The sequence below is a fragment of the Heterodontus francisci genome, unplaced genomic scaffold (genome assembly GCF_036365525.1).
Source record: "Heterodontus francisci isolate sHetFra1 unplaced genomic scaffold, sHetFra1.hap1 HAP1_SCAFFOLD_345, whole genome shotgun sequence".
Classification (NCBI taxonomy): Eukaryota; Metazoa; Chordata; class Chondrichthyes; order Heterodontiformes; family Heterodontidae; genus Heterodontus; species Heterodontus francisci.
This window is the reverse complement of record NW_027141121.1, coordinates 244952-389130: the sequence shown is the minus strand read 5'-3', so window position 1 is coordinate 389130 and position 144179 is coordinate 244952.

The following is a 144179-nucleotide window of genomic DNA, read 5'->3' as shown; positions in this document are numbered from 1 at the left end:
GTCTTATACCATACAGTACTCACCTCCTAACTGAAGGGTCTTATACTGCAGGACTGTAAAATTCACTCCTCAAGGACTTTTAGTACTTAGAAGGTCTTATCCTACAGTTAACCATAAGTCACCAAGATAATACTTAAAAGTCGTTTTTCTTACCTTGGTCCCTGCACGGAGTTGCCTGACTTCACGTGTGTACCTGCCGCACTAAATACTCGTTCAGAGTGACTTCCCTAGGATCGTTTTCAGTCGATTACTCGGGTCCGCTACCAACGAGAGAAACGAGACCGTTTTCAAATTAACGGGACGCGTCTTCTCGTCTGTCGTCGGCCGCGGTCCCGGCAATGATGAAGAGATCCCGGACAAGCCCCCAATTATGAAAAACGTAGCCCACTTAATAATAATTTACACCAAGTCAAACTCTGAAGAAGTAAGTTTATTTAACGGTCTTGCAAGATCGGGTGTCCTACAAGCAGGCACACCGATCAACATATTCAGTTCATGTTTATACAATACAAATCCATTTTTCCACGCCTTAATTTTACATTATTGGTTATGACATATTATGACACTAACCTATCCTATGGTTGCTACAGTCTCCTCCTCTGTTTACTTCTCCCCCTACTCTAACTTTCTAGCCCCTAACTCTTGTTGTTGTTTTACCTTATTTGGCTCTCCATTGTGTGTTTTAACTTGCAGCTGTCAGCCTTTATCTTAGTGGGGCAGTTTCTTATTCACTACATCCTTTGTTCTAACTCTTGCTGTTTCTCTTTTCTCTGCCTAAGCACAATTTTTAACTGCTGTACTGTCTCAAGGACTTAACTTACATACCCTTATCAGTTCTCTTTTTCAGTGATTTCATTCTGTTGTGTAAAAATGACTTCTTGGTAATTTTCCACAAGCTGTAGAAACAACATTTCAGTATTTCTTATTCTCACACTCATTACTCGCTCTGGGTGTACACCTGAATCCAGTCCCTCACTACTCGACCTGGGTGTACACCTGAATCCAGTCCCTCACTACTCGACCTGGCTGTACACCAGACCCCACATCTCTCTATGCAATCTTAAATTCTGAGGGGGAATTTGCAGGTGGTGTTCCCATTGTGTCTGCTGCCCTTGACCTTCCAGGTGGTAGAGATCACGGGTTTGGAAGATGCTGTCAAAGGAGCCTTGGTGCGTTGCTGCAGTGCATCTTGTCGATGGTACACACTGCTGCCACTGTGTGTCGGTGGTGGAAGGAGTGAATGTTTGTGGATGGGGTGCCAATCAAGCAGGCTGCTTTGTCCTGGATGGTGTCAAGCTTCTTGAGTGTTGTTGGAGCTGCACCCATCCAGGCAAGTGGAGAGTATTCCATCACACTCCTGACTTGTGCCTTGCAGATGATGGACAGCCTTTGTGGAGTCAGGAGGTGAGTTACTCACCTCAGGATTCCAAGCCTCTCACCTGCCCTTGTAACCACAGAACAAATGGGACCCCTGGGGTTAGAATATAATGAAGGAATTCGATTGTCACCCATAGCGGTGACTTCTGAGCATCGACTGTTACAAGACAAAACCAGGGGAAATTCTGAACCCAGTAATGACCCGTGTATATAAAATACCAGAAAATGTTCTTTAGAAAACTCAGCACAGTCACTGTTCTGAGAACCACAGCCGCCGTTTTGTCAGTGTGATATTTTATTTTCAATTTCTGGCAACAAATGGCCGCAAATCGATCGAAGGTGAAAGTGACGGTGAACCAGACAGAACAGCCTGTGTCTGCGTAAAGCAGGACGGTGTGAATATTACACACGGGGATCAAAAGCAAGGGAAGAAACTCCATCATATAGTGAATCGGAATGTGCCTCAGTATCAGATCAATGACAATGACCAGTAGATCCACCGCTGCCATGGTCACCAGGTAGTCAGTGACACATTTGGAGAGACCGCACTTTCCCCGAGACAGGATCACAATGGTCACTAAGTTAACTGTAAGGATGGGAAATAAAGAGGGTGATTATACATCAGGCTGGGACTAAAGCTACCAGTTTAACTGTGTATGATTGAAATGTACAAGCGTGTTACAATACAAAGGCAGCTCAATGGAGTTCAGGTACAGATGAGCCAGGGTGGAGCTGAATGGTGGAGCAGGTTTGAGGGACTGAATTTCCGTCTCCTGTCCCTATGTTACACAAACTCTCTGTCTCCTAGGTCTTGTTTGTATAACTTGCTCGGTTTGCGGTCTTTGGGAGATCTGTGCCTCCAATATGAGCAGTGCAATCTCCTCAGTCACTGCAAAACACGACAACCTCAGACTTTGTCAAGGCTCTCATTGTCTCGCCTCTGATGCACAGCGTGCAACTTTCAAATCTGTTGGTCACAGGGACATGCCCACATCTGGCAGCCTCAGAATGGACGATGGATACTCAGTGGGTTGGAAGAACTTCCTTGTATCCCAGTGTTAGAATCGGCAATTTGAGAGCAAAATGGAAGCAGGAGTAGGCCAGAGGGCCCCTCAAGCCTGCTCCGCCATTCAACAAGATCATGGCTGGTCTTTGGCTTCAGTTCCACTCTCCCACACTATGGACTCCCCAAAAACCTATCGGTCTCAGCCTTGAGTGTACTCAGCGATTGGGCATCCACATCCCTGTGGGCTAGAGAATTCCGAAAACTCACAGCCCTCTGAGTGAAGCAACAGCTCCTCAATTCAGCCTGAAATTATCGGGGATTATCCAGAGAATATCCACTCCTCCCGCCCTCCCGGTTCTAGATGTTTCAGCCAGGACAAACAGCTTTGACCCTGTTCAACCCCCATCGAATCTGAGAGCTTTTACTGAGATCATCTCTCACTCTTCCAACCTCCACAGAGTACAGGCCCGATCCACTCAATCTCTTATCCTAGATGCCTCTCTCACCCCCCGGAACCAATGTTGGGAATCTTGGCTGCATAAATCCCCAAGACAACCATTAGGAGACTGAAACTGGGCAAGGTGCGGTCTCACCAAACTCCTGTGCAATTGTTCCAAGGCTTCTATCTCTTGAACGTCAGCCCCATTGCAATGAAGGCCAACAGGCCATTGGCCTTCCTAATTGCCCACTGTACCTGTGTGCTGGCTTTCTGTGTACAAGGAGCACCCGGACCCCTCTGAGCATCAACACTGATCAATTTCACACATATTACAACCCATTGTCCAATACTGTCCAGAACATGCTCAGACCCTCCCTCAGTTCCAGTCTCCCCTGCACCCTTCATATTGGGCAGCTGAATACAGGTCATGTTACAGCACCAACACCCAGCTGGTTACCAAGCACCCAGGAGAGATGTTTTCTTGTTTGTTCCTCACTGGTCCTGTCATTGAACACCTTTCATTTGCATGGCTTACACCACATTGCACATCATTGATGAAATGATAAGTGTTTCAGCCAACCAGCACTGCCGTCGGTCACACGTCAATCCGCTGTGGTGGATGTAGGAGTTGGAGCTGTCACTGAGACTGACACTGTTCACAGCAGATTGGAGCCGAGACTGAGGAGGAAGCAACTGGAACTGAACACACTGCATCTCCCACCCAGTGACACCTCCTTTGGAGACTCTGGTAAGCAGTTGGGTACGGGCAGACTGTTAGAATTAACTCAGGAGATTGTCACTTGCTAGGTGTTGACTCAGGGGGTGTGGGTCCTGCCTGTCCTGACCCCATACAGGGCTCAGTAATGGACTGATTATTAGAAGGGTGTCTATGCAGGGAGACTGGAGAGGGACGTGGAGGAGAGAGATGGCAGGTCTGTAAAACACACACGGTTTAATCACTGGGGGGATTGGGACAGAGAAGCAGGGAAGGACTGGAATCAAGCAATTGGTTTCTCTCAAGGACATTTAAGGAGGGAGAGCTCACCTCTGTCTGGAGGAGTCTCTGAGGGAGAGAGGTCGACCTCACCTCTGTCTGTAGTATCCCAGTGAGGGAGGGAGGGAGAGCTCACCTCTGTCTGTAGTATCCCAGTGAGGGAGGGAGGGAGAGCTCACCTCTCTCTGTAGGGGTGTCTGATGGAGAGAGGTCGAGCTCACCTCTGTCTGTAGAATCCCAGTGAGGAAGAGAGGGAGAGCTCACCTCTCTCTGTAGGGGTCTCTGAGGGAGAGAGTTCGAGCTCACCTCTGTCTGCAGAATCCCAGTGAGGGAGGGAGGGAGAGCTCACCTCTCTCTGTAGGAGTCTCTGAGGGAGAGAGGTAGAGCTCACCTCTCTCTGTAGTATCCCAGTGAGGGAGGGAGGGAGAGTTCACCTCTCTCTGTAGGGGTCTCTGAGGGAGAGAGGTCGAGCTCACCTCTGTCTGTAGAATCCCAGTGAGGGAGGGAGGGAGAGCTCACCTCTGTCTGTAAGAGTCTGTGTGTGGGGGAGAGAGGGAGAGTTGACTGATTATAAACAGATAAACCCTCTGATCCCTCTCCCCCACTCACTATTTAAATTTCCCTCTGATTCCCCATTCCCTTAACTCTCTCTAACACTAACTCTGCATTTCCCTTTCCAGAATATCACCCTGTGAGATGAGGACTCTGCTGCTGATCCTGTGTTCCCTGAGTGAGTCATTTACATTCTGGACAAACTTCACCGCGTTTACATAAAGTCTTTGGGGACAAAAACCTCCCACAGTTTCTTGATATTTGTAATTTCGATCAGGGCGGTTTCAGGGTTGAAAACCGGTTGGAGAGGTTCAAACATGGAGTTTATATTCAAATAATTACTTTCCTATTATTTAGACTGATCATTACTGATCAGAGTGAACAATGTATGTGTCTGTGATGGTTATTGTGTGAATACTGAGCAGAGTTCTGGTCTCTATATTACAAAAAAGATACAGAGACACTGGAGACTGTGCAGAAGGTATCGCAAGCAAGATTGTTCTTGTTTGTTTGCTGTATTGAACCCTTTGCTGAGTCTATTAGGAAGGATGCGAGCATAAGAGGGGTGACAATCCCAGGCAGCGGAGGCACTCAGGTCAAAACCTCCCTGTACATGGATGACGTCGCCGTCTTCTGCTCGGATCCGCTGTCCGTGCGCAGACTGATGAGCATCTGCGACCAGTTCGAACTGGCCTCGGGAGCCAAAGTTAACCACGGCAAGAGCGAGGCCATGTTCTTTGGGAACTGGGCTGACCGATCCTTTGTCCCCTTCACCGTCGGGTCAGATTACCTGAAGGTGCTGGGGATATGGTTCGGAAGGGCCGGGGCGTGCACCAAAACATGGGAGGAGCGAATAGCCAAGGTACGACAAAAGTTGGGCATGTGGGGGCAGCGATCTCTCTCCATTGTGGGTAAGAACCTGGTCATCAGGTGCGAGGCGCTCACGTTGTTGCTCTACGTGGCGCAGGTCTGGCCCATCCCCCACTCCTGCGCCGTGGCAGTCACCCGAGCCATTTTCCGCTTCGTCTGGGGATCTAAAATGGACCGGGTCCGGAGGGACACGATGTTCAAATCTCTGGACATGGGCGGGAAAAATGTACCCAACGTGGCCCTCATCCTGATGACCACCTTCGTGTGCGGCTGCATCAAGCTATGTGTAGATCCCCAGTACGCAAACTCCAAGTGTCACTACGTGCTGAGGTTCTATCTGTCCCCGGTGTTGCGAAGGATGGGCCTGGTCACATTGCCGCGGAACGCACCATGCAGTTGGGCGGCGCCGTACCACCTATCCTTCGTGGAGCAGTTTCTGCGGAAAAACACCTTTGACCACCGGTCCATCAGGCAGTGGTCTGCACGGAATGTCCTCAAGGCCCTACGGGAAAAGGAAACGGTGGATCCTGTCGGATGGTTCCCCGAGCAGACCGTCAAAGTCATTTGGCGGAATGCCTCATCACCAGAACTTTCAAACAAGCACCAAGACGTAGCTTGGCTGGTGGTGAGAAGGGCCCTCCCCGTCAGATCCTTCATGCACACCCGAAGTCTCGCCCCCTCCGCACAGTGCCCCCGCGTTGGCTGTGGTGGGGAAGAGACGGTCGCCCACCTCCTCCTGGAATGTGCCTTTGCAAAGCAGGTGTGGAAAGAGATGCAGTGGTTTTTGTCAAGGTTCATCCCAAGCAGCTCTGTAACACAGGAGTCTGTGCTCTACGGGCTGTTCCCAGGGACGCACACCGAGACAAACATCAACTGCTGCTGGAGGGCTATCAATTCGGTGAAAGACGCCCTTTGGTCTGCCCGAAACTTGCTGGTCTTCCAGCGCAAAGAGTTGTCCACCACCGAATGTTGCAGACTGGCACATTCCAAGGTCCAGGACTACGTGCTGAGGGACGCACTAAAGCTTGGGGCAGCCGCAGCAAAGGCTCAATGGGGAAAGACCACAGTGTAAGGTTCCCCCACCAAGCTGGACTGAGGGGCTGGATCCATGGGAAACCCCTCGAACTGTATCGTTAATATTCTCAATTGCTGTAAATGTAAAACGGTAATTGACATGACAATTGTGAAACGGAAGGGTTGGGAAGAAACTCATGACATTATTGAAAGAAACTGATCTCTTTTGCAATGTTTGTATTTTTTCGTGCTGTTTGGAAACTGTTTGGCAATGTAATTTTTACAGATTTTTATGAATAAAGTATATTTTGGAAATAAAAAAAAAGTATTGCAAGCAAGATTGAAGATCTCAGTGGTTTTAACTTAGCTGAAAATATTGAACAAGTTGGGGCCCATTTCTCCATGAAAGTTCAGACTGAGGGGGGGAAATCTGATCAAGGTTTTGCTGATAGGGTGGGAGGAGGCAGGGAGCAGAGGGGCCGAATGGCCTGTTTCTCTGCTGTGAATCCTACATGTATTAACTACTTGTATTATTGATTAATTTTACTGATCTCTCTCCCAGATACTGTGAAATCATTGCGTTTATTTATACAAATTGACTGGTTCTGTAAATACTGGTTCATTTAACGTTGGCCTCCATTATCGAGCTATATTTAAGTTTCTAATGTGATCCCGATATTTAGAGAATTGTATCGTTAAATTATCATTTATAGTCATGTGTTAGTTTATATTTCCCATTGCCAGAAAACCAAGGTTCCGTTCAGTTCCTGTACAATATCTCCAGTGTAATATTTCCAACCGCATACATTGGTGAATGTATCACTCAATTTGCATAATGTATTATTAAAATGAGTTTCTTTATTAAGCATCCAATTTATTATATTCAATATTTAAGTTATTCTCCTTTCAATGACTGTGCAGCAGCAGAATGTTATTCCGAATCGAATTTCACCAGTGACTGAGATACCCCATGATATCTCACACTGACCATCGAGTGTCTCTCACTGTCTGTACTCAGTGTTCACCTGGGGACTGAGATACCCCATGATATCTCTCACTGACCATCGAGTGTCTCTCACTGTCTGTACTCAGTGTTCACCTGGGGACTGAGATACCCCATGATATCTCACACTGACCATCGAGTGTCTCTCACTGTCTGTACTCAGTGTTCACCTGGGGACTGAGATACCCCATGATATCTCACACTGACCATCGAGTGTCTCTCACTGTCTGTACTCAGTGTTAACCCGGGGACTGAGATACCCCATGATATCTCACACTGACCATCAAGTGTCTCTCACTGTCTGTACTCAGTGTTCACCTGGGGACTGAGATACCCCATGATATCTCTCAGTGACCATCGAGTGTCTCTCACTGTCTGTACTCAATGTTCACCTGGGGACTGAGATACCCCATGATATCTCACACTGACCATCGAGTGTCTCTCACTGTCTGTACTCAGTGTTGACCCGTGGACTGAGAAACCCCGTGATATCTCTCACTGAACATTTGCAGCTTTTCTATTGGGACAAAGTGAAGCTGAGATATTTACTGCGTTCTGTTACCTGAGAGCTGATGGTTAATCAAGAATAGGGTGAACTGTCTGTGAGCAGTGGGTTAGAGGGGGAGGATGAGCTGGGAGACTAATGGAAACCTGCTTCAGAGAAGGAGGAAAATTTCCAGCTTTAATCCAGGGGCTTTTCTTCCAGGGCGGAGAGTGAAACTGAGATCATTGGTATTTCAGGAGGCTGCAAGCCGCTGTGTAACATTAACCGTATTTTATATTAACATTAAACATCTTTCTTTCACACAGTCACAGACTCTGCACACACTGACCCCTGTGTAAATCCCAGAGTCCTGAACCAGCCCTGGAGGAGCATCGATTGTACTGAGACTGAGTGCTCCGGTCAGGTGAAGTGTGATAGGAATCTTGCTCGAGGATGGTACAGATTTAAAAGGTAATGTAAAGGGGCAATTTCAGATAAACGAATAAATGAGGGAGGAGTGGATGTACAAAACAGAACAAAGTGTGAGTGTAGTATTACCTGGGTTTCCATTGCTTGTTATAACTTGAGAATCTATATTTTAAAAACTGACAGGTCTTACATCAATTCTAGTCAAGGCTTCATCTGGAGATTGCGGAAAGTTTAAATATATGTTGTAACCTCTGGAGAAGTGGGACTGAATGAACAGTGCACTCCTCCCATCTCCGTCACAGCAGTAGGAAGAGGAAGTTCTGGGAGACTGGGACTATCAGAAAGAGCAATGGGGCAGAGAGTGGATGCAGGGAAAGGGCAAGAACAGGCATCTACAGAGAGGTAAAGGGAGAATAAAGGGAGATAACCGGGGTAGAGGGGAATATAGAATGGGGACAGAGAGTAAAGGGAGATACCCGGGATAGAGGGAGAATAGAATGGGGACAGAGAGTAAAGGGAGATACCCGGGATAGAGGGAGAATAGAATGGGGACAGAGAGTAAAGGGAGATACCCGGGATAGAGGGGAATATAGAATGGAGACCAGGTGAGTAAGGGATTTCCCCTAGTTTCTGGTACTTCCTGCTGGTACCAGTCTGTCTAACAGTTAATAGATACCATCAGTTCAAGGACTGACTCTGTGATTGTTGTTTCAGTTCTGGTGGATGGAAGATTCCGGAGACTGCTGTCCCACCGTATCACTGCTCCACACAGTTTCCAGGCTGGTTAAATGGTAATTTCCACCTTTATAATATCAGATTTACATTCACTGTCCAGCACTGTTCACATCAGTTACATTCTTCAATATTTATAAACTCTCATTTCAGGTTCCCATCCCAGCGTCGGACAGGGGGAAGTAACGAGGACAGTTTGTTTTAACTGGATTGGAAATCGCTGCCGCTGGACCCAGGAAATAAAGATCAAAAACTGCAGCAGTTATTTTGTTTACAAGTTGAAGCCTCCACCTGTCTGTAACGCTACTTATTGTACAGGTAGATTGCTGTTTGTATATGTTGCAGATGGGTGATTCTGGGATGTCCCGTGGTCACCCACAGAAATGAGACAGTTTACTCGCTCCCCTCCTAATTGTGAGGGACACAGTGAATAAAGGATGTGAAACACAAAGTGAAAGTCACTGAAACTGAGGTTATTGTTATGTGGGGTGGGTACAAGCTGCAGTGGAACATTAACTGTACTTTATATTAACATTAAACATCTTTCTGTCACTCAGTCACAGACTCTGCACTCACTGACCCGTGTGTAAATCACACTGTCCTGGACCAGCCCTGGAGGAACATCGATTGTACTGGGACTAAGTTCTCCATCCAGGTGAAGTGTGATGACCATCTTCATTATGGATGGTACAGATTTAAAAGGTAATGTAAAGGGAAAATTTCAGGCCAGCTACACAGTGAGGGAGGAATAAATGTACAAAAGGGGACAAAGTGTGACTGTAGGAACAGGAACAACAGGGAGACTGGGAGCATCTGTCCAAGCAACGGGACAGGGAGTGGAGACAGGGAAAGGGGACAAACTGGAATCTGCAGAGCGATATCGGGAGAATAAAGGGAGATTTATGGGTTAGAGGGGAATATAGAACAGGGACAGAGAGTAAAGGGAGATACCCGGGACAGAGTGGAATATTGAAAGAGGACAGAGAGTAAAGGGAGACTCCCGGGATAGAGGGGAATATAGAACAAGGACAGAGAGTGAACGGAGATACCCGGGATAGAGTGGAATATTGAAAGAGGACAGAGAGTAAAGGGAGACTCCCGGGATAGAGTGGAATCTAGAACAGGGACAGAGAGTAAAAGGAGACACCCGGGATAGAGTGGAATATTGAAAGAGGACAGAGAGTAAAGGGAGACACCCGGGATAGAGGGGAATATAGAACAAGGACAAAGAGTAAAGGGAGATACATGGGATAGAGTGGAATATTGAACAGGGGCAGAGAGTAAAGGGAGATACCCGGGATTGAGCGGAATATAGAACAGGGACAGAGAGTAAAGGGAGATACATGGGATAGAGTGGAATCTAGAACAGGGGCAGAGAGTAAAGGGAGACACCCAGGATAGAGGGGAATATTGAAAGAGGACAGAGAGTAAAGGGAGACTCCCGGGATAGAGGGGAATATAGAACAAGGACAAAGAGTAAAGGGAGATACATGGAATAGAGGGGAATATAGAACAGGGACAGAGAGTAAAGGGAGATACACAGGATAGAGTGTAATATAGAACAGGGACAGAGAGTAAAGGGAGATACACGGGATAGTGGGGAATGTCTATTCTGCCAGTTGTATCCTCAAAAATCTCGAATCGGTTTGTCAAACATGATTTCCCTTTCCTCAATCCATGTTGTCTCTTCTCAAACCTCCCCTTATTTTCTAAGTGTCCACTTATCACATCCTTTATAATAGATTCCAGCATTCTCCCTGGTATTGATGTCAGGTTAACAGGTCTGAAGTTTCCTGTCTTCTTTCTCCCTCCTTCCTTAAATAGTGGGATTACATTTGCTACCTTCCAATCTGCAGGAAGCATTCTAGAATCTATGGAACGTTGGAAGTTGATCAGCAATCCATCAACTATCTCTACAGCCACCTCTTTCAACACTCTGGGATGTAGATCATCAGGTCCAGGAAATCTACCAACTTTCAGTCCCATTAATTTCTCCAGCAGTACTTTTTTTTATAATATCAATTTCTTCCAGTTCTTCATTCTCGCTTGTCCCTTGGTTCTCTAGCGTTCCTTGGAGGTTCTTTGTATCTTCGTCCGTGAAGATCGACACAGATTATTTGATTATTATCTCTGCCACTTCCTTATTCCCCATTCTAAATTCTCCTGTCTCTGCCTGTAATGGACCCACATTTGTCTTTGCTAATCTTTTCCTTTTTACATACCTCTAGAAGGCTTTACAGTCTGATTTTATGTTCCTCAGCAGTTCACATTCAGATTAAATTTTCCCTTTCTTTATCAGTTTCTTGGTCCTCCTTTGCTGAATTCTAAAATGCTCCCAATCCTCAGGATTGTTCCTTCTTTTGGGCAACTTTATACGCCTCTTCCTTTGATCAAGTTGAACTTAAAGGAGACATTAGTTCGGCCTCAGTTGGAGTATTGCGTCCAATTCTGGGAGCCCCACTTGAGGAAAGATGTGAGGACTTTGGAGAGGGTACAGAAAATATTCACGAGGCTGGTTCCAGTGATGAGGAATTTTAGTTCTGGAGGTAGATTGGAGAAGTTAGGAATGTTATCCTTGGAGAAGAGAAGGCTGGGAGGTGATTTGATCGAGGCGTTCAAAATCATGAGGGGTCTGGACAGAGTAGATAGGGAGAAACTGTTCCCACTCGGGAAAGGATGGAGAAGGAGAGGGCACAGATTTAAAGTGTTTGTTAAGAGAAGCAAAAGTGACATGAGGAAAAAATTTTTCACGCAGCGAGAGGGTGAGGTCCGGAATGTGCTGCCCGAGAACGTGGTGGAGGCAGGTTCAATTGAAGCGTTCACAAGGGAATTAGACAGTTATATGAAAAGGAATAATACTCAGGGTTATGGGAAGAAGGCAGGACAATGGAACTGAGGGAATTACACTTTCGGAGAGCTGGTGGGGAAATGATGGGCCAAATGGCCTCCTTCTGTGCTGTAACAATTCTGTGATTTTATGATTAATGCAATCTTTAACTTCTCCTCTTAGCCATGATTGGATAAGCTTTCCTGCTGTGTTTTGTGAGCCTCAGACGCATGCAGATTTGTTGTAAACGAGATGTTAATTCTTCAAATGCTATCCATTGCCTGTCTACCATCATGAATTTTAATTAGGTTTCCCAATCTACCACAACCAATTTGCCCCACATGCCTTTATAGTTTCCTTTGTTTATATGCAAGACCCTGGTCTCGGATAGACGGACATCACTTTCAAGCATAATGTAAAGTTCCCATTTATTATGATCACTCTTCCCTGGAGGCGCCTTTATAATGTGACAATTAATTAGCCCTTTCTCACTGAATAATACTAGATCCAAAATAAGACAAGCGGTATCTGAGTGGGAGGGGAGGGTGTGAAGGCTGAAGTAGGGGAAATGAAACAGGCAGGGTCGAGGGCCCTATCAGCACAGAGCGGGGTGGGGGGTAGGAGAAAAGTCGATTAGGGGAAAAGGAAGACAGATTGGAAGTGCTGGTACGGATGGTTGCAATTCAGGGGATGACTCTGTGATTGTTGTTTCAGTTCTGGTGGATGGAAGCTTCCGGAGACTGATATCGGAGATTATCACTGCTCCACACGTGCCACAGGCTGGTTACAGGGTAATTTCAGCTTTTATAATATCAGATTTACATTCACTGTCCAGCACTGTTCACATCAGTTACAGTCTTCAATATTTATAAACTCTCATTTCAGGTTCCCATCCCAGCGTGGGACAGGGGGAAGTAACCAGGACAGTTTGTTTACACTGGAATGGAAATCCCTGTCACTGGGTCCATGAGATAAAGATCAAAAACTGCAACAGTTACTTTGTTTATGAGTTGAAACCATTACACTATTGTGCTGCGTATTGTACAGGTACATTGCTGTTTCTCTATGACCCAGGAGGGTGATTCTGGGATATTCTGTGTCACGGGGAGTAGGATTGGGTGCTCGAGGGTTTGATAAAGATGAGAGTCTGACACTGTCTGGACTCCAGTACAAAACGTACGATCTCTTCGGGTTTTCTCCACTCTGCCCTCTTCCTTTATTACAGATCCAGAGACAGCTGTAACTGAGGAACCCGAGGAAGAATCAACTCGAGAATCCACCGGCGGATCATCGTCTCCCCCAGTGGTGTCTGGAACATCAGGTGTCACCCTTGTGGGGTCCATTATAAACAGATACTCTACACAATGTGACACAATAAAAGATCAGTCCGAGAGATCATCCAGTCTCTTACTGAGGGTGTGGGATGTAGTGACTGAGGAGAGTGGGGTGTTGTGACTGAGGGGACTGTGATACAGTGACTGAGGGGAGTGTGATGCAGTGACTGAGGGGAGTGGGATAAAGTGACTGAGGGGAGTGAGATACAGTGACTGAGGGGTGTGTGAGACAGCGACTGAGGTGAGTGTGATACAGTGACTGAGGATAGTGGGATACAGAGGAGTGTGGGATATAGTGACTGAGGGCAGTGTGATACAGTGATGGGGTCAGTGTGAGACAGCGTCTGAGGGGAGTGTGATACAGCGACTGAGGGGAGTGTGAGACAGCGACTGAGGGGAGTGTGATACAGTGACTGAGGGGTGTGTGATACAGTTACTGAGGGGAGTGTGATACAGAGACTGAGGGGAGTGTGATACAGAGACTGAGGGGAGTGTGATACAGTGACTGAGGGGAGTGTGATACAGTGACTGAGGGGAGTGTGAGACAGCGACTGAGGGGAGTGTGATACAGTGACTGAGGGGTGTGTGATACAGTTACTGAGGGGAGTGTGATACAGAGACTGAGGGGAGTGTGATACAGAGACTGAGGGGAGTGTGAGACAGCGACTGAGGGGAGTGTGATACAGTGACTGAGGGGTGTGTGATACAGTTACTGAGGGGAGTGTGATACAGAGACTGAGGGGAGTGTGATACAGAGACTGAGGGGAGTGTGATACAGTGGCTGAGGGGAGTGTGATACAGTGACTGAGGGGAGTGTGATACAGTGGCTGAGGTGAGTGTGATACACCGACTGAGGGGAGTGTGATACAGTGACTGAGGGGAGTGTGATACACCGACTGAGGGGAGTGTGATACTGTAATGTAGTGAACAGGATGGAAGATTATGGTTTTATAAAGACTGCTATCTGACATTCTCCTGACACTAGTACCATCCTGTTGACCTGTTGTGTTTATCTCCCTGTCTCACTCTGCAATGTCTCCGTCCCTTTATTACAGAACCCGAGACTTCCCAAACTCAGGAATCGGAGGAACAATCGACTGGAGAATCCACTGAGGGTCCATCCTCTATCCCAGCGGGCTCTGGAAGCTCAGGTATCTGCCTTGTGGGGTTATCATTGCATCATAGAATCAGAGACTGGTTACAGCACAGAAGGGGGCCATTCAGCCCATTGTACCTGTACTGGCTCCCGATAAGAGCTACTCACCTACTCCCACTCCCCAGCCATTTCCCCATCACCCTGCAGTTGCTTTCTTTCAGGATAATATTCCAATTCCCTTTTGAAAGCCTCAATTGAACCTGCCTCCTGCACACTCTCAGACAGTGCATTCCAGATCCTAACCTCTCGCTGTGTGAAAAGGTTTTCCTGTCTCTTTTGCTACTTTTACCACTCACCTAAAACCGGTGTCCTCTGGTTCTGGATCCTCCCACCATTGGGAACAGTTTCTCCCTGTCTACTCTGTCCAGATCCCTCGTGATTTTAAACACCTCTATCAAATCTCCTCTTAATCTCCTCTTCTCCAGGGAGAACAACCCCAGCTTCTCCAATCTATCCACGTATCTGAAATCCCTCATCCCGAGAATCATTCTCGGAAAACCTTCCTGCATTTTCTCGAATACCTTAACATCCTTTCCTCTGGTGAGGTGCCTGGAACTTGACACAATACTCTAGTTGACGCTGAACTGGTGTTTTACACAGTTTAACATATCTTCCTTGATTCTTGTCCCCTGTGACCCTGTTTATAATTCCCAGGATCCCGAATGTTATCATAACCATTTTCACACCTTCCCAGCAACTGTCAGTGATTTGTGTGCATATACCCTCAGCTCCCTCTGCTCCTGCACCCACTTTATAATTGTACCCTTTAATTTATATTACCTCTCCTCGTTCTTCCTGTCAAAATGACTCACGTCAGACTTTTCTGCATTAAATTTCATCTTCCACCTGTCTGCCCATTCAACCAGCCTGTCTATGTTCTCCTCACGTCCAGCACTATCCTCCTCACAGTCCACAATACTTCCAGCTTTTGTGTTATCTGCAAATTTTGAAATTGTCCCCTGTGCACCCAAGTCTATGTCCTTAATATACATCAGGAAAAACAGGAGTCCGAGCAATATTACAGAGTCAAACATAAATGTAAAGACTATTCAGAGGGACAGATAACACTGGAGTAGAAAAGAGTAACGTATTAGATGGTGTCAGTGTAAGAGGGAAGGTGAGAAGCTGTAAATTCAGTTTAATGTGTATATATGAATGCACGGAGAGTGGTAAATGAGGTTGTTGAGCTGCAGGCGCAGATAACCATGTGGAAATATGATGTTGTGGCAATAACAGAGACCTGGCTCTAACAGGGGCAGGACTGGGTAGTGAATATTCCTGGTTACAAGGTGTTCAGGAAAGAGAGGGAAGGAAGGAAAGGAGGAGGGGTATCAGTATTGATTAAGGAGAACATTACATTGCTGGAAATGAGAGGAGCCAAGGATAGAATCCATCAGATTAGAGCCAAACAACTCCAAACAACAAGCCAAAGAAATACCATGACATTGCTGGGTGTATTCTATCGCCCAACAACTAGTGGGAAAGATATAGAGGAACAGATTTGCAAGGAACTAACCGAGTAGGCCAAGAGTTAAAGAGTAGTTATAATGTTGGGCTTCAATTATCCGAATATAGACTGGGATAGTAACAGTGTAAAGGGCAGAGAGGGACAAGAGTTTCTCGAGTGAGTTCAGGAGAATTTCCTACGTCAGTTTGTTTCCAGTCCAACGAGGAAGGAGGCATTGCTGGATCTGGTTCTGGGGAATGAGGTGGGACAAGTGAATTAAGGGCCAGTCGGGGAACATTTAGGGGACAGTGTCCATCGTATCATAAGGTTTAGGTTGGCAATGGAAAAGGACAAGGAGAAATCCAGAGGAAAGAAACTTAATTGAGGGAGAACCAATCACAATAGAGTGAGAACAGATCTGACCCAAATAAACTGGAATCATATTATATACAGTCCCATTGTAGCACCTGAAGTGCTCAGTCCCAGAGACCCATCCAGTCTCTTACTGATGGAGTGTGGGGCAATGACACTGTCCCCGAAATGTACCCCGACTAACCCTTAAGTCACTTGTCCCACCTCATTCTGCAGAACCAGATCCAGCAATGCCTCCTTCTTCGTTGGACTGGAAACATACCGACGTAGGAAATTACGATAATTAAATCCCAACGTTCTATCTACTCTTTAACTCTTGCACCTCTCGGTTCGCTCCTTGCAGATCTGTTCCTCTATATCTTTCCCACTAGTTGTTGGCCTAAAGAATACACCCAGCAATGTCATGGTATTTCTTGCGTTGTTTGGCTCTAATCTGATGGATTCTATCCTTGGCTCCTCTCCGAAATCATCACTTCCCAGCACAGTGGGACATATTGACTGAGGGGAGTGGGATGTAGTTACTGAGTGGAGTGGGATGCAGTGTCTGAGGGAGTTGGGATGTAGTGATTGAGGGGAGTGGGATGCAGTATCTGAGGGTCTTGGAATGTCTTGACTGAGGCGATTGGATACAGGGACTGAGTGGACTGGGATGTAGTGAACTAGGGGAGTGGGATGCAGCGACTGAGGGGAGTGGGATACAGCGACTGAGGGGAGTGGGATACAGCGACTGAGGGGAGTGTGATACAGTGACTGAGGGGAGTGTGATTCAGTAATGTACTGAACAGGATGGAAGATTATGGTTTTATAAAGACTGCTATCTGACATTCTCCTGACACTAGTACCATCCTGTTGACCTGTTGTGTTTTTCTCCATGTCTCAGTCTGCGGTGTCTGCCTCCCTTAATGACAGAACCCGAGATTTTCCAAACTCAGGAATCCGAGGATCAATCGTCTGAAGAATCCAATGAGGGTCCATCCTCTATCCCAGCAGGCTCTGGAAGCTCAGTTATCTGCCTTGTGGGGTTTTCAGCGCAGAATCATAGACTGTTGTTTTATTTATTTAGAGAAACAGCACTGAAACAGGGCCTTGGGGTCTGTGCTGACCATCAACCGCCCATTTATACTAATCCGACATTAATCCCATATTCGCGACCATATCCCCACCATTCTCCTACCACCTACCTACACCAGGGGCAATTTACAATGGCCAGTTTACCCACCGACCTGCAAGTCTTTGGCTGTGGGAGGAAACCAGTGCACCCAGCGGAAACCCACGCGGTCACAGGGAGAACTTGCAAACACCGCACAGGCAGGACCCAGAACTGAAGCCGGGACACTGGAGCTGTGAGGTTGTGGTGCTAACCACTGCGGCACTGTTTCGCCCTACTGCGCTGCTGTGCCATTACTGCACAGAAGGAGGCCATTCAGCCCATCATCTCCGTGCTGGTTCTCTGCAGGAGCCACTCACCTACTCCCACTCCAGTCTTTTCCCCGTCGACCTGCAGATATTTTCTGTCAGTATAATTTCCCAATTCCCTTTTGAAAGCCTCAATTGAACCTGCCTCCAGCACACTCTCAGACAGTGCATTCCAGATCCTAACCACTCGCTGTGTGAAAAGGTTTTCCCTCGTGTCTCCGTTACCTCTATTCCCAACCACCTTAAATCAGTGTCCTCTGATTCTGGATCCTCCCACCAATGGGAAGAGTTTCTCCCTGTCTACTCTGCCCAGATCCCTCATGATTTTGAACACCTCGATCAAATCTCCTCTTAATCTTCTCTTCTCCAGGCAGAACAGCCCCAGCTTCTCCAATCTATCCATGTAACTGAAGTTCCTCATCCCGGGAAACATCTCAGAAATCCTTTCTGCATTTTCTCGAATACCTTAACATCCTTCCAACTGTGAGGTGCCTGGAACTTGACACAATACTCTAGTTGAGGCTGATCTAGTGTTTTATACAGTTTAACATATCTTCCTTGATTCTTGTCCCCTGTGCCCCTATTTATAATTCCCATGTTACTGTATTTTATGTCAATCACTTTCTCACCTTCCTGGCATCTGTCAGTGATTGGTGCACATCTACCCTCAGCTCCCTCTGCTCCTGCACCCACTTTATAATTGTACCCTTTAATCTATATTACCCCTCCTCTTTCTTCCTGTCAACATGAGTCACTTCACACTTTTCAGCATTAAATTTCATCTTCCACCTGTCAGCCCATTCCACCAGTCTGTCTATGTCCTCCTGACGTCTGTCACTAACCTCCTCACAGTTCACAATAGGTCCAGGATTTGTGTCATCTGCAAATTTTGAAATTCCGCCCTGTATATCCAAGTGAATGTCATAAATATACATCAAGAAATACAGGGGTCCGAGCAATATTACAGAGTGAAACATAACTGTACAGAGAATTAGGAGGGACAGATAGCACTGGAGTAGAAAAGAGTAACGTATTAGATTGGTTCATTGGAAGAGGGAAGGTGATAAGCTCTAAATTCAATTTAGTGTGTGTTTATAAGCAAGGTTATAAATAAGGTTGTTGAGCTGCAGGCACAGATAACCATGTGGAAATATGATGTTGTGGCAATAACAGAGACCTGGCTCTAACAGGGGCAGGACTGGGTAGTGAATATTCCTGGTTACAAGGTGTTCAGGAAAGAGAGGGAAGGAAGGAAAGGAGGAGGGGTATCAGTATTGATGAAGGAGAACATTACATTGCTGGAAAGGGATGATGTCGGAGAGGAGCCAAGGATAGAATCCATCAGATTAGAGTGAAACAACTAAAGAAATACCATGACATGCTGGGTGTAATCTATAGGCCAACAACTAGTGGGAAAGATAGAGAGGGACAGATTTGCAAGGAGCTAACCGAGAGGTGCAAGAGGTAATGAGTAGATATAACGTTGGGATTTAATTATCGTAATTTTGTACGTTGGGATGTTTCCAGTCCAACGAGGAAGGAGGCATTGCTGGATGTGGTTCTGCAGAATGAGGTGGGACAAGTGAATTAAGGGTCAGTTAGGGAACATTTAGGGGACAGTGTCACTGCCCACATTCTATCAGTAAGAGACTGGATGGGTCTCTGGGATTAAGCACTTCAGGTGCAACAATGGGAGTGTTTAGATTTTGAGTGGAGTTTATTTGGGTAATTGTCAGAATATTGACTGGGATAGTAACAGTATGAAGGGCAGAGAGGGACAAGAATTTCCAGAGTGTTTTCAGGAGAATTTCCTACGTCAGTTTGTTTCCAATCCAACGAGGAAGGAGGCATTGCTGGATCTGGTTCTGGGGAATGCGGTTGGACAAGTGAATTAAGAGTCAGTCGGGGAACATTTAGGGGACAGTGAACATCGTATCATAAGGTTGAGGTTGGTAATGGAAAAGGAGAAAGAGAAATCCGGAGGAAAGATAATTCATTGAGGGAGAACCAATCTCAATAGAGTGAGACTGATCTGACCCAAATAAACTGAACTCAAGGTCTAAACACTCCCATTGTAGCACCTGAAGCGTTCAGTCCCAGAGACCCATCCAGTCTCTTACTGATGGAGTGTGGGAGATGACTGAGGGGAGTGGGATGCAGCATCTGAGGGAGGTGGGATGCAGTGATGGAGGGGAGTGAGATACAACGACTGAGGGGAGTGTGACGCAGTGACTGAGGGGAGTGTGACGCAGTGACTGAGGGGAGTGTGACGCAGTGACTGAGGGGATTGAGATACAGTGACTGAGGGGAGTGTGATACAGTGACTGAGGGGAGTGTGACGCAGTGACTGAGGGGAGTGTGACGCAGTGACTGAGGGGATTGAGATACAGTGACTGAGGGGAGTGTGACGCAGTGACTGAGGGGAGTGTGATACAGTGACTGAGGGGAGTGTGACGCAGTGACTGAGGGGAGTGTGATGCAGTGACTGAGGGGAGTGTGATACAGTGACTGAGGGGAGTGTGATGCAGTGACTGAGGGGAGTGTGATACAGTGACTGAGGGGTGTGATGCAGTGACTGAGGGGAGTGTGATGCAGTGACTGAGGGGAGTGTGATACAGTGACTGAGGGGAGTGTGATACGTTGACTGAGGGGAGTGTGATGCAGTAACTGAGGGGAGTGTGATACAGTGACTGAGGGGAGTGTGATACAGTGACTGAGGGGAGTGTGATGCAGTGACTGAGGGGAGTGTGATGCAGATACTGAGGGGAGTGTGATACAGTAATGTAGTGAACAGGATGGAAGATTTTGGTTTTATAAAGACTGCTATCTAACATTCTCCTGACACTAGTACCATCCTGTTGACCTGTTGTGTTTTTCTCCATGTCTCACTCTGCAATGTCTCCCTCCCTTTACTTCAGAACCCGAGATTTCCCAAACTCAGGAATCCGTGGAACAATCGACTGGAGAATCCACTGAGGGTTCATCCTCTATCCCAGCGGGCTCTGGAAGCTCAGGTATCTGCCTTGTGGGGTTATCATTACAGAATCATAGAATCAGAGACTGGTTACAGCACAGAAGGAGGCCCTTCAGCCCATTATACCTGCACTGTGTGACCAGTTGGAATTTTCTCTCACTCCTGCACTCACCCGTGTTTCTTCTGCTTTCTTCCTGATCTAGAGATTTCCACAACTCAGGGACCAGAGAAACAATCAGTTGCAGAATCAACGGGGAAATCACCCTCGACCCCAGGAGTATCGTCCTCCTCAGGTATCCGTCTTGTGGGATTCGATCATAGAATCATAGGACGGTTGGAGCACAGACGGAGGACATTCGGTCCATCGAGTTAATACCATCACTCTGAAAGACCAATGTCAGTAGTTGCACTTCCCCGCCCATTCCCTGTAGTCCTGCCAATGTGTTTACGCTCCAGAAATTCATCCAATTTCATTCTGAATCCTCGATTGAATCTGCCTCCACCACAATACTCCAGCTGGAGCTGAACCAGTGTCAATCAGACCTTTCACCCAATGTGACTCCTGAAACACACTCACTCCCTGAGACTCGCTCAGTCTCAACTGTGATCTTCCTCCGAGGACAGGCTGCCTCCGACCCTCTCCAATCTTCCTCTGATTTACCAGTTCAGAACAGCCTGGGCAGTCAGGGCTTGTGATCGAGCTGTCAGCAGTGGGGAACTCTGTGTCCTTCTAGTAAGGGGGCATAACACAGGCGGGGTGTTGGAGGGGGAGAGAGTCTGTGATACCAGGAGGATCTGAGTCTAACACTGTGGAGCTGAATTGTGGATGTGGAATTTACAGAACAGGAGCAGGAGAATCAGCCCAACTTGTCCACACTGGTGTTTATATTCCACACAATCATCCTCCTACCCTGATTCACCTCCCAAGTGTGGTATAACTGAGGGATATGGAGAGCGGAAATGTGTACAGTGCTCCGAATGTGGCCTAACCGAGGGATATGGAAAGCGGAACTGTGTATAGTGCTCTGAATGTGGCCTAACCGAGGGGTATGGAGAGCGGAACTGTGTACAGTGCTCCGAATGTGGTCTAACTGAGGGATATGGAGAGCGGAACTGTGTACAGTGCTCTGAATGTGGTCGAACTGAGGGATATGGAGAGCGAAAGTCTGTACCATTCTCCGAGTGTGGTCTAACCAAGGGATATGGAGAACAGAACTGTACACAGTGCTCCGAGTGTGCTCTAACTGAGGGATATGGAGAGCAGAACTTTGTACAGTGCTCTGAATGTGGTCGAACTGAGGGATATGGAGAGCGAAAGTCTGTACCATTCTCCGAGTGTGGTCTAACCAAGGGATATGGAGAACAGAACTGTACACAGTGCTCCGAGTGTGCTCTAACTGAGGGATATGGAGAGCAGAACTTTGTACAGTGCTCCGAGTGTGGTCTAACTGAGGGATATGGAGAATGGAACTGTACACAGTGCTCCGAGTGTGGTCTAACTGAGGGATATGGAGACTGGAACTGTACACAGTGCTCCGAGTGTGGTCTAACTGAGGGATATGGAGAACAGAACTGTCCACGGTGCTCGGAGTGTGGTCTAACTGAGGGATATGGAGAGCGGAACTGTGCACAGTGCTCCGAGTGTGGTCTAACTGAGGGATATGGAGAACAGAACTGTGCACAGTGCTCCGAGTGTGGTCTAACTGAGGGATATGGAGAGCGGAACTGTGCACAGTGCTCCGAGTGTGGTCTAACTGAGGGATATGGAGAGCGGAACTGTACACAGTGCTCGGAGTGTGGTCTAATTGAGGGATATGGAGAGCGGAACTGTACACAGTGCTCCGAGTGTGGTCTAACTGAGGGATATGGAGAGTGGAACTGTACACAGTGCTCGGAGTGTGGTCTAACTGAGGGATATGGAGAGCGGAACTGTGCACAGTGCTCCGAGTGTGCTCTAACCGAGATTCTGGTGATATTTAATCTAATGCCTCTGCCTTAGAATTCAATTCCACTAGAAATGAAGCCCATTGCTCTGTTTGAAATGAGATTTACAGCACCTGAAATCACAGGAAAGATATTTACATTGAGCTAAGTTCCAGTAAACCTACATCAAAATTTCGGGATGTTCTTACTATCTGAAGGACAGTTTCACAATGACTGACTCCAGACAGAGTGTGAGCCTGGAATTCTGATGGGAACTGTCTTTGATATCAATATTGAGAAATTGAACTGAACTCTGACTCGGTTTATTTCTCTCTGTCTCTCTCTCTCTCTATCGCTCTCTCTCTCTATCATTATCTCTCCCTATCTCTCTCCATGTCTCTGTCAATTTATTTCCCTGTGCTTCTCTCTGTTTTCTCTCACTCCCTCTCTCCCTGTTTCTCTCTCTCTCTCTCTCACTCTCTAACTCTCACACTCTCAGTGTCTCTCTGTCTCTGTGTTTCCATTTATCTCTCTCCCTCACCTCTTTCTCGCCTTCTCTCTCTTTCTCGCTTCACTTCTTCACTCCTGCATTGTCTCTTGCATCTGTTCCCAGCATTTAAATGTCCGACCCAGTGCTGTGATGAGCCCAGACAGAGCAGGAGGAGTCACTCATTCCCCAGGGCTGTTCCTCCAACCTCCAGTTCCCATAAGACTGATTTTTCATTGCAGGTCCCGGGAGGAGGACAAGTCCTGGACCAGCACCAGGCGCTGACTGCAAACCCTCAGAGGCGGGACATTCCAGGCCAGGTATCCATCAGCTGGTGGTAGGAAAGATCCAATCACAATCATCCAGGGTCCGAGCCCCGGAACCCTCAGTCCCTGACTTATTCCGGGATCATTTGCTGTTGGGAACCACCCAAATATCCTGCTTTATAATCCTGCAAATCTCTCGCCAACACGAACTGGGAAACCCAGTCCCCTTACACTATCTTTCTATTGGCTCTCGGTGTTTGAGTGCCATCACCATAGGGTATGACACCATTTATTGCCCCCTCACCATTGCCCTGTGAGGCTGGAGGTGTGGGGCAGCCTCCTCGACACTCAGCGGGGAGCTGCGGGAGGGCATTCAGTGACAGCGATTGGCCATGGGCTGTCTGCCTTGGATTGCGCAGCTCCCAGTGTCGAAGAGCCCCTCGATTGCTCTGCCACCCCCGAGCTTGCCCCCTCCTCTCACCTCTCCCTACCCCACCCGCCATACCCGGTTAGCATTCTGGCCTCTAACTCTACTCGGGGCGGGGGGGGGTGATGGTGTGTTTGGGGTCGGCTGGTGTCTGAAAACTTTGCCCCTCTCCATGTTGCAGTGATGCTGGACTTGTCGGAGGAGGACTGTGAGAAGGTCAGTGTCGATTTCCAGGTGATGTACGTCGGGGAAAGGAAACCGGAGACTCCCGAGGAAAAGGAAGCCTATTTCCGCCAGGTGAGGGATTTATTCCCCTGTCATTCTCCAAGCGCCGGCATCGCTGGGCAAGGCTGGCATTGAGTAACCAGGCCTGGTCAGCCTTAATAGATCATCCCTGGTTAATACTGATTAACCACTCCTAGTTAGCATTGAATAACCATCGCTAGTTAGCATTCAGAAATCATCCCCAGTCAGGATTCCTAATTCCCATTGCTTACCCATTCTGGTTGGCATTAACTGCCCATCGGCAGTTGGCATTGAGAAGTGGTCAGTGATGGGCATTCCCTTCCTCATTCGATGGAAAAGATTTGATTGACTGCTGGGAAAGGGATTCCTCAGATGTTCAATGAGCAGCCAGTAACCTGGTGTTAAGGGGAGGAGACTCCCCTTGGTGTGAAGGAGATTCCCCCCTGTTGTTAGGGTCTCGCTGATGTTTCCTGAGAGCCCGCGGTGAGTTGCGGTATAACTGCGATCCCTCCCTATCGTAGCTGACTCCTCACAGGGTGATTCCCATCCGTTCCCAGGTACAGGACATGTTAAGAGACCATCTTCCGTGCAAGAAAGTGCGGCTGACGCCTGGAGGTGGGGAGCCGGATAACGTTGGGAAGAAGAAAAGGAAATGAGCCGGACGATCCGGGATTGTCAGCGGGTGGATTACAACCCGATCTGGGCTGATGTGTTTCTGTCTGTTTGTGTCTGTGTGTTTGTGTCTGTGTGTGTTCGTGTGTGTTTATCTGTATGTGTCTGTGTGTGTGTGTCTGTGTTTGTGTGTGTGTGTGTGTGTCTGTGTCTGTGTGTGTGTTTGTCTGTGTGTGTTCGTGTGTGTTTATCTGTATGTGTCTGTGTCTGTGTTTGTGTGTGTCTGTGTCTGTGTGTGTGTTCAAAATGTGTTTTGTAAGATGTTTTCAAAGGGATTGATAAAGGGCTTCAAAAGTTATTGAAATGGGTTTCTAAAGGGATATTAAAGGTGTTTAAAAGTAGTTTCTATCGTGCTTTTAAAGATATTTTTAAATGGGTTTATAAAGGGTTTCACAGCTGTTCAGAAAAGGTTTGGAATCGAGTTCTGAAGAAGTTTAAAATCGTTTATTTTATTGTCTTAAAGCTGTTTAAATGGTTTATGATGCTGTTTAAAAATAGTTTAAAGTCGCTTTATTTAGGGATTCTAAAGGGTTTTAGAAGGACATATAACCGGGTTTTAAAGGTGTTTAAAAGGGTTTAAAAGTCAGTTTATTGAAAGCTTTCTGAGGTGTTTAGTATCTGTTTTAACAGGGTGTATTGATTTACTGATGAGATTATATTTGTAAGGGGCTGTAATGCGGGATTTAAACAGGGTTTAACAAGATTTTTTATTTAAATTGGAGGAGTACAGAGTTACTGGAGGGTTGGAAGGCCGGAGGAGGTTACAGACATAGGGGGGGTGGGGGTTGTCGGGGCCGGAGGAGGTAACAGAGATAGGGAGGGTTGTAGGGAATGGAGGAGGTTACAGAGATAGGGAGTGTTGTAGGGCTGGAGGAGGTTGCAGAGATAGGGAGGGTTGTAGGGAATGGAGGAGGTTACAGAGATAGGGAGTGTTGTAGGGCTGGAGGAGGTTACAGAGATAGGGAGGGTTGTAGGGGCTGGAGGAGGTTGCAGAGATAGGGAGGGTTGTAGGGAATGGAGGAGGTTACAGAGATAGGGAGGGTTGTAGGGGCTGGAGGAGGTTGCAGAGATAGGGAGGGTTGTAGGGAATGGAGGAGGTTACAGAGATAGGGAGGGTTGTCGGGGACGGAGGAGGTTACAGAGATGGGGAGGGTTTTCGGGGACGGAGGAGGTTACAGAGATAGGGAGGGTTGTAGGGGCTGGAGGAGGTTACAGAGATAGGGAGGGTTGTCGGGGACGGAGGAGGTTACAGAGATAGGGAGTGTTTTCGGGGACGGAGGAGGTTACAGAGATCGGGAGGGTTGTCGGGGACGGAGGAGGTTACAGAGATAGGGAGGGTTGTCGGGGACGGAGGAGGATACAGAGACAAATTGTGATGTGGAGGGGGAAGGAAAAGATATAAAAAGTGGGAGTTGGGACAGACAGACTGGAACCTGGTTAAGATCTGTCCAATCTGTATACTGATCTGCTGGCTGTAACACGTTTTAATTCTCAGGTTAAAATTCAGTGGGTTTTGCTGGAAACTTTGGATTTTCTGTTTGTTTAATGAATGATTGTTTAATAAATGTCTGACATCTGACATTCAGTGTTGTGACTCCCATTGATTTGAGGAATAAATTACCGGTGAGAATACAAAATATTTACATCTCCTTGAGCAGGTTCTGACATCTGAATCCAGTCCCTCACTACTCGAACTGGGTGTACACCTGACTCCAGTCACTCACTACTCGACCTGGGTGGACATCTGACTCCAGTCCCTCACTACTCTACCTGGGTGCACACCTGACTCCAGTCCCTCACTCCTCGGCCTGGGTGTACACCTGACTCCAGTCCCTCACTACTCGACCTGGATGTACACCTGACTCCAGTCCCTCACTCCTCGGCCTGGGTGTACACCTGACTCCAGTCCCTCACTAATCAGCCTGGGTGTACACCTGACTCCAGTCCCTCACTACTCTACCTGGGTGCACACCTGACTCCAGTCCCTCACTCCTCGGCCTGGGTGTACACCTGACTCCAGTCCCTCACTACTCGACCTGGGTGTACACCTGACTCCAGTCCCTCACTCCTCGGCCTGGGTGTACACCTGACTCCAGTCCTGCACTACTCGACCTGGGTGTACACCTGACTCCAGTCCCTCACTCCTCGGCCTGGGTGTACACCTGACTCCAGTCCCTCACTAATCAGCCTGAGTGTACACCTGACTCCAGTCCCTCACTACTCGAACTGGATGTACACCTGAATCCAGTCCCTCGCTACTCGAACTGGTTGTACAGCTGACTCCAGTCCCTCTCTACTCGACCTGGGTGCACACCTGAATCCATTCCCTCACTACTCAGCCTGAGTGTACACCTGACTCCAGTCCCTCACTACTCGAACTGGATGTACACCTGAATCCAGTCCCTCGCTACGCGAACTGGATGTACACCTGAATCCAGTCCCTCACTACTCGACCTGGGTGTAGACCTGACTCTAGTCCCTCACTACTCGACCTGGGTGTACACCTGACTCCAGTCCCACACTACTCGACCTGGGTGAACACCTGACTCCAGTCCCTCACTACTCGCTCTGGGTGTACACCTGACTCCAGTCCCACACTACTCGACCTGGGTGTACACCTGACTCCAGTCCCTCACTACTCGCTCTGGGTGTACACCTGACTCCAGTCCCTCACTACTCGCTCTGGGTGTGCACCTAACTCCAGTCCCTCACTATGCGCCCTGGGTGTACACCTGACTCCACTCCCTCACTACTCGAACTGGGTGTACACCTGACTCCAGTCCCTCACTACTCGACCTGGGTGTACACCTGGCTCCAGTCCCTCACTACTCAATCTGGGTGTACACCTGACTCCAGTCCCTCACTACTCACTCTGGGTGTACACCTGACCCCACATCTCTCTATGCAATGTTACAATCTGAAGGGGAATTTACAGGTGGTGGTGTTCCCATTGTGTCTGCTGCCCTTGACCTTCTAGGTGGTAGAGGTCACGGGTTTGGAAGGTGCTGTCAAAGGAGCCTTGGTGTGTTGCTGCAGTGCATCTTGTAGATGGTACACACTGCTGCCTTCTGTGTGTCGGTGGTGGAGGGAGTGAATGTTTGTGGATGGGGTGCCAATCAAGCGGGCTGCTTTGTCCTGGATGGTGTCGAGCTTCTTGAGTGTTGTTGGAGCTGCACCCATCCAGGCAAGTGGAGATTATTCCATCACACTCCTGACTTGTGCCTTGTAGATGCCTTTGTGGAGTCAGGAGGTGAGTTACTCGCCTCAGGATTCCCAGCCTCTGACCTGCCCTTGTAACAACAGAACAAATGGGACCCCTGGGGTTAGAATATAATGAAGGAATTCGATTGTCACCCATAGCGGTGACTTCTGAGCATCGACTGTTACAAGACAAAACCAGGGGAAATTCTGAAACCAATAATGATCCGTGCACATAAAATACCTGAAAATGTTCTTCAGAAAACTCAATACAGTCACTGTTCTGAGAACCACAGCCGCCGTTTTGTCAGTGTGATATTTTATTTTCAACTTCTGGTAACAAATGGCCGCAAATCGATCGAAGGTGAAAGTGACGGTGAACCAGATAGAACAGCCTGTGTCTGTGTAAAGCAGGACGGTGTGAAGATTACACACGGGGATCAAAAGCAAGGTAAGAAACTCCATCATATAGTGAATCGGAATGTGCCTCAGTATCAGATCAATGACAATGACCAGTAGATCCACCGCTGCCATGGTCACCAGGTAGTCAGTGACACATTTGGAGAGACCGCACTTTCCCCGAGACAGGATCACAATGGTCACTAAGTTAACTGTAAGGATGGGAAATAAAGAGGGTGATTATACATCAGGCTGGGACTAAAGCTACCAGTTTAACTGTGTATGATTGAAATGTACAAGCGTGTTACAATACAAAGGCAGCTCAATGGAGTTCAGGTACAGATGAGCCAGGGTGGAGCTGAATGGTGGAGCAGGTTTGAGGGACTGAATTTCCTGCTCCTGTCCCTATGTTACACAAACTCTCTGTCTCCTCGGTCTTGTTTGCATAAATTGCTCGGTTTGCGGTCTTTGGGAGGTCTGTGCCTCCGATATGGGCAGTGCAATGTCCTCAGTCATTGCAAAACACGACAACCTCAGACTTTGTCAAGGCTCTCATTGTCTCGCCTCTGATGCACAGCGTGCAACTTTCAAATCTGTTGGTCACAGGGACACGCCCACATCAGGCAGCCTCAGAATGGACGATGGATGCACAGTGGGTTGGAAGAACTTCCTTGTATCCTAGTGTTAGAATCGGCAATTTGAGAGCGAAATGCAAGCAGGAGTAGGCCAGAGGGCCCCTCAAGCCTGCTCCGCCATTCAACAAGATCATGGCTGGTCTTTGGCTTCAGTTCCACTCTCCCACACTATGGACTCACCAAAGATCTATCGGTCTCAGCCTTGAGTATACTCAGCGATTGGGAATCCACAGCCCTCTGGGCTAGAGAATTCCAAAGACTGACTGCCCTCTGAGTGAAGAAACAGCTCCTCAATTCAGCCTGAAATTATTGGGGATTATCCAGAGTATCCACCCATCCCGCCCTCCCGGTTCTGGATGTTTCAGCCAGGACAAACAGCTTTGACCCTGTCCAACCCCCATTGAATCTGAGAGCTTTTACTGAGATAATCTCTCACTCTTCCAACCTCCTCAGAGTACAGGCCCGATCCACTCAATCTCTTATCCTAGATACCTCTCTCATCCCCCGGAACCAATGGTGGGAATCTTGGCTGCACCAATCCCCAAGACATCCATAAGGAGACTGAAACTGGGCAAGGTGCGGTCTCACCAAAGTCCTGTGCAATTGTTCCAAGGCTTCTATCTCTTGAACTTCAGCCCCATTGCAATAAAGGCCAACAGGCCATTGGCCTTCCTAATTGCCCACTGTACCTGTGTGCTGGCTTTCTGTGCACAAGGAGCACCTGAACCTCTCTGAGCATCAACACTGAGCAATTTCACACATATTACAACCCATTGTCCAATACTGTCCAGAACATGCTCAGACCCTCCCTCAGTTCCAGTCTCCCCTACACCCTTCATACTGTGCAGCTGAATACAGGTCATGTTACAGCACCAACACCCAGCTGGTTACCAAGCACCCAGGAGAGATGTTTCCTTGTTTGTTCCTCACTAGTCCTGTCATTGAACACCTTTCATTTGCATGGCTTACACCACATTGCACATCATTGATGAAATGATAAGTGTTTCAGCCAACCAGCACTGCGGTCGGACATAGGTCAATCCGCTGTGGTGGATGTAGGAGTTGGAGCTGTCACTGAGACTGACACTGTTCACAGCAGATTGGAGCCGAGACTGAGGAGGAAGCAGCTGCAACTGAACCCACTGCATCTCCCACCCAGTGACACCTCCTTTGGAGAATCTGGTAAGCAGTTGGGTACGGGCAGACTGTTAGAATTAACTCAGGAGATTATCACTAGCTAGGTGTTGACTTAGGGGGTGTGGGTCCTGCCTGTCCTGACCCCATACAGGGCTCAGTAATGGACCTGATTATTAGAAGGGTGTCGATACAGGGAGACTGGAGAGGGACATGGAGGAGAGAGATGGCAGGTCTGTAAAACACACACGGTTTAATCACTGGGGGGATTGCGACAGAGAAGCAGGGAAGGACTGGAATCAAGGAATTGGTGTCTTTCAAGGACATGTAAGGAGGGAGAGCTCACCTCTGTCTGTAGGAATCTCTGAATGAGAGAGGTAGAGCTCACCTCTGTCTGTAGTATCCCAGTGAGGGAGGGAGGGAGAGCTCACTTCTCTCTGTAGTATCCCAGTGAGGGAGGGAGGGGGAGCTCAACTCTGTCTGTAGTATCCCAGTGAGGGAGGGAGGGAGAGCTCACCTCTCTCTGTAGTATCCCAGTGAGGGAGGGAGGGAGAGCTCAACTCTGTCTGCAGTATCCCAGTGAGGGAGGGAGGGAGAGCTCACCTCTGTCTGTAAGAGTCTGTGTGTGGGGGAGAGAGGGACAGTTGACTGAGTATAAACAGATAAACCCTCTGATCCCTCTCCCCCACTCACTATTTAAATTTCCCTCTGATTCCCCATTCCCTTAACTCTCTCTAACACTAACTCTGCATTTCCCTTTCCAGAATATCACCCAGTGAGATGAGGACTCTGCTGCTGATCCTGTGTTCCCTGAGTGAGTCATTTACATTCCAGACAAACTTCACCGCGTTTACCTAAAGTCTTTGGGGACAAAAACCTCCCACAGTTTCTTGTTATTTGTAATTTCGATCAGGGCAGTTTCAGGGTTGAAAACCGGTTGGAGAGGTTCAAACATGGAGTTTCTGTTTAAATAATTACTTTCCCATTATTTAGACTGATCATTACTAATCAGAGTGAACAATGTATGTGTCTGTGATGGTTATTGTGTGAATACTGAGCAGAGTTCTGGTCTCTATATTACAAAAAAGATACAGAGACACTGGAGACAGTGCAGAAGGTATCGCAAGCAAGATTGAAGATCTCAGTGGTTTTAACTTAGCTGAAAATATTGAACAAGTTGGGGCTCATTTCTCCATGAAAGTTCAGACTGAGGGGGGGAAATCTGATTGAGGTATTGCTGATAGGGTGGGAGGAGGCAGGGAGCAGAGGGGCCGAATGGCCTGTTTCTCTGCTGTGAATCCTACATGTATTAACTACTTGTATTATTGATTAATATTCCTGATCTCTCTCCCAGATACTGTGAAATCATTGCGTTTATTTATACAAATTCACTGGTTCTGTAAATATTGGTACATTTAAAGTTTGCCTCCATTATAGAGCTATATTTAAGTTTCTAATGTGATCCCGATATTTAGAGATTTGTATTGTTAAATTATGATTTATAGTCATGTGTTAGTTTATATTTCCCATTGCCAGAAAACCAAGTTTCCATTCAGTTCCTGTATAATATCTCCAGTGTAATATTTCCAAACAAATACACAACGAATACATTGGTGAATTTATCACGCAATTTACATAATGTGTTGTGTAATCTTTAATATTTATTAAGCATTCTAGTTATTATATTCAATATTTAATTAATTGCTCTGTCAATGACTGTGCAGTAACAGAATGTTATTCCGCATCGAACTCCACCTGGGGACTGAGATACCCCATGATATCTCACACTGACCATCGAGTGTCTCTCACTGTCTGTACTCAGTGTTCACCTGGGGACTGAGATACCACATGATATCTCACACTGACCATCGAGTGACTCTCACTGTCTGTACTCAGTGCTCACCAGGGGACTGAGATACCCCATGATATCTCACACTGACCATCGAGTGTCTCTCACTGTCTGTACTCAGTGTTCACCTGGGGACTGAGATACCCCATGATATCTCACACTGACCATCGAGTGTCTCTCACTGTCTGTACTCAGTGTTCACCCGGGGACTGAGATACCCCATGATCTCTCACACTGACCATCGAGTTTCTCTCACTGTCTGTACTCAGTGTCCACCTGGGGATTGAGATACCACATGATATCCCACACTGACCATCGAGTGTCTCTCACTGTCTGTACTCAGTGTTCACCTGGGGACTGAGATACCCCATTATATCTCTCAGTGACCATCGAGTGTCTCTCACTGTCTGTACTCAGTGTTCACCTGGGGACTGAGATACCTCATGATATCTCACACTGACCATCGAGTGTCTCTCACTGTCTGTACTCAGTGTTCACCCGGGGACTGAGATACCCCATGATATCTCACACTGACCATCGAGTGTCTCTCACTGTCTGTACTCAATGTTCACCTGGGGACTGAGATACCCCATGATATCTCTCACTGAATATTTGCAGCTTTTCTACTGGGACAAAGTGAGGCTGAGATATTTACTGCTTTCTGTTACCTGAGATCTGATGGGAAATCTAGAATAGTGAGCACTGTCTGTGGGCAGTGAGTTAGAGGGGGAGACTGAGCTGGGAGACAGATGGAAACTTGGTTTAGAGAAGGAGGAAATTTTCCAGCTCTAATCCGGGGGGTTTTCTTCCAGGGCGTGGAGTGAAACTGAGATTATTGGTATTTCGCGAGGGTACAAGACGCTGTGCAGCATTAACTATACATTATATTAACATTAAACATCTTTCTGTCACACAGTCACAGACTCTGCACACACTGACCCATGTGTAAATCACATAGTCCTGGACCAGCCCTGGAGGAGCATCGATTGTACTAAGACTGAGTGCTCCGGTCAGGTGAAGTGTGATAAGAATCTTGTTCGAGGATGGTACAGATTTAAAAGGTAATGTAAAGGGGCAATTTCAGATAAACGATTAAATGAGGGAGGAGTGGATGTACAAAACAGAACAACGTGTGAGTGTAGTATTACCTGGGTTTCCATTGCTTGTTATAACTTGAGAATCTATATTTTAAAAACTGACAGGTCTTACATCAATTCTAGTCAAGGCTTCATCTGGAGATTGAGGAAAGTTTAAATATATGTTGTAACCTCTGGAGAAGTGGGACTGAATGAACAGTGCACTCCTCCCACCTCCGTCACAGCAGTAGGAAGAGGACGTTCTGGGAGACTGGGACTATCAGAAAGAGCAATGGGACAGAGAGTGGATGCAGGGAAAGGGCAAGAACAGGGATCTACAGAGAGGTAAAGGGAGAATAAAGGGAGATAACCGGGGTAGAGGGGAATATAGAATGGGGACAGAGAGTAAAGGGGGATATCCAGGATAGAGGGGAACATAGAATGGAGACAGAGAGAAAAGGGAGAGACCCGGGATAGAGGGGAATATCGAATAGGAACAGAGAGTAAAGGGAGATACCCAGGATAGAGGGGAATATAGAATGGGGACAGAGTGTATTTGGAGATACCCGGGATAGAGGGGAATATAGAATGGGGACAGAGAGTAAAGGGAGATACCTGTGATAGAGGGGAATATAGAATGGGGAAAGAGAGTAAAGGGAGACATCCGGGATAGAGGGGAATATAGAATGGGGACAGAGAGTAAAGGGAGATACCCGGGATAGAGGGGAATATAGAATGGGGACAGAGAGTAAAGGGAGATACCCGGGATAGAGGGTAATATAGAATGGGAACAGAGAGTAAAGGGAGATACCCAGGATAGAGGGGAATATAGAATGGGGCCAGAGAGTATTTGGAGATACCCGGGATAGAGGGGCATATAGAATATGGACAGAGAGTAAAGGGAGATACCCGGGACAGAGGGGAATATAGAATGGGGACAGAGAGTAAAGGGAGATACCCGGGATAGAGGGGCATATAGATTATGGACAGAGAGTAAAGGGAGATACCCGGGATAGAGGGGAATATAGAATGGGGACAGAGATTAAAGGGAGATACCCGGGATAGAAGGGCATATAGAATATGGACAGAGAGTAAAGGGAGATACCCAGGATAGAGGGGAATATCGAGTGGGGGCAGAGAGTAAAGGGAGATACCCGGGATAGAGGGGAATATAGATTGGGGAGAGAGAGTAAAGGGAGATATCCGGGATAGAGGGGAATATAGAATGGGGACAGAGAGTAAAGGGAGATACCCAGGATAGAGGGGAATATAGAATGGGGACAGAGAGTATTTGGAGATACCCGGGATAGAGGGGCATATAGAATGGGGACAGAGAGTAAAGGGAGATACCCGGGACAGAGGGGAATATAGAATGGGGACAGAGAGTAAAGGGAGATGCCTGGGATAGAGGGGAATATAGAATGGAGACAGTGAGTAAAGGGGGATACCCGGGATAGAGGGGAATATAGAATGGAGACAGAGTGAGTGAGGGGTTTCCCTAGTTTCTGGTACTCTCTGCTGTTACCAGTCTCTCTAACTGTTAATAATTACCATCAGTTCAGGGACTGACTGCGTGATTATTGTTTCAGTTCTGGTGTCGGCAAGATTCCAGAGACTGCTGTCCCACAGTATCACTGCTCCACACAGCGTCCAGGCTGGTTACAGGGTAATTTCAGCCTTTATAATATCAGATTTACATTCACTGTCCAGCACTGTTCACATCAGTTACATTCTTCAATATTTATAAACTCTCATTTCAGGTTCCCATCCTAGTGTGGGACGGGGGAAGTAACGAGGACAGTTTGTTTTAACTGGTTTGGAAATCGCTGCAAGTGGAATCGGAAAATAAAGATCAAAAACTGCGGCAGTTATTTTGTTTATGAGTTGAAGCCAACACCCGACTGGAAAGCTGTTTATTGTACAGGTAGATTGCTGTTTGTATATGGTGCAGATGGGTGATTCTGGGATGTCCCGAGTCACCCACAGAAATGAGACAGTTTACTTGCTCCCCTCCTTATTGTCAGGGACACAGTGAATAAAGGATGTGAAACACAAAGTGAACGTCACTGAAACTCCAGGGAACTGAACCAGACTCTGCTGTCCGTGTTGACCGCTCACTCCCTTCCTGGCAGTGCCCATGGATGGTGATAGACCCCAAGTGTAGACCTGGGCACAACACGCTCTCTCTCCAGGGGCCAGTATGTGTTGTGGGACAGAGTGACTGAGGGGACTGGGATGCAGAGGCAACAATAACCACAACGTGCATTGATATAGTGCCTTTAACCTCCTATAATATCACAAACTCTTGACCGTAGCGTAAACAGACAGATAATTTGATACAGGATCACATTAGGTGATGGTAGGACAGGTGGAAAACCTCTTGCTCCAGGATGTAGGTTTCAAAGGAGAACGCAGTGTTAACCCGGGGACTGAGATACCCCATGACATCACACACTTACCATCGAGTGTTTCTCACTGTCTGTACTCAGTGTTCACCCGGGGACTGAGATACCCCATGATATCTCACACTGACCATCGAGTGTCTCTCACTGTCTGTACGCAGTGTTAACCCGGGGACTGAGATACCCCATGAGATCACACACTTACCATCGAGTGTCTCTCACTGTCTGTACTCAGTGTTCACCAGGGGACTGAGATACCCCATGATATCCCACACTGACCATCGAGTGTCTCTCACTGTCTGTACTCAGTGTTCACCTGGGGACTGACATACCCCATGATATCTCACACTGACCATCGAGTGTCTCTCACTGTCTGTACTCAGTCTTCACCTGGGGACTGAGATACCCCATGATATCTCACACTGACCATCGAGTGTCTCTCACTCTCTGTACTCAGTGTTCACCCGGAGACTGAGATACCCCATGATATCTCACACTGACCATCGAGTGTCTCTCACTGTCTGTACTCAGTGTTCACCTGGGGACTGAGATACTCCATGAGATCACACACTTACCATTGAGTGTCTCTCACTGTCTGTACTCAGTGTTCACCCGGGGACTGAGATACCCCATGATATCTCACACTGACCATCGAGTGTCTCTCACTGTCTGTACTCAGTGTTGACCTGGGGACTGAGATACCCCATGATATCTCACACTGACCATCGAGTGTCTCTCACTGTCTGTACTCAGTGTTCACCTGGGGACTGAGATACCCCATGATATCTCACACTGACCATCGAGTGTCTCTCACTGTCTGTACTCAGTGTTCACCTGGGGACTGAGATACCCCATGATATCTCACATTGACCATCGAGTGTCTCTCACTGTCTGTACTCAGTGTTCACCTGGGGACTGAGATACCCCATGATATCTCACACTGACCATCGAGTGTCTCTCACTGCCTGTACTCAGTGTTCACCCGGGGACTGAGATACCCCATGATATCTCACTCTGACCATCGAGTGTCTCTCACTGTCTGTGCTTAGTTTTCACCTGGGGAATGAGATACCCCATGCACTGTTCACATGGGTTACAGTCTTCAATATTTATAAACTCTCATTTCTGGTTCCCATCCCAGCGTGGGACGGGGGGAAGTTAAGAGTAGAGTTTGTTTACACTGGGATGGAATTCCTGCGACTGGGTCCATGAGATAAAGATCAAAAACTGCAGCAGTTATTTTGTTTATGAGTTGAAGTCGTTACACTGTCATGCTGCGTATTGCACAGGTACATTGCTGTTTCTCTATGACCCAGGAGGGTGATTCTGGGATGCTCTGTGTCACGGGGAGTAGGATTGGGTGCTCGAGGGTTTGATAAAGATGAGAGTCTGACACTGTCTGGACTCCAGTACAAAACGTACGATCTCTTCGGGTTTTCTCCACTCTGCCCTCTTCCTTTATTACAGATCCAGAGACAGCTGTAACTGAGGAACCCGAGGAAGAATCAACTCGAGAATCCACCGGCGGATCATCGTCTCCCCCAGCGGTGTCTGGAACATCAGGTATCAACCTTGTGGGGTCCATTATAAACAGATACTCTACACAATGTGACTCCATAGAAGATTAGTTTAGCTCAGTTTAGTTCAGAGATACAGCACTGAAACAGGCCCTTCGGCCCACCGAGTCTGTGCCGACCATCAACCACCCATTTATACTAATCCTACACTAATCCCATATTCCTCCCACATCTCCACCTGTCCCTATATTTCCCTACCACCTACCTATACTCGGGGCAATTTATAATGGCCAATTTACCTGCCAACCTGCAAGTCTTTGGCATGTGGGAGGAAACCAGAGCACCCGGAGGAAACCCACGCAGACACAGAGAGAACTTGCAAACTCCACATAGGCAGTACCCAGAATTGAACCCGGGTCGCTGGAGCTGTGAGGCTGCGGTGCTCACCACTGCGCCACTGTGCCGCCCTGTTGTGTTTTTCTCCATGTCTCACTCTGCAATGTCTCCATCACTTTATTACAGAACCCTTGACTTCCCAAACTCAGGAATCCGAGGAACAACCGACTGGAGAATCCACTGAGGTTTCATCCTCTATCCCAGCGGGCTCTGGAAGCTCAGGTATCTGCTTTGTGGGGTTATCATTACAGAATCATCGAATCATCGACTGCTTACAGCACATAATTATCCAGTTCTTTGTGGAAATCTTCAATTGAACCTGCCTCCAGCACACTCTCAGACAGTGCATTCCAGACACTAACCTCTCGCTGTGTGAATAGGTTTTCCCTCGTGTTGCCTTTCTTCTGTTCCCAACCACCTTAAATCAGTGTCTTCTGGTTCTGGAACCTCCCGCCAATGGGAACAGTTTCTTACTGTCAAGTTGTGTCTCTCCTCTCTTTTCTGCATTCGGATTCAGTTTCCACCTGTCGGAACATTTCCACCTGTCTGTCTACATCCTTTTGACGTCTATCACTATTCTCCTCGTAATTCACAAGTTTTCAGTCAGCTGCAAATTTTGAAAATGTGCCCTACACTTCCAAATCTATGTCATGAAGGCATATCAAGAAAACAATGGTCCAAGCAATATTGAAGAGTCTGGTAGACAGTGTTTGAGGGGAGCGTGATACAGTGACTGAGGGGAGCGTGATACAGTGACTGAGGGGAGTGTGATGCAGTGACTGAGGGGGGTGTGATACAGTGACTGAGGGGAATGTGATACAGTGACTGAGGGGAGTGTGATACAGTGACTGAGGGGGGAGTGATACAGCGACTGAGGGGAGTGTGAAACAGCGACTGAGGGGAGTGTGATACAGTGACTGAGGGGAGTGTGATACAGTGACTGAGGAGAGTGTGATACAGTGACTGAGGGGAGTGTGATACAGTGACTGAGGAGAGTGTGATACAGTGAATGAGGGGAGCGTGATACAGTGACTGAGGGGAGCGTGATACAGTGACTGAGGAGAGTGTGATACAGTGACTGAGGAGAGTGTGATACAGTGACTGAGGGGAGTGTGATACAGTGACTGAGGAGAGTGTGATACAGTGACTGAGGGGAGCGTGATACAGTGACTGAGGGGAGCGTGATGCAGTGACTGAGGAGAGTGTGATACAGTGACTGAGGAGAGCGTGATACAGTGACTGAGGGGAGCGTGATCCAGTGACTGAGGGGAGCGTGATACAGTGACTGAGGAGAGTGTGATACAGTGACTGAGGGGAGCGTGATACAGTGGCTGAGGGGGGAGTGATACAGTGACTGAGGGGAGCGTGATACAGTGACTGAGGGGGGAGTGATACAGTGACTGAGGGGAGTGTGATACAGTGACTGAGGAGAGCGTGATACAGTGACTGAGGGGAGCGTGATACAGTGGCTGAGGGGAGCGTGATCCAGTGACTGAGGGGAGCGGGATGGGGTGAATTAGGGGAGTGTGACGCGGAGACTGAGGGGAGTGTGACGCGGAGGCTGGGGGAAGTGTGACGCGGAGGCCGGGGGGCCTGTAACGCGGAGGCTGGGGGGAGTGTGATGCGGAGACTGGGGGGAGTGTGACGCGGAGGCTGGGGGAAGTGTGACGCGGAGGCTGAGGGGAGTGTGACGCGGAGGCTGGGGGAAGTGTGACGCGGAGGCTGGGGGAAGTGTGACGCGGAGGCTGGGGGGAGTGTGATACAGTAATGTAGTGAACAGGATGGAAGATTATGGTTTTATAAAGACTGCTATCTGACATTCTCCTGACACTAGTACCATCCTGTTGACCTGTTGTGTTTTTCTCCCTGTCTCACTCTGCAATGACTCCCTCCCTTTTTTCCAGAACCCGTGACTTCCCAAACTCAGGAATCCGAGGAACAATCGACTGGAGAATCCACTGAGGTTTCATCCTCTATCCCAGCGGGCTCTGGAAGCTCAGGTATCTGCCTTGTGGGGTTATCGTCGCAGAATCATAGAATCAGAGACTGGTTACAGCACAGAAGGGGGCCATTCAGCCCATTGTACCTGTACTGGCTCCCTATAAGAGCTACTCACCTACTCCCACTCCCCAGCCATTTCCCCATCACCCTGCAGTTGCTTTCTTTCAGGATAATATTCCAATTCCCTTTTGAAAGCCTCAATTGAACCTGCCTCCTGCACACTCTCAGACAGTGCATTCCAGATCCTAACCACTCGCTGTGTGAAAAGGTTTTCCCTCGTGTCTCCGTTATCTCTATTCCCAACCACTTTAAATCAGTGTCCTCTGGTTCTGGATCCTCCCACCAATGGGAACAGTTTCTCCCTGTCTACTCTGTCCAGATCCCTCGTGATTTTGAACACCTCGATCAAGTCTCCTCTTAATCTTCTCTTCTCCAGGGAGAACAACCCCAGCTTCTCCAATCTATCCACGTAACTGAAGTTCCTCATCCCGGGAAACATTCTCAAAAATCCTTTCTGTACTTTCTCGAATCCCTTAACATCCTTTCCTACCGTGAGGTGCCTGGAACTTGACACAATACTCGAGTTGATGCTGGACTAGTGTTTTACACAGTTTAACATATCTTCCTTGATTCTTGTCCCCTGTGCCCCAGTTTATAATTCCTGAAATTCCCAATGTTATATTTACCACTTTCTCACATTCCCATGGGGAGCGGGATACAGCGACGGAGGGGAGCGGGAAGCCGCGACGGAGGGGAGCGGGAAGCGGCGATGGAGAGGATCGGGAGGCGGCGACGGAGGGGAGCGGGATGCGGCGACAGAGGGGAGCGGGAGGCGGCGACGGAGGGGAGCGGGATGCGGCGACAGAGGGGAGCGGGAGGCGGCGACGGAGGGGAGCGGGATGCGGCGGCTGAGTGGAGCGGGATGCGGCGGCTGAGTGAAGCGGGATGCGGCGGCTGAAGGCAGCAGGATGCGGCGGCTGAGGTGAGCGGGATGCGGCGGCTGAAGGCAGCGGGATGCGGCGGCTGAGGTGAGCGGGATGCGGCGACGGAGGTGAGCGGGATGCAGCGACGTAGGTGAGCGGAATGCAGCTGCTGAGGGGAGCGGGATGCAGCGACGGAGGTGAGCGGAATGCAGCTGCTGAGGGGAGCGGGATGCAGCGACGGAGGTGAGCGGGATGCAGCGACGGAGGTGAGCGGGATGCAGCGACGGAGGGGAGCGGGATGCAGCGACGGAGGGGAGCGGGATGCGGCGACGGAGGGGAGCGGGATGCAGCGACGGAGGGGAGCGGGATGCGGCGACGGAGGTGAGCGGGATGCGGCGACGGAGGTGAACGGGATTCAGCGACGGAGGGGAGCGGGATGCAGCGACGGAAGGGAGTGTGATACAGTAATGTAGTGAACAGGATGGATGTTTATGGTTTTATAAAGACTGCTATCTGACATTCTCCTGACACTAGTACCATCCTGTTGACCTGTTGTGTTTTTCTCCATGTCTCACTCTGCAATGTCTCCCTCCCTTTATTACAGAACCTGTGACTTCCCAAACTCAGGAATCCGAGGAACAATCAACTGGAGAATCCACTGAGGGTCCATCCTCTATCCCAGCGGGCTCTGGAAGCTCAGGTATCTGCCTTGTGGGGTTATCATCGCAGAATCATAGACTGGTTACAACACAGAATTATCCAGTTCTTTGTGGAAAGCCTCAATTGAACCTGCCTCCAGTACACTCTCAGACTGTGCATTCCAGACCCTAACCTCTCGCTGTGTGAATAGGTTTTCCCTCGTGTTACCTTTCTTCTGTTCCCAACCACCTTAAATCAGTATCTTCTGGTTCTGGAACCTCCCACCAATGGGAACAGTTTCTTACTGTCAAGTTGAGTCTCTCCTCACTTTTCTGCATTCGGATTCAGTTTCCACCTGTCGGAACATTTCCACCTGTCTGTCTACATCCTTTTCACTATTCTCATAATTCACAAGTTTTGAGTCAGCTGCAAATTTTGAAAATGTGCCCTCCACATCCAAATCTATGTCAATGGTCCGAGCAATATTGAAGAGTCCTGTATACAGTGACTGAGAGGAGTGTGATGCACTGACTGAGGGGAGTGTGATGCACTGACTGAGGGGAGTGTGATGAACTGACTGAGGGGAGTGTGATGTACTGACTGAGAGGAGTGTGATACACTGACTGAGGGGAGTGTGATGCACTGACTGAGGGGAGTGTGATGCACTGACTGAGGGGAGTGTGACGCACTGACTGAGGGGAGTGTGATGCACTGACTGAGGGGAGTGTGATGCACTGACTGAGGGGAGTGTGATGCGGAGACTGAGGGGTGTGTGATGCGGAGGCTGAGGGGAGTGTGATACAGCGGCTGAGGGGAGTGTGATACAGTGATGTAGTGAACAGGATGGATGATTATGGTTTTATAAAGACTGCTATCTGACATTCTCCTGACACTAGTACCATCCTGTTGACCTGTTGTGTTTTTCTCCATGTCTCACTCTGCAATACCTCCCTCCCTTTATTACAGAACCCGAGACTTCCCAAACACAGGAATCCGAGGAACAATCGACAGGAGAATCCACTGAGGTTTCATCCTCTATCCCAGTGGGCTCTGGAAGCTCTGGTATCTGCCTTGTGGGGTTATAATTGCATCATAGAATCAGAGACTGGTTACAGCACAGAAGGAGGCCCTCTAGCCCATTGTACCTGTACTGGCTCCCTATAAGAGCTACTCACCTACTCACACTCCCCAGCCACTTCCCCGTCACCCTACAGATGTTTTCTGTCAGTATAATTTGCCAATTCCCTTTTGAAAGCCTCAATTGAACCTGCCTCCAGCACACTCTCAGACAGTGCATTCCAGATCCTAACCACTCGCTGTGTGAAAAGGTTTTCCCTCGTGTCTCCGTTACCTCTATTCCCAACCACTTTAAATCAGTGTTCTCTGTTTCTGGATCCTCCCACCAATGGGAACAGTTTCTCCCTGTCTACTCTGCCCAGATCCCTCGTGATTTTGAACACCTCGATCAAATCTCCTCTTAATCTTCTCTTCTCCAGGGAGAACAACCCCAGCTTCTCCAATCTATCCATGTAATTGAAGTTCCTCATCCCGGGAAACATCTCAAAAATCCTTTCTGCACTTTCTCGAATCCCGTAACATCCTTTCCTACCGTGAGGTGCCTGGAACGTGACACAATACTCTAGTTTATGCTGGACTAGTGTTTTATACAGTTTAACATATCTTCCTTGATTCTTGTCCCCTGTGACCCTATTTATATTTCCCAGGATCCCGTATGTTATATTAACCACTTTCTCACCTTCCCGGCAACTATCAATGATTTGTGCTCATCTACCCTCAGCTCCCTCTGCTCCTGCACCCACTTTATAATTGTACCCTTTAATTTATATTACCTCTGTTCGTTCTTCCTGTCAACATGAGTCACTTCACACTTTTCTGCATTAAATTTCATCTTCCACCTGTCAGCCCATTCCACCAGTCTGTCTATGTCCTCCTGACGTCTGTCACTAACCTCCTCACAGTTCACAACAGGTCCATGTTTTGTGTCACCTGAAAATTTTGAAATTTTGCCCTGGATATCCAAGTGAATGTAATTAATATACATCAAGAAAAACAGGGGTCCGAGCAATATTATAGAATAAAACATAACTGTACAGAGAATTACTAGGGACTGATGGCACTGGAGTAGAAAAGGGGAACATATTAGATGGGCTCAGTGTAACAGGGAAGGTGATAAGCTCTAAATTCAATTTAGTGTGTGTGTATACGCAGAGAGTGATAAATAAGGTTGTTGAGCTGCTGGCGCAGATAGCCATGTGGAAATATGATGTTGTAGCAATAACAGAGTCCTGGCTCTAAGAAGGGCGGGAAAGGGCAGTGATTATTCCTGGCTGCAAGGTGTTCAGGAAAGCGAGGGAAGGAAAGAAAGGAGGAGGGGTATCAGTATTGATTAAGGAGAACATTACAGTGCTGGAAAGGGATGATGTCGAAAAGGAGCCAAGGAGAGAATCCATCAGATTAGAGCGAAACAACTAAAGAAATCACATGACATGCTGGGTGTATTCGATAGGCCAACAACTAGTGGGAAAGATATAGAGGAACAGATTTGCAAAGGGCAAATCGAGAGGTGCAAGAGTTAGAGCAGATATAAGGGTGGGATTTAATTATCCAGATAAAGACTGGGACAGTAATAGTGTAAAGGGCAGAGAGGTACAAGAGTTTCTAGAGTGTGTTCAGGAGAATTTCCTACGTCAATTTGTTTCCAGTCCAACGAGGAAGGAGGCATTGCTGGATCTGGTTCTGGGGAATGAGGTGGGACAAGTGAATTAAGGGTCATTCGGGGAACATTTAGGGGACAGTGACCATTGTATCATAAGGTTCAGGTTGGCAATGGAAACGGACAAAGAGAAATCTAGAGGAAAGATAATTCATTGAGGGAGAACCAATCTCAATAGAGTGAGAACAGATCTGACCCAAATAAACTGGAATCATATGATATACACACACACTGTGATGCATGAAGTGCTCAGTCCCAGAGACCCATCAGTCTCTTACTGATGGAATGTGGGGCAATGATAGAGGGCAGTGGGGTAGAGTGACTGAGGGGAGTGGGATACAGCGACTGAGGGGAGTGGGGTAGAGTGACTGAGGGCAGTGGGATACAGCGAGTGAGGGGAGTGCGACGCATCGACTGAGGGGAGTAATGTAGTGAACAGGATGGAAGATTATGGTTTTATAAAGACTGCTAACTGACATTCACCTGACACTAGTACCATCCTGTTGACCTGTTGTGTTTTTCTCCCTGTCTCACTCTGCAATGTCTCCCTCCCTTGATTACAGAAACCGTGACTTCCCAAACTCAGGAATCAGAGGAACAATCGACTGGAGAATCCACTGAGGGTCCATCCTCTATCCCAGCGGGCTCTGGAAGCTCAGGTATCTGTCTTGTGAGGTTATCATTACAGAATCATCGAATTGGTTACAGCACAGAAGGAGACCATTCAGCCCTCTATATTTGTACTGGCTCTCTGCTTGAGCCATTCACCTACTCCCATTCCCCAACCATTTCCCCATAATCCTGCAGATTTTCCTGTTCAGACAATTATCCAGTTCTTTGTGGAAATCTTCAATTGAACCTGCCTCCAGCACACTCTCAGACAGTGCATTCCAGACACTAACCTCTCGCTGTGTGAATAGGTTTTCCCTCGTGTTGCCTTTCTTCTGTTCCCAACCACCTTAAATCAGTGTCTTCTGGTTCTGGATCCTCCCGTCAATGGGAACAGTTTCTTCCTGTCAAGTTGAGTCTCTCCTCTCTTTTCTGCATTCGGATTCAGTTTCCACCTGTCGGAACATTTCCACCTGTCTGTCTGCATCCTTTTGACGTCTGTCACTATTCTCCTCATAATTCACAACTTTTGAGTCATTTGCAAATTTTGAAAATGTGCCCGACACATCCAAATCGATGTCATTAAGGCATATCAAGAAAACAATGGTCCAAGCAATATTGAAGAGTCTGGTAGACAGTGTTTGAGGGGAGTGGGATACAGTGTTTGAGGGAGTGGGATACAGTGTTTGAGGGGAGTGGGATCCAGTGACTGAGGGGAGTGCGATGCAGTGACTGAGGGGAGTGAGACGCAGTGACTGAGGGAAGTGAGACGCAGAGACTGAGGGGAGTGTGATACAGTGACTGAGGGAAGTGAGACGCAGAGACTGAGGGGAGTGTGGCGCAGAGGCTGGGGGGTGGAGTGTGACACGGTGACTGGGATACGGCGACTGAGGGAGGTGCGATACGGAGACTGAGGGAGGTGTGATACGGAGACTGAGGGAGGTGTGATACGGAGACTGAGGGAGGTGTGATACAGAGACTGAGGGGGGTATGATACTGTGACTTAGGGCAGTGTGATACAGTGACCGAGGGGAGTGGGAGGCGGAGAGCGAGGGGAGTGCGAGGCGGAGACCGAGGGGGTTGCGGGGCGAAGACCGAGGGGGGTGTCATTCAGTGACCTTGGGGAGCGGGAGACAGTAATGTAGTGAACAGGATGGAAGATTTTGGTTTTATAAAGACTGCTATCTGACATTCTCCTGACACTAGTACCATCCTGTTGACCTGTTGTGTTTTTCTCCCTGTCTCACTCTGCAATGTCTCCCTCCCTTTATTACAGAACCTGTGACTTCCCAAACTCAGGAATCCGAGGAACAACCGACTGGAGAATCCACTGAGGGTCCATCCTCTATCCCAGCGGGCTCTGGAAGCTCAGGTATCTGTCTTGTGAGGTTATCATTACAGAATCATCGAATTGGTTACAGCACAGAAGGAGACCATTCAGCCCTCTATATTTGTACTGGCTCTCTGCATGAGCCATTCACCTACTCCCATTCCCCAACCATTTCCCCATAATCCTGCAGATATTCCTGTTCAGACAATTAACCAGTTCTTTGTGGAAATCTTCAATTGAACCTGCCTCCAGCACACTCTCAGACAGTGCATTCCAGACCCTAACCTCTCGCTGTGTGAATAGGTTTTCCCTCGTGTTGCCTTTCTTCTGTTCCCAACCACCTTAAATCAGTGACTTCTGGTTCTGGAACCTCCCGTCAATGGGAACAGTTTCTAACTGTCAAGTTGAGTCTCTCCTCACTTTTCTGCATTCGGATTCAGTTTCCACCTGTCGGAACATTTCCACCTGTCTGTCTGCATCCTTTTGACGTCTGTCACTATTCTCCTCGTAATTCACAACTTTTGAGTCATTTGCAAATTTTGAAAATGTGCCCGACACATCCAAATCTATGTCATTAAGGCATATCAAGAAAACAATGGTCCAAGCAATATTGAAGAGTCTGGTAGACAGTGTTTGAGGGGAGTGGGGTACTGTGTTTGAGGGGAGTGGGGTACTGTGTTTGAGGGGAGTGGGATCCAGTGTTTGAGGGGAGTGGGATCCAGTGACTGAGGGGAGTGCGATGCAGTGACTGAGGGGAGTGAGACGCAGAGACTGAGGGGAGTGTGATGCAGAGGCTGGGGGGTGGAGTGTGACACGGTGACTGAGGGGACTGGGATACGGAGACCGAGGGAGGTGTGATACGGAGACCGAGGGAGGTGTGATACAGAGACCGAGGGAGGTGTGACACAGAGACCGAGGGGGGTATGATACTGTGACTGAGGGGAGTGTGATACAGTGACCGAGGGGAGTGGGAGGCGGAGACCGGGGGGAGTGCGAGGCGGAGACCGAGGGGGTTGCGGGGCGGAGACCGAGGGGTGTGTCATTCGGAGACCGAGGGGAGCGGGAGACAGTAATGTAGTGAACAGGATGGAAGATTATGGTTTTATAAAGACTGCTATCTGACATTCCCCTGACACTAGTACCATCCTGTTGACCTGTTGTGTTTTTCTCCATGTCTCACTCTGCAATGTCTCCCTCCCTTTATTACAGAACCCGAGACTTCCCAAACTCAGGAATCCGAGGAACAATCGACTGGAGAATCCACTGAGGGTCCATCCTCTATCCCAGCGGGCACTGGAAGCTCAGGTATCTGCCTTGTGGGGTTATCATTGCATCATAGAATCAGAGACTGGTTACAGCACAGAAGGGGGCCATTCAGCCCATTGTACCTGTACTGGCTACCGATAAGAGCTACTCACCTACTCCCACTCCCCAGCCATTTCCCCATCACCCTGCAGTTGCTTTCTTTCAGGATAATATTCCAATTCCCTTTTGAAAGCCTCAATTGAACCTGCCTCCTGCACACTCTCAGACAGTGCATTCCAGATCCTAACCACTCGCTGTGTGAAAAGGTTTTCCTGTCTCTTTTGCTACTTTTACCACTCACCTAAAACCGGTGTCCTCTGGTTCTGGATCCTCCCACCAATGGGAACAGTTTCTCCCTGTCTGCTCTGTCCAGATCCCTCGTGATTTTAAACACCTCGATCAAATCTCCTCTTAATCTTCTCTTCTCCAGGGAGAACAACCCCAGCTTCTCCAATCTATCCACGTAACTGAAGTTCCTCATCCCGGGAAACATTCTCAAAAATCCTTTCTGCACTTTCTCGAATCCCGTAACATCCTTTCCTTCCGTGAGGTGCCTGGAACTTGACACAATACTCTAGTTGATGCTGGACTAGTATTTTATACAGTTTAACATATCTTCCTTGATTCTTGTCCCCTGTGACCCTATTTATATTTCCCAGGATCCCGTATGTTATATTAACCACTTTCTCACCTTCCCGGCAACTATCAGTGATTTGTGCACATCTACCCTCAGCTCCCTCTGCTCCTGCACCCACTTGATAATTGTACCCTTTAATTTATATTACCTCTGTTCGTTCTTCCTGTCAACATGAGTCACTTCACACTTTTCTGCATTAAATTTCATCTTCCACCTGTCAGCCCATTCCACCAGCCTCTCTATGTCCTCCTGACGTCTGTCACTAACCTCCTCACAGTTCACAACAGGTCCATGTTTTGTGTCACCTGAAAATTTTGAAATTTTGCCCTGGATATCCAAGTGAATGTAATTAATATACATCAAGAAAAACAGGGGTCCGAGCAATATTATAGAATAAAACATAACTGTACAGAGAATTACTAGGGACTGATGGCACTGGAGTAGAAAAGAGGAACATATTAGATGGGCTCAGTGTAACAGGGAAGGTGATAAGCTCTAAATTCAATTTAGTGTGTGTGTATACGCAGAGAGTGATAAATAACATTGTTGAGCTGCTGGCGCAGATAGCCATGTGGAAATATGAGGTTGTAGCAATAACAGAGTCCTGGCTCTAAGAAGGGCAGGAAAGGGCAGTGATTATTCCTGGCTGCAAGGTGTTCAGGAAAGAGAGGGAAGGAAGGAAAGGAGGAGGGGTATCAGTATTAATTAAGGAGAACATTACAGTGCTGGAAAGGGATGATGTCGAAGAGGAGCCAAGGATAGAATCCATCAGATTAGAGCGAAACAACTAAAGAAATCACATGACATGCTGGGTGTATTCTATAGGCCAACAACTAGTGGGAAAGATATAGAGGAACAGATTTGCAAAGGGCAAATCGAGAGGTGCAAGAGTTAGAGCAGATATAAGGGTGGGATTTAATTATCCAGATAAAGACTGGGACAGTAATAGTGTAAAGGGCAGAGAGGTACAAGAGTTTCTAGAGTGTGTTCAGGAGAATTTCCTACGTCAATTTGTTTCCAGTCCAACGAGGAAGGAGGCATTGCTGGATCTGGTTCTGGGGAATGAGGTGGGACAAGTGAATTAAGGGCCAGTCGGGGAACATTTAGGGGACAGTGACCATTGTATCATAAGGTTTAGGTTGGTAATGGAAAAGGACAAGGAGAAATCCAGAGGAAAGATAATTCATTGAGGGAGAACCAATCTCAATAGAGTGAGAACAGATCTGACCCAAATAAACTGGATTCAAAGTCTAAACACTCCCATTGTAGCACCTTAAGTGTTCAGTCCCAAAGACGCATCCAGTCTCTTACTGATGGAGTGTGGGGCAATGACTGAGGGCAGTGGGATGTAGTGACTGAGGGCAGTGGGATGTAGTGACTGAGGGCAGTGGGATGTAGTGACTGAGGGCAGTGGGATGTAGTGACTGAGGGCAGCGGGATGCAGTATCTGAGGGAAGTGGGATGCAGTGACTGAGGGTATTGGGATGCAGTGACTGAGGGTTTTGGGATGCAGCGACTGAGAGGAGTGGGATACAGCGAGTGAGGGGAGTGGGATACAGCGAGTGAGGGGAGTGTGATACAGCGGCTGAGGGGAGTGTGATACAGCGGCTGAGGGGAGTGTGATACAGAGACTGAGGGGAGTGTGATACAGTGACTGAGGGGAGTGGGATGTAGTGACAGAGGGTATTGGGATGCAGTGACTGAGGGGAGTGGGATGTAGTGACTGAGGGCAGTGGGATGTAGTGACTGAGGGCAGCGGGATGTAGTGACTGAGGGCAGCGGGATGTAGTGACTGAGGGCAGTGGGATGTAGTGACTGAGGGCAGCGGGATGTAGTGACTGAGGGCAGTGGGATGTAGTGACTGAGGGCAGTGGGATGTAGTGACTGAGGGCAGTGGGATGTAGTGACTGAGGGCAGTGGGATGTAGTGACTGAGGGCAGCGGGATGTAGTGACTGAGGGCAGTGGGATGTAGTGACTGAGGGCAGTGAGATGTAGTGACTGAGGGCAGTGGGATGTAGTGACTGAGGGCAGCGGGATGTAGTGACTGAGGGCAGTGGGATGTAGTGACAGAGGGCAGTGGGATGTAGTGACTGAGGGCAGCGGGATGTAGTGACTGAGGGCAGTGGGATGTAGTGACAGAGGGCAGCGGGATGTAGTGACTGAGGGCAGTGGGATGCAGTGACTGAGGGCAGTGGGATGTAGTGACTGAGGGCAGTGGGATGTAGTGACTGAGGGCAGCGGGATGTAGTGACTGAGGGCAGTGGGATGTAGTGACTGAGGGCAGTGAGATGTAGTGACTGAGGGCAGTGGGATGTAGTGACTGAGGGCAGCGGGATGTAGTGACTGAGGGCAGTGGGATGTAGTGACAGAGGGCAGCGGGATGTAGTGACTGAGGGCAGTGGGATGCAGTATCTGAGGGAAGTGGGATGCAGTGACTGAGGGCAGCGGGATGTAGTGACTGAGGGCAGTGGGATGTAGTGACTGAGGGCAGTGGGATGTAGTGACTGAGGGCAGCGGGATGTAGTGACTGAGGGCAGTGGGATGTAGTGACTGAGGGCAGCGGGATGTAGTGACTGAGGGCAGCGGGATGTAGTGACTGAGGGCAGTGGGATGTAGTATCTGAGGGAAGCGGGATGCAGTGACTGCGGGTATTGGGATGTAGTGACTGAGGGCAGCGGGATGTAGTGACTGAGGGCAGTGGGATGTAGTGACTGAGGGCAGCGGGATGTAGTGACTGAGGGTATTGGGATGTAGTGACTGAGGGCAGCGGGATGCAGTATCTGAGGGAAGTGGGATGCAGTGACTGAGGGCAGTGGGATGTAGTGACTGAGGGCAGCGGGATGCAGTATCTGAGGGAAGTGGGATGCAGTGACTGAGGGTATTGGGATGCAGTGACTGAGGGCAGCGGGATGCAGTATCTGAGGGAAGTGGGATGTAGTGACTGAGGGCAGCGGGATGCAGTATCTGAGGGAAGTGGGATGCAGTGACTGAGGGTATTGGGATGTAGTGACTGAGGGCAGCGGGATGTAGTGACTGAGGGCAGCGGGATGTAGTGACTGAGGGCAGCGGGATGCAGTATCTGAGGGAAGTGGGATGCAGTGACTGAGGGTATTGGGATGTAGTGACTGAGGGCAGCGGGATGCAGTATCTGAGGGAAGTGGGATGTAGTGACTGAGGGCAGTGGGATGTAGTGACTGAGGGCAGCGGGATGTAGTGACTGAGGGCAGCGGGATGTAGTGACTGAGGGCAGCGGGATGTAGTGACTGAGGGCAGTGGGATGCAGTATCTGAGGGAAGTGGGATGCAGTGACTGAGGGCAGTGGGATGCAGTGACTGAGGGTATTGGGATGTAGTGACTGAGGGCAGCGGGATGCAGTATCTGAGGGAAGTGGGATGCAGTGACTGAGGGTATTGGGATGTAGTGACTGAGGGCAGTGGGATGTAGTGACTGAGGGCAGCGGGATGTAGTGACTGAGGGCAGCGGGATGTAGTGACAGAGGGCAGCGGGATGTAGTGACAGAGGGCAGTGGGATGTAGTGACTGAGGGCAGCGGGATGTAGTGACAGAGGGCAGCGGGATGTAGTGACTGAGGGCAGTGGGATGCAGTATCTGAGGGAAGTGGGATGCAGTGACTGCGGGTATTGGGATGTAGTGACTGAGGGCAGCGGGATGTAGTGACTGAGGGCAGTGGGATGTAGTGACTGAGGGCAGTGGGATGTAGTGACTGAGGGCAGCGGGATGTAGTGACTGAGGGCAGTGGGATGCAGTATCTGAGGGAAGTGGGATGCAGTGACTGAGGGTATTGGGATGTAGTGACTGAGGGCAGCGGGATGCAGTATCTGAGGGAAGTGGGATGCAGTGACTGAGGGTATTGGGATGTAGTGACTGAGAGCAGCGGGATGCAGTATCTGAGGGAAGTGGGATGTAGTGACTGAGGGCAGTGGGATGTAGTGACTGAGGGCAGCGGGATGTAGTGACTGAGGGCAGCGGGATGTAGTGACTGAGGGCAGTGGGATGCAGTATCTGAGGGAAGTGGGATGCAGTGACTGAGGGCAGTGGGATGTAGTGACTGAGAGCAGCGGGATGTAGTGACTGAGGGCAGCGGGATGCAGTATCTGAGGGAAGTGGGATGCAGTGACTGAGGGTATTGGGATGCAGTGACTGAGGGTATTGGGATGTAGTGACTGAGGGCAGCGGGATGCAGTATCTGAGGGAAGTGGGATGCAGTGACTGAGGGTATTGGGATGTAGTGACTGAGGGCAGCGGGATGCAGTATCTGAGGGAAGTGGGATGTAGTGACTGAGGGCAGTGGGATGTAGTGACTGAGGGCAGTGGGATGTAGTGACTGAGGGCAGTGGGATGTGGTGACTGAGGGAAGTGGGATGTAGTGACTGAGGGCAGCGGGATGCAGTATCTGAGGGCAGCGGGATGTAGTGACTGAGGGCAGTGGGATGTAGTATCTGAGGGAAGTGGGATGTAGTGACTGAGGGTATTGGGATGTAGTGACTGAGGGCAGCGGGATGCAGTATCTGAGGGAAGTGGGATGCAGTGACTGAGGGTATTGGGATGTAGTGACTGAGGGCAGTGGGATGTAGTGACTGAGGGCAGCGGGATGTAGTATCTGAGGGAAGTGGGATGCAGTGACTGAGGGTATTGGGATGTAGTGACTGAGGGCAGCGGGATGTAGTGACTGAGGGCAGTGGGATGTAGTGACTGAGGGCAGTGGGATGTAGTGACTGAGGGGAGTGGGATGTAGTGACTGAGGGCAGTGGGATGTAGTGACTGAGGGCAGTGGGATGTAGTGACTGAGGGCAGTGGGATGTAGTGACTGAGAGCAGTGGGATGTAGTGACTGAGGGCAGCGGGATGCAGTATCTGAGGGAAGTGGGATGTAGTGACTGAGGGCAGTGGGATGCAGTATCTGAGGGAAGTGGGATGTAGTGACTGAGGGCAGTGGGATGTAGTGACTGAGGGCAGTGGGATGCAGTATCTGAGGGAAGTGGGATGTAGTGACTGAGGGCAGTGGGATGTAGTGACTGAGGGCAGTGGGATGTAGTGACTGAGGGCAGTGGGATGTAGTGACTGAGGGCAGCGGGATGCAGTATCTGAGGGAAGTGGGATGCAGTGACTGAGGGTATTGGGATGTAGTGACTGAGGGCAGTGGGATGCAGTATCTGAGGGAAGTGGGATGTAGTGACTGAGGGCAGTGGGATGCAGTATCTGAGGGAAGTGGGATGTAGTGACTGAGGGCAGTGGGATGTAGTGACTGAGGGGAGTGGGATGTGGTGACTGAGGGCAGTGGGATGTAGTGACTGAGGGCAGTGGGATGTAGTGACTGAGGGCAGTGGGATGTAGTGACTGAGGGCAGTGGGATGTAGTGACTGAGGGCAGTGGGATGTAGTGACTGAGGGCAGTGGGATGTAGTGACTGAGGGCAGTGGGATGTAGTGACTGAGGGCAGCGGGATGTAGTGACTGAGGGCAGTGGGATGTAGTGACTGAGGGCAGTGGGATGTAGTGACTGAGGGCAGTGGGATGTAGTGACTGAGGGCAGTGGGATGTAGTGACTGAGGGCAGCGGGATGTAGTGACTGAGGGCAGTGGGATGTAGTGACTGAGGGCAGTGGGATGTAGTGACTGAGGGCAGTGGGATGCAGTATCTGAGGGAAGTGGGATGTAGTGACTGAGGGCAGTGGGATGTAGTGACTGAGGGCAGTGGGATGTAGTGACTGAGGGCAGTGGGATGCAGTATCTGAGGGAAGTGGGATGCAGTGACTGAGGGTATTGGGATGTAGTGACTGAGGGCAGTGAGATGTAGTGACTGAGGGCAGCGGGATGTAGTGACTGAGGGCAGTGGGATGTAGTGACTGAGGGCAGTGGGATGTAGTGACTGAGGGCAGTGGGATGTAGTGACTGAGGGCAGTGGGATGTAGTGACTGAGGGCAGTGGGATGTAGTGACTGAGGGCAGCGGGATGTAGTGACTGAGGGCAGCGGGATGCAGTATCTGAGGGAAGTGGGATGTAGTGACTGAGGGAAGTGGGATGTAGTGACTGAGGGCAGCGGGATGTAGTGACTGAGGGCAGTGGGATGTAGTGACTGAGGGCAGCGGGATGTAGTGACTGAGGGCAGTGGGATGTAGTGACTGAGGGCAGCGGGATGTAGTGACTGAGGGCAGTGGGATGCAGTATCTGAGGGAAGTGGGATGCAGTGACTGAGGGTATTGGGATGTAGTGACTGAGGGCAGCGGGATGTAGTGACTGAGGGCAGCGGGATGTAGTGACTGAGGGCAGCGGGATGCAGTATCTGAGGGAAGTGGGATGTAGTGACTGAGGGAAGTGGGATGCAGTGACTGAGGGTATTGGGATGTAGTGACTGAGGGCAGCGGGATGTAGTGACTGAGGGCAGTGGGATGTAGTGACTGAGGGCAGCGGGATGCAGTATCTGAGGGAAGTGGGATGTAGTGACTGAGGGCAGTGGGATGTAGTGACTGAGGGCAGTGGGATGTAGTGACTGAGGGAAGTGGGATGTAGTGACTGAGGGCAGCGGGATGTAGTGACTGAGAGCAGTGGAATGTAGTGACTGAGGGCAGCGGGATGTAGTGACTGAGAGCAGTGGGATGTAGTGACTGAGGGCAGTGGGATGTAGTGACTGAGGGCAGTGGGATGTAGTGACTGAGGGCAGTGGGATGTAGTGACTGAGGGCAGTGGGATGTAGTGACTGAGGGCAGTGGGATGTAGTGACTGAGGGCAGTGGGATGTAGTGACTGAGGGCAGCGGGATGCAGTGACTGAGGGCAGTGGGATGTAGTGACTGAGGGCAGTGGGATGTAGTGACTGAGGGCAGTGGGATGTATTGACTGAGGGCAGTGGGATGTAGTGACTGAGGGCAGTGGGATGTAGTGACTGAGGGCAGTGGGATGTAGTGACTGAGGGCAGTGGGATGTAGTGACTGAGGGCAGCGGGATGTAGTGACTGAGGGCAGCGGGATGTAGTGACTGAGGGCAGCGGGATGTAGTGACTGAGGGCAGTGGGATGTAGTGACTGAGGGCAGCGGGATGTAGTGACTGAGGGCAGCGGGATGTAGTGACAGAGGGCAGCGGGATGCAGTATCTGAGGGCAGCGGGATGCAGTATCTGAGGGAAGTGGGATGCAGTATCTGAGGGCAACGGGATGCAGTATCTGAGGGCAGCGGGATGCAGTATCTGAGGGAAGTGGGATGCAGTATCTGAGGGCAGCGGGATGCAGTATCTGAGGGCAGCGGGATGCAGTATCTGAGGGCAGCGGGATGCAGTATCTGAGGGCAGCGGGATGCAGTATCTGAGGGAAGTGGGATGCAGTGACTGAGGGTATTGGGATGCAGTGACTGAGAGGAGTGGGATACAGTGAGTGAGGGGAGTGGGATACAGCGAGTGAGGGGAGTGGGATACAGCGAGTGAGGGGAGTGGGATACAGCGAGTGAGGGGAGTGGGATACAGCGAGTGAGGGGAGTGGGATACAGCGGCTGAGGGGAGTGGGATACAGCGGCTGAGGGGAGTGGGATACAGCGGCTGAGGGGAGTGGGATACAGCGGCTGAGGGGAGTGTGATACAGCGGCTGAGGGGAGTGTGATACAGCGGCTGAGGGGAGTGTGATACAGCGAGTGAGGGGAGTGTGATACAGCGGCTAAGGGGAGTGTGATACAGCGGCTGAGGGGAGTGTGATACAGCGGCTGAGGGGAGTGTGATACAGCGGCTGAGGGGAGTGTGATACAGCGGCTGAGGGGAGTGTGATACAGCGGCTGAGGGGAGTGTGATACAGCGACTGAGGGGAGTGTGATACAGCGACTGAGGGGAGTGTGATACAGAGACTGAGGGGAGTGTGATACAGTGACTGAGGGGAGTGTGATACAGAGACTGAGGGGAGTGTGATACAGTAATGCAGTGAACAGGATGGAAGATTATGGTTATATAAAGACTGCTATCTGACATTCTCCTGACACTAGTACCATCCTGTTGACCTGTTGTGTTTTTCTCCCTGTCTCACTCTGCAATGTCTCCCTCCCTTTATTACAGAACCCGTGACTTCCCAAACTCAGGAATCCGAGGAACAATCGACTGGAGAATCCACTGAGGGTCCATCCTCTATCCCAGCGGGCTCTGGAAGCTCAGGTATCTGCCTTGTGGGGTTATCATTGCTGAATCATAGAACCATAGACTGGTTACAGCACAGAAGGGGGCCATTCAGCCCATTGTACCTGTACTGGCTCCCTCTAAGAGCCACTCACCTACTCCCACTCCCCAGCCATTTCCCCATCACCCTGCAGATTGTTTGTCCCAGGATAATTTTCTAATTCCCCTTTGAAAGCCTCAATTGAACCTGCCTCCAGCACACTCTCAGACAGTGCATTCCAGATCCTAACCACTCACTGTGTGAAAAGGTTTTCCCTCGTGTCACCGTTACCTCTATTCCCAACCGCTTTAAATCAGTGTCCTCTGGTTCTGGATCCTCCCACCAATGGGAACAGTTTCTCCCTGTCTACTCTGTCCAGATCCCTCGTGATTTTGAACACCTCGATCAAATCTCCTCTTAATCTTCTCTTTTCCAGGGAGAACAGCCCCAGTCTCCAGTCTATCCATGTAACTGAGGTCCCTCATCCGGGGACCATTGTCGGAAATCCTTCTGCACTTTCTCAAGTCCCTTATCATCCTTCCTAATGTGAGGTGCCTGGAACTTGACACTGGACTAGTGTTTTATACAGTTTAACATATCTTCCTTGATTCTTGTCCCCGTGCCCCTATTTATAATTCCCAGAATCCCGTATGTTATATTAACCACTTTCTCACCTTCCCGGCAACTATCAGTGATTTGTGCTCATCTACCCCCAGCTCCCTCTGCTCCTGCACCCACTTTATAATTGTACCCTTTAATTTATATTACTTCTCCTCTTTCTTCCTGTCAAAATGAGTCACTTCACACTTTTCTGCATTAAATTTCATCTTCCACTTGTCTGCCCATACCACCAGTCTGTCTATGCCCGCCTGACTGCTGTCACTAACCTAAGTTAAGGAGAATACCACAGCTGTTACGGAGAATATCACAGCTGTACTGCAGGAGGACACCTCGGAGGGGTCATGCAGCGAGGGAATATGGGTAGAGCTCAGGAATAGGAAGGGTGCAGTCACAATGTTGGGGGTTTACTACAGGCCTCCCAACAGCCAGCGGGAGATAGAGGAGCAGATATGGAGACAGATTTTGGAAAGATGTCAAAGCAACAGGATTGTTGTGGTGGGTGATAACTTCCCCTATATTGACTGGGACTCACTTAGTGCTCGGGGCTTGGATGGGGCAGAATTTGCAAGGAGCATCCAGGAGGGATTCTTGAAACAATATGTGGATAGTCCAACTAGGGATGGGGCCGTATGGACCTGGTATTGGGGAATGAGCCCGGCCAGGTGGTCGAAGTTTCAGTAGGGGAGCATTTCGGGAACAGTGACCATAATTCCATAAGTTTTAAGGTACTTGTGGATAAGGATAAGAGTAGTCCTCGGGTAAACATGCTAACTTGGGGGAAGGCTAATTATTACAATATTAGGCAGGAACTGAAGAATTTAGATTGGGGGCGGCTGTTTGAGGGTAAATCAACATCTGACATGTGGGAGTCTTTCAAACGTCAGTTGATTAGAATCCAGGACTGGCATGTTCCTGTGAGGAAGAAGGATAAATTTGGCAAATTTCGGGAACCTTGGATAACGCGGGATATTCAAAAAGAAAAAGGAAGCATTCATAAGGGCTGGAAGGCTGGGAACAGACGAAGCCCTTGAGGAAAATAAAGAAAGTAGGAAGGAACTTAAGCAAGGAGTCAGGAGGGCAAAAAGGTGTCATGAAAAGTCATTGGCAAACAGGATTAAGGAGAATCCCAAGGCTTTTTATATGTATATAAAGATCAAGAGGGTAACCAGGGAAAGGGTTGGCCCACTCAAGGACAGAGGAGGGAATCTATGCGTGGAGCCAGAGGAAATGGGCGAAGTACTAAATGAGTACTTTGCATCTGTATTCACCAAAGAGAAGGACTTGATGGATGATGAGTCTAGGGAAGGGAGTGTAGATAGTCTGGGTCATGTTGATATCAAAAAGGAGGAGTTGTTGGGCATCTTGAAAAACATTAAGGTAGATAAGTCCCCAGGGCCTGATGGGATCTATCCCAGAATACTGAGAGAGGCAAGGGAGGAAATTGCTGGGGCCTTGACAGAAATCTTTGTATCCTCATTGGCTACAGGTGAGGTCCCAGAGGACTGGAGAATAGCCAATGTTGTTCCTTTGTTTAAGAAGGGTAGCAAGGATAATCCAGGAAATTACAGGCCAGTGAGACTTAAGTCAGTGGTGGGGAAATTATTGGAGAGGAAATTATTGGAGAGGATTCTTCGGGACAGGATTTACTCCCATTTGGAAACAAATGGACTTATTAGCGAGAGGCAGCATGGTTTTGCGAAGGGGAGGTCGATTCTCAATAACATGATCGAGTTTTTTGAGGAAGTGATGAAGGAAGGGCAGTGGATGTTATCTCTATGGACTTCAGTAAAGCCTTTGACGAGGTCCCTCATGGCAGACAGGTGCAAAAGATGAAGTCACACGGGATCAGAGGTGAGCTGGCAAGTTGGATACAGAATTGGCTCGGTCATAGAAGACAGAGGGTATCAGTGGAAGGGTGCTTTTCTGAATGGAGGGCTGTGACTAGTGGTGTTCCGCAGGGATCAGTGCTGGGACCTTTGCTGTTTGTCGTATATATAAATGATTTGGAGGAAAATGTGGCTGGTCTGATTAGTAAGTTTGCGGACGACACATTTGTTGGTGGAGTTGCGGATAGTGATGAGGATTGTCAGCAGGACATAGGTCGGTTGGAGACTCGGGCGAAGAAATGGCAGATGGAGTTTAATCCGGACAAATGTGAGGTAATGCCACACTAGGAATATTGCGTACAATTCTGGTCGCCACACTACCAGAAGGACGTGGAGGCTTTGGAGAGGGTACAGAGGAGGTTTACCGGGATGTTGCCTTGTCTGGAGGGCATTAGCTATGAGGAGAGGTTGGATAAGCTCTGACTGTTTTCACTGGAACGACGGAGGTGGAGGGGCGACATGATAGAGGTTTACAAAGTTATAAGCGGCATGGACAGAGTGGATAGTCAGAAGCTTTTTCCCAGGCAGGAAGAGTCATTTACTCGGGGACATAGGTTTAAGGGGAGAGGGGCAAAGTTTCGAGGGGATGTGCGGGGCAAGTTTTGTTACACAGAGGGTGGTGAGAGCCTGGAGCTTGGTGCCGGGGGAGGTGGTGGAAGCAGGTACGATAGTGACGTTTAAGAGGCATCTTGACAAATACATGAAAAGGATGGGAATAGAGGGATACGGATTCCGGAAGTGCGGAAGGTTTTAGTTTAGACAGGCATCATGATCGGCGCAGGCTTGGAGGGCCGAATGGCCTGTTCCTGTGCTGGACTGTTGTCTATCACTAACCTCCTCACAGTTCACAATACTTCCATGTTTTGTGTCATCTGCACATTTTGAAATTCTGCCCTGTATATCCAAGTCTATGTCATTAATATACATCAAGAAATACAGAGGTCCAAGCAATATTACAGAGGAAAACATAAATATACAGAGAATTACGAGAGACTGATAAAACTGGAGTAAAAAAGAGTAACGTATTAGACGGGGACAGTGTAAGAGGGAAGGTGATAAGCTGTAAATTCAGTTTAATGTGTGTGTATATGAACGCACTGAGAGTGGTAAATAAGGTTGTTGAGCTGCAGGCGCAGATAGCCATGTGGAGATATGAGGTTGTGGCAATAACAGAGTCCTGGCTCTAAGAGGGGCAGGACTGGGTAGTGAATATTCCTGGCTACAATGTGTTCAGTAAAGAGAGGGAAGGAAGGAACGGAGGAGGGGTATCAGTATTGATGAAGGAGAACATTACAGTGCTGGAAAGTGATGATGTCAGAGAGGAGCCATCAGATGAGAGCGAAACAAATAAAGAAATACCATGACATTTCTGGGTGTGTTCGATAGGCCAACAACTAGTGGGAATGATATAGAGGAACAGATTTGCAAGGAGCTAACTGAGAGGTACAAGAGTTGGAGCAGATATAAAGATGGGATTTAATTATCCAGATATAGACTGGCATAGTAATAGTGTAAAGGGCAGAGAGGGACAAGAGTTTCTAGAGTGTGTTCAGGTGAATTTCCTACGTCAGTATGTTTCCAGTCCAACGAGGACGGAGGCATTGCTGGATCTGGTTCTGGGGAATGAGGTGGGACAAGTGAATTAAGGGTCATTCGGGGAACATTTAGGGGACAGTGACCATTGTATCATAAGGCTTAGGTTGGCAATGGAAAAGGACAAAGAGAAATCAGGAGGAAAGATTATTCATTGAGGGAGAACCAATCTCAATGGAGTGAGAACAGATCTGACCCAAATAAACTGGAATCATATTATATACACAGACACTGTGATGCATGAAGTGCTCAGTCCCAGAGACCCATCCAGTCTCTTACTGATGGAATGTGGGGCAATGATAGAGGGCAGTGGGGTAGAGTGACTGAGGGCAGTGGGGTAGAGTGACTGAGGGCAGTGGGTTGGAGTGACTGAGGGCAGTGGGATACAGCGACTGAGGGGGTGCGACGCATCGACTGAGGGGAGTGTGATGCAGTGACTGAGGGGAGTGCGATGCAGTGACTGAGGGGAGTGAGACGCAGAGACTGAGGGGAGTGTGACGCAGAGGCTGGGGGGTGGAGATTGACACGGTGACTGAGGGTACTGGGATACGGAGACTGAGGGAGGTGTGGTACGGAGACTGAGGGAGGTGTGGTACGGAGACTGAGGGGGGTGTGATACGGAGACTGAGGGGGGTGTGATACGGAGACTGAGGGGGGTGTGATACCGAGACTGAGGGAGGTGTGATACAGAGACTGAGGGGGGTGTGATACAGAGACTGAGGGGGGTATGATACAGTGACCGAGGGGAGTGGGAGGCGGAGACCGGGGGGAGTGGGAGGCGGAGACTGAGGGGGTTGCGGGGCGGAGACCGACGGGGGTTGCGGGGCGGAGACCGAGTGGGTTGCGAGGCGGAGACCGAGGGGGTTGCGGGGCGGAGACCGAGGGGGGTGTCATTCGGAGACCGAGGGGAGCGGGAGACAGTAATGTAGTGAACAGGATGGAAGATTATGGTTTTATAAAGACTGCTATCTGACATTCTCCTGACACTAGTACCATCCTGTTGACCTGTTGTGTTTTTCCACATGTCTCACTCGGCAATGTCTCCCTCCCTTTATTACAGAACCCGAGACTTCCCAAACTCAGGAATACGAGGAACAATCGACTGGAGAATCCACTGAGGGTCCATCCTCTATCCCAGCGGGCTCTGGAAGCTCAGGTATCTGCCTTGTGGGGTTATCATTGCATCATAGAATCAGAGACTGGTTACAGCACAGAAGGGGGCCATTCAGCCCATTGTACCTGTACTGGCTACCGATAAGAGCTACTCACCTACTCCCACTCCCCAGCCATTTCCCCATCACCCTGCCGTTGCTTTCTTTCAGGATAATATTCCAATTCCCTTTTGAAAGCCTCAATTGAACCTGCCTCCTGCACACTCTCAGACAGTGCATTCCAGATCCTAACCTCTCGCTGTGTGAAAAGGTTTTCCTCTCTCTTTTGCTATTTTTACAACTCACCTAAATCCGGTGTCCTCTGGTTCTGGATCCTCCCACCAATGGGAACAGTTTCTCCCTGTCTACTCTGTCCAGATTCCTCGTGATTTTAAACACATCGATCAAATCTCCTCTTAATTCTTCTCTTCTCCAGGGAGAACAACCCCAGCTTCTCCAATCTATCCACGTATCTGAAATCCCTCATCCCGAGAATCATTCTCGGAAATCCTTTCTGTACTTTCTCGAATCCCTTCACATCCTTTCCTGCCGTGAGGTGCCTGGAACTTGACACAATACTCGAGTTGACGCTGAACTGGTGTTTAATACAGTTTAACATATCTTCCTTGATTCTTGTCCCCTGTGCCCCAGTTCATAATTCCTGAAATTCCCAATGTTATATTTACCACTTTCTCACATTCCCTTGGGTAGCGGGATGCAGCGACGGAGGGGAGCGGGATGCAGCGACGGAGTGGAGTGGGATTCAGCGACGGAGGGGAGCGGGATGCAGCGACTGAGGGGAGCGGGAGACAGTAATGTAGTGAACAGGATGGAAGATTATGGTTTTATAAAGACTGCTATCTGATATTCTCCTGATACTAGTACCATCCTGTTGACCTGTTGTGTTTTTCTCCCTGTCTCACTCTGCAATGTCTCCGTCCCTTTATTACAGAACCTGTGACTTCCCAAACTCAGGAATCCGAGGAACAACCGACTGGAGAATCCACTGAGGGTCCATCCTCTATCCCAGCGGGCTCTGGAAGCTCAGGTATCTGTCTTGTGAGGTTATCATTACAGAATCATCGAATTGGTTACAGCACAGAAGGAGACCATTCAGCCCTCTATATTTGTACTGGCTCTCTGCATGAGCCATTCACCTACTCCCATTCCCCAACCATTTCCCCATAATCCTGCAGATATTCCTGTTCAGACAATTAACCAGTTCTTTGTGGAAATCTTCAATTGAACCTGCCTCCAGCACACTCTCAGACAGTGCATTCCAGACCCTAACCTCTCGCTTTGTGAATAGGTTTTCCCTCGTGTTGCCTTTCTTCTGTTCCCAACCACCTTAAATCAGTGTCTTCTGGTTCTGGAACCTCCCGTCAATGGGAACAGTTTCTTACTGTCAAGTTGAGTCTCTCCTCTCTTTTCTGCATTCGGATTCAGTTTCCACCTGTCGGAACATTTCCACCTGTCTGTCTACATCCTTTTGACTTCTATCACTATTCTCCTCATAATTCACAACTTTTGAGTCATCTGCAAATTTTGAAAATGTGCCCTACACATCCAAATCTATGTCATTAAGGCATATCAAGAAAACAATGGTCCAAGCAATATTGAAGAGTCTGGTAGACAGTGTTTGAGGGGAGTGGGATACAGTGTTTGAGGGGAGTGGGATACAGTGTTTGAGGGGAGTGGGATACAGTGTTTGAGGGGAGTGCGATGCAGTGACTGAGGGGAGTGAGACGCAGAGACTGAGGGGAGTGTGACGCAGAGGCTGGGGGGTGGAGATTGACACGGTGACTGAGGGTACTGGGATACGGAGACTGAGGGAGGTGTGGTACGGAGACTGAGGGGGGTGTGATACGGAGACTGAGGGGGGTGTGATACGGAGACTGAGGGGGGTGTGATACGGAGACTGAGGGGGGTGTGATACCGAGACTGAGGGAGGTGTAATACAGAGACTGAGGGGGGTATGATACAGTGACCGAGGGGAGTGGGAGGCGGAGACCGGGGGGTGTGGGAGGCGGAGACTGAGGGGGTTGCGAGGCGGAGACCGACGGGGGTTGCGGGGCGGAGACCGACGGGGGTTGCGGGGCGGAGACCGACGGGGGTTGCGGGGCGGAGACCGAGGGGGTTGCGAGGCGAAGACCGAGGGGGTTGCGGGGCGGAGACCGTGGGGGGTGTCATTCGGAGACCGAGGGGAGCGGGAGACAGTAATGTAGTGAACAGGATGGAAGATTATGGTTTTATAAAGACTGCTATCTGACATTCTCCTGACACTAGTACCATCCTGTTGACCTGTTGTGTTTTTCCACATGTCTCACTCTGCAATGTCTCCCTCCCTTTATTACAGAACCCGAGACTTCCCAAACTCAGGAATACGAGGAACAATCGACTGGAGAATCCACTGATGGTCCATCCTCTATCCCAGCGGGCTCTGGAAGCTCAGGTATCTGCCTTGTGGGGTTATCATTGCATCATAGAATCAGAGACTGGTTACAGCACAGAAGGGGGCCATTCAGCCCATTGTACCTGTACTGGCTACCGATAAGAGCTACTCACCTACTCCCACTCCCCAGCCATTTCCCCATCACCCTGCAGTTGCTTTCTTTCAGGATAATATTCCAATTCCCTTTTGAAAGCCTCAATTGAACCTGCCTCCTGCACACTCTCAGACAGTGCATTCCAGATCCTAACCTCTCGCTGTGTGAAAAGGTTTTCCTCTCTCTTTTGCTACTTTTACAACTCACCTAAAACCGGTGTCCTCTGGTTCTGGATCCTCCCACCAATGGGAACAGTTTCACCCTGTCTACTCTGTCCAGATCCCTCGTGATTTTAAACACATCGATCAAATCTCCTCTTAATTCTTCTCTTCTCCAGGGAGAACAACCCCAGCTTCTCCAATCTACCCACGTATCTGAAATCCCTCATCCCGAGAATCATTCTCGGAAATCCTTTCTGTACTTTCTCGAATCCCTTAACATCCTTTCCTACCTGAGGTGCCTGGAACTTGACACAATACTAGAGTTGACGCTGAACTGGTGTTTAATACAGTTTAACATATCTTCCTTGATTCTTGTCCCCTGTGCCCCAGTTCATAATTCCTGAAATTCCCAATGTTATATTTACCACTTTCTCACATTCCTTTGGGTAGCGGGATGCAGCGACGGAGGGGAGCGGGATTCAGCGACGGAGGGGAGCGGGATGCAGCGACTGAGGGGAGCGGGAGACAGTAATGTAGTGAACAGGATGGAAGATTATGGTTTTATAAAGACTGCTATCTGACATTCTCCTGACACTAGTACCATCCTGTTGACCTGTTGTGTTTTTCTCCCTGTCTCACTCTGCAATGTCTCCGTCCCTTTATTACAGAACCTGTGACTTCCCAAACTCAGGAATCCGAGGAACAACCGACTGGAGAATCCACTGAGGGTCCATCCTCTATCCCAGCGGGCTCTGGAAGCTCAGGTATCTGTCTTGTGAGGTTATCATTACAGAATCATCGAATTGGTTACAGCACAGAAGGAGACCATTCAGCCCTCTATATTTGTACTGGCTCTCTGCATGAGCCATTCACCTACTCCCATTCCCCAACCATTTCCCCATAATCCTGCAGATATTCCTGTTCAGACAATTAACCAGTTCTTTGTGGAAATCTTCAATTGAACCTGCCTCCAGCACACTCTCAGACAGTGCATTCCAGACCCTAACCTCTCGCTGTGTGAATAGGTTTTCCCTCGTGTTGCCTTTCTTCAGTTCCCAACCACCTTAAATCAGTGTCTTCTGGTTCTGGAACCTCCCGCCAATGGGAACAGTTTCTTACTGTCAAGTTGAGTCTCTCCTCTCTTTTCTGCATTCGGATTCAGTTTCAACCTGTCGGATCATTTCCACCTGTCTGTCTACATCCTTTTGACGTCTTTCACTATTCTCGTAATTCACAACTTTTGAGTCATCTGCAAATTTTGAAAATGTGCCCGACACATCCAAATCTATGTCATTAAGGCATATCAAGAAAACAATGGTCCAAGCAATATTGAAGAGTCTGGTAGACAGTGTTTGAGGGGAGTGGGGTACTGTGTTTGAGGGGAGTGGGGTACTGTGTTTGAGGGGAGTGGGGTACTGTGTTTGAGGGGAGTGGGATCCAGTGACTGAGGGGAGTGCGATGCAGTGACTGAGGGGAGTGAGACGCAGAGACTGAGGGGAGTGTGATGCAGAGGCTGGGGGGTGGAGTGTGACACGGTGACTGAGGGGACTGGGATACGGAGACTGAGGGAGGTGTGATACGGAGACTGAGGGAGGTGTGACACAGAGACCGAGGGAGGTGTGACACAGAGACCGAGGGGGGTATGATACTGTGACTGAGGGGAGTGTGATACAGTGACCGGGGGGAGTGGGAGGCGGAGACCGGGGGGAGTGCGAGGCGGAGACCGAGGGGGTTGCGGGGCGGAGACCGAGGGGTGTGTCATTCGGAGACCGAGGGGAGCGGGAGAGAGTAATGTGGTGAACAGGATGGAAGAGTATGGTTTTATAAAGACTGCTATCTGACATTCCCCTGACACTAGTACCATCCTGTTAACCTGTTGTGTTTTTCTCCATGTCTCACTCTGCAATGTCTCCCTCCCTTTATTACAGAACCCGAGACTTCCCAAACTCAGGAATCCGAGGAACAATCGACTGGAGAATCCACTGAGGGTCCATCCTCTATCCCAGCGGGCACTGGAAGCTCAGGTATCTGCCTTGTGGGGTTATCATTGCATCATAGAATCAGAGACTGGTTACAGCACAGAAGGGGGCCATTCAGCCCATTGTACCTGTACTGGCTACCGATAAGAGCTACTCACCTACTCCCACTCCCCAGCCATTTCCCCATCACCCTGCAGTTGCTTTCTTTCAGGATAATATTCCAATTCCCTTTTGAAAGCCTCAATTGAACCTGCCTCCTGCACACTCTCAGACAGTGCATTCCGGATCCTAACCTCTCGCTGTGTGGAAAGGTTTTCCTGCCTCTTTTGCTACTTTTACCACTCACCTAAAACCGGTGTCCTCTGGTTCTGGATCCTCCCACCAATGGGAACAGTTTCTCCCTGTCTATTCTGTCCAGATCCCTCGTGATTTTAAACACCTCGATCAAATCTCCTCTTAATCTTCTCTTCTCCAGGGAGAACAACCCCAGCTTCTCCAATCTATCCACGTATCTGAAATCCCTCATCCCGAGAATCATTCTCGGAATTCCTTTCTGTACTTTCTCGAATCCCTTAACATCCTTTCCCACCGTGAGGTGCCTGGAACTTGACACAATACTCGAGTTGACGCTGAACTGGTGTTTAATACAGTTTAACATATCTTCCTTGATTCTTGTCCCCTGTGCCCCAGTTTATAATTCCTGAAATTCCCCATGTTATATTTACCACTTACTCACATTCCTTTGGGTAGCGGGATTCAGCGACGGAGGGGCGCGGGATGCAGCGACGGAGGGGCGCGGGATGCAGCGACGGAGGGGCGCGGGATGCAGCGACGGAGGGGCGCGGGATGCAGCGACGGAGGGGAGCGGGATTCAGCGACGGAGGGGAGTGTGATACAGCGGCTGAGGGGAGTGTGATCCAGCGGCTGAGGGGAGTGTGATCCAGCGGCTGAGGGGAGTGTGATCCAGCGGCTGAGGGGAGTGTGATACAGCGGCTGAGGGGAGTGTGATACAGCGGCTGAGGGGAGTGGGAGGCGGAGACCGGGGGGAGTGCGAGGCGGAGACCGAGGGGGTTGCGACACGGAGACCCATCCAGTCTCTTACTGATGGATGTGTGGCAATGATAGAGGGCAGTGGGATAGAGTGACTGAGGGCAGTGGGATAGAGTGACTGAGGGCAGTGGGATAGAGTGACTGAGGGCAGTGGGATAGAGTGACTGAGGGGAGTGGGATACAGCGACTGAGGGGAGTGGGATACAGCGACTGAGGGCAGTGGGATACAGCGACTGAGGGCAGTGGGGTAGAGCGACTGAGGGCAGTGGGGTAGAGCGACTGAGGGCAGTGGGGTAGAGCGACTGAGGGCAGTGGGGTAGAGCGACTGAGGGCAGTGGGGTAGAGCGACTGAGGGCAGTGGGGTAGAGCGACTGAGGGCAGTGGGTTAGAGCGACTGAGGGCAGTGTGGTAGAGCGACTGAGGGTAGTGCGACGCATCGACTGAGGGGAGTGTGATGCAGTAATGTAGTGAAAAGGATGGAAGAATATGGTTTTATAAAGAATGCTATCTGACATTCTCCTGACACTAGTACCATCCTGTTGACCTGTTGTGTTTTTCTCCCTGTCTCACTCTGCTATGTCTCCCTCCCTTTATTACAGAAACCGTGACTTCCCAAACTCAGGAATCGGAGGAACAATCGACTGGAGAATCCACTGAGGGTCCATCCTCTATCCCAGCGGGCTCTGGAAGCTCAGGTATCTGTCTTGTGAGGTTATCATTGCAGAATCATCGAATTGGTTACAGCACAGAAGGAGACCATTCAGCCCTCTATATTTGTACTGGCTCTCTGCATGAGCCATTCACCTACTCCCATTCCCCAAACATTTCCCCATAATCCTGCTGATACTCCTGTTCAGACAATTATCCAGTTCTTAGTGGAAATCTTCAATTGAACCTGCCTCCAGCACACTCTCAGACAGTGCATTCCAGATACTAACCTCTCGCTGTGTGAATAGGTTTTCCCTCATGTTGCCTTTCTTCTGTTCCCAACCACCTTAAATCAGTGTCTTCTGGTTCTGGAACCTCCCGCCAATGGGAACAGTTTCTTACTGTCAAGTTGAGTCTCTCCTCTCTTTTCTGCATTCGGATTCAGTTTCCACCTGTCGGAACATTTCCACCTGTCTGTCTACATCCTTTTGACGTCTATCACTATTCTCCTCATAATTCACAACTTGTGAGTCATCTGCAAATTTTGAAAATGTGCCCGACACATCCAAATCTATGTCATTAAGGCATATCAAGAAAACAATGGTCCAAGCAATATTGAAGAGTCTGGTAGACAGTGTTTGAGGGGAGTGGGATACAGTGTTTGAGGGAGTGGGATACAGTGACTGAGGGGAGTGGGATACAGTGACTGAGGGGAGTGCGATGCAGTGACTGAGGGGAGTGCGATGCAGTGACTGAGGGGAGTGTGATACAGAGACTGAGGGGAGTGCGATACAGTGACTGAGGGGACTGGGATACGGAGACTGAGGGACGTGTGATACAGAGACTGAGGGGGGTATGATACAGTGACTGAGGGGACTGCGATGCAGAGACTGAGGGGAGTGTGATACAGTGACTGAGGGGAGTGTGATACAGTGACTGAGGGGAGTGTGATACAGTGACTGAGGGGAGTGAGACGCAGAGACTGAGGGGAGTGTGGCGCAGAGGCTGGGAGGTGGAGTGTGACACGGTGACTGGCATACGGAGACTGAGGGAGGTGTGATACGGAGACTGAGGGAGGTGTGATACGGAGACTGAGGGAGGTGTGATACGGGGACTGAGGGAGGTGTGATAGGGAGACTGAGGGGGGTGTGATACCGAGATTGAGGGAGCTGTGATACTGAGACTGAGGGGGGTATGATACTGTGACTGAGGGGAGTGTGATACAGTGACCGAGGGGAGTCGGAGGCGGAGACCGAGGGGGTTGCGAGGCGGAGACCGAGGGGGTTGCGGGGCGGAGACAGAGGGGGGTGTCATTCGGAGACCGAGGGGAGCGGGAGACAGTAATGTAGTGAACAGGATGGAAGATTATGGTTTTATAAAGACTGCTATCTGACATTCTCCTGACACTAGTACCATCCTGTTGACCTGTTGTGTTTTTCTCCCTGTCTCACTCTGCAATATCTCCGTCCCTTGATTACAGAACCCGTGACTTCACAAACTCAGGAATCCGAGGAACAATCGACTGGAGAATCCACTGAGGTTTCATCCTCTATCCCAGCGGGCTCTGGAAGTTCAGGTATCTGCCTTGTGGGGTTATCATTGCATCATAGAATCAGAGACTGGTTACAGCACAGAAGGGGGCCATTCAGCCCATTGTACCTGTACTGGCTACCGATAAGAGCTACTCACCTACTCCCAATCCCCAGCCATTTCCCCATCACCCTGCAGTTGCTTTCTTTCAGGATAATATTCCAATTCCCTTTTGAAAGCCTCAATTGAACCTGCCTCCTGCACACTCTCAGACAGTGCATTCCAGATCCTAACCTCTCGCTGTGTGAAAAGGTTTTCCTGTCTCTTTTGCTACTTTTACCACTCACCTAAAACCGGTGTCCTCTGGTTCTGGATCCTCCCACCAATGGGAACAGTTTGTCCCTGTCTACTCTGTCCAGATCCCTCGTGATTTTAAACACCTCGATCAAATCTCCTCTTAATCTTCTCTTCTCTAGGGAGAACAACCCCAGCTTCTCCAATCTACCCACGTATCTGAAATCCCTCATCCCGAGAATCATTCTCGGAATTCCTTTCTGTACTTTCTCGAATCCCTTAACATCCTTTCCTACCGTGAGGTGCCTGGAACTTGACACAATACTCGAGTTGACGCTGAACTGGTGTTTAATACAGTTTAACATATCTTCCTTGATTCTTGTCCCCTGTGCCCCAGTTTATAATTCCTGAAATTCCCAATGTTATATTTACCACTTTCTCACATTCCCTTGTGTAGCGGGATGCAGCGACGGAGGGGAGCAGGATGCAGCGACAGAGGGGAGCGGGATTCAGCGACGGAGGGGAGCGGGATTCAGCGACTGAGGGGAGCGGAAGACAGTAATGTAGTGAACAGGATGGAAGATTATGGTTTTATAAAGACTGCTCTGTGACATTCTCCTGACACTAGTACCATCCTGTTGACCTGTTGTGTTTTTCTCCATGTCTCACTCTGCAATGTCTCCCTCCCTTTATTACAGAACCTGTGACTTCCCAAACTCAGGAATCCGACGAACAACCGACTGGAGAATCCACTGAGGGTCCGTCCTCTATCCCAGCGGGCTCTGGAAGCTCAGGTATCTGCCTTGTGGGGTTATCATCGCAGAATCAGAGACTGGTTACAACACAGAATTATCCAGTTCTTTGTGGAAATCTTCAATTGAACCTGCCTCCAGCACACTCTCAGACTGTGCATTCCAGACCCTAACCTCTCGCTGTGTGAATAGATTTTCCCTCGTGTTACCTTTCTTCTGTTCCCAACCACCTTTAATCAGTATCTTCTGGTTCTGGAACCTCCCGCCAATGGGAACAGTTTCTTACTGTCAAGTTGAGTCTCTCCTCACTTTTCTGCATTCGGATTCAGTTTCCACCTGTCGGAACATTTCCACCTGTCTGTCTACATCCTTTTCACTATTCTCATAATTCACAAGTTTTGAGTCAGCTGCAAATTTTGAAAATGTGCCCTCCACATCCAAATCTATGTCAATGGTCTGAGCAATATTGAAGAGTCCTGTATACAGTGACTGAGAGGAGTGTGATGCACTGACTGAGGGGAGTGTGATGCACTGACTGAGGGGAGTGTGATGCACTGACTGAGGGGAGTGTGATGAACTGACTGAGGGGAGTGTGATGTACTGACTGAGAGGAGTGTGATACACTGACTGAGGGGAGTGTGATGCACTGACTGAGGGGAGTGTGACGCACTGACTGAGGGGAGTGTGATGCACTGACTGAGGGGAGTGTGATGCACTGACTGAGGGGAGTGTGATGCGGAGACTGAGGGGTGTGTGATGCGGAGGCTGAGGGGAGTGTGATACAGCGGCTGAGGGGAGTGTGATACAGTGATGTAGTGAACAGGATGGATGATTATGGTTTTATAAAGACTGCTATCTGACATTCTCCTGACACTAGTACCATCCTGTTGACCTGTTGTGTTTTTCTCCATGTCTCACTCTGCAATACCTCCCTCCCTTTATTACAGAACCTGAGACTTCCCAAACACAGGAATCCGAGGAACAATCGACAGGAGAATCCACTGAGGTTTCATCCTCTATCCCAGTGGGCTCTGGAAGCTCTGGTATCTGCCTTGTGGGGTTATAATTGCATCATAGAATCAGAGACTGGTTACAGCACAGAAGGAGGCCCTCTAGCCCATTGTACCTGTACTGGCTCCCGATAAGAGCTACTCACCTACTCCCACTCCCCAGCCACTTCCCCGTCACCCTACAGATGTTTTCTGTCAGTATAATTTGCCAATTCCCTTTTGAAAGCCTCAATTGAACCTGCCTCCAGCACACTCTCAGACAGTGCATTCCAGATCCTAACCACTCGCTGTGTGAAAAGGTTTTCCCTCGTGTCGCCGTTCCCTTTATTCCCAACCATCTGAAATCAGTGTTCTCTGATTCTGGATCCTCCCACCAATGGGAACAGTTTCTCCCTGTCTACTCTGTCCAGATCCCTCGTGATTTTAAACACCTCGATCAAATCTCCTCTTAATCTTCTCTTCTCCAGGGAGAACAACCCCAGCTTCTCCAATCTATCCATGTAATTGAAGTTCCTCATCCCGGGAAACATTCTCAAAAATCCTTTCGGCACTTTCTCGAATCCCGTAACATCCTTTCCTACCGTGAGGTGCCTGGAACTTGACACAATACTCTAGTTGATGCTGGACTAGTATTTTATACAGTTTAACATATCTTCCTTGATTCTTGTCCCCTGTGCCCCTATTTATATTTCCCAGGATCCCGTATGTTATATTAACCACTTTCTCACCTTCCCGGCAACTATCAGTGATTTGTGCACATCTACCCTCAGCTCCCTCTGCTCCTGCACCCACTTGATAATTGTACCCTTTACTTTCTATTACCTCTGTTCGTTCTTCCTGTCAACATGAGTCACTTCACACTTTTCTGCATTAAATTTCATCTTCCACCTGTCAGCCCATTCCACCAGTCTGTCTATGTCCTCCTGACGTCTGTCACTAACCTCCTCACAGTTCACAACAGGTCCATGTTTTGTGTCACCTGAAAATTTTGAAATTTTGCCCTGGATATCCAAGTGAATGTAATTAATATACATCAAGAAAAACAGGGGTCCGAGCAATATTATAGAATAAAACATAACTGTACAGAGAATTACTAGGGACTGATGGCACTGGAGTAGAAAAGAGGAACATATCAGATGGGCTCAGTGTAACAGGGAAGGTGATAAGCTCTAAATTCAATTTAGTGTGTGTGTATACACACAGAGTGATAAATAAGGTTGTTGAGCTGCTGGCGCAGATAGCCATGTGGAAATATGATGTTGTAGCAATAACAGAGTCCTGGCTCTAAGAAGGGCAGGAAAGGGCAGTGAATATTCCTGGTTGCAAGGTGTTCAGGAAAGAGAGGGAAGGAAGGAAAGGAGGAGGGGTATCAGTATTGATTAAGGAGAACATTACAGTGCTGGAAAGGGATGATGTCGGAGAGGAGCCAAAGATAGAATCCATCAGATTAGAGTGAAACAACTAAAGAAATCACATGACATGCTGGGTGTATTCTATAGGCCAACAACTAGTGGGAAAGATATAGAGGAACAGATTTGCAAAGGGCAAACCGAGAGGTGCAAGAGTTAGAGCAGATATAAGGGTGGGATTTAATTATCCAGATAAAGACTGGGACAGTAATAGTGTAAAGGGCAGAGAGGTACAAGAGTTTCTAGAGTGTGTTCAGGAGAATTTCCTACGTCAATTTGTTTCCAGTCCAACGAGGAAGGAGGCATTGCTGGATCTGGTTCTGGGGAATGAGGTGGGACAAGTGAATTAAGGGCCAGTCGGGGAACATTTAGGGGACAGTGTCCATCGTATCATAAGGTTTAGGTTGGTAATGGAAAAGGACAAGGAGAAATCCAGAGGAAAGATAATTCATTGAGGGTGAACCAATCTCAATAGAGTGAGAACAGATCTGACCCAAATAAAAACAAGAAATGCTGGATTCACTCAGCAGGTCTGGCAGCATCTGTGGAAAGAGAAGCAGAGTTAACGTTTCGGGTCAGTGACCCTTCTTCGGAACAGTTCCGAAGAAGGGTCACTGACCCGAAACGTTAACTCTGCTTCTCTTTCCACAGATGCTGCCAGACCTGCTGAGTGAATCCAGCATTTCTTGTTTTTGTTTCAGATTTCCAGCATCCGCAGTATTTTGCTTTTATCTGACCCAAATAAACTGGATTCAAAGTCTAAACACTCCCATTGTAGCACCTTAAGTGTTCAGTCCCAAAGACGCATCCAGTCTCTTACTGATGGAGTGTGGGGCAATGACTGAGGGCAGTGGGATGTCGTGACTGAGGGCAGTGGGATGTAGTGACTGAGGGCAGTGGGATGTAGTGACTGAGGGCAGCGGGATGTAGTGACTGAGGGCAGCGGGATGTAGTGACTGAGGGCAGCGGGATGCAGTATCTGAGGGAAGTGGGATGCAGTGACTGAGGGCAGTGGGATGCAGCGACTGAGAGGAGTGTGATCCAGCGGCTGAGGGGAGTGTGATACAGCGGCTGAGGGGAGTGTGATACAGAGACTGAGGGGAGTGTGATACAGAGACTGAGGGGAGTGTGATACAGAGACTGAGGGGAGTGTGATACAGTGACTGAGGGGAGTGTGATACAGTGACTGAGGGGAGTGTGATACAGAGACTGAGGGGAGTGTGATACAGAGGCTGAGGGGAGTGTGATACAGAGGCTGAGGGGAGTGTGATCCAGCGGCTGAGGGGAGTGTGATACAGCGGCTGAGGGGAGTGTGATACAGTTATGTAGTGAACAGGATGGAAGATTATGGTTTTATAAAGACTGCTATCTGACATTCTCCTGACACTAGTACCATCCTGTTGACCTGTTGTGTTTTTCTCCCTGTCTCACTCTGCAATGTCTCCCTCCCTTTATTACAGAACCCGTGACTTCCCAAACTCAGGAATCCGAGGAACAATCGACTGGAGAATCCACTGAGGGTCCATCCTCTATCCCAGTGGGCTCTGGAAGCTCAGGTATCTGCCTTGTGGGGTTATCATTGCAGAATCATAGAACCATAGACTGGTTACAGCACAGAAGAGGGCCATTCAGCCCATTGTACCCGTACTGGCTCCCTATAAGAGCCACTCACCTACTCCCACTCCCCGGCCATTTCCCCCTCACCCTGCAGATTGTTTGTCCCAGGATAATTTTCCAATTCCCTTTTGAAAGCCTCAATTGAACCTGCCTCCAGCACACTCTCAGACAGTGCATTCCAGATCCTAACCACTCACTGCGTGAAAAGGTTTTCCCTCGTGTCGCCGTTACCTCTATTCCCAACCACTTTAAATCAGTGTCCTCTGGTTCTGGATCCTCCCACCAATGGGAACAGTTTCTGCCTGTCTACTCTGTCCAGATCCCTCGTGATTTTGAACACCTCGATCAAATCTCCTCTTAATCTTCTCTTTTCCAGGGAGAACAGTCCCAGTCTCCAATCTATCCATGTAACTGACGTCCCTCATCCCGGGAACCATTCTCGGAAATCCTTCTGCACTTTCTCAAGTCCCTTATCATCCTTCCTAATGTGAGGTGCCTGGAACTTGACACTGGACTAGTGTTTTACACAGTTTAACATATCTTCCTTGATTCTTGTCCCCGTGCCCCTATTTATAATTCCCAGAATCCCGTATGTTATGTTAACCACTTTCTCACCTTCCCGGCAACTATCAGTGATTTGTGCTCATCTACCCCCAGCTCCCTCTGCTCCTGCACCCACTTTATAATTGTACCCTTTAATTTATATTACTTCTCCTCTTTCTTCCTGTCAAAATGAGTCACTTCACACTTTTCTGCATTAAATTTCATCTTCCACTTGTCTGCCCAAACCACCAGTCTGTCTATGCCCGCCTGACTGCTGTCACTAACCTAAGTTAAGGAGAATGCCACAGCTGTTACGGAGAATATCACAGCTGTACTGCAGGAGGACACCTCGGAGGGGTCGTGCAGCGAGGGAATATGGGTAGAGCTCAGGAATAGGAAGGGTGCAGTCACAATGTTGGGTGTTTACTACAGGCCTCCCAACAGCCAGCGGGAGATAGAGGAGCAGATATGTAGACAGATTTTGGAAAGATGTCAAAGCAACAGGATTGTTGTGGTGGGTGATAACTTCCCCTATATTGACTGGGACTCACTTAGTGCTCGGGGCTTGGATGGGGCAGAATTTGCAAGGAGCATCCAGGAGGGATTCTTGAAACAATATGTGGATAGTCCAACGAGGGATGGGGCCGTATGGACCTGGTATTGGGGAATGAGCCCGGCCAGGTGGTCGAAGTTTCAGTAGGGGAGCATTTCGGGAACAGTGACCATAATTCCATAAGTTTTAAGGTACTTGTGGATAAGGATAAGAGTAGTCCTCGGGTAAGCATGCTAACTTGGGGGAAGGCTAATTATTACAATATTAGGCAGGAACTGAAGAATTTAGATTGGGGGCGGCTGTTTGAGGGTAAATCAACATCTGACATGTGGGAGTCTTTCAAACGTCAGTTGATTAGAATCCAGGACTGGCATGTTCCTGTGAGGAAGAAGGATAAATTTGGCAAATTTCGGGAACCTTGGATAACGCGGGATATTCAAAAAGAAAAAGGAAGCATTCATAAGGGCTGGAAGGCTGGGAACAGACGAAGCCCTTGAGGAAAATAAAGAAAGTAGGAAGGAACTTAAGCAAGGAGTCAGGAGGGCAAAAAGGTGTCATGAAAAGTCATTGGCAAACAGGATTAAGGAGAATCCCAAGGCTTTTTATATGTATATAAAGATCAAGAGGGTAACCAGGGAAAGGGTTGGCCCACTCAAGGACAGAGGAGGGAATCTATGCGTGGAGCCAGAGGAAATGGGCGAGGTACTAAATGAGTACTTTGCATCTGTATTCACCAAAGAGAAGGACTTGATGGATGATGAGTCTAGGGAAGGGAGTGTAGATAGTCTGGGTCATGTCGATATCAAAAAGGAGGAGTTGTTGGGCATCTTGAAAAACATTAAGGTAGATAAGTCCCCAGGGCCTGATGGGATCTATCCCAGAATACTGAGAGAGGCAAGGGAGGAAATTGCTGGGGCCTTGACAGAAATCTTTGTATCCTCATTGGCTACAGGTGAGGTCCCAGAGGACTGGAGAATAGCCAATGTTGTTCCTTTGTTTAAGAAGGGTAGCAAGGATAATCCAGGAAATTACAGGCCAGTGAGACTTAAGTCAGTGGTGGGGAAATTATTGGAGAGGAAATTATTGGAGAGGATTCTTCGGGACAGGATTTACTCCCATTTGGAAACAAATGGACTTATTAGCGAGAGGCAGCGTGGTTTTGCGAAGGGGAGGTCGTTTCTCAATAACATGATCGAGTTTTTTGAGGAAGTGATGAAGGAAGGGCAGTGGATGTTATCTCTATGGACTTCAGTAAAGCCTTTGACGAGGTCCCTCATGGCAGACTGGTGCAAAAGATGAAGTCACACGGGATCAGAGGTGAGCTGGCAAGTTGGATACAGAATTGGCTCGGTCATAGAAGACAGAGGGTATCAGTGGAAGGGTGCTTTTCTGAATGGAGGGCTGTGACTAGTGGTGTTCCGCAGGGATCAGTGCTGGGACCTTTGCTGTTTGTCGTATATATAAATGATTTGGAGGAAAATGTAGCTGGTCTGATTAGTAAGTTTGCGGACGACACATTTGTTGGTGGAGTTGCGGATAGTGATGAGGATTGTCAGCAGGATATAGATCGGTTGGAGACTCGGGCGAAGAAATGGCAGATGGAGTTTAATCCGGACAAATGTGAGGTAATGCATTTTGGAAGGTCGAATGCAGGTGGGACGTATACAGTAAATGGCAGAACCCTTAGGAGTATTGACAGGCAGAGAGATCTGGGCGTACAGGTCCACAGGTCACTGAAAGTGGCAACGCAGGTGGATAAGGTAGTCAAGAAGGCATATGGCATGCCTACCTTCATTGGTCGGGGCATGGAGGATAAAATTGGCAAGTCATGCTGCAGCTGCACAGAACCTTAGTTAGGCCACACTAGGAATATTGCGTACAATTCTGGTCGCCACACTACCAGAAGGACGTGGAGGCTTTGGAGAGGGTACAGAGTAGGTTTACCGGGATGTTGCCTGGTGTGGAGGGCATTGGCTATGAGGAGAGGTTGGATAAGCTCTGACTGTTTTCACTGGAACGACGGAGGTGGAGGGGCGACATGATAGAGGTTTACAAAGTTATAAGCGGCATGGACAGAGTGGATAGTCAGAAGCTTTTTCCCAGGGTGGAAGAGTCATTTACTCGGGGACATAGGTTTAAGGGGAGAGGGGCAAAGTTTCGAGGGGATGTGCGGGGCAAGTTTTGTTACACAGAGGGTGGTGAGTGCCTGGAGCTTGGTGCCGGGGGAGGTGGTGGAAGCAGGTACGATAGTGACGTTTAAGAGGCATCTTGACAAATACATGAATAGGATGGGAATAGAGGGATACGGAGTCCAGAAGTGCGGAAGGTTTTAGATTAGACAGGCATCATGATCGGCGCAGGCTTGGAGGGCCGAATGGCCTGTTCCTGTGCTGTACTGTTGTCTATCACTAACCTCCTCACAGTTCACAATACTTCCATGTTTTGTGTCATCTGCACATTTTGAAATTCTGCCCTGTATATCCAAGTCTATGTCTAAGGCACAGTGTGGCTTTCGTGCAGAGAGATCGACTATTGACATGCTGTTCTCCCTTCGTCAGATACAGGAGAAATGCCGTGAACAACAGATGCCCCTCTACATTGCTTTCATTGATCTCACCAAAGCCTTTGACCTCGTCAGCAGACGTGGTCTCTTCAGACTACTAGAAAAGATCGGATGTCCACCAAAGCTACTAAGTATCATCACCTCATTCCATGACAATATGAAAGGCACAATTCAACATGGTGGCTCCTCATCAGAGCCCTTTCCTATCCTGAGTGGTGTGAAACAGGGCTGTGTTCTCGCACCCACACTTTTTGGGATTTTCTTCTCCCTGCTGCTTTCACATGCGTTCAAATCCTCTGAAGAAGGAATTTTCCTCCACACAAGATCAGGGGGCAGGTTGTTCAACCTTGCCCGTCTAAGAGCGAAGTCCAAAGTACGGAAAGTCCTCATCAGAGAACTCCTCTTTGCTGACGATGCTGCTTTAACATCTCACACTGAAGAATGCCTGCAGAGTCTCATCGACAGGTTTGCGTCTGCCTGCAATGAATTTGGCCTAACCATCAGCCTCAAGAAAACGAACATCATGGGGCAGGATGTCAGAAATGCTCCATCCATCAATATTGGCGACCACGCTCTGGAAGTGGTTCAAGAGTTCACCTACCTAGGCTCAACTATCACCAGTAACCTGTCTCTAGATGCAGAAATCAACAAGCGCATGGGTAAGGCTTCCACTGCTATGTTCAGACTGGCCAAGAGAGTGTGGGAAAATGGCGCACTGACACGGAACACAAAAGTCCGAGTGTATCAGGCCTGTGTCCTCAGTACCTTGCTCTACGGCAGCGAGGCCTGGACAACGTATGCCAGCCAAGAGCGACGTCTCAATTCATTCCATCTTCGCTGCCTTCGGAGAATACTTGGCATCAGGTGGCAGGACTATATCTCCAACACAGAAGTCCTTGAAGCGGCCAACATCCCCAGCTTATACACACTACTGAGTCAGCGGCGCTTGAGATGGCTTGGCCATGTGAGCCGCATGGAAGATGGCAGGATCCCCAAAGACACATTGTACAGCGAGCTCGCCACTGGTATCAGACCCACCGGCCGTCCATGTCTCCGTTATAAAGACGTCTGCAAACGCGACATGAAATCGTGTGACATTGATCACAAGTCGTGGGAGTCAGTTGCCAGCATTCGCCAGAGCTGGCGGGCAGCCATAAAGACAGGGCTAAATTGTGGCGAGTCGAAGAGACTTAGTAGTTGGCAGGAAAAAAGACAGAGGCGCAAGGGGAGAGCCAACTGTGCAACAGCCCCAACAAACAAATTTCTCTGCAGCACCTGTGGAAGAGCCTGTCACTCCAGAATTGGCCTTTATAGCCACTCCAGGCGCTGCTTCACAAACCACTGACCACCTCCAGGCGCGTATCCATTGTCTCTCGAGATAAGGAGGCCCAAAAGATGTCATTAATATACATCAAGAAATACAGAGGTCCAAGCAATATTACAGAGGAAAACATAAATATACAGAGAATTACGAGAGACTGATAAAACTGGAGTAAAAAAGAGTAACGTATTAGACGGGGACAGTGTAAGAGGGAAGGTGATAAGCTGTAAATTCAGTTTAATGTGTGTGTATATGAACGCACTGAGAGTGGTGAATAAGGTTGTTGAGCTGCAGGCGCAGATAGCCATGTGGAGATATGAGGTTGTGGCAATAACAGAGTCCTGGCTCTAAGAGGGGCAGGACTGTGCAGTGAATATTCCTGGCTACAATGTGTTCAGTAAAGAGAGGGAAGGAAGGAACGGAGGAGGGGTATCAGTATTGATTAAGGAGAACATTACAGTGCTGGAAAGTGATGATGTCAGAGAGGAGCCATCAGATGAGAGCGAAACAAATAAAGAAATACCATGACATTGCTGGGTGTGTTCGATAGGCCAACAACTAGTGGGAATGATATAGAGGAACAGATTTGCAAGGAGCTAACTGAGAGGTGCAAGAGTTAGAGCAGATATCAGGGTGGGATTTAATTATCCAGATATAGACTGGCATAGTAATAGTGTAAAGGGCAGAGAGGGACAAGAGTTTCTAGAGTGTGTTCAGGTGAATTTCCTACGTCAGTTTGTTTCCAGTCCAACGAGGAAGGAGGCATTGCTGGATCTGGTTCTGGGGAATGAGGTGGGACAAGTGAATTAAGGGTCATTCGGGGAACATTTAGGGGACAGTGACCATTGTATCATAAGGCTTAGGTTGGCAATGGAAAAGGACAAAGAGAAATCAGGAGGAAAGATTATTCATTGAGGGAGAACCAATCTCAATAGAGTGAGAACAGATCTGACCCAAATAAACTGGAATCATATTATATACAAACACACTGTGATGCATGAAGTGCTCAGTCCCAGAGACCCATCCAGTCTCTTACTGATGGAATGTGGGGCAATGATAGAGGGCAGTGGGGTAGAGTGACTGAGGGCAGTGGGGTAGAGTGACTGAGGGCAGTGGGTTGGAGTGACTGAGGGCAGTGGGATACAGCGACTGAGGGGGTGCGACGCATCGACTGAGGGGAGTGCGATGCAGTGACTGAGGGGAGTGCGATGCAGTGACTGAGGGGAGTGCGATGCAGTGACTGAGGGGAGTGCGATGCAGTGACTGAGGGGAGTGCGATGCAGAGACTGGGGGGTGGAGTGTGACACGGTGACTGAGGGGACTGGGATACGGAGACTGAGGGAGGTGTGATACGGAGACTGAGGGAGGTTTGATACGGAGACTGACGGAGGTGTGATACGGAGACTGAGGGAGGTGTGATACGGAGACTGAGGGGGGTATGATACCGTGACCGAGGGGAGTCGGAGGCGGAGACCGAGGGGGTTGCGGGGCGGAGACCGAGGAGGTTGCGGGGCGGAGACCGAGGGGGTTGCGGGGTGGAGACCGAGGGGGGTGTCATTCGGAGACCGAGGGGAGCGGGAGACAGTAATGTAGTGAACAGGATGGAAGATTATGGTTTTATAAAGAATGCTATCTGACATTCTCCTGACACTAGTACCATCCTGTTGACCTGTTGTGTTCTTCTCCATGTCTCACTCTGCAATGTCTCCCTCCCTTTGTTACAGAACCCGAGACTTCCCAAACTCAGGAATACGAGGAACAATGGACTGGAGAATCCACTGAGGGTCCATCCTCTATCCCAGCGGCCTCTGGAAGCTCAGGTATCTGCCTTGTGGGGTTATCATTGCATCATAGAATCAGAGACTTGTTTCAGCACAGAAGGGGGCCATTCAGCCCATTGTACCTGTACTGGCTACCGATAAGAGCTACTCACCTTCTCCCACTCCCCAGCCATTTCCCCATCACCCTGCAGTTGCTTTCTTTCAGGATAATATTCCAATTCCCTTTTGAAAGCCTCAATTAAACCTGCCTCCAGCACACTCTCAGACAGTGCATTCCAGATCCTAACCTCTCGCTGTGTGAAAAGCTTTTCCTGCCTCTTTTACTACTTTTACCACTCACCTAAAACCGGTGTACTCTGGTTCTGGATCCTTCCACCAATGGGAACAGTTTCTCCCTGTCTACTCTGTCCAGATCCCTCGTGATTTTAAACACCTCGATCATATCTCCTCTTAATCTTCTCTTCTCCAGGGAGAACAACCCCAGCTTCTCCAATCTATCCACGTATCTGAAATTCCTCATCCCGAGAATCATTCTCGGAAATGTTTTCTGTACTTTCTCGAATCCCTTAACATCCTTTCCTACCGTGAGGTGCCTGGAACTTGACACAATACTCGAGTTGACGCTGAACTGGTGTTTAATACAGTTTAACATATCTTCCTTGATTCTTGTCCCCTGTGCCCCAGTTTATAATTCCTGAAATTCCCAATGTTATATTTACCACTTTCTCACATTCCCTTGGGCAGCGGGATGGAGCGACGGAGGGGAGCGGGATGGAACGACGGAGGGGAGCGGGCTGCAGCGACGGAGGGGTGCGGGGTTCAGCGACGGAGGGGAGCGGGATGCAGCGACGGAGGGGAGTGTGATACAGTAATGTAGTGAACAGGATGGATGATTATGGTTTTATAAAGACTGCTATCTGACATTCTCCTGACACTAGTACCATCCTGTTGACCTGTTGTGTTTTTCTCCATGTCTCACTCTGCAATGTCTCCCTCCCTTTATTACAGAACCTGTGACTTCACAAACTCAAGAATCGGAGGAACAATCGACTGGAGAATCCACTGAGGGTCCGTCCTCTATCCCAGCGGGCTCTGGAAGCTCAGGTATCTGTCTTGTGAGGTTATCATTACAGAATCATCGAATTGGTTACAGCACAGAAGGAGACCATTCAGCCCTCTATATTTGTACTGGCTCTCTGCATGAGCCATTCACCTACTCCCATTCCCCAACCATTTCCCCATAATCCTGCAGATATTCCTGTTCAGACAATTAACCAGTTCTTTGTGGAAATCTTCAATTGAACCTGCCTCCAGCACACTCTCAGACTGTGCATTCCAGACCCTAACCTCTCGCTCTGTGAATAGGTTTTCCCTCGTGTTGCCTTTCTTCTGTTCCCAACCACCTTAAATCAGTGTCTTCTGGTTCTGGAACCTCCCGCCAATGGGAACAGTTTCTTACTGTCAAGTTGAGTCTCTCCTCTCTTTTCTGCATTCGGATTCAGTTTCCACCTGTCGGAACATTTCCACCTGTCTGTCTACATCCTTTTGACGTCGATCACTATTCTCCTCGTAATTCACAACTTTTGAGTCATCTGCAAATTTTGAAATTGTGCCCTGCACATCCAAATCTATGTCATTAAGGCATATCAAGAAAACAATGGTCCAAGCAATATTGAAGAGTCTGGTAGACAGTGTTTGAGGGGAGTGGGATACAGTGTTTGAGGGGAGTGGGATACAGTGACTGAGGGGAGTGCGATGCAGTGACTGAGGGGAGTGCGATGCAGTGACTGAGGGGAGTGAGACGCAGAGACTGAGGGGAGTGTGACGCAGAGGCTGGGGGGTGGAGATTGACACGGTGACTGAGGGTACTGGGATACGGAGACTGAGGGAGGTGTGGTACGGAGACTGAGGGGGGTGTGATACGGAGACTGAGGGGGGTGTGATACGGAGACTGAGGGGGGTGTGATACCGAGACTGAGGGGGGTGTGATACCGAGACTGAGGGGGGTGTGATACCGAGACTGAGGGGGGTGTGATACCGAGACTGAGGGGGGTGTGATACAGTGACCGGGGGGAGTGGGAGGCGGAGACCGGGGGGAGTGCGAGGCTGAGACCGAGGGGGTTGCGAGGCTGAGACCGAGGGGGTTGCGGGGCGGAGACCGACGGGGGTTGCGGGGCGGAGACCGAGGGGGTTGCGAGGCGGAGACCGAGGGGGTTGCGGGGCGGAGACCGAGGGGGGTGTCATTCGGAGACCGAGGGGAGCGGGAGACAGTAATACAGTGAACAGGATGGAAGATTATGGTTTTATAAAGACTGCTATCTAACATTCTCCTGACACTAGTACCATCCTGTTGACCTGTTGTGTTTTTCTCCATGTCTCACTCTGCAATGTCTCCCTCCCTTTATTACAGAACCTGTGACTTCCCAAACTCAAGAATCCGAGGAACAACCGACTGGAGAATCCACTGAGGGTCCATCCTCTATCCCAGCGGGCTCTGGAAGCTCAGGTATCTGTCTTGTGAGGTTATCATTACAGAATCATCGAATTGGTTACAGCACAGAAGGAGACCATCCAGCCCTCTATATTTGTACTGGCTCTCTGCATGAGCCATTCACCTACTCCCATTCCCCAACCATTTCCCCATAATCCTGCAGATATTCCTGTTCAGACAATTAACCAGTTCTTTGTGGAAATCTTCAATTGAACCTGCCTCCAGCACACTCTCAGACAGTGCATTCCAGACCCTAACCTCTCGCTGTGTGAATAGGTTTTCCCTCGTGTTACCTTTCTTCTGTTCCCAACCACCTTAAATCAGTGTCTTCTGGTTCTGGAACCTCCCGCCAATGGGAACAGTTTCTTACTGTCAAGTTGAGTCTCTCCTCTCTTTTCTGCATTCGGAATCAGTTTCCACCTGTCGGAACATTTCCACCTGTCTGTCTACATCCTTTTGGCGTCTATCACTATTCTCCTCATAATTCACAACTTTTGAGTCATCTGCAAATTTTGAAAATCTGCCCTACACATCCAAATCTATGTCATTAAGGCATATCAAGAAAACAATGGTCCAAGCAATATTGAAGAGTCTGGTAGACAGTGTTTGAGGGGAGTGGGATACAGTGTTTGAGGGGAGTGGGATACAGTGACTGAGGGGAGTGCGATACAGTGACTGAGGGGAGTGCGATGCAGTGACTGAGGGGAGTGAGACGCAGAGACTGAGGGGAGTGTGACGCAGAGGCTGGGGGGTGGAGATTGACACGGTGACTGAGGGTACTGGGATACGGAGACTGAGGGAGGTGTGGTACGGAGACTGAGGGAGGTGTGATACGGAGACTGAGGGGGGTGTGATACGGAGACTGAGGGGGGTGTGATACGGAGACTGAGGGGGGTGTGATACCGAGACTGAGGGAGGTGTGATACAGAGACTGAGGGGGGTGTGATACAGAGACTGAGGGGGGTATGATACAGTGACCGAGGGGAGTGGGAGGCGGAGACCGGGGGGAGTGGGAGGCTGAGACCGAGGGGGTTGCGAGGCGGAGACCGAGGGGGTTGCGGGGCGGAGACCGACGGGGGTTGCGGGGCGGAGACCGAGGGGGTTGCGAGGCGGAGACCAAGGGGGTTGCGGGGCGGAGACCGAGGGGGGTGTCATTCGGAGACCGAGGGGAGCGAGAGACAGTAATGTAGTGAACAGGATGGAAGATTATGGTTTTATAAAGACTGCTATCTGACATTCTCCTGACACTAGTACCATCCTGTTGACCTGTTGTGTTCTTCTCCATGTCTCACTCTGCAATGTCTCCCTCCCTTTATTACAGAACCCGAGACTTCCCAAACTCAGGAATACGAGGAACAATCGACTGGAGAATCCACTGAGGGTCCATCCTCTATCCCAGCGGGCTCTGGAAGCTCAGGTATCTGCCTTGTGGGGTTATCATTGCATCATCGAATCAGAGACTGGTTGCAGCACAGAAGGGGGCCATTCAGCCCATTGTACCTGTACTGGCTACCGATAAGAGCTACTCACCTACTCCCACTCCCCAGCCATTTCCCCATCACCCTGCAGTTGCTTTCTTTCAGGATAATATTCCAATTCCCTTTTGAAAGCCTCAATTGAACTTGCCTCCTGCACACTCTCAGACAGTGCATTCCAGATCCTAACCTCTCGCTGTGTGAAAAGGTTTTCCTCTCTCTTTTGCTACTTTTACAACTCACCTAAATCCGGTGTCCTCTGGTTCTGGATCCTCCCACCAATGGAAACAGTTTCTCCCTGTCTACTCTGTCCAGATCCCTCGTGATTTTAAACACATCGATCAAATCTCCTCTTAATTCTTCTCTTCTCCAGGGAGAACAACCCCAGCTTCTCCAATCTATCCACGTATCTGAAATCCCTCATCCCGAGAATCATTCTCGGAAATCCTTTCTGTACTTTCTCGAATCCCTTAACATCCTTTCCTACCGTGAGGTGCCTGGAACTTGACACAATACTCTAGTTGACACTGAACTGGTGTTTAATACAGTTTAACATATCTTCCTTGATTCTTGTCCCCTGTGCCCCAGTTCATAATTCCTGAAATTCCCAATGTTATATTTACCACTTTCTCACATTCCCTTGGGTAGCGGGATGCAGCGACGGAGGGGAGCGGGATGCAGCGACGGAGGTGAGCGGGATGCAGCGACTGAGGGGAGCGGGAGACAGTAATGCAGTGAACAGGATGGAAGATTATGGTTTTATAAAGACTGCTATCTGATATTCTCCTGACACCAGTACCATCCTGTTGACCTGTTGTGTTTTTCTCCCTGTCTCACTCTGCAATGTCTCCCTCCCTTTATTACAGAACCTGTGACTTCCCAAACTCAGGAATCCGAGGAACAACCGACTGGAGAATCCACTGAGGGTCCATCCTCTATCCCAGCGGGCTCTGGAAGCTCAGGTATCTGTCTTGTGAGGTACTCATTACAGAATCATCGAATTGGTTACAGCACAGAAGGAGACCATTCAGCCCTCTATATTTGTACTGGCTCTCTGCATGAGCCATTCACCTACTCCCATTCCCCAACCATTTCCCCATAATCCTGCAGATATTCCTGTTCAGACAATTAACCAGTTCTTTGTGGAAATCTTCAATTGAACCTGCCTCCAGCACACTCTCAGACTGTGCATTCCAGACCCTAACCTCTCGCTGTGTGAATAGGTTTTCCCTCGTGTTGCCTTTCTTCAGTTCCCAACCACCTTAAATCAGTGTCTTCTGGTTCTGGAACCTCCCGCCAATGGGAACAGTTTCTTACTGTCAAGTTGAGTCTCTCCTCTCTTTTCTGCATTCGGATTCAGTTTCCACCTGTCGGAACATTTCCACCTGTCTGTCTACATCCTTTTGACGTCGATCACTATTCTCCTCGTAATTCACAACTTTTGAGTCATCTGCAAATTTTGAAAATCTGCCCGACACATCCAAATCTATGTCATTAAGGCATATCAAGAAAACAATGGTCCAAGCAATATTGAAGAGTCTGGTAGACAGTGTTTGAGGGGAGTGGGATACAGTGTTTGAGGGGAGTGGGATACAGTGTTTGAGGGGAGTGGGAAACAGTGACTGAGGGGAGTGCGATGCAGTGACTGAGGGGAGTGCGATGCAGTGACTGAGGGGAGTGAGACGCAGAGACTGAGGGGAGTGTGACGCAGAGGCTGGGGGGTGGAGTGTGACACGGTGACTTATGGGACTGGGATACGGAGACTGAGGGAGGTGTGATACGGAGACTGAGGGTGGTGTGATACAGAGACTGAGGGGGGTATGATACAGTGACTGAGGGGAGTGAAACTCAGAGACTGAGGGGAGTGTGATACAGTGACTGAGGGGAGTGAGACACAGAGACTGATGGGAGTGTGGCGCAGAGGCTGGGGGGTGGAGTGTGACACGGTGACTGGGATACGGAGACTGAGGGAGGTGTGATACGGAGACTGAGGGAGGTGTGATACGGAGACTGAGGGAGGTGTGATACGGAGACTGAGGGAGGTGTGATACAGAGACTGAGGGATGTGTGATACAGAGACTGAGGGAGGTGTGATACAGAGACTGAGGGAGGAGTGATACAGAGACTGAGGGGGGTATGATACTGTGACTGAGGGGAGTGCGATACAGTGACCGAGGGGAGTGCGAGGCGGAGACCGAGGGGGTTGCGGGGCGGAGACCGAGGGGGTTGCGGGGCGGAGACCGAGGGGGTTGCGGGGCAGAGACCGAGGGGGTTGCGGGGTGGAGACCGGGGGGTGGTGTCATTCGGAGACCGAGAGGAGCGTGAGACAGTAATGTAATGAACTGGATGGAAGATTATGGTTTTATAAAGACTGCTATCTGACATTCTCCTGACACTAGTACGATCCTGCTGACCTGTTGTGTTTTTCTCCCTGTCTCACTCTGCAATGTCTCACTCCCTTGAGTACAGAACCCGTGACTTCCCAAACTCAGGAATCCGAGGAACAATCGACTGGAGAATCCACTGAGGTTTCATCCTCTAACCCAGCGGGCTCTGGAAGCTCAGGTCTCTGCCTTCTGGGGTTATCATTGCAGAATCATAGAATCATAGACTGGTTACAGCACAGAAAGAGGCCATTGAACCCATCATCTGCGTCCCAGCTCTCTGCAAGGGCAACTCACCTACTCCCACTCCTGCCATTTCCCCGTATCCTTGCAGATTGTTTCTCCGATGATAATTATCCAATTCCCTTTTGAAAGCCTCAATTGAACCTGCCTCCAGTACACTCTCAGACAGTGCATTCCAGATCCTAACCACTCGCTGTGTGAAAATGTTTTCTTGTCTCTGTTGCTAATTTTACCACTCACCTAAAACCGGTGTCCTCTGGTTCTGGATCCTCCCACCAATGGGAACAGTTTCTCCCTGTCTACTCTGTCCAGATCCCTCGTGATTTTAAACACCTCGATCAAATCTCCTCTTAATATTTGTGCACATTTACCCGCAGGTCCCTCTGCCCCTGCACCTTCTCCAGAATTGCATCCTTTTTTTTTATATTGCCTCTCCTCGTTCGTCCGACCAAAATGAATCACTTCACAATTCTCAGCGTTAAATTTCATCTGCCACTTGTCTGCCCATCCCACCAGCCTGTCTATGACCTCCTGACATCTATCACTATCCTCCTCACTGTTCACAATACTTCCAGGTTTTGTGTCATCTGCAAATTTTGAAATTGTGCCCTGTCCGCCCAAGTCTCTGTCATTAATATACATCAGGAAAAATAGGGGACCGAGCAATATTACAGAGTAAAACACAGACGCACAGAGAATTAGGAGGGAGAGATAACACTGGAGTAGAAAAGAGTAACGTTCTAGAAAGGGACAGTGTAAGAGGGAAGGTGAGAAGCTGTAAATTCAGTTTAATGTGTGGAGATGAATGTGCAGAGAGTGGTGAATGAGTTTGTTGAGCTGCAGGCGCAGATAGCCATGTGGAAATATGATGTTGTGGCAATAACAGAGTCCTGGCTCTAAGAGGGGCAGGACTGGGTCGTGAATGTTCCTGACTACAAGGTGTTCAGGAAAGAGAGGGAAGGAAGGAAAGGAGGAGGGGTATCAGTATTGATTAAGGGGAACATTACAGTGCTGTTTTCTTTTCTCTCTCTTGCTCTCACTCACTCCAGATCTCCCTCACTCATTTCCCTCTCACTCCTGTCGCCCTCCCTCCTTTTCTATCTCCCTCCTGCTGTCTCTTGTTCTCTCACTCCGCTTTCCCCCTCTCCTTTTGCCGATCACTTTGATAATCTGCCGAGTTTTCTCTGTTAGTTTTTATTTTTCCTTTCGGAGTAGGAACTGATTCTGCAGCCGATGATGTCTGGTGTCTCCCCTCGGTAAAGGCTGGTACACATTGATTCAGTGTGTAGAGGGAGTGAGATTACATACGAGAGGAGGTTCTGTGTGAAAACAGTTCCGTCCGCTCATCCAGCATTCCGAATCCCAGTGAAATTCCTCTTGTCTTCATTTGATCCTCTCAGACTCGGGGTCTCCGTCTACTCCTGAGGAACATCCCGACTCCCAGCCTGTTTCTGATGACGGTGAGAACATTTCAGGAATATTAAATCCCTCCTCCTGTCTCAGTCTGGCACAAATATATCAGGACAGAGTGTCTCCAAACAGCTGTGTGATCGTTCTGTGTAGGAAAACCCATCGTTCTCACTCTCTCTCTCTCTCTCTCTGTGTCTTGTCTGTGCTGTCGGACAGGAGTTGCAGTCACTTGTGTTCAGTGTGAGTGGAATCATTGGGAAAACACAGGGATGTAAATCCTCCTCCGTCAGAAATATCTTTGAGCTTCTATCTCACATCCCTCTCTGTAACTCAGTTTTATCTCTGTCTCTCTCTGTTTCTCCTTTATCTGTCTTTCACCCTCATATATAAATATATTTCATTTCTGTAACTGCCTCTCTCCTTCTCTGTGGCTCTCCGTTTCTCCAGCTCCCTCTTTCATCTCACTCTCTCTGTGATGTTCTCTCTCTGTCTATCTCTCTATGTCTTTGTCTTTGACTCTCTCTGTCTCTCTATCTGTCTCTGTCTATCTGTCCATCGCTCTCTGTCTGTCTGTCTCTCTCTCAGACATTCCATGTCTTTCTGTCTGTCTCTCTGTCTTTGTCTTTGTCAGACAGACAGAGAGCATCAGAGAGAGAGAGAGAGAGAGATAGACAGAGACAGGGAAAAGGGGAGTGAGACCGGAGTAAACACTGAATGCAAATGATCTGGGGAGATGGAACAAGGGGGCAGCAGAGAAGAGAGTACAGGATAGAGGATGATAACACAGGGAGGGGAGATTAGAGACAAGACAGGTTGAGATAGAGAGAGAATAACAGAGACAGATGAACAAATGAGTGGATGATAAAGTGGAGGAAAGAGAGTTTGAATTAGAGAGGAGAGATAGTTTGAAACACGTACCGTGCCCTGTGCTGAACTCTTGGTGTATTTAACCTGTTGATGTTGTGACTGTTGTGTTTAGAGACTCAATACAAGAGGATTAATGTGAAGATCACTTCAATGACTGATCTGGATGATGAAACTGCAAAGAGAATCGTTGTGGAGAGGGTGAGAAACTGTACTGTACTGAGGAGAAACACGGGAGACAACAGATCCTCCCTCTCACTGTCTGTATTCACTGAATGGGAGTTCCAACTCAGAGATTTAAACAGCTCTAATTCCCCCTCTGCTTAACTTCCTGTCACCCAGATCAACCCATTCATGGAGCAGAGAGATAGAACTGCTCGAGAGGGGCTGAATGGGCCTCCTCCTGTTCCTGTGTAACAGGGGTGAGAGGGGCTGAATGGGCCTCCTCCTGTTCCTGTGTAACAGGCTCGAGAGGGGCTGAATGGGCCTCCTCTTGTTCCTGTGTAACAGGCTCGAGAGAGGCTGAATGGGCCTCCTCCTGTTCCTGTGTAACAGGCTCGAGAGGGGCTGAATGGGGCTCCTCCTGTTCCTGTGTAACAGGCTCGAGAGGGGCTGGATGGGGCTCCTCCTGTTCCTGTGTAACAGGGGTGAGAGGGGCTGAATGGGCCTCCTCCTGTTCCTGTGTAACAGGCTCGAGAGGGGCTGAATGGGGCTCCTCCTGTTCCTGTGTAACAGGGGTGAGAGGGGCTGAATGGGCCTCCTCCTGTTACTGTGTAACAGGCTCCAGAGGGGCTGAATGGGCTCCTGATGGTACAGTTACCACTGTCTGATCTTTCTCACTCTCCCCATTCTCTATCTCTCTCAGTCCATCACTCTAACTCTATTTCCTTCTCTGCCTCTCTCACCCACTCTGTCTCTCTCTTTCTTTGTCTCTTTTTCTGTCTGCCTCTTTGTCTCTCCCTCACTCTGATGCCCTCTTGCTCTCTCTCCCACTGTCTCTCTCTTTCTCTGCCTCTGTGTCTCTCTCTCTCCACCACTCTCCCTCTGTCTCTCTCTGTCTCTGCCTCTCTCTCCCTTTCTCTCTCTCTGTCTTCCTCTTTCATTCTCTTTCTCTCTCTGTCTGCCTTTCTCACTCTATCTCTCTCTCTGTCTATCTCTCTCTGTTACTCACTGTCTGTCTCTCTCTCTCTCTGTTTCTCTCTCTGTCTCCCCTCTCTCTGTCTTTCTCACTGTCTGTCTCTCTCTGACCTTCTCACTCTCTGTCTCTCTCACTCTCTGTCCCTCTCTTTATCTCTCTGTCTGCCTCTCTGTCTCTCCTTCACTCTGATGCACTCTTGCTCTCTCTCCCACTCTCTCTCTCTCTCTCTCTGTTTCACTCTCTCTTTGTTTCACTCTCTGTCTCCCCCTCTCACTGTCTTTCTCACTGTCTCCCTCTCTCTCTGTTTCTGTCTCTCTCTGACTTTCTCACTTTGTCTCTCTCTCCCTCTCTCCTCTCTCGCTCTCTGTCCCTCTCTATGTCTCTCTGTCTGTCTCTATCTCGCCCTGTCTCTCTCTCTCTCTGTCTCCCTCCCTCTCTGTCTCTTTTTATCTCTCTGTCTCTCTCTCTCTCTCTGTCTCTTTCTGTCTCTCTCAGTCTCTCTCTCTGTCTGTCTCTCTCTGTCTCTCTCTCTCTGTCTCTCTGTGTATCTCTCTCTCTGTCCCTCTCTATCTGTCTCTGTCTCTCTCTTTCTCCCCCCACTCTCTCTCTGTCCTTCTCTCACTCTTTCTCTCACTATTTCTCTCTCTCTCTTTCTGTCTCTCTCTCTCTTTGTCTCTGTCTCTCTCTCTCTCTCTCTGTCTCTCTCTCTATTCACTCCTCCCTCTTGCAGTAACACTCTCCTTTCTCCTGTCTGTGATGTAGATGAACCAGATGTTCCGGGACCAGTGCCCAAACACAAAGATCGAATTGGATCCGGAAGATGTTGAGTGCTCGGCTAGTGAGCCTGTGGAAGTGTGAAGGAGATCGGTCGGTCAGCGAGTCCCCGACACGCGTGATCCAGTCTCTGTGTGTTTGACAGCCTCGCTCGACAACCGCACCATCTTCCCTTCACCTTGTTTAACCCACGCAAACTGTCAGCAAAGGGTTAATCTCCGACTAGAAGTCTGCTAATGTTATACTGCTATTGGTGTGTCTTTCTAGCGCTGGGGTGTGGGAGCTTTAAGCAATCGCTTTGTTAAATAGAGAAGTGAAATCCCATTCTTTATATAGTGACCATTGGTCAGCTGAGCCCAGACTGACCCGACAGCTCTGGTCCCTTCCAGGATGAAGCGATCTCATGTTGAATGAGGGAGTTTCATTAAAGATCTACCATTGAGTACAGGTCCCTAAGCTTCAGGGAGCTGTCAGCACTGAGAACAGGGGCACTGACAACAGTTAGTCCTTGTCGAAGGAGAACCTCTGTCTCTGCTCTGTCACACTGCGTGTCCAACATCCAGTACTGGATCAGCAGATATTTCCTCCCACTAAATACTGGGAAGACTGAAGCCATCGTCTGTGGTCCCCGACACAAACACCATTCTCAGACCACCGACACCATCTCCGGTACCTGTTTACAACTGATCCAGACACTTTGCAGCCTTTGCTGTTGTGTTTGAGCCCCGAGATGAGTTTCCGACCACATATCCGCTCCATCGCCAAGACTGTCCCTTTCCACCTCCGTAACATCACTCGACTCCGCCCCTGCCTCAGCTCATCGGCTGCTGAAACCCTCATCCCTGCCTTTGTTACCTCCGGACTGGACGATTCCAATGCTCTCCTGGCCGACCTCACATCTTTCACACTTCCTGATGTCATACTCATGCAAACGTTTGCTGCTGGTATCTTAACTCACGCCCAGCCTTGTTTACCCATCACCCCTGGACGTGCTGCCATTCACAGACTCCCTGCTCCTCCAATTTCCCATTATTAACATCCTCAGACTTGTTCTCAAATCCCTCCGTGTCCTCGCCCCACCCTCCCTATCTCTGTCGCCTCCTCCAGCCCCTACAAGACTCTGCGATCTTCTGCATGCGTCCAATTCCGCCCTCTTGTGTATCCCCCACCCCCCCAATTTTAATCACTCCTCCATTGGTGGCCAGACTTCAAAGCTGCCTTGGTGTTGAGCTCGGCAATTTCCTCCCTCAATCTCTCCGCCTCTCCTTACACGGAATTGTACTCCTGAGGCAGGGAAGAGGGAATGTTTGCACCTTCGCTCAGGGTCAATCAGTTGAAGTGTCATGGAAAGTCCCATTGGTGACAGCTCTGGAGTGTAACAATGGAAAAACATCAGCAAGGAGTGAGCTTGGCTGTGCAGCTTCCATTGACAGACATTCAGACAAGGAGAGTCGCTGCTTGGAAAGGGATCGCCGAGGGGCTTTAACAGGTCCGACTCCCCGAAAATCCGGTGTGCTTGCAAATCCGATTGTAAAGTGCGCGTTTAACGTTTTATTGCGTGTTCTGTCTGCTCAATACATTGATGAATCCTGAGATTGACTGTCTCAAGACGTTTATTGATTTTGCCGGAATTGTTTTCCTATCTGATCATGGAAATCTGGGGTTTTTATTCCCGGGAGGGAACTCTCTCACTGTGAACCGAATTGAACCCTCCTCCGAAGCTGAGATATCCTTCCTGAGGTTTGGTGCACAGAACTGAACACAGTTACTCCAGACGGGGTCTAATCAGGGCTTCATACAACAGTAACACAACATCCATCGCTTTCTATTCCAGCCCCCTTGAGGGATAACGGACAATATTCTTTTGCTGTGATAGTCACTTCTTTTTAATCATCTTATCTGGAAACAAAACTGCAGAAAGGTTATTTCAGTGAGCGGGAGGTCTCTCTATGTACACTCTCCACCAGGTTCCGGTCCGCAGATGTATATCAGAGATGAGAAATTTCCCACTGGCGGCTTCTCCTGGACCGACATACAAAAAATCACGCTGTCAGTTTCACAGCTGACAGCTGCTGACATCGGGATTAGTGGCTTCTGAACTTCATACAATTTCGGGGTTTTCCGGCGGATTCTTTGAAAAGCCCGCCGGAAAATGGCCTCCTCCTGCTGCTAATTCACACGTAACTGACCAAGCAGAAACCCCAACTATGGTTCCAGTTGTAATCTTAGGCTTCTGTGCTGAGCATTCCCGCTCTCTGTAACTGTCAGAGAGAGCAGGCAGGGGGACAGACAGAGGGGGAGAGACAGAGGGGAGGAGGAGGAGAGAGTTCGCGGAGTGGGTGAGAGAGTGTGGGGGGTTAGAGAGAAGGGGTAAGAGAGAGAGATAGGTTGAGAGAGAGGGAGATAGAGGGGCGGACAGAAGGAAGAAAGAGAGATAAGGGAGGGGGAGGGGAGAGAGGGAGCTGGGGGGGTGGGGAGAGAGGGGGCAGGGGGGCAGACAGAGGGGAGGAGGACAGAGCACGGGGAGTGGGTAAGAAAGTGGAGGGGAGAGAGTGGGGGGAAGAAAGAGGGGGTAAGAGAGAGGGATAGGTTGAGAGAGAGGGGTGAACAGAAGGAAGAAAGAGAGATAAGGGAGGGCAGGAGAGAGAGGGGGGGCAGAGAGAGAGAGAGATGGGGGGGTGCAGAGAAAGCAGGGGGAAGAGAGCAGGGGTGTTACAACCAGGTGAGAAATGTGTCTTGGGCTCTGTTACTATCTTTACCTGGTCTTACTGTAACAGGGTTCTATTTTTAACACACTGTGGTTTGAGCTCCCCCTTTGTGAATCCTTGTTCACAGCTTTCCAATTATAAGGCAAAGCAAAGCCTTTGCTTTAAAGAAGAAAGATGCAATTTGCTCAACCTTAAACATAAACTCTAATACGGTTAACGCCTACGGATATATGAAGCGCCCCACGTTAGCATGCACATGCAATACACACATGCAAATAGGGACAGAAAAGAGAAGAAAAGATAAATAGAACAGTTTGAGGCAATATCTTGTTACTGTTTCTCGAGCTCTCTGTAGTCCTTGATTGAAGATATGGTCTTGCGTTTCATTGGGGCCCACTATTCTTCTTAAACCTTGTTCACGTAGGAGACTTTTTCTCTCTTTGAGTTTACGTGTTTTCAGTGGTTTCCGATGCAGGTGAGAGTGAGATGAGGACAGACAGGAGAGAGGTCTTATCAAACCAGGAGCTTTTGTTAGTTTGAATCCTTTGTTGGAAATTCAAATCTCCGTAGACAGCCAGTCATGTGACTGTATTCACTATGGAGAAGGACGATGTAGGTGTAGGGTTCAAGGAGGGGGATTGTGATATACTTGAACATATTAGCATTGAAAGGGAGGAGGTATTAGTGGTCTTAGCGGGCTTAAAAGTGGATAAATCCCCAGGCCCAGATGAGATGTATCCCAGGCTGTTATGTGAGGCAAGGGAGGAAATTGCAGGGGCTCTGACACAAATTTTCAAATCTTCTCTGGCCACAGGAGAGGTACCAGAGGACTGGAGGACAGTGAATGTGGTACCATTATTCAAGAAGGGTAGCAGGGATAAACCAGGTAATTACAGGCCGGTGAGTCTAACATCAGTGGTAGGGAGATCATTGGAAAAGTTCTTAGACAGGATTAATCTCCACTTGGAGAGGCAGGGATTAATCAGGGATAGTCAGCATGGCTTTGTCAGGGGGAGATCGTGTCTAACTAACTTGATTGAATTTTTCGAGGAGGTGACTAGTTGTGTAGATGAGGTTAAAGCAGTTGATGTAGTCTACATGGACTTCAGTAAGGCTTTTGATAAGGTCCCATATGGGAGATTGGTTAAGAAGGTAAGAGCCCATGGGATCCAGGGCAATTTGGCAAATTAGATCCAAAATTGGCTTAGTGGCAGGAGGCAGAGGGTGATGGTCGAGGGTTGTTTTTGCGAGTGGAAGCCTGTGACCAGTGGTGTACCACAGGGATCGGTGCTGGGCCCCTTGCTGTTTGTAGTGTACATTAACGATTTAGATGTGAACCTAGGAGGTATGATCAGTAAGTTTGCAGATGACACGAAAATTGGTGGTGTCGTAAATAGTGAGGAGGAAAGCCTTAGATTACAGGACGATATAGATGGGCTGGTAAGATGGGCGGAGCAGTGGCAAATGGAATTTAATCCTGAGAAGTGTGAGGTGATGCATTTTGGGAGGACTGGCAAGGGAATATACAATGGATGGTTGGACCGTTGGATGTACAGAGGGTCAGAGGGACCTTGGTGTACTTGTCCATAGATCACTGAAGGCAACAGCACAGGTAGATAAGGTGGTTAGGAAGGCAGATGGGATTCTTGCCTTTATTAGCTGAGGCATAGAATCTAAGAGCAGGGAGGTTATGATGGAGCTGTATAGGTTTAATGTTCATGTGGCCTCAGTCTTGGCAGGTGGGGGGTTTGCCTGATGGGTGGGGGGATGGGGAGAGAGAGAGAAAGGGGCAGAGAGAGAAACAGCGGAGGGTGGGTGGGTGGGGAGAGAGAGGTGAGGGGGGGAGAGAGAAAGAGGGTGGAACAGAATGAGAGAGGGGAGGGGAGAAAGAGAGGGGTAGACGGGGGAACAGAGAGAGGAGAGAGAGAGAAGGGGGAGAAAAGTGCGAGAAGAAAATGGGGAAGAGAGATTGCACAGCAGAGAGGGGGGACTGAAAGAGAAAGGGGGTACACAGACAGTGAGGACGACACAGAGGGGAGGAGAACAACATAGGGAGGGGGGAACACAGAGAGAGGGGTAGAGAGTGATCAACATCACATGGGCGGCACAGTGGCGCAGTGGTTAGCACCGCAGCCTCACAGCTCCAGGGACCCGGGTTCGATTCCGGGTAGTGCCTGTGTGGAGTTTGCAAGTTCTCCCTGTGTCTGCGTGGGTTTTCTCCGGGTGCTCCGGTTTCCTCCCACAAGCCAAAAGACTTGCAGGTTGATAGGTAAATTGGCCATTATAAATTGTCACTAGTATAGGTAGGTGATAGGGAAATATAGAGACAGGTGGGGATGTTTGGTAGGAATATGGGATTAGTGCAGGATTAGTATAAATGGGTGGTTGATGTTCGGCACAGACTCGGTGGGCCGAAGGGCCTGTTTCAGTGCTGTATCTCTAATCTAATCTAATCTAATCACTCCTGACAGGTGGGCATCTATCTGGAATACTCTGCATCACTGCAAAAAGCGTGCACACAAACATTGACGTCTTGTGCAAGCAACAAATTGCCAGGCATCTCACTAAATCAGTGTCCACATAGTGACGAGAAAGTACGTCAACAAATTAATCTTCTCATTTAAAGCTTCTTCACAAAAATCCCCATTAGTTGTTGCTTTGATTCATAGCAAGATACAATGTTAATACCTTTATCTTTCCGAAATTGTCTCACCTGCTCCCCATGTAAGACAAAAATTGCAATGAGGCTCGTCCCCCCACCACTCGAAAAGGTTGGACAACTCTGCTCTCGAGAGTGTACACAGGGAGTTCGAGATTGAGAGGGAAGGGGAGAGATAGACAAGGGGAAAAAGGGATGGAGAGAGTAGAACAGAGGAGAAGAGATAGATAGAGATGGAGAGAGATTACCAGGGAGAGATTGCTGGAGATGATCTCTCTACCCACGCCTATCACTCCCTTTCTCTCTGTCATACTCTCTCCATCTATATTTCTCCCTCTGCCCTGATGTTTCACACTCCATGCCTCTCTCTCGTATGCCTATGTATACAGAAATGTCCAATGATTACATTTTTACATTTGCTCATTCAATGTAACCTAACAATCTCTCTCTCTCCAACATTATCTCTCGGTCCGTGAACAGAGTGACCTTGGAGTGAGAGTCCACGGATTCCTGAGGCTGGCAGGACAGATGGATATGGTGTGTGAGGCGGCTTGCAGGACACTTACCTTTATTGTCCGATGTATAGAATAGAAGAGCAGGGAGGTTTTTCTCGAGCTGTTTGAAACACTAATGAGGCCACAGTTAGAGTAAATAACTGTGTACAGTTCTGGTCAGCACATTACAGGAATGGGGGAGGGGGAAATGGGGTAATAGGGGAGGGGTAACGAAGTCCTGTTAGTTGTAAAGAATAATAAATAGTTATTGGCACCGAGTCATCGATTCCCTGCATCGAAAGACCACGAAAACATCCAGGACCTCAACCCTCCCTATTTCTGTAACCTGTTCATTGATCCCGGTTCCCTCCCTCACCCAGGAGTCAGTCCCCCAACTCCACTGATTATTCCCACAGTGTTGGTGTTCCTGCCCCTTGCTCGAACTGCAGGGAATTTACAGTGCAGGAACAGGCCATTCTGCCCGATGCATTCATGCTGGTGTTTGTGCTCCACATGAGCTTCCTCCCACCCCTCTCTTCATCTCACCCCATCCACATCTCCTCCTGTTCCTCTCTCCCTCATGTCTTTATCCAGCTTCCCTCCCCCTCCCCCATTAAATACATCTCCACGATTCGCCTCATCCCACTCCCCGTGCTAGTGAGTTCCACATTCACCCCACTCTCCACGTAAAGATGTTTCTCCAGAATTCCCGATCAGATTTATCAGCGACTGTCTTATATTGACTAGTCCCCCTAGTTCTGGTCACACCCGCGAGTGGAAACATATCTACGTCTACCTGATCGAAATCCCCTTTGGTAATCTTCAAGCCCTCTGTCAGGTCAACCCTCAGCTTCCTCTATTCTGGAGAAAAGAGCCCCAGTCTGTTTAATTTTTCCCCATCGTTATGAACCCTCTCAGTTCTGGTCTGGTCCTTGTCAATCTGTTGCTGAAGTTGTTGAAATTGTTAGTGTTTTTCTCCTGTTGAAGTTGTTGAATTTGTTGGAGCCATGCTCCTGTTAAAGTTGTTGTTGAATTTGTTGGTGGTTTTCTCCTGCTAAAGTTGTTGTTGAATTTGTTGGTGGTTTACCTCCTGAGGTGGTTGTTGAATATGTTGGTGGGTTTTCTCCTGCTGAGGTTGTTGTTGGATTTGTTGCTGCTTCTCTCCTGCTGAAGTTGTTGTTGAATTTGATGGTGTTTGCCAAACAAATACAACAACAACCTCAGCAGGAGAAATAAACACCTACAAATAAAGGCCAGTTACCCGACCCGAACCCGATGGGACCCGACGAATTGTGTTAGGTTTGGGTCGGGTCGGGTCGGGTTGCAGTTCCGGGTCCGGCATTCGGGCTTGTGTTGGGCCGGGTCAGGCAGGCTCCATCACAGGTAAGTGGCTCCAATGTTCATTTAATTTTTGGACAAGAAAGGTGGTTTTGTTACAGTTATTATAAGCTAGTGCAGATCAGCAACAAAGTGAAAAACGGAAGCCAGGTTAACTGAATCTTCTGGTGGTTGGGTCGGGCGCGGGAAAAAATGGAAGGGATTGCAGACCCGAGCAGGCATTTACAACAAATTCAACAACAACTTCAGCAGGAGAAAAACACCAACAAATTTAACAACAACTTCAGCAGGAGACACACCAACAAATTCAACAACAACTTCAGCAAGAGAAAAACAGTGCCAAATTCAACAACTTCAGCAAGAAACAACGACAAATGCAACAACAATTTCAGCAAGAGAAAAACACTGCCGAATTCAACAACTTCAGCAAAAGAAAAACACCAACAAATTCAGCAACAACTTCAGCAGGAGAAAAACACCAACAAATTCAACAACAACCTCTGCAGTAGAAAAAAACAACAAAAAATTCAACAACTTCAAGAGAAAAGCATCAACAAATTCAACAGCAACTTCTGCAGGAGAAAAATACACCAACAAATTCCACAACAACTTCAGCAAGAGAAACACCAACAAATTCAACAACAACTTCAAGAGAAAAACACAGATAAATTCAACAAAAACCTCAGCAAGAAAAAACACCAATAAATTCAACAACAACTTCAGCAAGAGAGAAACACTGACAAATTCAACAACTTCAGCAAGAAACACCGACAAATTCAACAACAACTTCAGCGGGAGAAACACCAACAAATTCAACAAATTCAGCAAGAAACACTGACAAATTCAACAACAACTTCAGCAAGAGGAACACCAACAAACTCAACAACTTCAGCGAGAAAAACACCAACAAATTCAACAACAACTTCAACAAGAAAAAAAACCCAACAAGTTCAACAACAACTTCAGTAAGGGAAAAACACCAACAAATTCAACAACAACTTCAAGAGAAAAACACTGACAAATTCAACATCAACTTCAGCAAGAGAAAAACACTGCCAAATTCAACAACTTCAGCCAGAGAAAAACACCAACAAATTCAACGACTTCAGCAAGAGAAAAACACCAACAAATTCAACAACAATCTCAGGAGTAAGAAACACCAAAAAATTCAACAACAACTTCAAGGGAAAAACACTGACAAATTCAACAACAACTTCAGCAAAACACCAACAAATTCAGCAAGAAACACTGACAAATTCAGCAACAACTTCAGCAAGAGAAACACCAACAAATTCAACAACAACTTCAAGAGAAAAACACAGATAAATTCAACAAAAACCTCAGCAAGAAAAAACACCAATAAATTCAACAACAACTTCAGCAAGAGAAAAACACTGACAAATTCAACAACTTCAGCAAGAAACACCGACAAATTCAACAACAACTTCAGCGGGAGAAACACCAACAAATTCAACAAATTCAGCAAGAAACACTGACAAATTCAGCAACAACTTCAGCAAGAGAAAAACACTGCCAATTTCAACAACTTCAGCCAGAGAAAAACACCAACAAATTCAACAACAACTTCAGCAAGAGACAAACACCGACAAATTCAACAACGACTACAGCAAGAGAAAAACACCGACAAATTCAACAACAATCTCAGGAGTAAGAAACACCAAAAAATTCAACAACAACTTCAAGGGAAAAACACTGACAAATTCAACTACAACTTCAGCAAGAGAAAAACACCAAAAAATTCATCAACGACTTCAGCAAGAGAAAAACACCAACAAATTCAACAACCATCTCAGGAGTAAGAAACACCAAACAATTCAACAACAACTTCAGCGAGAAAAACACCAACAAATTCAACAACAACTTCAGCAAGAGAAAAAAACCAACAAGTTCAACGACTACAGCAAGAGAAAAACACCAACAAATTCAACTACAATCTCAGGAGTAAGAAACACCAAAAAATTCAACAACAACTTCAAGGGAAAAACACTGACAAATTCAACTACAACTTCAGCAAGAGAAAAACACCAAAAAATTCAACAACGACTTCAGCAAGAGACAAACACCAACAAATTCATCAACGACTTCAGCAAGAGAAAAACGCCAACAAATTCAACAACCATCTCAGGAGTAAGAAACACCAAACAATTCAACAACAACTTCAGCGAGAAAAACACCAACAAATTCAACAACAACTTCAGCAAGAGAAAAAAACCAACAAGTTCAACAACAACTTCAGTAAGGGAAAAACACCAACAAATTCAACAACAACTTCAAGAGAAAAACACTGACAAATTCAACATCAACTTCAGCAAGAGAAAAACACTGCCAAATTCAACAACTTCAGCTAGAGAAAAACACCAACAAATTCAATAACTTCAGCAAGAAACACCGACAATTCAACAACAACTTCAGCCTGAGAAAAACACCAACAAATTCAACAAGAGACAAACACCAACAAATTCAACAACAACTTCAAGAGAAAAACACCGACAAATGCAACAACTTCAGGGGGAAAACACCAACAAATTCAACAACAACTTCAGCAAAACCCCAACAAATTCAAGAACAACTTCAGCAAGAGGAACACCTACAAACTCAACAACTTCAGTGAGAAAAACACCAACAAATTCAACAACAGCTTCAAGAGAAAAATACTGACAAATTCAACAATAACTTCAGCAGGAGAAAAACACCAACAAATTCAACAACAACCTCTGCAGGAGACAAATACACCAACAAATTCAACAACAACTTCAGCAAGAGGAAAACACTGACAAATTCAACAACAACTTCAAGAGAAACACTGACAAATTCCACAAAGTCTTCAGCAGGAGACACACCAACAAATTCAACAACAACTTCAAGAGAAAAACCGACAAATTCAACAAAAACCTCAGCAAGATAAGACACCAACAAATTCAACAACAACTTCAAGAGAGAAACACTGACAAATTCAACAGCTTCAGCAAGAAACACGGACAAATTCAACAACTTCAGCCAGAGAAAAACACCAACAAATTCAACAACAACTTCAGCAAGAGAAAAACACCAACAAATTCAAGAACAACTTCAAATGAAAACACTGACAAATTCAACAACAACTTCAGCAAGAGAAAAACACGGACAATTTAAACACCAACTTCAGCAAGAGAAAAACACCGACAAATTCAACACCAACTTCAAGAGAAAAACACCAACAAATTCAACAACTTCAGCAAGGGAAAAACACCGACAAATTCAACAACAACTTCAAGAGAAAAGCACCAAGAAATTCAACAACTTCAGTAAGGGAAAAACACCAACAAATTCAACAACAAATTCAGCAAGAGAGAAACACTGACAAATTCACCAACTTCAGCAAGAAACACCGACAAATTCAACAGCAACTTCTGCAGGGGAAAAATACACCAACAAATTCAACAACAACTTCAGCAAGAAAAAACACCAACAAATTCAACAACAACTTCAGCAGGAGAGAAACACTGACAAATTCACCAACTTCAGCGAGAAAAACCGACGAATTCAACAACTTCAGCCAGAGAAAAACACCGACAAATTCAACAACAACTTCAGCAAGAGAAAAACACCAACAAATTCAACAACAACTTCAAATGAAAAACACTGACAAATTCAACACCAACTTCAAGAGAAAAATACCAACAAATTCAACAACAACCTTGGGGATAGAAAAGCACCAACAAATTCAACAACATCGGCCAGGGAAAAGCACCAAAAAATGCAACAACAACCTTTGCAGGAGAAAAAAACACGAGAAAATTCAACAACAAACTCTGCAGGGTAACAAACACCAACAAATTCAACAACAACTTCAAGAGAAAAGCACCAACAAATTCAACAGCAACTTCAGCAAGAGAAAAACACTGACAAATTCAACAACATCTACAAGGGCGAAACACCAACAAATTCAAAAACAACTTCAGCAGTAGAAAAACACCAAAAAATCCAACAACAAGAACAGCAAGAGTAAATACTCCAACAAATCCAACTACAACTTCAGCAAAACACCAACAAGTTCAGCAAGAACTTCAGCAAGGCAAAAACACCAACAAATTCAACAACAAACTCTGCAGGGTAACAAATACCAACAAATTCATCAACAACGTCAAGAGAAAAGCACCAACAAATTCAACAGCAACTTCAGCAAGAGAAAAACACTGACAAATTCAACAACATCTGCAAGGGTGAAGCACCAACAAGTTCAACAACAACATCAGTAAGGGAAAAACACCGACAAATTCAACAACAACTTCAGCAAGAGAAAAACACCAACAAATTCAACAACAACTTCAAATGAAAAACACTGACAAATTCAACAACAACTTCAGCAAGAGAAAAACACTGACAAATTCAACACCAACTTCAAGAGAAAAATACCAACAAATTCAACAACAACCTTGGGAATAGAAAAGCACCAACAAATTCAACAACATCGGCCAGGGAAAAGCACCAAAAAATGCAACAACAACCTTTGCAGGAGAAAAATACACCAACAAATCCAACAACAACTTCAGAAAGTGTAAGAACTCCAACAAATCCAACAACAACTTCAGTAAGTGAAAAACACCAATAAATTCAACAACAACTTCTGCAGGAGAAAAATACACCGACAAATTCAATAACAACTTCAGCAAGATAAAAACACTGACAAATTCAACAACAACCTCAGCTAGAGAGAGACACTGACAAATTCACCAACTTCAGCAGGAGAAACACCAACAAATTCAACAACTTCAGTAAGGGAAAAACACCAACAAATTCAACAACAAATTCAGCAAGAGAGAAACACTGACAAAGTCACCAACTTCAGCAAGAAACACCGACAAATTCAACAGCAACTTCTGCAGGAGAAAAATACACCAACAAATTCAACAACAACTTCAGCAAGAAAAAACACCAACAAATTCAACAACAACTTCAGCAGGAGAGAAACACTGACAAATTCAACAACTTCAGCAAGAGAAAAACACCGACAAATTCAACACCAACTTCAAGAGAAAAACACCAACAAATTCAACAACAACCTTGGGGATAGAAAAACACCAAAAAATGCAACAACAACCTTTGCAGTGGAAAAAAACACCAGAAAATTCAACAACAAACTCTGCAGGGTAACAAACACCAACAAATTCAACAACAACTTCAAGAGAAAAGCACCAACAAATTTAGCAGCAACTTCAGCAAGAGAAAAACACTGACAAATTCAACAACATCTACAAGGGCGAAACACCAACAAATTCAACAACAACTTCAGCAAAACACCAACAAATTCAAGAACAACTTCAGCAAGAGGAGCACCAACAAACTCAACAACTTCAGCGAGAAAAACACCAACAAATTCAACAAGAGACAAACACCAACAAATTCAACAACAACTTCAAGAGAAAAACACTGACAAATTCAACAACAACTTCAGCAAAACCCCAACAAATTCAAGAACAACTTCAGCAAGTGGAACACCTACAAACTCAACACTTCAGTGAGAAAAACACCAACAAATTCAACAAAAAACTCTGCAGGAGAAAAATACACCAACAAATTCAACAACAACTTCAGCAAGAGGAAAACACTGACAAATTCAACAAAAACCTCAGCAAGAAAAGACAAGAAAAAATTCAACAACAACTTCAGCAAGAGCGAAACACTGACAAATTCACCAACTTCAGCCAGAGAAAAACACCGACAAATTCAACAACAACTTCAGCAAGAGAAAAACACCAACAAATTCAACAACAACTTCAAATGAAAAACACTGACAAATTCAACCACAACTTCAGCAAGAGAAAAACACCAACAAATTCAACAACAATCTCAGGAGCAAGAAACACCAAAAAATTCAACAACAACTTCAAGGAAAAAACTCCGACAAATTCAACAACAACTTCAGCAAAACACCAACAAATTCAACAACAACTTCAGCAAGTGGAACACCAACAAACTCAATAACTTCAGCGAGAAAAACATCAGCAAATTCAACAACAACTTCAGCAAGAGAAAACTAACAAATTCAACAACATCGGCAAGGGAAAAACACCAACAAATTCAACAGTAACCGCTGCAGTAGAAAAATACTCCAACAAATCCAACAACAACTTCAGCAAGAGTAAAAACTCCAACAAATCCAACTACATCTTCAGCAAGAGTAAAAACTCCAACAAATCCAACAACAACTTCTAGAGAAAAACACTGACAAATTCAACAACTTCAAGAGAAACACTGACAAATTCAACAAAAACCACCAAGAAAAAACACCAACAAATTCAACAACAACTTCAGCAAGAGAGAAACACTGACAAATTCACCAACTTCATGCAAGAAACACCGACAAATTCAACAGCAACTTCTGCAGGAGAAAAACAGACAAACAAATTCAACAACAACTTCAGCAAGAGAAAAACAGCGACAAATTCAACAACTTCAAGAGAAAATTACCAACAAATTCAACAACAACCTTGGGGATAGAATAGCACCAACAAATTCAACAACATCGGCCAGGGAAAAACACCAAAAAATGCAACAACAACCTTTGCAGTCGAAAAAAACACCAGAAAATTCAACAACAAACTCTGCAGGGTAACAAACACCGACAAATTCAACAACAATTTCAAGAGAAAAGCACCAACAAATTCAACAGCAACTTCAGCAAGAGAAAAACACTGACAAATTCAACAACATCTACAAGGGCGAAACACCAACAAATTCAAAAAGAACTTCAGCAGTAGAAAAACACCAACAAATCCAACAACAAAAATTGCAAGAGTAAAAACTCCAACAATTCCAACTACAACTTCAGCAAGAGAAAAACACCGATAAGTTCAAGAACAACTTCAGCAAGAGTAAGAACTCCAACAAATCCAACAACTTCTGCAAGAGTAAAAGCACCAACAAATTCAACAACAACCTTGGGGATAGAAAAGCACCAAAAAATTCAACATCTGCAAGGGAAAAACAGCAACAAATTCAACAACTCCCTCTGCAGGAGAGAAACATAACAACAAATTCAACAACATTCTCCGCAGGACAAATAAATACCGACAAATTCAATAACAATGTCAGGAGAGAAAAGCCAACAAATTCAACAAAAACTGCATGAGAAAAATACACCAGCAAATTCAACAACAACTTCAGCAAGAGGAAAAACTCCAACCTATTCAACAACAATTTCAGCAAGAGGAAAACACCAACAAATTCAACAACAACTTCAGCAAGAGAAAAACACTGAAAATTCAACATTTTCAGCAAGAGAAAAACACCAACAAATTCAACAACAACATCTGCAGTCGTTAAAAAAATCACAAAATTCAACAACAACCTCTGCAGGATAAAATACCAACAAATTTAACAATTACTTCAAGAGAAAAGCACCAACAAATTCAACAGCAACTTCTGCAGGAGAGAAATACACCAAGAAATTCAACAACAACCTCTGCAGTAGTAAAAAAACATCAAAAGATTCAACAACAAACTCTGCAGGGTATCAAATACCAACAAATTCAACACCAACTTCTCGTGAAAAGCACCAACAAATTCAACAGCAACCTCTGCAGTAGAAAAAAAACACCAGAAAAATCAACAACTTCAAGAGAAAAGCACCAACAAATTCAACAGCAACGTCTGCAGTTGAAAAATACAGCAGCAAATTCAACAACAACTTCAGCAAGAGAAAAACACCGACAAATTCAACACCAACTTCAAGAGAAATACACCAACAAATTCAACAACTTCAGCAAGAGAAAAACACCGAAAATTCAACATTTTCAGCAAGACAAAAACACCAACAAATTCAACAACAACCTCTGCAGTCGAAAAAAATCACAAAATTCAACAACAACCTCTGCAGGATAAAATACCAACAAATTTAACAACAACTTCAAGAGAAAAGCATCAACAAATTCAACAGCAACTTCAGCGAGAAAAACACCGACAAATCCAACAACAACTTCAGCAAGAGTAAAAACTCAAACAAATTCAACAACAACTTCAAGAGAAAACCACCAACAAATTCAACAACTTCAGCAAGAGAAAAACACCAACAAATTCAACAACAACCTTGGGGATAGAAATGCACCAACAAATTCAACAACATCTGCAAGGACGAAACACCAACAAATTCAAAAACAACTTCAGCATGGGAAAAACACCAACAAATTCAACAACATCCTCTGCAGGATAGAAAAACACAAAAAATTCAACAACAACTTCAGCAGGAGAAAAATACACCAACAAATTCAACAACAACTTCAGCAAGAGTAAAAACTCCAACAAATCCAACTACAACTTCAGCAAGAGAAAAACACCAACAAATTCAGCAACAACTTCAAGAGAAAAGCACTGACAAATTCAACAACAACTTCAAGAGAAACACTGACAAATTCCGCAAAAACGTCAGCAGGAGACACACCAACAAATTCAACAACAACTTCAAGAGAAAAACGGACTAATTCAACAAAAACCTCAGCAAAAGAAAGCACCAACAAATTCAACAACAACTTCAGCAAGAGAGAAACACTGACAAATTCAACAACAACTTCAGCAAGAGAAAAACACCGACAAATTCAACACCAACTTCAAGAGAAAACCACCAACAAATTGAACAACTTCAGCAAGAGAAAAACACCAACAAATTCAACAACAACCTTGGGGATGGAAAAGCACCAACAAATTCAACAACATCTGCAAGGGCGAAACACCACCAAATTCAAAAACAACCTCAGCATGGGAAAAACACCAACAGGTTCAACAACAACTTCAGCAGTAGAAAAACACCAACAAATTCAACAACAATCTCAGGTTTCAGAAACATCAAAAAATTCAACAACAACTTCAGCAGGAGAAAAATACACCAACAAATCCAACAACAAAAACAGCAAGAGGAAAACACCAACAATTTCAACAACTTCAGCAGGATAAAAAAACCAACAAATTCAACAACAACTTCAGCAAGAGAAAAACACTGAAAATTCAACATTTTCAGCAAGAGAAAAACACCGACAAATTCAACAACAACCTCTGCAGTCGAAAAAAAATCACAAAATTCAACAACAACCTCTGCAGGATAAAATACCAACAAATTTAACAACAACTTCAAGAGAAACGCACCAACAAATTCAACAGCAACTTCTGCAGGAGAGAAATACACCAATAAATTCAAGAACAACTTCAGCAAGAGAGAAACACTGACAAATTCACCAACTTCAGCAAGAAAAACCGATGAATTCAGCAACTTCAGCCAGAGAAAAACACCGACAAATTCAACAACAACTTCAGCAAGAGAAAAACACCAACAAATTCAACAACAACTTCAGCAAGAGAAAAACACTGAAAATTCAACATTTTCAGCAAGACGAAAACACCAACAAATTCAACAACAACCTCTGCAGTCGAAAAAAATCACAAAATTCAACAACAACCTCTGCAGGATAAAATACCAACAAATTTAACAACAACTTCAAGAGAAAAGCATCAACAAATTCAACAGCAACTTCAGCGAGAAAAACACCGACAAATCCAACAACAACTTCAGCAGTAGAAAAACACCAACAAATTCAACAACAATCTCAGGTTTCAGAAACATCAAAAAATTCAACAACTTCAGCAGGAGAAAAATACACCAACAAATCCAACAACAAAAACAGCAAGAGGAAAACACCAACAATTTCAACAACTTCAGCAGGATAAAAAAACCAACAAATTCAACAACAACTTCAGCAAGAGAAAAACACTGAAAATTCAACATTTTCAGCAAGAGAAAAACACCGACAAATTCAACAACAACCTCTGCAGTCGAAAAAAAATCACAAAATTCAACAACAACCTCTGCAGGATAAAATACCAACAAATATAACAACAACTTCAAGAGAAACGCACCAACAAATTCAACAGCAACTTCTGCAGGAGAGAAATACACCAATAAATTCAACAACAACTTCAGCAAGAGTAAAATCTCCAACAAATCCAACAACAACTTCAGCAAGAGAAAAACACACAAATTCAACAACAACTTCAGGAATAGAAACACTGACCAATCCAACAAAAACTTCAGCAAAACACCAACAAGTTCAGCAAGAACTTTAGCAAGAAAAAACACCAATAAATTCAACAACAACGTCCACAGGAGAAAAAACACCAACAAATTCAACAACAACTTCCGCAGGAGAAAAATGCACCAACAAATTCAACAAGAACTTCAGCAAGAGGAAAAACTCCAACATATTGAACAACAACTTCAGCAAGAGGAAAACACCATCAAGTTCAACAGCTTCAGCAGGAGAAAAAAACCGACAAATTCAACAAGAACTTCAGCAAGAAAAACACCAACAACTTCCACAACAACTTCAGCATGAGCAAAACACCAACAAATTCAGCAAGAACTTCAGCAAGAAAAAACACTGACAAATTGAACAACTTCAGCAAGAGAAATACACCAACAATTTCAACAACAACCTCTGCAGCAGAAAAGAAACACCAACAAATTCAACAACAACCTCTGCAGGATAAAAAATACCAACAAATTCAACAACAACTTCAAGAGAAAAGCAGTGACAAATTCAACAGCAACTTCTGCAGGAGAAAAATACACAGTTCAACAACAAATTCAGCAGTAGAAAAACACCAAAAAATTCAACAACTTTAACGAGAGAAAACACCAATAAATTCAACAACAACTTCAGGAGAAAAAGCACCAACAAATCCAACAACAATCTCAATAGAGAAAAGCCAGCAAATTCAACAACTGCATGAGAAAAATGCACCGACAAGTTCAACAACAACTTCAGCAAGGGAAAAGCACCAACAAGTTCAACAACAAATTCAGCAGTAGAGAAACACCAACAAATTCAACAACTTCAGCAAGAGAAAAACATCAAAAAAGTCAACAACTTCGACAAGAAATAAACACCAATAAATTCAACAACAACTTCAGGAGAAAAAACACCAACAAATTCGACAACAATCTCAATAGAGAAAAGCCAACAAATTCAACAACAACCACCCATTCGCTGCAGTCCTGCAAATGTGTTTACCCTCCATGAAATTCATCCAATTTGATTCTAAATCCTCGATTGAATCTGCCTCCACCACAATACTCCAGTTGGGGCTGAACCAGTGTTAATCAAACCTTTCACCCAATGTGACTCCTGAAACACACTCACTCCCTGAGACTCGCTCAGTCTCAACTGTGATCTTCCTCCGAGGACAGACTGCCTCCGACCCTCTCCAATCTTCCTCTGATTTACCAGTTCAGAACAGCCTGGGCAGTCAGGGCTTGTGATAGAGCTGTCAGCAGTGGGGAACTCTGTGTCCTTCTAGTAAGGGGACATAACATGGGCGTGGTTGTTGGAGGGGGAGAGAGTCTGTGATACCAGGAGGGTTTGATTCTGACACTGTGGAGCTGAATTGTGGATGTGGAATTTACAGAACAGGAGCTGGAGAATCTGCCCAACTTGTCCACATTGGTGTTTATATTCCACACAATCATCCTCCTACCCTGATTCACCTCCTCAAGTGTGGTCTAACTGAGGGATATGGAGACTAGAACTGTGTGCAGTGCTCCGAGTGTGGTCTAACTGAGGGATATGGAGACTGGAACTGTATGCAGTGCTCCAAGTGTGGTCTAACTGAGGAATATGGAGACTGGAACGGTGCGCAGTGCTCCGAGTGAGATCTAACTGAGGGATATGGAGACTGGAACTGTGTGCAATGCTCCGAGTGTGCTCGAACCGAGATTCTAGTGATGTTTAATGTAATGTCTCCACCTTAGAATTCAATTCCACTCGAAATGAAGCCCATTGCTCTGCTTGGAATGAGATTTACAGCACCTTAAATGACACAAAAGATATTTACATTAAGCTAAGTTCCAGGAAACCTACATCAAAATTTCGGGATGCTTTTACTATCTGACGGGACAGTTTCACAATGACTGACTCCAGCCAGACTGTGAGTCTGATGAAAACTGTCTTTGATCACAAGATTCATGGATTGTACTGAACGCTGTCTCTGTCTCTCTCTTGGTCTATCTGTCTCTGTCTCACTCTCTCTCTCTCTCACTTTTTCTCCCAATCTATCTCCATTTCTCTTTAAATTTATCTCGATGTTTTGCTCTGTTTTCTCTCTCTCCCTCTTCCTCTCTCTCTCTTTTTCTCTCTCTCTGATTCCCTATCTCTCACACTGTCAGCGTCTTTCCGTCTCTGTGTTTCCATCTATCTCTCTCCCTCTCCCCTTTCTCTCTCTCACTCTCTCTCTCTCACTTCTTCACTCCTGCATTGTCTCTTGCATCTGTGCCCAGCAGTTAAATGCCCGACCCTGTGCTGTAAGGAGCCCAGACAGAGCAGGAGGAGTCACTCATTCCCCAGGGCTGTTCCTCCAACCTCCAGTTCCCATGAGACTGATTTTTCATTGCAGGTCCCGGGAGGAGGACAAGTCCTGGACCAGCACCAGGCGCTGAGCGCAAACCCTCAAAGGCGGGACATTCCAGGCCAGGTATCCATCAACTGGTGGTCGGAAACATCCAACCGGAATCTTCTCGGGCCCCAGCCCCGGAACCCTCAGTCCCTGACTTATTCCGGGATCATTTCCTGTTGGGAACCTCCCAAATATCCTGCTTTATAATCCTGAAAATCTCTCCCCAACATGAACTGGGAAACCCACTCCCCTTAAACTGCCTTTCTATTGGCTCTCGGTGTTTGAGTGCCATCACCATAGGGTATGACCCATTTCTTGCCCCCTCCCCATTGCCCTGTGAGGCTGAAGGAGTGGAGCAGCCACCTGGAACCTCAGAGGCGGGGTGAGGGGGTGGGGGTGGATTGCTGGGGGAGGGCATTCAGTCACAGCGATTGGCCATGGGCTGTCTGCCTCGGATTGTGCAGCTCCCAGTGTCTAAGAGCCCCTCGATTGCTCTGCTACCCCCGAGCTTGCCCCCTCCTCTCCCCTCTCCCTACACACCAAACCATACCTGGTTGGCATTCTGGCCTCTAACTCTGCTCGGGACAGGGGGGTGAATGTGTGTTTGGGTTCGGTTGGCGTCTGAAAACTTTGCCCCTCTCCATGTTGCAGTGATGCTGGACTTGTCGGAGGAGGACTGTGAGAAGCTCAGTGTCGATTTCCAGGTGATGTATGTCGGGGAAAGGAAACCGGAGACTCCCGAGGAAAAGGAAGCCTATTTCCGCCAGGTGAGGGATTTATTCCCCAGTCATTCTCCGAGCGCCGGGGTCGCTGGGCAAGGCTGGCATTGAGTAACCAGGCCTGGTCAGCCTTAATAGATCATCCCTGGTTAATACTGATTAACCACTCCTAGTTAGCATTGAATAACCATAGCTAGTTAGCATTCAGAAATCATCCCCAGTCAGGATTCCTAATTCCCATTGCTTACCCATTTCTGGTTGGCATTAACTGCCCATCGGCAGTTGGCATTGAGAAGTGGTCAGTGATGGGCATTCTCTTCCTCAATCGATGGAAATGTTTGATTGAACTGCTGGGAAAGGGATTCCTCAGATGTTCAATGAGCAGCCAGTAACCTGGTGTTAAGGGGAGGAGACTCCCCCTTGGTGTGAAGGAGATTCCCCCCTGGTGTTAGGGTCTCGCTGATGTTTCCTGAGATCCTGCGGTGAGTTGACGTATAACTGCGATCCCTCCCTATCGTAGCTGACTCCTCACCGGGTGATTCCCATCCATTCCCAGGGAGAGGACATGCGAAGAGACCATCCCCCGTGCAAGAAAGTGCGGCTGACGCCTGGAGGTGGGGAGACGGATAACGTTGGGAAGAAGAGAAGGAAATGAGCCGGACGATTCGGGATTGTCAGCGGGTGGATTACATCCTGATCTGGGCTGATGTGTCTGTTTGTGTCTGTGTGTTTGTGTCTGTGTGTGTTCGTGTGTGTTTATCTGTATGTGTCTGTGTTTGGTGTGTTTGTCTGTTTGTGTGTGTTTGTCTGTATGTGTGTTCAAAATGAGTTTTGTAAGATGTTTTAAAGGGGATTTATAAAGGGCTTCAAAAGGGTTTCTAAAGGGATATTAAAGGTGTTTAAAAGTAGTTTCTATCGTGCTTTTAAAGATATTTTTAAATGGGTTTATAAAGGGTTTCACAGCTGTTCAGAAAAGGTTTGCAATCGAGTTCTGAAGAAGTTTAAAATCGTTTATTTTATTGTCTTCAAGCTGTTTAAATGTTTTATGATGTTGTTATGAAATAGTTTAAACTGCTTTATTTAGGGATTTTTAAGGGTTTTAGAAGGACATATAAGCGGGTTTTAAATGTGTTTAAAAGGGTTTCAAACTCGGTTTATTAAAAGCTGTTTGAGGTGTTTAGTAACTGTTTTAACAGGGTGTATTGATTTACTGCAGAGATTTTATTTGTAAGGGGTTGTCAAGGGGGATTTAAATAGGGGTTTAAAAAGAGCTTTTTTTTTAAATTGGAGGAGTACAGAGTTATCGGAGAGTTGCAAGGCGTGATGAGGGTACAGAGATAGGGAGGGTTGAAGGGGCTGGAGGAGGATTCAGAGTTAGGCAGAATTGTAGGGGATGGAGGAGGTTACAGAGTTAGGGAGGGTTGTCGGGGACGGAGGAGTTTACAGAGATAGGGACGGTTGTAGAGGACGGAGGAGGTTACAGAGATAGGGACGGTTGTCGGGGACGGAGGAGGTTACAGAGATAGGGAGAGTTGTAGGGGATGGAGGAGGTTACAGAGTTAGGGAGGGTTGTAGCGGACGGAGGAGCTTACAGAGATAGGGAGGATTGTGGGGGACGGAGGAGGTGACAGAGTTCGGGAGGGTTGTGGGGGACGGAGGAGGTTATCGAGATACAGAGAGTTGTCGGGGCTGGAGGAGGTTACAGAGATAGGGAGGGTTGTCGGGAACGGGGGATGTTACAGAGATAGGGAGGGTTGTCGGGGACGGAGGAGGTAACAGAGATAGGGAGGGTTGTCGGGGCTGGAGGAGGTTACAGAGATCGGGAGGGTTGTAGGGGGCTGGAGGAGGTTGCAGAGATAGGGAGGATCGGAGGGGACGGAGGAGGTTACAGAGATAGGGAGGGTTGGAGGGGACGGAGGAGGTTACAGAGATAGGGAGGGTTGTAAGGGACGGAGGAGGTTTCAGAAATAGGGAGGGTTGTAGGGGCTGGAAGAGGTTACAGAGATAGGGAGAGTTGTCGGGGACGGAGGAGGTTACAGAGATAGGGAGGGTTGTAGGGGCTGGAGGAGGTTACAGAGATGGGGAGAGTTGTCGGGGACGGAGGAAGTTACAGAGATAGGGAGGGTTGTCAGGGATGGAAGAGGTCACAGAGATAGGGAGAGTTGTCGGGGACGGAGGAGATTACAGAGATAGGGAGGGTTGTCGGGGACGGAGGAGGTTACAGAGATAGGGAGGGTTCTAGGGGACGGAGGAGGCTACAGAGATAGGGAGGGTTGTCGGGGACGGAGCAGGTTACAGAGATAGGGAGGGTTCTAGGAGACGGAGGAGGTTAGAGATAGGGAGGGTTTTCGGGGACGGAGGAGGTTACAGAGATCGGGAGGGTTGTCGGGGACGGAGGAGGTTACAGAGATAGGGAGGGTTGTCGGGGACGGAGGAGGTTACAGAGATAGGGAGGGTTTTCGGGGACGGAGGAGGTTACAGAGATAGGGAGGGTTGTCGGTGACGGAGGAGGTTACAGAGATCGGGAGGGTTGTCGGGGACGGAGGAGGTTACAGAGACAAATTGTGTTGTAGAGGGGGAAGGAAAAGATATAAAAAGTGGGAGTTGGGACAGACAGACTGGAACCTGGTTAAGATCTGTCCAATCTGTATACTGATCTGCTGGCTGTAACACGTTTTAATTCTCAGGTTAAAACTCAGTGGGTTTTGCTGGAAACTTTGGATTTTCTGTTTGTTTAATGAATGATTGTTTAAGAAATGTCTGACATCTGACATTCAGTGTTGTGACTCCCATTGATTTGAGGAATAAATTACCGGTGAGAATACAAAATATTTACACATCCTTGAGCAGGTTCTGACATCTGAATCCAGTCCCTCACTACTCGACCTGGGTGTACACCTGACTCCAGTCCCTCACTACTCACTCTGGGTGTACACCTGACTCCAGTCCCTCACTACTCGAACTGGGTGGACACCTGACTCCAGTCCCTCACTACTCGACCTGGGTGTACACCTGACTCCAGTCCCTCACTACTTGACCTGGGTGTACACCTGACTCCAGTCCCTCACTACTCGACCTGGGTGTACACCTGACTCCAGTCCCTCACTACTCGAACTGGGTGCACACCTGACTCCAGTCCCTCACTACTCGGCTTGGGTGTACACGTGACTCCAGTCCCTCACTACTCGAACTGGGTGTACACCTGACTCCAGTCCCTCACTACTCAAACTGGGTGTACACCTGACTCCAGTCCCTCACTACTCGGCTTGGGTGTACACGTGACTCCAGTCCCTCACTACTCGAACTGGGTGTACACCTGACTCCATTCCCTCACTACTCGAACTGGATGTACACCTGACTCCAGTCCCTCACTACTCGAACTGGGTGTACACCTGACTCCAGTCCCTCACTATTCACCCTGGGTGTACACCTGACTCCTGTCCCTCTCTACTCGCCCTGGGTGTACACCTGACTCCAGTCCCTCACTGCTCGACCTGGGTGTACACCTGACTCCAGTCCCTCACTATTCACCCTGGGTGCACACCTGACTCCAGTCCCTCACTGCTCGACCTGGGTGTACACCTGACTCTAGTCCCTCACTACTCGACCTGTTTGTACACCTAACTCCAGTCCCTCACTATTCGCCCTGGGTGTGCACCTGACTCCAGTCCATCACGATTCAACCTGGGTGGAAACCTGACTCCAGTCCCTCACTACTCGACCTGGGTGTACACCTGACTCCAGTCCCTCACTATTCACCCTGGGTGTACACCTGACTCCTGTCCCTCTCTACTCGCCCTGGGTGGAAACCTGACTCCAGTCCCTCACTGCTCGACCTGGGTGTACACCTGACTCCAGTCCCTCACTACTCAACCTGGGTGTACACCTGACTCCAGTCTCTCACTACTCGACCTGGGTGTACACCTGACTCCAGTCCCTCACTGCTCGGCCTGTGTGTACACCTGACTCCAGTCCCTCACTACTCGACCAGCGTGTACACCTGACTCCTTCCCTCACTACTCGACCAGGGTGTACACCTGACTCCAGTCTCTCACTACTCGACCTGGGTGTACACCTGACTCCTGTCCCTCACTACTCGACCAGGGTGTGCACCTGACTCCAGTCTCTCACAACTCGACCTGGGTGTACACCTGACTCCAGTCCCTCAATACTCGACCTGAGTGTACACCTGACCCCACATCTCACAATGCAATGTGAAAATATGCAGGGGAATTTGCAGGTGGTGGTGTTCCCATTGCGTCTGCTGCCCTTGACCTTCTAGGTGGTAGAGGTCACGGGTTTGGAAGGTGCTGTCAAAGGAGCCTTGGTGTGTTGCTGCAGTGCATCTTGTAGATGGTACACACTGCTGCCACTGTGTGTCGGTGGTGGAGGGAGTGAATGTTTGTAGATGGGGTGCCAATCAATCGAGCTGCTTTGTCCTGGATGGTGTCGAGCTTCTTGAGTGTTGTTGGAGCTGCACCCATCCAGGCAAGTGGAGAGTATTCCATCACACTCCTGACTTGTGCCTTGCAGATGGTGGACAGTCTTTGTGGAGTCAGGAGGTGAGTTACTCACCTCAGGATTCCCAGCCTCTCACCTGCCCTTGTAACCACAGAACAAATGGGACCCCTGGGGTTAGAATATAATGAAGGAATTCGATTGTCACCCATAGCGGTGACTTCTGAGCATCGACTGTTACAAGACAAAACCAGGGGAAATTCTGAAACCAATAATGATCCGTGTACATAAAATACCAGAAAATGTTCTTTAGAAAACTCAGTACAGTCACTGTTCTGAGAACCACAGCCACCGTTTTGTCAGTGTGATATTTTGTTTTCAACTTCTGGCAACAAATGGCCACAAATCGATCGAGGGTGAAAGTGACGGTGAACCAGACAGAACGGCCTGTGGCTGCGTAAAGCAGGACGGCGTGAATATTACACACGGGGATCAAAAGCAAGGTAAGAAACTCCATCATATAGTGAATCGGAATGTGCCTCAGTATCAGATCGATGACAATGACCAGTAGATCCACCGCTGCCATGGTCACCAGGTAGTCAGTGACACATTTGGAGAGACCGCACTTTCCCCGAGACAGGATCACAATGGTCACTAAGTTAACTGTAAGGATGGGAAATAAAGAGGGTGATTATACATCAGGCTGGGACTAAAGCTACCAGTTTAACTGTGTATGATTGAAATGTACAAGCGTGTTACAATACAAAGGCAGCTCAATGGAGTTCAGGTACAGATGAGCCAGGGTGGAGCTGAATGGTGGAGCAGGTTTGAGGGACTGAATTTCCGTCTCCTGTCCCTATGTTACACAAACTCTCTGTCTCCTAGGTCTTGTTTGCAGAACTTGCTCAGTTTGTGGTCTTTGGGAGATCTGTGCCTCCGATATGGGCAGTGCAATGTCCTCAGTCACTGCAAAACACGACAACCTCAGACTTTGTCAAGGCTCTCATTGTCTCGCCTCTGATGCACAGCGTGCAACTTTCAAATCTGTTGGTCACAGGGACACGCCCACATCAGGCAGCCTCAGAATGGACGATGGATGCGCAGTGGGTTGGAAGAACTTCCTTGTATCCCAGTGTTAGAATCGGCAATATGAGAGCGAAATGCAAGCAGGAGTAGGCCAGAGGCCCCCTCAAGCCTGCTCCGCCATTCAACAAGATCATGGCTGGTCTTTGGCTTCAGTTCCATTCTCCCACACTATGGACTCCTTAAAAATCTATCGGTCTCAGCCTTGAGTATACTCAGCGATTGGGCATCCACAGCTCTCTGGGCTAGAGAATTCTAAAGACTCACAGCCCACTGAGTAAAGAAACAGCTCCTCAATTCAGCCTGAAATTATCGGGGATTATCGGGAGAATACTTCCATGCTGTGTTCCAGATGTTTCAGCCAGGAAAAATAGCTTTGACTCTGTCCAACCCACTTCGAATCTGAGAGCTTTTACTGAGATCATCTCCCACTCTTCCAACCTCCTCAGAGTACAGGCCCGATCCACTCAATCTCTTATCCTAGATGCCTCTCTCATCCCCCGGAACCAATGTTGGGAATCTTGGCTGCACCAATCCCCAAGACAACCATATCCGCCCTTCCATAAGGAGACTGAAACTGGGCAAGGTGCGGTCTCACCAAAGTCCTGTGCAATTGTTCCAAGGCTTCTATCTCTTGAACTTCAGCCCCATTGCAATAAAGGCCAACAGGCCATTGGCCTTCCTAATTGCCCACTGTACCTGTGTGCTGGCTTTCTGTGTACAAGGAGCACCCGAACCTCTCTGAGCATCAACACTGAGCAATTTCACACATATTACAACCCATTGTCCAATACTGACCAGAACATGCTCAGACCCTCCCTACAGTTCCAGTCTCCCCTACACCCTTCATACTGGGCAGCTGAATACAGGTCATGTTACAGCACCAACACCCAGCTGGTTGCCAAGCACCCAGGAGAGATGTTTCCTTGTTTGCTCCTCACTAGTCCTGTCATTGAACACCTTTCATTTGCATGGATTATGCCAGATTACAAATCATTGATTAGATAATAAGTGTTTCAGCCAACCAGCACTGCCATCGGTCATAGGTCAATCCGCTGTGGTGGATGTAGGAGTTGGAGCTGTCACTGAGACTGACACTGTTCACAGCAGATTGGAGCCGAGACTGAGGAGGAAGCAGCTGGAACTGAACCCACTGCATCTCCCACCCAGTGACACCTCCTTTGGAGACTCTGGTCAGCAGTCGGGTACGGGCGGACAGTTAGAATTAACTCAGGAGATTGTCACTTGCTAGGTGATGACTCAGGGTGTTTGTTCTGCTTGTCCAGTCCCCATGCAGGGCTCAGTAATGGACTTGTGTTGGAATATTAGAAGGGTGTCTGTACAGGAGACTGGAGAGGGACCTGGAGGACAGAGATGGCAGGTCAGGAACAAACACGGTTTATCAGAACATTAGAACATTACAGCGCAGTACAGGCCCTTCGGCCCTCGATGTTGCGCTGACAAGTGAATCCATCTGACCTACACTATTCCATTTTCATCCATATGTCTATCCAATGACCACTTAAATGCCCTTTAAGTTGGCGGGTCTGCTACTGTTGCAGGCAGGGCGTTCCACGCCTCGACTACTCTCTGAGTAAAGAAACTACCTCTAACATCTGTCCTATATCTATCACCCCTCAACTTAAAGCTATGTCCCCTCGTGTTGGCCATCACCATCCGAGGAAAAAGACTCTCACTAGCCACCCTATCTAACCTTCTGATTATCTTATATGTCTCTATTAAGTCACCTCTCCTCCTCCTTCTCACCAACGAAAACAAACTCAAGTCCCTCAGCCTTTCCTCGTAACATCTTCCCTCCATCCCAGGCAACATCCTCGTAAATCTCCTCTGCACCCTTTCCAAAGCTTCCACATCCTTCCTACAATGCGGTGACCAGAATTGCACGCAATACTCCAGGTGCGGACTCAGGAATATTAAGGAGTTTAATCACTGGGGGCGGATAGGAAATGGAACAGAGAAACAGGGAAGGATTGGAGTCAAGGACTTGGTGTTTATAAAGGACATGCAAGGAGTGAGAGAGAGAGAACTCACCTCTGTGTGTAGCTGACTAGTGAGGGAGAGCTCACCTCTGTCTGTAGCTGACTCAGTGAGGGAGAAAGAGAGAGCTCACCTCTGTCTGTAGCTGACCAGTGAAGTAGTGAGGGAGAGCTCACCTCTGTGTGTAGCTGACTCAGTGAGGGAGAGAGGGAGAGCTCACCTCTGTGTGTAGCTGACAAGTGAGGCAGAGAGGGAGAGCTCACCTCTGTGTGTTGCTGACTCAGTGAGGGAGAGAGGGAGAGCTCACCTCTGTCTGTTGCTGACTCAGTGAGGGAGAGAGGGAGAGCTCACCTCTGTCTGTAGCTGACTCAGTGAGGGAAAGAGGGAGAGCTCACCTCTGTCTGTAGCTGACTAGTGAGGGAGAGAAGGAGAGCTCAGCTCTGTCTGCAGCTGACAGAGTGAGGGAGAGAGGGAGAGTTCACCTCTGTCTGTAGCTGACTCAGTGAGGGAGAGAGGGAGAGCTCACTTCTGTCTGTAGCTGACTCAGTGAGGGAGAGAGGGAGAGCTCACCTCTGTCTGTAGCTGACTAGTGAGGGAGAGAGGGAGAGCTCACCTCTGTCTGTAGCTGACACAGTGAGGGAGAGAGGGAGAGCTCACCTCTGTCTGTAGCAGACTCAGTGAGGGAGAGAGGGAGAGCTCACCTCTGTCTGTTGCTGACTCAGTGAGGGAGAGAGGGAGAGCTCACCTCTGTCTGTAGCTGACTCAGTGAGGGAGAGAGGGAGAGCTCACCTCTATCTGTAGCTGACTCGTGAGGGAGAGAAGGAGAGCTCAGCTCTGTCTGTAGCTGACAGAGTGAGGGAGAGAGGGAGTGCTCACCTCTGTCTGTAGCTGACTCAGTGAGGGAGAGAGGGAGAGCTCACCTCTGTCTGTCGCTGACTCAGTGAGGGAGAGAGGGAGAGCTCACCTCTGTCTGTAGCTGACTAGTGAGGCAGAGAGGGAGAGCTCACCTCTGTCTGTAGCTGACACAGTGAGGGAGAGAGGGAGAGCTCACCTCTGTCTGTAGCTGACTCAGTGAGGGAGAGAGGGAGAGCTCACCTCTCTCTGTAGCTGACTAGTGAGGGAGAGAGGGAGAGCTCACCTCTGTCTGCAGCAGACAAAGTGAGGGAGAGAGGGAGAGCTCACCTCTGTCTGTAGCTGACTCAACGAGGGAGAGAGGTTGTGCTCACCTCTGTCTGGAGCTGACCAGAGAGGGAGAGAGGGAGAGCTCACCTCTGTCTGTAGCTGACTATTGAGGGAGAGAGAGAGAGCTCACCTCTGTCTGTAGCTGACCTCCCTCTCTTCCTCACTGAGTCAGCTACAGACAGAGGTGAGCTCTCCCTCTCTCCCGCACTAGTCAGCTACACACAGAGTTGAGCTCTCTCTCTCTCCCTCTCTGAGTCAGCTACACACAGCGGTGAACTCTCCCTCTCTCGCACACTGAGTCAGCTACACACAGAGTTGAACTCTCCCTCTCTACCTCACTAGTCAGCTACACACAGAGGTGAGCTCTCTCTCTCTACCTCACTAGTCAGCTACACACAGAGGTGAACTCTCTCTCTCTCCCTCACTCAGTCAGCTACACACAGAGGAGAGCTCTCCCTCTCTCCCTCACTGGTCAGCTACACACAGAGGTGAGCTCTCCATCTCTCCCTCGCTGAGTCAGCTACACACAGAGGTGAGCTCTCCCTCTCTCCCTCACTGAGTCAGCTACACACAGAGGTGAGCTCTCCCTCTCTCCCTCACTGAGTCAACTACACACAGAGGTGAGCTCTCCCTCTCTCCCTCACTGAGTCAGCGACAGAGAGGTGAGCTCTCCCTCTATCCGTCACTAGTTATCTACACACAGAGGTGAGCTCTCCCTCTCTCCCTCACTGAGTCAGCTACACACAGAGGTGAGCTCTCTCTCTCTTCCTCACTCGTCAGTTACACACAGAGGTGAGCTCTCTCTCTCTCCCTCACTGAGTCAGCTACACACAGAGGTGACCTCTCCCTCTCTCCCTCATTGAGTCAGCTACACACAGAGGTGAGCTCTGCCTCTCTCCCTCACTGAGTCAGCTACACACAGAGGTGAGCACTCTCTCTCTCCCTCACTGAGTCAGCTACACACAGAGGTGAGCTCTCCCTCTCTCCCTCACTAGTCAGCTACACACAGAGGTGAGCTCTCCCTCTCTCCCTCACTGAGTCAGCTACGCACAGAGGTGAGCTCTCCCTCTCTCCCTCACTACGTCAGCTACACACAGAGGTGTGCTCTCCCTCTCTCCCTCACTAGTCAGCGACACACAGAGGTGAGCTCTCTCTCTCTCCCTCACTGAGTCAGCTACACACAGAGGTGAGCTCTCCCTCTCTCCCTCACTGAGTCAGCTACACACAGAGGTGAGCTCTCTCTCTCTCCCTCACTGAGTCAGCTACACATAGAGGTGAGCTCTCTCTCTCTCCCTCACTGGCTCAGCTACGCACGGAGGTGAGCTCCCGCTCTCTCCCTCACTAGTCAGCGACACACAGGGGTGAGCTCTCCCTCTCTCCCTCATTAGTCAGCTACAGACAGAGGTGAGCTCTCTCTCTCCCTCACTAGTCAGCGACACACAGAGGTGAGCTCTCTCTCTCTCCCTCACTGAGTCAGCTACACATAGAGGTGAGCTCTCTCTCTCCCTCACTAGTCAGCTACACACAGAGGTGAGCTCTCCCTCTCTCCCTCACTGAGTCAGCTACACACAGAGGTGAGCTCTCTCTCCCTCACTGAGTCAGCTACACACAGAGTTGAGCTCTCCCTCTCTCCCTCACTAGTCAGCTCCAGACAGAGGTGAGCTCTCTCTCTCCCTCACTAGTCAGCTACACACAGAGGTGAGCTCTCCCTCTCTCCCTCACTGAGTCAGCTACACACAGAGGTGAGCTCTCCCTCTCTCCCTCACTGAGTCAGCTACACACTGAGGTGAGCTCTCCCTCTCTCCCTCACTGAGTCAACTACATACACAGGTGAGCTCCCGCTCTCTCACTCACTAATCAGCGACACAGAGGCGAGCTCTCCCTCATTAGTCAGCTCCAGACAGAGGTGAGCTCTCTCTCTCTCCCTCACTGAGTCAGCTACACATAGAGGTGAGCTCTCTCTCTCCCTCACTAGTCAGCTACACACAGAGGTGAGCTCTCCCTCTCTCCCTCACTGAGTCAGCTACACACAGAGGTGAGCTCTCTCTCTCTCCCTCACTAGTCAGCTACACACAGAGGTGAGCTCTCTCTCTCTCCCTCACTGAGTCAGCTAAAGGCAGAGGTGAGCTCTCCCTCTCTCCCTCACTAGTCAGCTCCAGACAGAGGTGAGCTCTCCCTCTCTCCCTCACGAGTCCCGACAGACAGAGGTGAGCTCTCCCTCTCTCCCTCACTGAGTCAGCTACACACAGAGATCAGCTCTCTCTCTCTCCCTCACTGAGACAGCAGCACACAGAGGTGAGCTCTCGCTCTCTCCCTCACTGAGTCAGCTACACACAGAGGTGAGCTCTCCCTCTCTCCCTCATTGAGACTATTACAGTCAGAGGTGAGCTCTCCCTCTCTCCCTCACTGAGTCAGCTAAACACAGAGGTGAGCTCTCTCTCTCTCTCTCACTGAGTCAGCGACAGACAGAGGTGTGCTCTCCCTCTCTCCCTCACTAGTCAGCTCCAGACAGAGGTGAGCTCTCCCTCTCTCCCTCACTCGTCCCTATAGACAGAGGTGAGCTCTCCCTCTCTCCCTCACTGAGTCAGCTACACACAGAGATGATCTCTCTCTCTCTCCCTCACTGAGACAGCTACACACAGAGATGAGCTCTCTCTCTCTCCCTCACTGAGTCAGCTACACACAGAGATGATCTCTCTCTCTCTCCCTCACTGAGACAGCTACACACAGAGGTGTGCTCTCCCTCTCTCCCTCACTGAGTCAGCTACACACAGAGATGATCTCTCTCTCTCTCCCTCACTGAGACAGCTACACACAGAGATGAGCTCTCTCTCTCTCCCTCACTGAGACAGCTACACACAGAGATGATCTCTCTCTCTCTCCCTCACTGAGACAGCTACACACAGAGATGAGCTCTCTCTCTCTCCCTCACTGAGTCAGCAACAGACAGAGGTGAGCTCTCTCTCTTCACCTCGCTAGTCAGCTACTGACAGAGGTGAGCTCTCTCTCTCTCCCTCACTGAGTCAGCTACACACAGAGGTGATCTCTCCCTCTCTCCCTCGCTAGTCAGCTACTGACAGAGGTGAGCTCTCTCTCTCTCCCTCACTGAGTCAGCTACAGACAGAGGTGAGCTCTCCCTCTCTCCCTCACTGGTCAGCTCCAGACAGAGGTGAGCTCTCCCTCTCTCCCTCATTGAGACTATTACAGTCAGAGATGAGCTCTCCCTCTCTCCCTCACTAGTCAGCTCCAGACAGAGGTGAGCTCTCCCTATAACCCTCACGAGTCCCTACAGACAGATGTGAGCTCTCCCTCTCTCCCTCACTGAGTCAGCTACACACAGAGATGAGCTCTCTCTCTCTCCCTCACTGAGTCAGCTACACACAGAGGTGAGCTCTCACTCTCTCCCTCACTAAGTCAGCTACACACAGAGGTGAGCTCTCCCTTTCTCCCTCACTGAGCCAGCTACACACAGATGTGAGTTCTCTCTCTCTCCCTCACTGAGTCAGCTACACACAGAGGTGAGCTCTCCCTCTCTCCCTCACTGGTCAGCTACACACAGAGGTGAGCTCTCCCTCACTGAGTCAGCTACAAACAGAGGTGAGCTCTCCCTCTCTCCCTCATTGAGACTATTACAGTCAGAGGTGAGCTCTCCCTCTCTCCCTCACTGAGTCAGCTAAACACAGAGGTGAGCTCTCTCTCTCTCTCTCACTGAGTCAGCGACAGACAGAGGTGTGCTCTCCCTCTCTCCCTCACCAGTCAGCTCCAGACAGAGGTGAGCTCTTCCTCTCTCCCTCACTCATCCCTATAGACAGAGGTGAGCTCTCCCTCTCTCCCTCACTGAGTCAGCTACACACAGAGATGATCTCTCTCTCTCTCCCTCACTGAGACAGCTACACACAGAGATGAGCTCTCTCTCTCTCCCTCACTGAGTCAGCGACACACAGAGATGATCTCTCTCTCTCTCCCTCACTGAGACAGCTACACACAGAGATGAGCTCTCTCTCTCTCCCTCACTGAGACAGCTACACACAGAGATGATCTCTCTCTCTCTCCCTCACTGAGACTGCTACACACAGAGATGAGCTCTCTCTCTCTCCCTCACTGAGTCAGCAACAGACAGAGGTGAGCTCTCTCTCTCCACCTCGCTAGTCAGCTACTGACAGAGGTGAGCTCTCTCTCTCTCCCTCACTGAGTCAGCTACACACAGAGGTGAGCTCTCTCTCTCTCCCTCGCTAGTCAGCTACTGACAGAGGTGAGCTCTCTCTCTCTCCCTCACTGAGTCAGCTACAGACAGAGGTGAGCTCTCCCTCTCTCCCTCACTGGTCAGCTCCAGACAGAGGTGAGCTCTCCCTCTCTCCCTCATTGAGACTATTACAGTCAGAGATGAGCTCTCCCTCTCTCCCTCACTAGTCAGCTCCAGACAGAGGTGAGCTCTCCCTATAACCCTCACGAGTCCCTACAGACAGATGTGAGCTCTCCCTCTCACCCTCACTGAGTCAGCTACACACAGAGATGAGCTCTCTCTCTCTCCCTCACTGAGTCAGCTACACACAGAGGTGAGCTCTCACTCTCTCCCTCACTGAGTCAGCTACACACAGAGGTGAGCTCTCCCTTTCTCCCTCACTGAGCCAGCTACACACAGATGTGAGTTCTCTCTCTCCCTCACTGAGTCAGCTACACACAGAGGTGAGCTCTCCCTCTCTCCCTCACTGGTCAGCTACACACAGAGGTGAGCTCTCCCTCACTGAGTCAGCGACAAACAGAGGTGAGCTCTCCCTCTCTCCCTCATTGAGACTATTACAGTCAGAGGTGAGCTCTCCCTCTCTCCCTCACTGAGTCAGCTAAACACAGAGGTGAGCTCTCTCTCTCTCTCTCACTGAGTCAGCGACAGACAGAGGTGTGCTCTCCCTCTCTCCCTCACTAGTCAGCTCCAGACAGAGGTGAGCTCTCCCTCTCTCCCTCACTCGTCCCTATAGACAGAGGTGAGCTCTCCCTCTCTCCCTCACTGAGTCAGCTGCACACAGAGATGATCTCTCTCTCTCTCCCTCACTGAGACAGCTACACACAGAGATGAGCTCTCTCTCTCTCCCTCAATGAGTCAGCTACACACAGAGATGATCTCTCTCTCTCTCCCTCACTGAGACAGCTACACACAGAGATGATCTCTCTCTCTCTCCCTCACTGAGACAGCTACACACAGAGATGAGCTCTCTCTCTCTCCCTCACTGAGACAGCTACACACAGAGATGATCTCTCTCTCTCTCCCTCACTGAGACAGCTACACACAGAGATGAGCTCCCTCTCTCTCCCTCACTGAGTCAGCAACAGACAGAGGTGAGCTCTCTCTCTCCACCTCGCTAGTCAGCTACTGACAGAGGTGAGCTCTCTCTCTCTGCCTCACTGAGTCAGCTACACACAGAGGTGAGCTCTCCCTCTCTCCCTCGCTAGTCAGCTACTGACAGAGGTGAGCTCTCTCTCTCTCCCTCACTGAGTCAGCTACAGACAGAGGTGAGCTCTCCCTCTCTCCCTCACTGGTCAGCTCCAGACAGAGGTGAGCTCTCCCTCTCTCCCTCATTGAGACTATTACAGTCAGAGATGAGCTCTCCCTCTCTCCCTCACAAGTCAGCTCCAGACAGAGGTGAGCTCTCCCTATAACCCTCACGAGTCCCTACAGACCGATGTGAGCTCTCCCTCTCTCCCTCACTGAGTCAGCTATACACAGAGATGAGCTCTCTCTCTCTCCCTCACTGAGTCAGCTACACACAGAGGTGAGCTCTCACTCTCTCCCTCACTGAGTCAGCTACACACAGAGGTGAGCTCTCCCTTTCTCCCTCACTGAGCCAGCTACACACAGATGTGAGTTCTCTCTCTCTCCCTCACTGAGTCAGCTACACACAGAGGTGAGCTCTCCCTCTCTCCCTCACTGGTCAGCTACACACAGAGATGAGCTCTCTCTCTCTCCCTCACTGGTCAGCTCCAGACAGAGGTGAGCTCTCCCTCTCTCCGTCATTGAGACTATTACAGTCAGAGATGAGCTCTCCCTCTCTCCCTCACTAGTCAGCTCCAGACAGAGGTGAGCTCTCCCTATAACCCTCACGAGTCCCTACAGACAGATGTGAGCTCTCCCTCTCTCCCTCACTGAGTCAGCTACACACAGAGGTGAGCTCTCACTCTCTCCCTCACTGAGTCAGCTACACACAGAGGTGAGCTCTCCCTTTCTCCCTCACTGAGCCAGCTACACACAGATGTGAGTTCTCTCTCTCTCCCTCACTGAGTCAGCTACACACAGAGGTGAGCTCTCCCTCTCTCCCTCACTGGTCAGCTACACACAGAGGTGAGCTCTCCCTCACTGAGTCAGCTACAAACAGAGGTGAGCTCTCCCTCTCTCCCTCATTGAGACTATTACAGTCAGAGGTGAGCTCTCCCTCTCTCCCTCACTGAGTCAGCTAAACACAGAGGTGAGCTCTCTCTCTCTCTCTCACTGAGTCAGCGACAGACAGAGGTGTGCTCTCCCTCTCTCCCTCACTAGTCAGCTCCAGACAGAGGTGAGCTCTCCCTCTCTCCCTCACTCGTCCCTATAGACAGAGGTGAGCTCTCCCTCTCTCCCTCACTGAGTCAGCTGCACACAGAGATGATCTCTCTCTCTCTCCCTCACTGAGACAGCTACACACAGAGATGAGCTCTCTCTCTCTCCCTCACTGAGTCAGCTACACACAGAGATGATCTCTCTCTCTCTCCCTCACTGAGACAGCTACACACAGAGATGAGCTCTCTCTCTCTCCCTCACTGAGACAGCTACACACAGAGATGATCTCTCTCTCTCTCCCTCACTGAGACAGCTACACACAGAGATGAGCTCCCTCTCTCTCCCTCACTGAGTCAGCAACAGACAGAGGTGAGCTCTCTCTCTCCACCTCGCTAGTCAGCTACTGACAGAGGTGAGCTCTCTCTCTCTCCCTCACTGAGTCAGCTACACACAGAGGTGAGCTCTCTCTCTCTCCCTCGCTAGTCAGCTACTGACAGAGGTGAGCTCTCTCTCTCTCCCTCACTGAGTCAGCTACAGACAGAGGTGAGCTCTCCCTCTCTCCCTCACTGGTCAGCTCCAGACAGAGGTGAGCTCTCCCTCTCTCCCTCATTGAGACTATTACAGTCAGAGATGAGCTCTCCCTCTCTCCCTCACTAGTCAGCTCCAGACAGAGGTGAGCTCTCCCTATAACCCTCACGAGTCCCTACAGACAGATGTGAGCTCTCCCTCTCTCTCTCACTGAGTCAGCTACACACAGAGATGAGCTCTCTCTCTCTCCCTCACTGAGTCAGCTACACACAGAGGTGAGCTCTCACTCTCTCCCTCACTGAGTCAGCTACACACAGAGGTGAGCTCTCCCTTTCTCCCTCACTGAGCCAGCTACACACAGATGTGAGTTCTCTCTCTCTCCCTCACTGAGTCAGCTACACACAGAGGTGAGCTCTCCCTCTCTCCCTCACTGGTCAGCTACACACAGAGGTGAGCTCTCCCTCACTGAGTCAGCTACAAACAGAGGTGAGCTCTCCCTCTCTCCCTCATTGAGACTATTACAGTCAGAGGTGAGCTCTCCCTCTCTCCCTCACTGAGTCAGCTAAACACAGAGGTGAGCTCTCTCTCTCTCTCTCACTGAGTCAGCGACAGACAGAGGTGTGCTCTCCCTCTCTCCCTCACTAGTCAGCTCCAGACAGAGGTGAGCTCTCCCTCTCTCCCTCACTCGTCCCTATAGACAGAGGTGAGCTCTCCCTCTCTCCCTCACTGAGTCAGCTACACACAGAGATGATCTCTCTCTCTCTCCCTCACTGAGACAGCTACACACAGAGGTGAGCTCTCTCTCTCTCCCTCACTGAGTCAGCTACACACAGAGATGATCTCTCCCTCTCTCCCTCACTGAGACAGCTACACACAGAGGTGATCTCTCCCTCTCTCCCTCACTAGTCCCTACAGACAGAGGTGAGCTCTCCCACTCTCCCTCACTGAGTCAGCTACACACAGAGGTGAGCTCTCTCTCTCTCGCTCACTGAGTCAGCTACACCCAGAGGTGAGCTCTCTCTCTCCCTCACTAGTCAGCTACTGACATAGGTGAGCACTCTCTCTCTCCCTCACTGAGTCAGCTACACACAGAGGTCAGCTCTCTCTCTCTCCCTCGCTTGTCAGCTACTGACAGAGGTGAGCTCTCTCTCTCTCCCTCACTGAGTCAGCTACAGACAGAGGTGAGCTCTCCCTCTCTCCCTCACTGGTCAGCTCCAGACAGAGGTGAGCTCTCCCTCTCTCCCTCATTGAGACTATTACAGTCAGAGGTGAGCTCTCCCTCTCTCCCTCACTGAGTCAGCTAAACACAGAGGTGAGCTCTCTCTCTCTCCCTCACTGAGTTAGCTACAGACAGAGGTGTGCTCTCCCTCTCTCCCTCACTCGTCCCTATAGACAGAGGTGAGCACTCCCTCTCTCCCTCACTGAGTCAGCTACACACAGAGGTGATCTCTCCCTCTCTCCCTCACTAGTCCCTACAGACAGAGGTGAGCTCTCCCTCTCTCCCTCACTGAGTCAGCTACAGACAGAGGTGAGCTCTCTCTCTCTCGCTCACTGAGTCAGCTACACCCAGAGGTGAGCTCTCTCTCTCCCTCACTAGTCAGCTACTGACATAGGTGAGCTCTCTCTCTCTCCCTCACTGAGTCAGCTACACACAGAGGTGAGCTCTTTCTCTCTCCCTCGCATGTCAGCTACTGACAGAGGTGAGCTCTCTCTCTCTCCCTCACTGAGTCAGCTACACACAGAGTTGAGCTCTCTCTCTCTCCCTCTCTGAGTCAGCTACACACAGCGGTGAACTCTCCCTCTCTCGCACACTGAGTCAGCTACACACAGAGTTGAACTCTCCCTCTCTACCTCACTAGTCAGCTACACACAGAGGTGAGCTCTCTCTCTCTACCTCACTAGTCAGCTACACACAGAGGTGAACTCTCTCTCTCTCGCTCACTGAGTCAGCTACACCCAGAGGTGAGCTCTCTCTCTCCCTCACTAGTCCCTACAGACAGAGGTGAGCTCTCCCTCTCTCCCTCACTGAGTCAGCTACACACAGAGGTGAGCTCTCTCTCTCTCGCTCACTGAGTCAGCTACACCCAGAGGTGAGCTCTCTCTCTCCCTCACTAGTCAGCTACTGACATAGGTGAGCTCTCTCTCTCTCCCTCACTGAGTCAGCTACACACAGAGGTGAGCTCTTTCTCTCTCCCTCGCATGTCAGCTACTGACAGAGGTGAGCTCTCTCTCTCTCCCTCACTGAGTCAGCTACACACAGAGTTGAGCTCTCTCTCTCTCCCTCTCTGAGTCAGCTACACACAGCGGTGAACTCTCCCTCTCTCGCACACTGAGTCAGCTACACACAGAGTTGAACTCTCCCTCTCTACCTCACTAGTCAGCTACACACAGAGGTGAGCTCTCTCTCTCTACCTCACTAGTCAGCTACACACAGAGGTGAACTCTCTCTCTCTCCCTCACTCAGTCAGCTACACACAGAGGAGAGCTCTCCCTCTCTCCCTCACTGGTCAGCTACACACAGAGGTGAGCTCTCCATCTCTCCCTCGCTGAGTCAGCTACACACAGAGGTGAGCTCTCCCTCTCTCCCTCACTGAGTCAGCTACACACAGAGGTGAGCTCTCCCTCTCTCCCTCACTGAGTCAACTACACACAGAGGTGAGCTCTCCCTCTCTCCCTCACTGAGTCAGCGACAGAGAGGTGAGCTCTCCCTCTATCCGTCACTAGTTATCTACACACAGAGGTGAGCTCTCCCTCTCTCCTTCACTGAGTCAGCTACGCACAGAGGTGAGCTCTCCCTCTCTCCCTCACTGAGTCAGCCAGACACAGAGGTGAGCTCTCTCTCTCTTCCTCACTCGTCAGTTACACACAGAGGTGAGCTCTCTCTCTCTCCCTCACTGAGTCAGCTACACACAGAGGTGACCTCTCCCTCTCTCCCTCACTGAGTCAGCTACACACAGAGGTGAGCTCTGCCTCTCTCCCTCACTGAGTCAGCTACACACAGAGGTGAGCACTCTCTCTCTCCCTCACTGAGTCAGCTACACACAGAGGTGAGCTCTGCCTCTCTCCCTCACTGAGTCAGCTACACACAGAGGTGAGCACTCTCTCTCTCCCTCACTGAGTCAGCTACACACAGAGGTGAGCTCTCCCTCTCTCCCTCACTAGTCAGCTACACACAGAGGTGAGCTCTCCCTCTCTCCCTCACTGAGTCAGCTACGCACAGAGGTGTGCTCTCCCTCTCTCCCTCACTGAGTCAGCTACGCACAGAGGTGAGCTCTCCCTCTCTCCCTCACTAGTCAGCGACACACAGAGGTGAGCTCTCTCTCTCTCCCTCACTGAGTCAGCTACACATAGAGGTGAGCTCTCTCTCTCCCTCACTAGTCAGCTACACACAGAGGTGAGCTCTCCCTCTCTCCCTCACTGAGTCAGCTACACACAGAGGTGAGCTCTCTCTCTCTCCCTCACTGAGTCAGCTACACATAGAGGTGAGCTCTCTCTCTCTCCCTCACTGGCTCAGCTACGCACGGAGGTGAGCTCCCGCTCTCTCCCTCACTAGTCAGCGACACACAGGGGTGAGCTCTCCCTCTCTCCCTCATTAGTCAGCTACAGACAGAGGTGAGCTCTCTCTCTCCCTCACTAGTCAGCGACACACAGAGGTGAGCTCTCTCTCTCTCCCTCACTGAGTCAGCTACACATAGAGGTGAGCTCTCTCTCTCCCTCACTAGTCAGCTACACACAGAGGTGAGCTCTCCCTCTCTCCATCACTGAGTCAGCTACACACAGAGGTGAGCTCTCTCTCCCTCACTGAGTCAGCTACACACAGAGTTGAGCTCTCCCTCTCTCCCTCACTAGTCAGCTCCAGACAGAGGTGAGCTCTCTCTCTCCCTCACTAGTCAGCTACACACAGAGGTGAGCTCTCCCTCTCTCCCTCACTGAGTCAGCTACACACAGAGGTGAGCTCTCCCTCTCTCCCTCACTGAGTCAGCTACACACTGAGGTGAGCTCTCCCTCTCTCCCTCACTGAGTCAACTACACACACAGGTGAGCTCCCGCTCTCTCACTCACTAGTCAGCGACACAGAGGCGAGCTCTCCCTCATTAGTCAGCTCCAGACAGAGGTGAGCTCTCTCTCTCTCCCTCACTGAGTCAGCTACACATAGAGGTGAGCTCTCTCTCTCCCTCACTAGTCAGCTACACACAGAGGTGAGCTCTCCCTCTCTCCCTCACTGAGTGAGCTACACACAGAGGTGAGCTCTCTCTCTCTCCCTCACTAGTCAGCTACACACAGAGGTGAGCTCTCTCTCTCTCCCTCACTGAGTCAGCTAAAGGCAGAGGTGAGCTCTCCCTCTCTCCCGCACTAGTCAGCTCCAGACAGAGGTGAGCTCTCCCTCTCTCCCTCACGACTCCCGACAGACAGAGGTGAGCTCTCCCTCTCTCCCTCACTGAGTCAGCTACACACAGAGATCAGCTCTCTCTCTCTCCCTCACTGAGACAGCAGCACACAGAGGTGAGCTATCTCTCTCTCCCTCACTGAGTCAGCTACACACAGAGGTGAGCTCTCGCTCTCTCCCTCACTGAGTCAGCTACACACAGAGGTGAGCTCTCCCTCTCTCCCTCATTGAGACTATTACAGTCAGAGGTGAGCTCTCCCTCTCTCCCTCACTGAGTCAGCTAAACACAGAGGTGAGCTCTCTCTCTCTCTCACACTGAGTCAGCGACAGACAGAGGTGAGCTCTCCCTCTCTCCCTCACTCGTCCCTATAGACAGAGGTGAGCACTCCCTCTCTCCCTCACTGAGTCAGCTACACACAGAGGTGATCTCTCCCTCTCTCCCTCACTAGTCCCTACAGACAGAGGTGAGCTCTCCCTCTCTCCCTCACTGAGTCAGCTACACACAGAGGTGAGCTCTCTCTCTCTCGCTCACTGAGTCAGCTACACCCAGAGGTGAGCTCTCTCTCTCCCTCACTAGTCAGCTACTGACATAGGTGAGCTCTCTCTCTCTCCCTCACTGAGTCAGCTACACACAGAGGTGAGCTCTTTCTCTCTCCCTCGCATGTCAGCTACTGACAGAGGTGAGCTCTCTCTCTCTCCCTCACTGAGTCAGCTACACACAGAGTTGAGCTCTCTCTCTCTCCCTCTCTGAGTCAGCTACACACAGCGGTGAACTCTCCCTCTCTCGCACACTGAGTCAGCTACACACAGAGTTGAACTCTCCCTCTCTACCTCACTAGTCAGCTACACACAGAGGTGAGCTCTCTCTCTCTACCTCACTAGTCAGCTACACACAGAGGTGAACTCTCTCTCTCTCCCTCACTCAGTCAGCTACACACAGAGGAGAGCTCTCCCTCTCTCCCTCACTGGTCAGCTACACACAGAGGTGAGCTCTCCATCTCTCCCTCGCTGAGTCAGCTACACACAGAGGTGAGCTCTCCCTCTCTCCCTCACTGAGTCAGCTACACACAGAGGTGAGCTCTCCCTCTCTCCCTCACTGAGTCAACTACACACAGAGGTGAGCTCTCCCTCTCTCCCTCACTGAGTCAGCGACAGAGAGGTGAGCTCTCCCTCTATCCGTCACTAGTTATCTACACACAGAGGTGAGCTCTCCCTCTCTCCTTCACTGAGTCAGCTACGCACAGAGGTGAGCTCTCCCTCTCTCCCTCACTGAGTCAGCCAGACACAGAGGTGAGCTCTCTCTCTCTTCCTCACTCGTCAGTTACACACAGAGGTGAGCTCTCTCTCTCTCCCTCACTGAGTCAGCTACACACAGAGGTGACCTCTCCCTCTCTCCCTCACTGAGTCAGCTACACACAGAGGTGAGCTCTGCCTCTCTCCCTCACTGAGTCAGCTACACACAGAGGTGAGCACTCTCTCTCTCCCTCACTGAGTCAGCTACACACAGAGGTGAGCTCTGCCTCTCTCCCTCACTGAGTCAGCTACACACAGAGGTGAGCACTCTCTCTCTCCCTCACTGAGTCAGCTACACACAGAGGTGAGCTCTCCCTCTCTCCCTCACTAGTCAGCTACACACAGAGGTGAGCTCTCCCTCTCTCCCTCACTGAGTCAGCTACGCACAGAGGTGTGCTCTCCCTCTCTCCCTCACTGAGTCAGCTACGCACAGAGGTGAGCTCTCCCTCTCTCCCTCACTAGTCAGCGACACACAGAGGTGAGCTCTCTCTCTCTCCCTCACTGAGTCAGCTACACATAGAGGTGAGCTCTCTCTCTCCCTCACTAGTCAGCTACACACAGAGGTGAGCTCTCCCTCTCTCCCTCACTGAGTCAGCTACACACAGAGGTGAGCTCTCTCTCTCTCCCTCACTGAGTCAGCTACACATAGAGGTGAGCTCTCTCTCTCTCCCTCACTGGCTCAGCTACGCACGGAGGTGAGCTCCCGCTCTCTCCCTCACTAGTCAGCGACACACAGGGGTGAGCTCTCCCTCTCTCCCTCATTAGTCAGCTACAGACAGAGGTGAGCTCTCTCTCTCCCTCACTAGTCAGCGACACACAGAGGTGAGCTCTCTCTCTCTCCCTCACTGAGTCAGCTACACATAGAGGTGAGCTCTCTCTCTCCCTCACTAGTCAGCTACACACAGAGGTGAGCTCTCCCTCTCTCCCTCACTGAGTCAGCTACACACTGAGGTGAGCTCTCCCTCTCTCCCTCACTGAGTCAACTACACACACAGGTGAGCTCCCGCTCTCTCACTCACTAGTCAGCGACACAGAGGCGAGCTCTCCCTCATTAGTCAGCTCCAGACAGAGGTGAGCTCTCTCTCTCTCCCTCACTGAGTCAGCTACACATAGAGGTGAGCTCTCTCTCTCCCTCACTAGTCAGCTACACACAGAGGTGAGCTCTCCCTCTCTCCCTCACTGAGTGAGCTACACACAGAGGTGAGCTCTCTCTCTCTCCCTCACTAGTCAGCTACACACAGAGGTGAGCTCTCTCTCTCTCCCTCACTGAGTCAGCTAAAGGCAGAGGTGAGCTCTCCCTCTCTCCCGCACTAGTCAGCTCCAGACAGAGGTGAGCTCTCCCTCTCTCCCTCACGACTCCCGACAGACAGAGGTGAGCTCTCCCTCTCTCCCTCACTGAGTCAGCTACACACAGAGATCAGCTCTCTCTCTCTCCCTCACTGAGACAGCAGCACACAGAGGTGAGCTATCTCTCTCTCCCTCACTGAGTCAGCTACACACAGAGGTGAGCTCTCGCTCTCTCCCTCACTGAGTCAGCTACACACAGAGGTGAGCTCTCCCTCTCTCCCTCATTGAGACTATTACAGTCAGAGGTGAGCTCTCCCTCTCTCCCTCACTGAGTCAGCTACACACAGAGATGATCTCTCTCCCACTCTCCCTCACTGAGACAGCTACACACAGAGATGAGCTCTCTCTCTCTCCCTCACTGAGTCAGCTACACACAGAGATGATCTCTCTCTCTCTCCCTCACTGAGACAGCTACACACAGAGATGAGCTCTCTCTCTCTCCCTCACTGAGTCAGCAACAGACAGAGGTGAGCTCTCTCTCTCTCCCTCACTGAGACAGCTACACACAGAGATGAGCTCTCTCTCTCTCCCTCACTGAGTCAGCAACAGACAGAGGTGAGCTCTCTCTCTCCACCTCGCTAGTCAGCTACTGACAGAGGTGAGCTCTCTCTCTCTCCCTCACTGAGTCAGCAACACACAGAGGTGATCTCTCTCTCTCTCCCTCGCTAGTCAGCTACTGACAGAGGTGAGCTCTCTCTCTCTCCCTCACTGAGTCAGCTACTGACAGAGGTGAGCTCTCTCTCTCTCCCTCACTGAGTCAGCTTCACACAGAGGTGAGCTCTCTCTCTCTCCCTCGCGAGTCAGCTACTGACAGAGGTGAGCTCTCTCTCTCTCCCTCACTGAGTCAGCTACAGACAGAGGTGAGCTCTCCCTCTCTCCCTCACTGGTCAGCTCCAGACAGAGGTGAGCTCTCCCTCTCTCCCTCATTGAGACTATTACAGTCAGAGATGAGCTCTCCCTCTCTCCCTCACTAGTCAGCTCCAGACAGAGGTGAGCTCTCCCTATAACCCTCACGAGTCCCTACAGACAGATGTGAGCTCTCCCTCTCTCCCTCACTGAGTCAGCTACACACAGAGATGAGCTCTCTCTCTCTCCCTCACTGAGTCAGCTACACACAGAGGTGAGCTCTCACTCTCTCCCTCACTGAGTCAGCTACACACAGAGGTGAGCTCTCCCTTTCTCCCTCACTGAGCCAGCTACACACAGATGTGAGTTCTCTCTCTCTCCCTCACTGAGTCAGCTACACACAGAGGTGAGCTCTCCCTCTCTCCCTCACTGGTCAGCTACACACAGAGGTGAGCTCTCCCTCACTGAGTCAGCTACAAACAGAGGTGAGCTCTCCCTCTCTCCCTCATTGAGACTATTACAGTCAGAGGTGAGCTCTCCCTCTCTCCCTCACTGAGTCAGCTAAACACAGAGGTGAGCTCTCACTCTCTCCCTCACTGAGTCAGCTACACACAGAGGTGAGCTCTCCCTTTCTCCCTCACTGAGCCAGCTACACACAGATGTGAGTTCTCTCTCTCTCCCTCACTGAGTCAGCTACACACAGAGGTGAGCTCTCCCTCTCTCCCTCACTGGTCAGCTACACACAGAGGTGAGCTCTCCCTCACTGAGTCAGCTACAAACAGAGGTGAGCTCTCCCTCTCTCCCTCATTGAGACTATTACAGTCAGAGGTGAGCTCTCCCTCTCTCCCTCACTGAGTCAGCTAAACACAGAGGTGAGCTCTCTCTCTCTCTCTCTCACTGAGTCAGCGACAGACAGAGGTGTGCTCTCCCTCTCTCCCTCACTAGTCAGCTCCAGACAGAGGTGAGCTCTCCCTCTCTCCCTCACTCGTCCCTATAGACAGAGGTGAGCTCTCCCTCTCTCCCTCACTGAGTCAGCTACACACAGAGATGATCTCTCTCTCTCTCCCTCACTGAGACAGCTACACACAGAGATGAGCTCTCTCTCTCTCCCTCACTGAGTCAGCTACACACAGAGATGATCTCTCTCTCTCTCCCTCACTGAGACAGCTACACACAGAGATGAGCTCTCTCTCTCTCCCTCACTGAGACAGCTACACACAGAGATGATCTCTCTCTCTCTCCCTCACTGAGACAGCTACACACAGAGATGAGCTCTCTCTCCCTCCCTCACTGAGTCAGCAACAGACAGAGGTGAGCTCTCTCTCTCCACCTCGCTAGTCAGCTACTGACAGAGGTGAGCTCTCTCTCTCTCCCTCACTGAGTCAGCTACACACAGAGGTGAGCTCTCCCTCTCTCCCTCACTGGTCAGCTCCAGACAGAGGTGAGCTCTCCCTCTCTCCCTCATTGAGACTATTACAGTCAGAGATGAGCTCTCCCTCTCTCCCTCACTAGTCAGCTCCAGACAGAGGTGAGCTCTCCCTATAACCCTCACGAGTCCCTACAGACAGATGTGAGCTCTCCCTCTCTCCCTCACTGAGTCAGCTACACACAGAGATGAGCTCTCTCTCTCTCCCTCACTGAGTCAGCTACACACAGAGGTGAGCTCTCACTCTCTCCCTCACTGAGTCAGCTACACACAGAGGTGAGCTCTCCCTTTCTCCCTCACTGAGCCAGCTACACACAGATGTGAGTTCTCTCTCTCTCCCTCACTGAGTCAGCTACACACAGAGGTGAGCTCTCCCTCTCTCCCTCACTGGTCAGCTACACACAGAGGTGAGCTCTCCCTCACTGAGTCAGCTACAAACAGAGGTGAGCTCTCCCTCTCTCCCTCATTGAGACTATTACAGTCAGAGGTGAGCTCTCCCTCTCTCCCTCACTGAGTCAGCTAAACACAGAGGTGAGCTCTCTCTCTCTCTCTCACTGAGTCAGCGACAGACAGAGGTGTGCTCTCCCTCTCTCCCTCACTAGTCAGCTCCAGACAGAGGTGAGCTCTCCCTCTCTCCCTCACTCGTCCCTATAGACAGAGGTGAGCTCTCCCTCTCTCCCTCACTGAGTCAGCTACACACAGAGATGATCTCTCTCTCTCTCCCTCACTGAGACAGCTACACACAGAGATGAGCTCTCTCTCTCTCCCTCACTGAGTCAGCTACACACAGAGATGATCTCTCTCTCTCTCCCTCACTGAGACAGCTACACACAGAGATGAGCTCTCTCTCTCTCCCTCACTGAGTCAGCTACACACAGAGATGATCTCTCTCTCTCTCCCTCACTGAGACAGCTACACACAGAGATGAGCTCTCTCTCTCTCCCTCACTGAGTCAGCTACACACAGAGATGATCTCTCTCTCTCTCTCTCACTGAGACAGCTACACACAGAGATGATCTCTCTCTCTCTCCCTCACTGAGACAGCTACACACAGAGATGATCTCTCTCTCTCTCCCTCACTGAGACAGCTACACACAGAGATGAGCTCTCTCTCTCTCCCTCACTGAGTCAGCAACAGACAGAGGTGAGCGCTCTCTCTCCACCTCGCTAGTCAGCAACTGACAGAGGTGAGCTCTCTCTCTCTCCCTCACTGAGTCAGCTACACACAGAGGTGAGCTCTCTCTCTCTCCCTCGCTAGTCAGCTACTGACAGAGGTGAGCTCTCTCTCTCTCCCTCACTGAGTCAGCTACAGACAGAGGTGAGCTCTCCCTCTCTCCCTCACTCGTCCCTATAGACAGAGGTGAGCTCTCCCTCTCTCCCTCACTAGTCAGCTCCAGACAGAGGTGAGCTCTCCCTCTCTCCCTCATTGAGACTATTACAGTCAGAGGTGAGCTCTCCCTCTCTCCCTCACTGAGTCAGCTACACACAGAGGTGAGCTCTCTCTCTCTCTCTCTCTCTCTCACTGAGTCAGCGACAGACAGAGGTGTGCTCTCCCTCTCTCCCTCACTAGTCAGCTCCAGACAGAGGTGAGCTCTCCCTCTCTCCCTCACTCGTCCCTATAGACAGAGGTGAGCTCTCCCTCTCTCCCTCACTGAGTCAGCTACACACAGAGATGATCTCTCTCTCTCTCCCTCACTGAGAAAGCTACACACAGAGGTGATCTCTCCCTCTCTCCCTCACTAGTCCCTACAGACAGAGGTGAGCTCTCCCACTCTCCCTCACTGAGTCAGCTACACACAGAGGTGAGCTCTCTCTCTCTCGCTCACTGAGTCAGCTACACCCAGAGGTGAGCTCTCTCTCTCCCTCACTAGTCAGCTACTGACATAGGTGAGCTCTCTCTCTCTCCCTCACTGAGTCAGCTACACACAGAGGTGAGCTCTCTCTCTCTCCCTCGCTTGTCAGCTACTGACGGAGGTGAGCTCTCTCCCTCTCCCTCACTGAGTCAGTTACACACAGAGGTGAGCTCTCTCTCTCTCCCTCACTGAGACAGCTACACACAGAGATGAGCTCTCTCTCTCTCCCTCACTGAGACAGCTACACACAGAGGTGAGCTCTCTCTCTCTCCCTCACTGAGACAGCTACACACAGAGGTGATCTCTCCCTCTCTCCCTCACTAGTCCCTACAGACAGAGGTGAGCTCTCCCTCTCTCCCTCACTGAGTCAGCTACACACAGAGGTGAGCTCTCTCTCTCTCGCTCACTGAGTCAGCTACACCCAGAGGTGAGCTCTCTCTCTCTCCCTCACTGAGTCAGCTACACACAGAGATGAGCTCTCTCTCTCTCCCTCGCTTGTCAGCTACTGACAGAGGTGAGCTCTCTCTCTCTCCCTCACTGAGTCAGCTACAGACAGAGGTGAGCTCTCCCTCTCTCCCTCACTGGTCAGCTCCAGACAGAGGTGAGCTCTCCCTCTCTCCCTCATTGAGACTATTACAGTCAGAGGTGAGCTCTCCCTCTCTCCCTCACTGAGTCAGCTAAACACAGAGGTGAGCTCTCTCTCTCTCCCTCACTGAGTTAGCTACAGACAGAGGTGTGCTCTCCCTCTCTCCCTCGCTAGTCAGCTCCAGACAGAGGTGAGCTCTCCCTCTCTCCCTCACTCGTCCCTATAGACAGAGGTGAGTTCTCCCTCTCTCCCTCACTGAGTCAGCTACACACAGAGGTGATCTCTCCCTCTCTCCCTCACTGAGTCAGCTACACACAGAGGTGAGCTCTCTCTCTCTCCCTCACTGAGACAGCTACACACAGAGATGAGCTCTCTCTCTCTCCCTCGCTAGTCAGCTACTGACAGAGGTGAGCTCTCCCTCTCTCCCTCACTGAGTCAGCTACACACAGAGGTGAGCTCTCTCTCTCTCCCTCACTGAGACAGCTACACACAGAGATGAGCTCTCTCTCTCTCCCTCGCTAGTCAGCTACAGACAGAGGTGAGCTCTCTCTCTCTCCCTCACTGAGTCAGCTACAGACAGAGGTGAGCTCTCTCTCTCTCCCTCACTGAGACAGCGACACACAGAGATGAGCTCTCTCTTTCTCCCTCACTGAGTCAGCTACTGACAGAGGTGAGTTCTCTCTCTCTCTCTCACTTTGTCTGCTGCAGACAGAGGTGAGCTCTCCCTCACTACTTCACTGGTCAGCTACACACAGAGGTGAGTTCTCTCTCTCTCTCTCCTTGCATGTCCTTTATAAACACCAATTCCTTGACTCCAATCCTTCCCTGTTTCTCTGTTCCATTTCCAATCCGCCCCCAGTGATTAAACTCCTTAATACTCCTGAGTCCGCACCTGGAGTATTGCGTGCAATTCTGGTCACCGTATTATAGGAAGGATGTGGAAGCTTTGGAAAGGGTGCAGAGGAGATTTACGAGGATGTTGCCTGGTACGGAGGGAAGGTCTTACGAGGAAAGGCTGAGGGACTTGAGGTTGTTTTCGTTGGAGAGAAGGAGGAGGAGAGGTGACTTAATAGAGACATATAAGATAATCAGAAGGTTAGATAGGGTGGATAGTGAGAGTCTTTTTCCTCGGATGGTGATGGCAAACACGAGGGGACATAGCTTTAAGTTGAGGGGTGATAGATATAAGACAGATGTTAGAGGTAGTTTCTTTACTCAGAGAGTAGTCGAGGCGTGGAACGCCCTGCCTGCAACAGTAGCAGACTCGCCAACTTTAAGGGCATTTAAGTGGTCATTGGATAGACATATGGATGAAAATGAAATAGTGTAGGTCAGATGGTTTCACAGGTCGGCGCAACATCGAGGGCCGAAGGGCCTGCACTGCGCTGTAATGTTCTAATGTTCTGATAAACCGTGTTTGTTCCTGACCTGCCATCTCTGTCCTCCAGTTCCCTCTCCAGTCTCCTGTACAGACACCCTTCTAATATTCCAACACAAGTCCATTACTGAGCCCTGTATGGGGACTGGACAAGCAGAAGCCACACCCTGAGTCATCATCAAGCAAGTGACAATCTCAAGAGTTAATTCTAACAGGCCGCCCGTACCCGACTGCTGACCAGATTCTCCAAAGGAGGTGTCACTGGGTGGGAGATGCTGTGGGTTCAGTTCCAGCTGCTTCCTCCTCAGTCTCGGCTCCAATCTGCTGTGAACAGTGTCAGTCTCAGTGACAGCTCCAACTCCTACATCCACCACAGCGGATTGACCTATGACCGACGGCAGTGCTGGTTGGCTGCAACACTTATTATCTCATCAATGATGTGCAATCTGGCATAATCCATGCAAATGAAAGGTGTTCAATGACAGGACCAGTGAGGAACAAACAAGGAAATGTCTCTCCTGGGTGCTTGGTAACCAGCTGGGTGTTGGTGCTGTAACATGACCTGTATTCAGCTGCCCAGTATGAAGGGTGTAGGGGAGACTGGAACTGAGGGAGGGTCTGAGCATGTTCTGGACAGTATTGGACAATGGGTTGTAATATGTGTGAAATTGCTCAGTGTTGATGCTCAGAGAGGTTCGGGTGCTCCTTGTACACCGAAAACCAGCACACAGGTACAGTGGGCAATTAGGAAGGCCAATGGCCTGTTGGCCTTTATTGCAATGGGGCTGAAGTTCAAGAGATAGAAGCCTTGGAACAATTGCACAGGAATTTGGTGAGAACGCACCTTGCCCTGTTTCAGTCTCCTTATTGAATGGCACATATGGTTGTCTTGGGGGATTAGTGCAGCCAAGATTCCCAACATTGGTTCCGGGGGATGAGAGGGGCATCTGGGATAAGAGATTGAGTGGATCGGGCCTGTACTCTGTGGAGGTTGGAAGAGTGGGAGATGATCTCAGTAAAAGCTCTCAGATTCGAAGGGGGTTGAACAGGGTCAAAGCTGTTTTTCCTGGCTGAAACATCTGGAACACAGCAGGGAAATATTCTCCCGATAATCCCCGAAAATTTCAGGCCGAGTTGCGGAGCAGTTTCTTCACTCAGAGGGCTGTGAGTCTTCAGAATTCTCTAGCCCAGAGGGCTGTGGATGCCCAATTGCTGAGTATACTCAAGGCTGAGACCGATAGATCTTTGGTGAGTCCATATTGTGGGAGAGTGGAACTGAAGCCAAAGACCAGCCATGATCTTGTTGAATGTCCGAGCAGGCTTGAGGGGCCCTCTGGCCTACTCCTGCTTGCATTTCACTCTCAAGTTGCCGATTCTAACATTGGGATACAAGGAAGTTCTTCCAACCCACTGTGCATCCATTGTCCATTCTGAGGCTGCCTGATGTGGGTGCAGTCCCTGTGACCAACAGATTTGAAAGTTGCACGCTGTGCATCAGAGGTGAGACAATGAGAGCCTTGACAAAGTCTGAGGTTGTCGTGTTTTGCAGTGACTGAGGACATTGCACTGCCGATATCGGAGGCAAAGATCTCCCAAAGACCGCAACTGAGCAAATTATGCAAACAAGACCTAGGAGACAGAGAGTTTGTGTAACATAGGGACAGGAGCAGGAAATTCAGTCCCTCAAACCTGCTCCACCATTCAGCTCCACCCTGGCTCATCTGTACCTGAACTCCATTGAGCTGCCTTTGTATTGTAACACGCTTGTACATTTCAATCATACACAGTTAAACTGGTAGCTTTAGTCCCAGCCTGATGTATAATCACCCTCTTTATTTCCCATCCTTACAGTTAACTTAGTGACCATTGTGATCCTGTCTCGGGGAAAGTGCGGTCTCTCCAAATGTGTCACTTACTACCTGGTGACCATGGCAGCGGTGGATCTACTGGTCATTGTCATCGATCTGATACTGAGGCACATTCCGATTCACTATATGATGGAGTTTCTTACCTTGCTTTTGATCCCCGTGTGTAATATTCACACCGTCCTGCTTTACGCAGACACAGACTGTTCTGTCTGGTTCACCGTCACTTTCACCTTTGATCGATTTGTGGCCAATTGTTGCCAGAAGTTGAAAACAAAATATCACACTGACAAAACGGCGGCTGTGGTTCTCGGAACAGTGACTGTACTGAGCTTTCTAAAGAACATTTTCTGGTATTTTATGTACACGGATCATTATTGGTTTCAGAATTTCCCCTGGTTTTGTCTTGTAACAGTCGATGCTCAGAAGTCACCGCTATGGGTGACAATTGAATTCCTTCATTATATTCTAACCCCAGGGGTCCCATTTGTTCTGTGGTTACAAGGGCAGGTGAGAGGCTGGGAATCCTGAGGTGAGTAACTCACCTCCTGACTCCACAAAGGCTGTCCACCATCTGCAAGGCACAAGTCAGGAGTGTGATGGAATACTCTCCACTTGCCTGGATGGGTGCAGCTCCAACAACCCTCAAGAAGCTCGACACCATCCAGGACAAAGCAGCTCGCTTGATTGGCACCCCATCGACAAACATTCACTCCCTCCACCACCGACACACAGTGGCAGCAGTGTGTACCATCTACAAGATGCACTGCAGCAACACACCAAGGCTCCTTTGACAGCACCTTCCAAACCCGTGACCTCTACCACCTAGAAGGTCAAGGGCATCAGACACAATGGGAACACCACCACCTGCAAATTCCCCTCCAGATTGTAACATTGCACAGAGAGATATATGGTCAGTTGTACACCCAGAGCGAGTAGTGAGGGACTGGAGTCAGGTGTACACCCAGGTTGAGTAGGGAGGGTCTGGAGTCAGGTGTACACCCAGTTCGAGTAGTGAGGGACAGGAGTCAGGTGTTCACCCAGAGCGAGTAGTGAGGGACTGGATTCAGGTGTACACCCAGGTCGAGTAGTGAGGGACTGGAGTCAGGTGTACACCCAGGTCGAGTAGTGAGGGACTGGAGTCAGGTGTACACCTAGTTCGAATAGTGAGGGACAGGAGTCAGGTGTACACCCAGGCCGCGTATTGTGGGACTGGAGTCAGGTGTACACCCAGAGCGAGTAGTGAGGGACTGGAGTCAGGTGTACACCTAGTTCGAATAGTGAGGGACAGGAGTCAGGTGTACACCCAGAGCGAGTAGTGAGGGACTGGAGTCAGGTGTACACCTAGTTCGAATAGTGAGGGACAGGAGTCAGGTGTACACCCAGGCCGCGTATTGTGGGACTGGAGTCAGGTGTACACCCAGAGCGAGTAGTGAGGGACTGGAGTCAGGTGTACACCTAGTTCGAATAGTGAGGGACAGGAGTCAGGTGTTCACCCAGAGCGAGTAGTGAGGGACTGGATTCAGGTGTACACCCAGGTCGGGTAGTGAGGGACTGGAGTCAGATTTACACCCAGAGTGAGTAGTGAGGGACTGGATTCAGGTGTACACCCAGGTCGAGTAGTGAGGGACTGGAGTCAGGTGTACACCCAGGCCGAGTATTGTGGGACTGGAGTCAGGTGTACACCCAGAGCGAGTAGTGAGGGACTGGAGTCAGGTGTACACCCAGGCCGAGTAGTGAGGGACTGGAGTCAGGTGTACCCCCAGGTCGAGCACTGAAGGACTGGAGTCAGGTGTACACCCAGGTCGAGTGGTGAGGGACTGGAGACAGGTGTACACCCAGGCCGAGTAGTGAGGGACTGGAGACAGGTGTACACCCAGGTCGAGTAGAGAGGGACTGGAGTCAG